The sequence below is a fragment of the Balearica regulorum genome, chromosome 2 (assembly GCF_011004875.1).
Source record: "Balearica regulorum gibbericeps isolate bBalReg1 chromosome 2, bBalReg1.pri, whole genome shotgun sequence".
Taxonomy (NCBI): Eukaryota; Metazoa; Chordata; class Aves; order Gruiformes; family Gruidae; genus Balearica; species Balearica regulorum.
The window spans coordinates 162,538,571-162,659,591 of NC_046185.1; the positions used below are offsets into that span (position 1 = coordinate 162,538,571).

At 44.0% G+C, this 121,021-nt stretch overlaps 3 protein-coding genes across 3 annotated transcripts in view; 1 reads left to right on the top strand and 2 right to left on the bottom strand.

Annotated features, from left to right (window-relative positions):
- LOC104632755 (solute carrier family 22 member 13-like) overlaps positions 1–1,099 on the top strand; it is a 7,276-nt gene extending 6,177 nt beyond the window's left edge. The window contains exons 9-10 of the mRNA XM_075746739.1: positions 110–319; positions 451–1,099. Of these exons, the coding sequence (XP_075602854.1) occupies positions 110–319; positions 451–541 (301 nt within the window). The 3' untranslated portion in view covers positions 542–1,099. The remainder of the gene's footprint in view (positions 1–109; positions 320–450) is intronic.
- A 2,256-nt stretch (positions 1,100–3,355) lies between these two features.
- Positions 3,356–10,006, bottom strand: LOC104638052 (solute carrier family 22 member 13-like). The gene is made up of 10 exons (XM_075746742.1): positions 9,635–10,006; positions 8,963–9,066; positions 8,462–8,616; positions 7,721–7,889; positions 7,230–7,350; positions 6,521–6,615; positions 5,989–6,203; positions 5,420–5,528; positions 5,054–5,264; positions 3,356–4,493 (listed from the first exon to the last, which is right to left on the bottom strand). Exons 1-10 carry the CDS (start codon positions 10,004–10,006, stop codon positions 4,398–4,400), a joined length of 1,647 nt encoding a protein of 548 aa, XP_075602857.1. The 3' UTR covers positions 3,356–4,397.
- Positions 10,007–15,152: 5,146 nt separating this feature from the next.
- OXSR1 (oxidative stress responsive kinase 1) lies at positions 15,153–111,245 on the bottom strand. The gene is made up of 18 exons (XM_075746743.1): positions 110,951–111,245; positions 91,532–91,644; positions 80,850–80,958; positions 67,804–67,945; positions 51,035–51,090; positions 41,190–41,299; positions 37,593–37,694; positions 34,728–34,861; positions 32,705–32,753; positions 30,352–30,417; positions 29,966–30,088; positions 25,482–25,517; positions 23,692–23,847; positions 21,127–21,200; positions 20,125–20,177; positions 19,652–19,720; positions 18,698–18,762; positions 15,153–17,807 (listed from the first exon to the last, which is right to left on the bottom strand). Exons 1-18 carry the CDS (start codon positions 111,018–111,020, stop codon positions 17,733–17,735), a joined length of 1,602 nt encoding a protein of 533 aa, XP_075602858.1. The 5' UTR covers positions 111,021–111,245; the 3' UTR covers positions 15,153–17,732.
- Positions 111,246–121,021: the final 9,776 nt, after the last annotated feature.

The following is a 121,021-nucleotide window of genomic DNA, read 5'->3' on the forward strand; positions in this document are numbered from 1 at the left end:
ACAGTGGTGGGGCAAAAGCCCACTTGTCCCCATGGCTACGCTTGGTCCCACGGTGGCCCAGGGCATGCTGAGTCCTGCCCATGCCTCCAACTGCCCCTCGCTTCCCCAGGCAGACCGGCGTGGGGCTGTGCTCGATGTCAGCACGGGTGGCAGGGATCATTGCCCCACTGATCCGCCTCCTGGGCCAGTACCACCGGGCCATCCCCATGGCCATCTTTGGGAGTGCCCCCGTGGTGGGGGGGCTGCTCTGCTTCCTGCTGCCTGAGACCCGCGGCACCGACCTGGTGGACAGCACAGGGGCAGCCACCCCACAGATAAGGTGGGTACCTGAAGCTCTGAACTTAATGCAAAAAAAAATCCAAAGGCGTAAATTTAAGGCAAAGAGAAATATGTCAGAAACCAGGATGGAAAGAGTATCATCTCTTCCTCTTTCCTTCTTGTCTTCAGCAGCAGGAAACCGGAAATTTTGCCCAAGAGAGACACCACAGAGGATGGAGTAGACTTGGAGAAGGACATCTACAAAGATTCGGACAGCAACTGATGAATTGTCAGGCATATACTACATGTCTAGTCTGATCCAATCTGTCTTGAAGCAGACCAATGAGGAATTGCTGTCTGGAAACTGGTCTTTCAGATGATCAACACAGTAGTCGTGGTCAGAGGGAGAGGAGATCTGTGTCATTCTGCGTTTGGAGAAGATGCACTTCAAACTGTTCCTGAAACCCAGTCCGTCATGCCTGGCTGCGCGAGTCCTCCCGACGTGTTTCCCAGTCCTTTGCAAACTGGTACCCGTGGAACCATCCCTGTCGTGTTTTACAGCAATAAAGAATCGCCAGTAGAGCGGTAGTACTGGGCAAGCGAGCGCCGGGCTGTGTCCCTCCTGCACTAATCGCTTGGGTCGTCAGCCTTCTCGTCGGTCCAAGCCTCGACGTTTGATGAGGATGTCACTGAAACCCTGTCACACACGTATTTAGCTTTTATTTCTATGTGGTGTTGAATTTGAGTTTCTACATGAATAATATAAATTATACTCTGAGTTTGATAAGAGACACTTGTAATGCAATATGTGAATAATAAATGGTGTTGATTTTTTTGTTTCCTACTGTTTCACAGTTGGCCTTTGTAACTGCTATTGGCTCTGGAGTGTTTTCTACACAGAAATTGTAAGTCTGTAATTTACCACGCAGATGGAAACGTGTTTTGTTTCCATCAGCCACAAACAATGCAGAAACAGAGTGTTAAACCGGAACGACTGGGTTCAGTTAGGACTTTTTTTTTTTTATTTCAAAGTCTTCAGATGAACAATCTGTATTTATATATTGTTCTCTATGAGCAGCTGTGGAAGTTTCCTGAATTGTGTGGTGTACACTGCAATTCAATGTCAGTTGGGCATGTGGACAGCTTTGCCCAGTCATGATCAGCCTTTAACAGTGACATTAGTTGGATGCTGTCAGCTCAGCCACCACATTTTAGTGTCATCTAGCATCATCCTCTCCTGCGCTGCTTGTTTACAAGCAGAGAATGTATTCGGTGCTTAATGAAGTTATCTTTTCAAACCACAGCACTACTCTTGGTCAAAGAAGGCTGGTCACTCAGGTTTGTAGCATCCTTTTGTTTCCAATTGCTTTGTGCTGTAGTAAATGGTGTTTTGAAGGCTGGGGTGTCCAAAGTCTGGGCCAAACATGCCTGGAGGTGATATTCATTTTGTGCTTTGGCTTTGGTGTACAAAATCCCCCCAGTGTCACGTGGGACATGTCCATGGCTGGAGATGGGCCAGGGCATTTGTAGGATCTGGGCTTTGGCACTGACTCATTGCAGAGTCATGAGAGCAGCATTGATGCTGCTTCTCCTCATCTCCTCAGCCATTCCCTATGGGGTTCCTTTCTGCAAGCTTTGCTCTGGTCATGGACCTTGGGCCTTCCCAGCATGGGGTTGGGAGGAAGGAGAGGACAATGTCTTCTAGTCAAAGGGCAAGGTCCAAGATCCTGACACCTCTGCCTCACAGCCAGGAGTCAGAGTTGCAGCGTAGTTTGTTGGTGTCACCTACACTGAGGATGCACTGATTGTCTCAGTGGTCCCTGTGTAGCTCCTCTGGCAGCAGAAGCTGCTTCACCCCATAGCTCCTTGTCTCACCTTGGGGAACAGGGCCAGGCCAGGCTCTGCTGCCCCTCCAAGCCTTAGATACCTCTGGCTCTACCTGACCAGCTTCCTCGACAGTGGGGAGATTCTGATACATGAAACTGGGTCTCCTCCAAAGGGGAAATGGAGGTCAAGAGGTTCTGACCCAAACACAGACAGGTGTAAGTGAGGGTGAAAGTGCAGGAGCAGGCCCTCGCTCCCATCTCTGATACAGGAGGGCCTGAAGAAGGCTTGGATTTTAATAGATATGCCTTAGCAAATCCTTCACAGTGTCCCATTTGTTCACCACTGCCACCTTCAGCACCTTGCCAGAGCTAGCCCTCCAGTCATGACTTGGTAAGCCACTCTATTAAGGTCTTGCATCTGCTTTTTCCAGCTAAACCTTGCTACCCCATTTTGTCTTCACCTTCCCTTCAGCCTGTTGGCTCCCTCCCCTTGGTTATGGGGTCATCCTCTGTCCCTTCAGGTCACCTGAGGCAGTTTTCATCCTTTGCCCATAGCCTCATCATGATGAGAACCCAAAACATTCTATAGTATATATGCAAAAGTGCGTTTGCATTCTCACATGCTATTCCACCACACCTAGCTCAACTCTGTAACGTGAGCTCTATTTATTACAGTGCAAGACCATGTGTGAAACAGGTAGCAGTGACATTAAGGCACAGCAAAACCATTGGACATCTTCCCATTTCTGCTGAGCTGTGCAAAACGTCATGAGTCAAGCTATTCAGGTGCTCTTCAGCCAAAAGTGCACCATCCAGTGGTCTTCAAACTAACCAGGTGCATTGGTCTAGAGAAGAGCAGGTGAAATGAATCTTCAGCCAACTCAAGGCATGAATGAGATGGAAGCAGAAGTACATCATATGTGCTTAGATGCCTTTATTTATGAAGTGAGTTGAAACAGAGAATCTCAGAGCAGAATTCCCAAAAGGAGCCCTGTTCACTAATAACTGCATTTTGCTCCAAAGTCTTCCCTCAGCCTTTACCCTCAATGCCTTATTTTCCATAAAAGCCCAAAGGAGGAAGTCCCCAGCTTTTACCAAGGAAAGAGTGCCCTTGGGCAAAGGACTGAGCTCCTCTGTACTCAGGATCATTGAACAGGAGCACCACAGCAAACCCTTTGAAAAGCAGTGCCAGAGAGAAGATGGCACCACAGGCAGGCCCTCTTCCACTTTAACCCATGGAAAACACGCAGGCATGACAACAGGGAGAAGAAATAACATCTGCTTTAAAAGCTTCTTGACAGTACCAGAAAATAGCCTTTGAGTTGTATACAAAGCTGGAGCACGACCACTGTATAATTTCTGGGCTTCATCTGTACCAAGCCAGTGGTAAAACAAAGTCATCTTGAGGGACAGAAGATAAGACAAGGGGAAGCACAGGAAAAGCTTTTTTTCTTCATAATACAAGACAAAAGTGGCCCTAAACCATTTAAAGACAGAAATGGACAGAAGGAATAGACTAGAACAGAGTAGAATAGACCTTATAGTTCCCAGAAAGATTTGCACTTTCTTCTAAGATACCAACTGCCACAACGTCTTTCAGTTTCCTGGAACAGACAAATTAATGTAGTCCTACAACACAGCCTGACAGCACAATTTTCTGTGCACAAAGCATCATGGCATGTTTTAATTCAAAGCCACCAGCACTAAGGCAAAAATTCTGCTGCCTGTTAGACATCCTTGCTCATTGCTTGCTGTTTCTTCCATCACATCTTTTTTTTCTCAGCTGAGTGTCTCAAATTTAAAAAAAAAAAAAAAAAAAAGGAGTGTTTTGGAGAGGGTGAGAAGATCATGCTAGACAGTCAAGAGAAATCACTCTTTCTTGCAAGTGTGAGATTGTTTTCAGTGCTGCATCTGCCCTGGCTTACTTTTTAGTGAGCACAGTACTCCATTGCAAGTCTATTCAATGCTCTAACAAGTGTCTCACTTGGACAAAGTTTACAATCTCACAGTCCTGGAGACAGGACAGGAAAAAGGAAAAGGAAATGTTTCCTGGTTTCTGATTTCTTTCTTTTTTCCCTTAAATGAAAAGCATCAGATTTTTTCCAGCGAGAGCACTGTTGAACACCAGAGACAGCATGCAGTGGCTGAAGACAAGCTATAGAGGGAGATACAGGAAGGCAAAAAAGAAAAGGAAAAATAAGAATTGGCAGTGACTTCTTGAGAGGTGGTGGTGTCCTGCAAATGGAGACCCTGCCTGGCCTCAGTGCCAGCACAGCACGAGGTTGCCTTTAGCTACAGCTGCTTGAGGCCCTGCTAGAAGTGAGTGGTCTTTGTGTACTCATTGTCTTGACCACCATCTTTTCCTTTCACGTGTCCATTTTCAGAGCTGCTGTTGGCATTTTCACAGACCTAATGAAAGGGAAAAGAGTTTAAAAGAAAAGAAAGACCCGTTATAAGCAGATGGCAGCCTTCTCTGAGACATCCAGCCTTCAGCAACCTGACTCCCCGTTCACCACTTGCTCTCAGGGCCCCTGTGGACACCCTTCTCCCAGCAGGATGACAAAAGTATCAGGGTGCAATTCCACCTGGTCCCACAGGGAACAGGGGTTGGGAGCTAGGAAAGGCCAAAAGCCAGAGGACATGGCTACAAGGCATTGGCCCTTCCCTGGGGAGGGCCTGGGGAGCCAAGCAAAGTGTCAGCCACTCCTGAAGTCCTTCCATTCCAAGGACAGGAATGAAGGGATGACCACCATGGGCAGGGTTATGAGGTCTCCTCCCCTCCCTCAGCAGACCTGCCGCCTGCCCTCCTGCAACTGTAAGCCCTCAAAGACACCCCCAGCCCCAGCCCATGCAATGCTGACAGCCTCCCACAGTGCTGGCACACCATGTCCCTGCCCAAGAGAGTCGGTGGTCCCCATGGCCAGGATGCCACATGGGCACACGCCAGGATGCAACTGCCCGGCACCCACCTCATCTGGGGGGCGGCCACTCCCCATGTCGTCCACCAGGTCGGTGCCGCGGGTCTCAGGCAGCAGGAAGCAGAGCAGCCCCCCCACCACGGGGGCACTCCCAAAGATGGCCATGGGGATGGCCCGGTGGTACTGGCCCAGGAGGCGGATCAGTGGGGCAATGATCCCTGCCACCCGTGCTGACATCGAGCACAGCCCCACGCCGGTCTGCCTGGGGAAGCGAGGGGCAGTTGGAGGCATGGGCAGGGCTCAGCATGCCCTGGGCCACCGTGGGACCAAGCGTAGCCATGGGGACAAGCGGGCTTTTGCCCCACCACTGTCACCAGCTGTGGCAGAGGGAAGCTCTGATGCATGGGGAGACCTCACCTGACAACTGTGGGGAAGAGCTCTGCAGAGTAGACATAGGAGGTGGAGAAGGAGGCAGAGGCAGTAAACTTGCCGATGATGGCCAGGACAGTGGTCACCACAGGCTGATCTGAGGGGAGGAGGAGAGACCACCATTGTGGGATGAGGGAGGGCCCAGCAGTGCTCAGGGATGGAGGCTGGGGATGCATAGCGACAACTGTGTCGCCAGTAGGGAGCCATCAGCATGGAACGAGGAGCAGCGCTGGCCTGGGGGCTACCTTCAGCATCCTTTGCATCCACCATTTCACCTCCCCACACATTAATTTTCCTAGATGACTCTGCTAATAGATGGCCTCCCTGGCTCAGCTCTACCCTCTCCTATCACAATCAGCAGGCAAAGGTTTGGTGATCAGAGTGGGCTTTGGGGAGCTAAGTCCCTTGTGGCCACAGCACCAGGGTCAGCTCAATCCTTGAGAGATGTGAGCCAGCCTGGTTGGGACGACATGACCTGCACCAGCAAGGGAAGGGTTGAGACTCCATGCCTCCCTGTCCCAAAGGTTGTCCTCTCAGGATGGGAAGAGGTGGTTCACCTTCAGGGATGCCAGTGATGATCAGACACACCAGGCCACTCAGCAGCAGGAGAACAGCCTGGGTTTTCTTCCTCCCAAACCACTGCAGCATGAAGATACAACCAACACGGGCTGGGATTTCCACCGCTCCAAAGGCAAGCTGTGTCAGGTAGATGTCCAGACCAAAATTTGTCACGTTCAGACTCAGCCCATAGTAGACAAGGCTGTTCACAAACCTGAAAGCCGGGTAGGGTGGCACTGAGCATATCTATCGGCCATGAGCAAATACAATATTGATCTCCAGTGACAACATTATGATCAAGCCACAGCATTTCCAAGGGGACATAAAAACAGACAAATACCACAAGACTGCCAAAGTTGGAACAGCTCTACTCTTTCCCACAAACCACATAGCATCTTGAAAAGCCAGACACAGAAATATCCATCAATAGAACCCAAAAATCACAAGATTAATTTAGAGTTATGACTAATGATCAATCCCTTTTTTTATTCACTTAGATTTTCAGACAGAGAGGACCAGGAGATGTCTTACCAGGTGCACGACATGATTAAAGTCACCTTCCAGAGGTGCTTCTTCCGAAAGAGATCCAGAATACTTGCAGACTTGGGCTGTGTCTCAGGCTTCAACTTCAAAATGCAGAAAGCCAAAGAGTCAAACCAGGCAAGGGAAACCCACGGCCTGCTCCTTTTCCAGCTGCAGTCAGAGGGAAGCCTCAGCGGGACAGGCTTGTGACCCCCAAATGGCTCTGGGAGGGCAGGCAGCCCAGTGGGGCTGGGCCCCTGTGTCTGTGCTCTGGGTGCCCAACGCACTGCTCTGGTGACTAAGAGGTTCCTCGGGATGAACGTTTCCCCAGTGAAGGGCCTTTGGGCTGGGCAGCCCCCACTTTGGGCATTTAAACATGGAAATCCGCAAAGTAAACGGAGACCTTGCTCTCATCCTCAACACTCCTGCAGTCCTCACAGAAGGAAAGCCAGGGGAGCATTTGAGTGCTTTCCATATGCCAAGCTGGGCTCCAGAAAGCTCCAGGCTGAGCCTCAGCAGAAGCTGTGCCTCTCCCCTGACCTTGTCTCTGTGTAACGCAGCTGAGCTGGAGTCACCCGCAGTCCAGCCCCAAATCATGCCCAGGGAGCATGGAAAGATGTTTACCATCAGATGACCTGCTCTCAGTGGCTGCTACGAAGCCAAGCGCAGAGGAAAGTCTCTGAAGAGAACTAGCAGTTCCCCACGCCCTTACAGGTACCTGCTCAAGGAGTCCTGGTGGGATGGTGCGCTTGTTGATGGACGCTGCCTTCTGAAGGACCTTCTTAGCTTCCTCTGTTCTGCCTTTTGTCACCAGCCACCGCGCTGATTCTGGTAGCACCCTGTCAAGGAGGTGAAATCAGGAGCTGCTGCTGTGACCTGCTGAGTTTCCCCACAGCCCATCTCCCTGCAACCGCTCCCTGCAAGCAAGGGGCATCACATGTGAGGGATGGCTCTACCTACCTCCTCAGCTCAGGTTTTCTAGGCCTACATTTCGGCCCAAAAGGCCACATTTGAGGACCTGGAGCACAGCAGCTGCTGCTCTCAGGGGTCCAGTGCCCCAGGGAGATGTGCTGAGCTCTGCAGAAGCCCCTCCAGCAGCTGTACTATAATGGGAAATCCAGCCTGCTCCTGAGCTGCTGCCTCCTCACTGCCACCCATCACACTTGCTTCTGTTGAATCTTCAAGGAGCTCTGCCCAAGTCCCACTTACCGGGTGAATAAAAAAAAGGCAAAAATAGGAGTAGATCCTGCAATCTCCAGCAGCCTCCAGTTGCGAATACCATAACTCAAGCCAGCCAAAATCATCTGTCCGATGGCGAAACAGCAATGAGAAATAAGCACTGCCTTTGGCCGGGAGGAGACACCAACCCATTCTGTAGCTGAGGAGAAAAATGAAGGTTCAGAGTCATCCACAGAAATTATTTCCCCTGACGCAAACAGGGTGTTTCCCCCAGAGAAGAGCTCTCCTGGAGGTTGGAGGTTGGCAGTCAGAGCTCTGGCATCAGTCACACATGCAAGTCACCAGGGTTTCATGGGATGCATCACCTCTCCTTATTGTCAGGGTGTCCTGGTCCTCTGCAAGAGGACGTGAAGCTCAGGTATGTCACTTCTTTGCTCTCAGTGTCTACAGAGCCCCTCACTGGGACAGAGCTGAGGCCCAAATCAGTCATGTCCCAGAGCCATGAGGCTCTCTACCTGCATTGACCTCCTGAGCAAGGAGGCTGTCCCCTTGCTCTCCTCTGAGCACTGGCATGGGAGAGATGCTCCCTATTGCTCTCAGGGTTGAGGAGATGCCAAAGTGCCAAAGGACAGTGCAGAGCAAGACCTGTCCTCACCATTTTTCAACTGTTTTTCAAGTTGTACGTGATGATTTTTATCTCTCTAGAGACCTTGCCTATTGCATCTTGAGATGCCACATCTGTGTCCCTAAGGGCATGGGCATCCTACTCACCCAAGGCCAGTATCGTCATAGTGATCCCTGACACCGAAGCCCCCACAACACATCTGAAGGCCATGTACACATAGAAATGGGGTACAAAGGCAATTCCTACACCAAACAAGCCCTGGAGGAAGATGGAGATAAGAATGACTGGTCGGCGGCCGATCCTGGGGAGAAAGAGGGAAGGCACAGTCATTATCTGGAGAGACTCCATGGAAGAAGATCCAGCAGGTTACACAGTGATTGTATTGCCCTCTCCTGAGGGTGATAAGGCTCAGACTAGAGTCTGTGTTGACATGTGAAGCACTCTGCACACACACTGTGCCCTTCTCCCTTCCACCTCTCATGTGGCCATGTCCTCACGGGACCTGGGGACTTTGGTCAGGGTCCCTGTTAGTGAGGAGTGGTGACAAAACGCACAGGGTGCAGTGTCCAGCCAGGCTGGGAGCAATGTGCCGCTCTGCACACTGCCAGCTTTGCACAGACCCTGAAAGGGCGGTTGTGTCTCCTCACCTGTCACTTAGTGGCCCAAAGATCATCGATCCTAGAAACAACCCCACCATGTAGATGGACTGGGAGATGTCATTCAGGTCCTTCCTGTCACACACCAGGTCAAACTGGAGGAAGAAAACGCAGATACTTCTGCTCTCAACAGGCTCCAGCTGCTTTCTGAGGGTGGGCAGCCCTTCTGGTCCATGGTGGACCCAGGAGTCGGATGCCCAAGCTCAGGCCATCTCCACACTGAGACCCCGAGGCAGAAACCCTACAGCCGCTCACCCTGACAGTTCCCCACCATGTGAGGGAGCAGAAACCAAGTGCAGAGCCCTGCTTCCTTCCCCTACCCGGGTGTCCAAAGCACAAAGCTGTGCACAGGAACAAGCTGGAAGGTTACTCCCTGTCTGGGGCAGCTGTGGCAGGGAGACCCAAAAGGTCTCCCCGGGAGTGATTAATCTCTCCACAGGCTCTGCATCTTTATTGCACCCTGCTTGCATGCAGCCCCCTCCAGGACCACACCTGGGGGCTGGGTGGTGGAGCCAAGGTCCCCAAAATACACCTGATGTAAATCTCAGCCCAGCCTGTTTGCACAGTGGCCGTCACCAGCCTCAACCGAATTGCAGAACAGGGCGGCCGTCTGGGTGTCCCTTCCCTTCCACATCCCCAGCACGTCAAAAGGCGATTACAGACCTCGGTCAGCAGGGACGGCGGTTGTGCTGAGGGGTACACCCAGCCACTGCTGCACTTCTCCGTGGCGTTCAGGCCGTACGCCACGATGGAGCCGAGGTCCCAGTCCACCGGCGAGTACATGGAGCACTGCTCGTATGCCCCGTCCACGTCCCGGGGCAGGGTGAGGTTCAGCTGCTCTTCCTCGGTCAGGTTGGGGCCGACAGCACGGATCCAGCTGGTGTCACAGTGATGTGGCACATTGGGAACCATAAAAAGTTGGCAAAACTGATGGAAAGCCACACTGAGGCAGGGAAACAAGGTGAGCAGCACCAGCCATTTCTGAAACGTCCCAAAATCACCAACCGCTTTCAAAATTTCTCCGACGCCTGACATTGGCAACAATATCTGAAACAGGACAGTGCTGGGACAAACTTTCCAGAGGGCTGGAATTAATGTTTAAACCTAAAATAAGCTCTGCAGTTGTAGGCAGCCACCACAAATACGTAAAGTCAGGGAAGACTTAAAGCCTGGTGTTTTACCTGTCCTAAGTACACTGTGTAATATATTAATCATTTCTGCGCCACTCATGGTGCTGGCTGGAGCAGAAGGACCCCTGTTTCAGACAACCTGGATCACCCCTTCTGCCAGGGCCAGGTGGCATTGATGGGGGAAAAGACTCTTCTCCAAAGCAATTGCAGGAGCTGCATTTGCTGAACTGCTGAGATGGTCCCCAGCAGTTCCACTCGGGCAAGCAAGGTTCAGAGGGGCCGACAGAACCCAGAGTGATGCAGAGCTGGGAAAAGTCCAGGGGAATAAATGGAGTGGTGCTAATGGATGGGCGGAGCTGGAGACGAGGAAGGGTGGCCAGTTGGCCGTGGTCCGGTCCCAGGCAACAGGAGATTCCATTTCCTTCATCTTTTGCAGCTTCCCTGTGCAAACACAAGCAAGCCACGCATGGGATGTCCACCCTTCCCACCAGTTCTGGGCCACCCCACAGGCTGGCGGGGGCTATATGCAGGGAAGACTTGGGGAAGGCATATAAGGATGGGAGAAATCTGACACAGGGCAATGCTGCTTGAGGCAGGTTTGGCAAATCTCAGCTCAAATGCCTTCCCATCTTAAAATGTTCATTGAGAACATGAAACCAACTCTGTTCAGCCCATCCCTGATGTAGGAACAGCATTTGCCTTTGGCATGTCCATGAGGCAAAGCCTCAAGAAGTGCCCAAAAGCAACTTGGATGCTCCTTCTCCTGCTCACAGATCTATGGGAAGAGCATTGTATAAGCATGATGGAAACCAGACTATGGCCGCCCCATTTGGGTTGATCAGGGCACCCGCATGGGTCAAACTTGGAGGTGCAGCAGCTCCCCAGGTAGCCAGAGGAGAGATGCTGCCCTTGGGATAAGCCCAGGTCAGCAGCCACAAGCAGGGAGCACCAAAGACACTGAAACCGGCAGAGGTGCTGGACAACACAAATTGGGTCTGTTCAAGTCAACTAGGAAACTCAGAGGGAAGATGAAATTGAGGTGCCCCTGTTCACCTTGGGCTTTGTTTCATCGGCAGGAGACAGGACAGGTCAAACCTTGCTAAAAGCAGAATCACGCATGTCCATGAGCTTAGGAGCCTTTCCTAGGCCTGATCCTGCCATGTCCCCGGCTGTCTCCTGGCTCCATGCTAGAAGCAGCCCAGGGCACAGAGCAACCTCATCCACTCCTCTCTGTCATGGCTTAAATGGGGAAGCCCGGGAGCGTCAGTCAGACACCAGTCACGGGTCTCACGGATCTGGAGATGCAGGAGCCAGAGGACTGGCACAAAACACTGCCAGAATGAGAGAGAAAACTGGGTCTGTTCCGCTCTGAGCAGCATTGGAGAGCCGGAGCTGGGCACCACACTTAAAGGAGACTGGAAGATGCCGAGGCCCTGGACCGAGGACCAAAGAAAGGAGTGGGAACCCCATTGCTGGAAGTTTCCAGGAAGCAGCAATGGTTGATTGGAGCAAAGTTGTATCTCTGGGCTGAGATGGCCTCCTCATGGCCTGACCAGGACATGTGTTCATGACACACCTTTCCATGGCGTCCAGTAATGGTCAGGAGCAATCGATCTGCTACAGTTCAGGAAGATCTTGGGCACCAAAGCCAAAGCACAGAGTAAGCATTGCCTCCAGGCATGCCCTGCTTGAGCTCAGCACACTCCAGCCTTCAAAACACCATTTACCACGCAACAAAGCAAGCAGAAACAAGAGGATGCTACCAACCTGAGTGACCAGCGTCACCTCATGGTCTGAGGGGTACACCCAGCCACTGCTGCACTTCTCCGTGGCGTTCAGACCATACACCATGATGGAGCCGAGGTCCTAGTCCACCAGTGAGAACATGGAGCACTGTTCATATGCCCCGTCCACGTCCCGGGGCAGGGTGAGGTTCAGCTGCTCTTCCTCGGTCAGGTTGGGGCTGACGGCACGGATCCAGCTAGTGTCACAGTGATGTGGCACATTGGGAACCATAAAAAGTTGGCAAAACTGATGGAAAGCCACACTGAGGCAGGGAAACAAGGTGAGCAGCACCAGCCATTTCTGAAACGTCCCAAAATCACCAACTGCTTTTAGAATTTCCCTGATGCCTGACGTTGGTAGCAGTAGCTGCAGAGACAGGCTTCCCCAGGGCTGGAACCAGTACTCCAGCCCAAGACAAGCCCTGCAGCTGTAGGCAGCCATGATAGCTGTGCAAATTTGAAGAAAAAGCAACACTCCGGGTCCGGGTTGGGATTTGTATTCACACTGCGTTCCATTAAGTGAAACAGAAATTTCAGGAGGTGCACACCCTCCAGGGGAGGTTACTTTGCATTTGGAAACTCATCAGCTGGGAGGAGAGATTGCCAGAAGGTGATCGGGATGCGGTATGAAGAGCAGGGAAGCCCAGAGGCATGGGCAGTACGAGACACCTCATGGTGACCACCCACAGAGGGAAACATCCAAGGATGAAGGTAACTGGGGTGGACTAGTCAACCACGGGAGACACTGGACTAAGGCAGCATGGAAAGCCTTTAGGAACGTCCAAGAAGGGATTTTCTACAGAGGCAGGGATGGGAGGCGAAGCTGGGATATAATTCTCTGGGGCTTTTTAAGCAGGGTTTGGCCAATACTGGGATGACTGCAAAGTTGGTTTAGATGCAGGGGATGAGATTCAGCGACCCAGAATGTCCCTTACAATCCCATGTCTTAAACTTGGAAGTTACATTCACCCAAGATAAAGTTTTCTGTGTCTGCAAGAGGAACACCTCAAGAGAAAGAGAGAGCCAGAAAAAGGCAAACTAAGCCCAAGATCCCAAAGGAGAATGAACAGAAGAGGCAGCTTAGAAAGTGCCACCATCCAGGACCATCGCTTTTTTTCTTGTTTTGGTGAGGTTGGTTGTTTTTAAGCAAGAACATGCATATTTTTTAAGCAAACATGGATGGATGCATCCCAAACAAAAGGCCTGGGGAACATGGCTGAATCAGACCATCCCTGTCCTCTCCCACAAGACACACGCCTTGCCCTGGACAGTCCCTGAAGCTTTAGAGAAATTTCTCTGTTCCCAACCTCTAAGCAGGAAGACCCCTTCTGCTTCTCCTAATTGAGACACCATGACCTCCCTCTAACAAAACCCCACTAAGCTCTGGGTAAATCACATCAATGAAGCTGTCAGGGCACCTTGGGAACGGAATTCATATATTAGGGAAAAGTTTCCAAAGGACCTCCAGTGAGAAGTACTAGGGGATTGTTAATTCTCAGGTAATATTTCCCTTCATTGCTGAAGATTTCCTTCCTTCATGGAAGATAAGCAAGAAATATTGAAGGATGCGAAGGGAAACTCTAGGGTTTCTCCAGTGCAGTGCTTCAGAGAGTTGGCTTTCCAAGAGGGAGTCAGGCAGTCTGCTTGCAACCAGACACTTCTTCTGCATGATATTAGATGACACTAAAAGGTTGCGGCCAAGGTTGCTGTTAAAGGATGACCACAAGAGCACAACTATAGGCTGGGCAAGGAATGGATTGAGAGCAGCCCTGAGGAGAAGGACTTGGGGGTATTGATTGATGGGAAGCTCAACATGAGCCAGCAGTGTGCGCTTGCAGCCCAGAAAGCCAACCATGTCCTGGGCCGCATCAAGAGCGGCGTGACCAGCAGGTCAAGGGAGGTGATCCTGCCCCTCTACTCCGCTCTTGTGAGACCCCACCTGCAGTACTGCGTCCAGCTCTGGGGGCCTCAGTACAGGAGAGACATCGAGCTGTTGGAGAGAGTCCTGAGGAGGCCACAAAGCTGATCAGAGGGCTGGAGCACCTCTGCTATGAGGACAGGCTGAGAGAGTTGGGATTGTTCAGCCTGGAGAAAAGGCGGCTCTGGGGAGATCTAATTGCGGCTTACCAGTACCTGAAGGGGCCTACAGGAAAGATGGTGAGGGACTGTTTATCAGGGAGTGTAGTGACAGGACAAGGGGGAATGGGTTTAAGCTGAAGGAGGGTCGATTCAGATTAGATGTTAGAAAGAAGTTCTTTACTGTAAGGGTGGTGAGGCACTGGAACAGGTTACCCAGAGAAGCTGTGGCTGCCCCCTCCCTGGCAGTGTTCAAGGCCAGGCTGGATGGGGCTTTGGGCAACCAGGGCTAGTGGAGGGTGTCCCTGCCCATGGCAGGGGGGTTGGAACTAGATGATCTTTGAGGTCCCTTCCAACCACCCAAAAAAAACCCCAAACATGGGGAAAACTGTCCAGATGACATCACATTGCAGCATTCACTGTGACAAATCTACTGCCATAACCATGGCAGTGGCTCAGCACCAGATCACAAAACTGTTTTCCATCTTGTGGAAAGAGGTTTACTGACAGTCTGCCAACAGTCTTGTCACCTGCACGCTTGGAGAAGACCTTTCACTTCAGGCACCTTCTTGCTCTCACAGCCCAAAGCATGACCACTGGTGCACAGGGATGCTGGTGCTTAAGAGAGGAATAGCCCAGCTCAGCCAAGAGCTGTCAGGATGAGAGATGGGGACATGCCTGGGCTCCACCTCTCACCATCGGTGCGTTTTCTTCAAGTCCTGGCTCCACTGCAAATGCAAGGGAGAGACCTCAGATCAGATCTGCCCTGAAGCTTCAAATTCAGAAAGAACAGATATTGTGAAGGTAGAAAGGAGGGAGTGCAGTTCATGCTCCCAACGCTTCTCAGGGTTTAAATCATCCCACTTTAATATCAGCCTCTGTCACGCTGAGGTGTTCCTGGATAGGGGAAGCTCATCCCCAGCTGCACAGGGCATGCAGAGCTTGGAGTGAACTTTTCAACTGGAGATAAATGCTCAGAGTACAATCCCAAGTGCCATTCTGGCTCCATTTCTGCACGCAGCTCCTGCAGAGCATCCCCACCGCTTCCTCACCACGTCCTCCCAGGGGTCATCGAACCTCCTACCACCCCAAACCGAAATGCCCCAGAGCTGCAGGCACCACTCAGACAAACCACTTCCCCAAGATACAGCGTATCCAACCCAAAGACACGTAAAGCACACACCAAACACATTGCAATGGACAATTTGTTCTTTATTGATTAAAAATTAGAGACATGCAGTAAAATACAAAGTCCAAAAAAGGAAAAAAGCCTGAATATTTTACATCTTTCATTATAATCTACAATACACCAAAGTTGTGAAGAGGATCCATTTTCATTAACAGAGCATTGTCCTTAAAAGTAGGAACTAACTTAAAATTACCACCTGCTTCCAGGTTCAGATCAGAAATTTGCACAAAAACCAAATTTAGTGACACTGGGAAACAATTATGAACAGCATTGGCACTTACTGGAACAACATCAGAAAAGACAGTTGTCTAGCACTGTAATAGCCCAAGTAAATATTTTGGATCCCTACCCAAAACATCTGGAAATCTATAGAGCAAAACCCATCAGTTTCTTCCTTATTTTCTCCATTAAAGAACTAAGGAGCCTTGGGTCAGTGTGAGCTCAAGTTCTCTAAGTCTTGGCTTTGGGAAAGTGGGGAATAACAATAAATAGATGCTGCATTGTTCCATTTGAGCAGTTTGAGTCCTACCTTTCTCAGCACCAGTACACAAATGAAGGAGGGGGTCCCCATGGCATGCAGGCAGAAGGGAAAATAATACTGTAGGCAAGACTACCTTGTGTCCATATCCTAAGGGCTTCCAACACCTTCACATCAACCGCATGGTGACATGAAAAAATCGAGATGCCAGCCTGCTCTTCCCAAGCCAAGAAGCTCAGCAGGGGCAGCCGTAGGAGTGTTCTGTGTCAAACAGGAGAAAGTGCCAGAGGTGCCACGCACACACTCGGCCAAATCCAGGCACCACCAACTCCCTGGTATGGGGCACCCGCTCCCTGGGCTGTTGAGAGCTTTGGCTCAGCACCCTGGGATGCTCTCACTCCCAAACACTCTTCCTCCTCTCCCTCCCCTTCACACTGACCAGCCACGGGGCTGCAAATAGCCCATGGGGACACGCTCAATATCCACCTAGAGGCTAAAAGCAACAAGGACGGTATAATAAGAACATGCACAATTCAGGAAGCTTCCACAGCTGCTCATAGAGAACAATATATAAATACAGATTGTTCATCTGAAGACTTTGAAATAAAAAAAAAAAGTCCTAATTGAACCCAGTTGTTCCGGTTTAACACTCTGTTTCTGCATTGTTTGTGGCTGATGGAAACAAAACATGTTTCCATCTGCGTGGTAAATTACAGACTTACAATTTCTGTGTAGAAAACACTCCAGAGCCAATAGCAGTTACAAAGGCCAACTGTGAAACAGTAGGAAACAAAAAAATCAACACCATTTATTATTCACATATTGCATTACAAGTGTCTCTTATCAAACTCAGAGTATAATTTATATTATTCATGTAGAAACTCAAATTCAACACCACATAGAAATAAAAGCTAAATACGTGTGTGACAGGGTTTCAGTGACATCCTCATCAAACGTCAAGGCTTGGACCGACGAGAAGGCTGACGACCCAAGCGATTAGTGCAGGAGGGACACAGCCCGGCGCTCGCTTGCCCAGTACTACCGCTCTACTGGCGATTCTTTATTGCTGTAAAACACGACAGGGATGGTTCCACGGGTACCAGTTTGCAAAGGACTGGGAAACACGTCGGGAGGACTCGCGCAGCCAGGCATGACGGACTGGGTTTCAGGAACAGTTTGAAGTGCGTCTTCTCCAAACGCAGAATGACACAGATCTCCTCTCCCTCTGACCACGACTACTGTGTTGATCATCTGAAAGACCAGTTTCCAGACAGCAATGCCTCATTGGTCTGCTTCAAGAATAGACTACATCTAGGATGCAGAATGAAAGACGTTTTGTGGAAGGACTGCTTAATGTAAATTAAAAGGTTCAGCCCTCATGCCACACCTGGCACTCATGTGGAGAGAACCAAGATAGTAAAAAAAAAAAAAAAATAAAAAATTAAGGCAGTTTACAAAGGGAAGCTGACTTCTAACACCTCAAAGTCAAGGAACTTCTCAAAAAACACAAACGCAAGGGAAGAAGGCTCTCCCTCCCGTGGGTTAAGACTTGGCTTGCTTTCTCAGGTGCAAGCATTCAAACCAGCAGTTTTAAAAAACACAGCCGAAGAGAAGCAGATGTCTCAGCACTCCAGGTGACCCAAACAACATGTACATTGGTGTTTCAGATGGAAGGAGAAGCAGGTAAAGAACAAAAAAGATCCATTCAGTATTAAAACTTGTGCAAAAATAGCAAGTGAAAAAAATGAAACCACATGTATGCAAACATTTAGGCAAAATCATCAGAGCAGTGGAACCCCCTGCTTCGTACTCAGTAGTATTTTTCTTTAAAGTAAGGCAATAAGAAAATGAACATGCAGGCAATGATGTGTTGGAGCTGCATGTTTGAGATGACAGATACAAAAACATGAGAGTTGTTTACAAAAGGTGTAAACGCCATCGGTAATTTCAGAAAGGTTTGTGATCCTATTAAGGAAAATGTTAAAGCTTCTAGGAAGGGGGCTGTAGTTCAATTCTTTGGCAGTAGTGGTTTTTAGGCTAACAGAAGCATTACGAATATGCACATGTGGGTTCTCAGTTGGGAAACATCTCCTGGGACCATTGTTTAGCTGATGCTGAGCTGTGCAAATCCTATAAGTTTGCCATCATCAGGAATATCTGAGCCTTCGACACCAGATGCCTGAAACACAAGGAACAGAGATCCAAATAGCAACATACATGCTCTACCCTCCCATACATACCACGGTACGTATCACAAGGTGTATCAGATACGTAGGTCTGGGGAGGGAGCAGTCCCAGGACAGCCTTGCACTGTGTTCAGCAGCTGGCACTACCCAAAGTTTTAAAATTGAGCACTTTTTTTTTTCCTTTTTTTGAAGCTAGGAAGGGCTGGGATGGAAGTTTTGCCAACGTCTGCTTGGACTAGGGCTACATGCTCTACCTGGGGCAAAACAAGTGAAAACTCCTTACAGGAAGAGTCAAAAATAATGGCACTTACTGCTTCACTACCAATAAACTGGTTACACCTTCACTCTTCCACTATAATTACCTCTGAATTTCACCATCTCTAAAGGATTCATCTGCTGTTCTTCTCTCCTACTCTTAGTTTTGGCTCTCTTCTTTTGCCCCCTGCTCTTTTTCTTTTTTTTCCCCTCCCCCCTTCATATCCTCCTCCGAGACAATGTATCTGGACCCTCCTGTTCTCCTCCAAGAAAGGAGTCTGTGGCTTTTCTTACCCCACTTACCTACCCTGAAGAATTTCTGCCCTTTCTGGGCAAATGCACATTCAGAAAAATACCCTTTTTGTAACATTTTGATATTCTTTTTAGCCAGGATAAAGAAATGTCTGTGTTAACACATAACCTCACGCAGTTTAACCCAGCTGCTGCTTAGAGGACACAAGCAGGGAGCTTTGCATTGTCTACTGTGCGGCACAGGAAGCTTTGGGAAAGGAGGGAGGATTTAAAGTGCATATATTAGATGCCTACAGTAGGCATCACAGGCATCTATATGCAACGCCTTCTCTTTGCAAGTGACAACTTGTTCAATTAGGGAACAGGAATTAAATACCAGTTTGAAAGTGACGGATCTGTTTGCTTGGGGCTCTTCCACAATTTTCTGCAAATTAGCTGCAACTGAAATCACACACACACACAAAGAAAATGGGCAAATATTAGGACAGGCTAGAGAAAAACAACCCAAACTCATTAGGCCTCTTTCTGTTACTGAAACGTAGAACTTTAAAATGATAAAAAAGTTTAGGTCTCAATTAGACTCAATCTACTTAAATCTAACGCTTTAAACTGTGAAAATGCTGTCATTTATTACTATATGCTGCTTTTTCAGAGGTAGTTATTTTTTCCTGGATGCCGTGGGATTAGTAATAACAAACTGCCCAACAGCACCTGGAAATCCAGTTAATGTTGCACTAGCAGCCTTTCCAGATGTTGCAGCCTGTGTATAAGGAACAGTTTTGCTTGCTGATGTCAAAATACACAGGCAGTGCTGACAGTTTAAGAGTCTCACCTGTGGCACAGGACACATTTATTTAGCAAACTGTTGCCAGAGGTAGCTGTTCATACCCATGCCACACGTGCTGCTGCCCTAGTGCATGTGCACTTAATTCCTTCCCTAGCCCTACTTGAAAAAAAATAAAGCCTGGCTGATTCCAGTCCCAGACCTCTCTTTTGCAGGACCTGTGAGCAGTACAGGCTTGTGCAGCAATTTGGCAATGCATATATGTCAGATGATAATGATTTAGCTAATGCATAAATTAGCCTTCATTTTGCATTATAAAGAGCATTTGCTTCATAATCTTTCCAACTAGATCGTATTCTTGTGTACTGGGGGTTGCTTAACTGGGGGTGGCACAGAACTGCCACTAGACTTAACAGCAGTTTTCTAGAGTCATTGGGGTAGAGAATCAAGGCCACAGCAAACCCTTCTAGCACTCACTAAGCAGGTCATTTTAAACATGCAAAAAATGACTGAAATAGTTAAAACAGAAAAATAATATGTAATTACCTATTACCAGATCTCTGCCATCAACGAGACCTGCTGAAATGAGTTCTTGAGACACACCGTCAGCAGTATCTGTGGGGGAGAAACCCAAGAGCCAGTCATCACATAAATTGTCCAACTGACAAAGGCATCACATAAAAACCTAAAGTAGCTTGTACAAACCAAACAGCAAAAGCGCTCTCAAAAGACAGGTATTGGGGTGTACACTGGGTGCAGTTAGACAGCTCTGAGCTATGCTAACTCTGAGTTAGAATTCATTGAAGGGCTGAACTTTGGTCATGTTCACGAACAGTTTAACAAGAAGGGTCTTCTCAACAGCAGTGCTCCCAGCCCAACCATAAGGTAAGACCTTTAGGAAGGCACTGTGGAAGGACACACGCTCATGCAGGGTTTCCATACACACAACTCCACACCACCAAACACAAAACTTCTTCACCAAAACCACCTTCACACACTGCAATTTCCCACCAGCTCACCTCTCCCTGGGGTAAATTCAAATCGAATATCATTGAGCTCTTTTTTTGAATTCCTGCAGAAAGAAGAGAGTTTTATATAGAAGAGACCATTTCATTGCACTGATGGGTGCTCAAAACCATCATTGAATAATCAGTCTGTGAAGAGATGCGAGTTCACTGCACCCTTCCCCTGATAGGGCAGAGACTAATGACTGGGGCGTGCATCTGGAAGGAGGGCTCTTGGCACACTCTGCCTCTCAATCTGACAGAACTTGAGTAGGCTGAAGTCCAGGATAAGTGAGCGCCACCTCTGCTACAAAGCCACCTTGTTCCACTGTCTCAGCAACTCCTGTCTGTCAGCAGATATATCCTTGGAGCACATCCTTCAGAAGAAGGATGCACTCACTGACTGCAGATGCACACACATGATGCAGCTGTCTGGGAATGACCGGGAGACGATGCTCGGAAGTCTCAGGCCAATGCCTATCAACAAGCGAGATGCCTACAGAGGTGAGAGGCAGGTTCCTTAAATGAGAAGTGTCAGCATGTGTAATGATAGTAGAATGTGCCTAGAATCCTTTTTTCTGCCTGTTTCTAGGGACACAGACCAGAATCCATGCCTTGAATTGGGTAAAAGCTCTTCCCTCTCAGAACTGGCTGAAGTCTGAAGTTGTGCCCAAATACTAAGATGGTCCAGCACAAGGCCAGAACCCTGGAACCCTGATCCCCTTGAGGGAACCGAGCTAATTCCTCCTTTCCACCCTGTTAGACTTTAGGAATAGTTATACAAATATCACCACCTCTTTCAGACTACAGCTCTTGCCAAACTGAAGTAGTGGATGAGACAAGCTGAAACTGCTTTTCTGGATCCCAAAAGAGTGGATGAAATCCAAGATGACAAACAACATATAACCACCACACTTCTAATTAAAAGGCAGATGGCAAGATGCCCTACAGAAGTCTTCCAGTGTCCCTCTCTACAAAGGCTCACTTTGACAGAACAGGTCAGTTTTGTGCCCTTACCTTAACCTTAGTACAAGGCTGATGGGGACTTTTGTATCTTCCTGTACCGGAGCTGCAGCAGGGGCAGGTGGGGCCTGCAATAGGATTACATCATTTTAAAGCAGATTAACATTTCCTTTCTCTGGTTTTAAAACTACAGATAACCTTGAGCAACTATAACTACAAATTAAAGTTTAACTCATCATTGGAATCATGACACTACAGTGAAAAAGATGAGTCTACTGAAACGGGAGAACTTCATTCTTAAATAGTAGCCCAGGAGGTGTTCTCTGCAATTGTCTTGAAAAGACTAAAAGCTACACAACTTCAAGAAATGCCAAAATGGCAGGAGACTTCAGAAGTGCTAAGTGTAAAGACTGCTGCTTTGCATCAAAACTTAAGGGTTTTTGGTATTCATGACAGCTTCAAGACTCCTGTGTTTCACAACCCCTGCCCCAAACATCTGATTTAAAAAACCAATACAATTGCGAGGAGTACTTCGGAAATAATTTAACTGGCAGATTAGCACATACTCTCAGTTACTTTTTTTGTGAAATCAAAGGCTTTAAGAGCATCTAGCTGCAATTTTATAGCTGCCTATTCTCACTTCTAAATTACTTCTGAGTAATTATTGGAACATGTAACCAAAGCATTTTATATTGGTCAGCAGATTTCCCGTAGGAAAGATCAGAAAGGTCTATCTTTACAGCCTTTGTGATACTTCCAGTGAAGGGCTAATTGCTAATCAAGGTCCAACAAAAACACCCAAACAAAACAGAGAAGCACTGGTCACTCTTCCACTGTGCAAGTCATCTGTACTGCACATGCTGAGGCAGGGATTTTAAATCTGCAGTAACAAGACAGACACAATCCTAGGCTAATAATTTAAGCCTAGAAGTCTTGACCATACTTTTTCATCTAGATCACTTGCTTTTTCATGAGAGAAAAAAAAAATAACCCTTTAAGACTAGTATTTTACGCCATCTCTTGGTGCTCTTGTGCCAGCAACGCAGCTCAGGGCTTCTGATCACATTGTTGTTTCTGTTGAAGCTCAAAGCTTTACCAGGTCAGTGAAAACAAACAAGGGTTCATAGAGAAGCCCAGAGGTCTGCAAAACATTATCCAAGGAGCTACAAGAACCAGAGGAGAGCTATAAAGAAGAACACACTGATACAAAGAGCTGTAAAAAAAGCACACCCTGACATAAAGCTATGAAGTTCACCTTAGGACAAGCTACCAATAAGCTAACTATTGGGCACTAGTGGCAAGATAATCTGCTAGTGCAAATCAAAACACTTTCACTGAGACTGACACTGCTACTTCATTTTACCAAACAGAGAGTCCTGGCTTTCACTGCTGCTGGTGTTTCAACTGCTGCATAAAATTCAGGGATTAAACACTGGCCCTTTTTCAACAGATTTGAACATGTTTGATTTAAGTATTAAAGCTACTTTTCATGTAGCCAAGAATGTCAGACCCCAAATCCACTATTTTTTTTAAACGACTAATGCACTGTAACTGTTTTGTAAACAGGAATATGAGCTGACTGCAGTAAAGTGATATACGTATCTTTTTACATTCTTTAAAATAAAAATAATGAAACATTTCTAGGAAGGAGTAAGTCTCAGAGCTATTTTTCTGACCAACGTTGCCAAGTCTCTTCCCCTTGGGTCTGCCAAAGGGTGATGGTAGCTTGGCTCCCTCCAACACTGACAGCCTCTCCCCACCAGCAAATACAAACATTAGTGTCTTTTATAAAAGCAGTGCCATCATTCAGGAGTCTGGCAAACTGCAGTGCTTTACCCCAGCAAACCACAAGCCACATTCCAAGTATCTCAGAAATGATTCGGGTTGGCCATTTTTCTCTTTTTAACACAAGTCAGAGCTCTTTCCTGACTTCGCTTTGCCTGCCTCTCTGACCTATATCCTATGCTTTGGGGTGATGTAGCTAAGAACTAAGACAAACTTGTCAAGCTTTTGCTTCCCTGTACTTCCCCGTACTTCCCCCTCAAAGGTCCATTCTCCCCTCTCTGCTTGAAATGGAAGTGTTTGAAAGCCCTACAAGGTTCAGAGCCTCCCAAAGATAGAGTTTCTTCACCATTTCTAACTGCTAAAAGGACAATTTTAACCTAGGCCTCCTGTCTCTCTTCTGAAGTCTGGAGAACTTGCACATTCTTCCTCTCACTTTTCTCTCCATCTTATCCCATAGATTCCAGCGATGCCAAGACACACAATCAGAGCCCATTTGTGCTGCACCTTAAACAACAGGAACAAGCAGCCACCACTTAAATGAGACTCTCTTTTTTTTTTTTTCCTCACCTTTAACCTTGCCTCAAGCCAGAATCCACACCCTAAACAGCATAAAAAGTTACTGCTCACCCACAGAGTAAGAATGAAAAACTGCTAAACCCACATTGACTGTCTTCCTTTTGCAAGCCACCAGGGCAGCTGCCACTTCCACATAAGCAACAGCACTAAAGCAATTCCAGACAAGCAACTTTTGGGGCTTCAGATCATTTTAGCATGTCTGGAATACAACAGCTAGGTGCAGAGCTGGAAGTTGGTACGAAGGGTTTCTGATCTTACCTGGGCTGCTGCTGGGGCTGCTGGAGGAGCCTGACTAGGTGGAGGTACAGCAGTTTGAGGTTGTGCAGGTACTTGTCCTGCAGCCTGAGGTAGTTGAGTAGATGCCTGTGCTGGAGCATTGAGTGAAGGACCTGGAGGCTCAGCTGATGGGAATAGCTGCAAGCAAAAAGGCATTTTAATGAGAACAGGAACTCAAGACTTCTGACTCAAGCACCAGCTTTCCAAAAAGTGCTTGTTTGCCACATAAATCACTTAGAGAAGTTCCATGCCAAGGGCACTCCCAGGCTTCCAGGACACTAATACTGATCCCAAGTTGGTGTTCAAAGGATTTATGATTCCTCATGTCCAGGGACCCCTTCTGCCCTGACATTTGCAAACTTTACTCACCAGTAAAGGATAAGAAACCAAGATAGCAGCATGACTGTGGATCTTGGACAAAAAAAAAAATACACTCTGCAGCTAGCACGGCTAAATGCACACAGATCATATCCTAGCTTGGACGAAAGCTCCCTATCCTTTGGTTTCCCCCCTTCTTGGAATCTGAGTCCAACTTATATTTCCAAGTAGCCATGCAGTCACAGCAGAGCAACTCTGCTTTGACTTGTAGTTCCTTTCAGAGAACACAGCCTAGGAAAGCGTTAAGATACTCAAAATGTCAGTCAGAGCAATCTGGATATTCAACTGAAAAGTGAATTCAGAGCTTAAGTTCTTTAAAACACACAAGACTGATCAGGACTGGATTTACTAAAATTAGCCCCTTGCAAAAAACCTCATATGCAATTAATTTGAGGGTGGGGGAAAAGAGCTAAATGAAAGTTTAACAGTTTTTACCTCTTGTGTTATTCAGAACAGAGAAACTGATTTTGGCACGGTAGCCAAAGCACTGTAAGCTTGACAGTGCTTCTCCAGTGTGCCTTCCAATTACTCCACTAAGTTGTAGGAAATAGAAACCCTCTTGAATGTTGAAAACCTGGGCAGCAGACCTCCAAATCAGAGTGTACATTAAGGGATGTAACAGGATGGGGAAATTCATCTCAAAGAGATTCTGGTTTTCAGCTTTTTCTTTGAATTTAGAATTTATGTCAAATTATAGTGGCAGAACTGTAGTCTTTCTTAAGATCTCCCTTTATAATCAATCCTTGGAAACAGATAAAGGAAGAACAGGACAGCCTAATGCAAGACTAATTTCTAGGAGACAGCTCTGTTTATCTTTGCACGCAGGTAGGGAAAAGACAGACATAGCCCAGTCTCTAGAAGATAAGCAGTCTCTATCACTGAAAGATCAGATATACTAATACTCCTAATGTAAGGAACACAGGACAGACCTGAAGGCAGATTATAAATTGCAGTTCAAGATTTGTTTGCTATCAAATACTACTAGAGATTTATTTCACAGCTCCGAGCATTGGTTCCAAAATAGTGAATCAGACTATGCAAAACAGACATTTTAAAGTCATGTTTTGTTGTGGGTTTTTTTTGAAGAGGAAATTGGAACACCATTGTTTTGCTTAGATTATTCTTGTGACCAATTCATTATCTTACAACATACAGACTTTTGACATAGCAAGTAAAGTCGGAAAGATACGCACCAAACTTATCTCAGGAAGACCTCTTGGCATTACATAGCAAATGTTTCCTTTTATATGGAGGTTTTCAAGCAGAGCTCAGCTGGATACTAGCTTCTACTGCACACAATATTGTTTTCAGAGACTAATAAAAACATGTTTCATGAAACAGCAGCAATAACTAGGAGTCATCAGTTCAGGAAACCATTTGCAATAACAACTTACCTCAGAATTCTGTACAGGTTCTTTCACTCTGGGAGACTGAAAAACAGAAAAAGCTGTCATTGCCTAGACAAAAGTGAAACATTGACTAGAAAGACTTGTCAAAACCAAAATGAACACATAAAATCTATGTAATTGCTTTCAAGTTACATATGTGTATCAAGATGCATAATAAAAGGGACACCACACAATTTGTTGGCAACCTAATCATATCATACCACCCAGAAACATACAGCCATGTTTCAGAATTTGCAGTTGATATTTACACAGTGGCATACAATAGCCTAAGCTGCTATCATTGTTAACTGTTAGCAAAAAAAAAAAAGTACTCCTGAAGATCACTCAGATTGGATCAAATCACTTGTGTACCAAGATGGCAAAATCCATTTTGAGCTACTCAAGTCTTGCAGAATAAGATAAGCCACACAACTCTGCCTTGTGGAATTCTGCTAGGAAACAAATCCCCTTTGTATACTTAGAATCATAGAACCATTTGGTTGGAAAAGACCTTTAAAATCATTGAGTCCAACCGTTAACCCAGCACTGCCAAGTCCATCACTAAACTATGTCCCCAAGCACCACATCTACACATGTTTTAAATACCTCCAGGGACGGTGACTGCACCACTTCCCTGGGCAGCCTGTTCTAATGCTTGACAACCCTTTCGGTGAAGAATTTTTTCCCAATACCCAATCTAAACCTCCCCTGGTGCAAGTTGAGGCTGTTTCCCCTTATCCTATCACTTGTTACTTGGGAGAAGAGGGAACTTAGGGAACTAGTTTGCCAACCAACTTGCTTAAACCATAAAAAAGCTTGGGGGAAAAAAGGAAAATAAAAATCAGCCTTACATGTGCTGCTTTAGAGAGGTGAATCTCTCGCCTGCACTCCTTGCCCTTGGACTCTGCATTATGCTATGCTCTCCATGAAAAAGCAGAAAACTGACAGTTGTACACGAGTTCAGCAGTAAAACAAAGAGATCAGTGGAATGGAGGGGAAAGTGCAATCAAAGCAATGCAACCAATCTTTGCTTATCAGTAAAACAAAGATAACGTGCATCAGCTATTTCACAGGAGCAGAAAGGAATTGCCAAGCACTCCTGGAAAACCCTGCAATTAAGACAGCCTGCAGGTTTGACTTCTAACAGGTCCAATTACCATGTGGAGATAGACAGGTGGGATGGTGTAGTCCATGCTGAGACTGATAAAGTAGATGTTCCTTCTCTACATAATTGTCTAAAAGACAGGTTGTGATTAGGACAGTACGAGTTTGACAGAAGAATGTAAGTCTCATCATGCCATATCTGGAGCCAGTTTATGCACTAACTTAACAAATGCAGGTCACAGTAATTTGTAACATATAACCCAGAGGCTTCTCATGAGACAAGGTTAAAAAGTCTTATTCTCAGACCAGCAAGTTGAAAAAAGCCCTCTGGACAGCAGAAGAAGGAACAGTTCCTTCACAATGACTATGTGCAGAGAGCATCAGGGAAAAAGTCATGCAGCTGGAAAGGTAAAGCCTGAAATCCATCTCAACATGCTGAGCCTTCATTTGACAGTTACCAGGCAAGATGAAAAACATGGCATTGCTCCCAGAGATAAACAGCCATGCTCCACATCTGCGGGCCACGGCTGCAGCGCTGTTCTTTCAGACACAAAGCTCATATCCAAAAGTAGCCGAATGCCTCAAGGAGTAACTCAAAAGGAGCTCGTCTGGAAGATCACAGTGTGCTAGACTCTGTACAGACAAGTATGGAAACACTCGCCCTGCCCCACAGCTAACAAAACCCAAATAAATGGCAAACAGAGGTAAACTAAGGAAAAAAACAGACAGAAAGGAAATAGGACAAACATTAGGAGATGTTTACCTAATTAAGACACAAATAGGATGACTTTGGGGATGTGCTGAAACGTATTAGTTCTAACTTACTTTTGCTTGTGTAACCAGAGATGATGCAAGTAACCAATAAAATGTGACCACGCGTGCCACTGCACAGATTTATGGAGTAACAGAAGGTGAATGATTTAAGAGCCTACACAACACAATTGCTCTAATTTGAATTCAAGGATTTAAATGCAGAGAGGAAAGAAGTTCAGTAAGTCTTACTATCCAAAAGGTAACATTGGGCCAGCAAATCAGCTTATTTAATGAATTGGGCAGATATTTCTAGTTGTTTGTAATAAATTTGTCTGCTTTCAGGTGTAGGCCTAGCAAGAGACTTGTAAAAATGCGTGTTTGTACATATTAAATTCACCCTATATATTCTGTAATGCGGAGATGAGCAAAAAAATGCAAACACTTTACATTTATGTATTAGCTTTTATGCAGGATAATACTGAAGTATTTTAGTAAATGGAGTCAATCTGCAAGCCATTCTTTTACTTTAAGGCTGACAACAGTAAAATGCAGGTATAGCCAGAATCCCAGAATGGTTTGGGTTGGAAAGGACCCTTAAAGATCCATCTAATCCAACCCCACTGCCATGGGCAGGAATAAAAGGTGACACCTAGCTAATGTAAGTTATTCTATCTTACAACTTAGTTAAAATTGCAGAGGGATTACAAGCAGGTGAAATTTACAGCCTGTGTTTTGAAATATGGCCAAAACCCAGGATTAACGCTAGTCCTCAACAACACCGCTGTGTTCATGGCAATCACTGGCAGTTTAAATACAAGTCTCAAGGTTGCTTGAAAAGGGATCAAACGCAAGAGGTGCACAGGAATTCCTATCCTTTCATCTTTGGGCTTAAGAGAACAACTCAAAAGTGCAGAGAAGCCACCCAGGGCAGGAGTCAAGCACCTAAGCAGACTTGTAGGGAGTTCAAAGATGCCACAGTGCCCTTCCTGACTTCCAGAAAGGTACAGGTCTCCCCAAGTTCTGTGTTATATCTACAGAGGGTGCCTCCAAAATGGCAATATATATATAGACACACACACACACACACACATTTAGGCAACTGAATTGACATCTACTGCTCCAACACCCATCCCAAAGGTTTCTTGAATGGGACACCTTGAAATAAAGGCCAAGCACAGCCCAAATTAGAGAGATGAGAACAGACAGCAGTATAAGGAAATACGCCAAAGCTCCAAGAAAAAACAAACTGGCTTGAAAAGGAGCTTGTAAACCTGTGTGTCAATCTATTCTTTTCTGCATAAGAGTAATGAAAAAAGTAAGTACTGTTCAAAACGCAATAAACAGTGCTAAGTCATAGTATCACGAGCTTAGAGACACAACAGAACAAGTTCTAAGTAATCTCTGAAATATAGTTAGGGTCTTCACCAATATTGCCTCCTAAAATTTGATTATATTTTAACCTAGAAAAGGAATTTAGAAGGTTTCAGCTTATGAAGAATCAAGAAGTTCAGTAGTATTCACCTTGTACCAAGAGATCCTCCTTGACCGTGTAATACGAAGCTAGATATAGTAAGCTCTTTAAAAAGACACAATAGTTGTTACCAATAAGTATGGAATTACTATATCACTAGCAGCCTTTAAAACCCCAAGCATTTCAAAGAATGCCAAAAGATGCAAAATTTTGCATTAAATATTTAAGTATCTATATGGCACACCACTAGAAGAAAAAGCAATGAAAGAGAAATAAGAGAAGTTAAAGTTGTAAAGGGATAAATGCTTCAAACCAATACTGCTTTTTTTTTTTTTTTGCCTTTCATATTGAAAAGCTTCCTCTAAAAATCTTTCATTGTCTCACTAATTCAATTGCAGAATGATTAAACTGCATAGTCTACTTCAAGCTACCTGCTGTAGTGAAAAGGGAACCAACAAGCCATTACAGTTAAAACCCACATTGCTAACTACAGGGGGAATACAATGTGGAAATTTCCTGTAGTCTTTTAGTTGATCACTACACATTACTCTGTTTCTGGGGATTAGTCTGGGCTTGGGGTTTTTTGTGTATGTGTTGGGTGTGTATGTGCTTTTTTAAGGATTTTCAAGTGCTAGACCAATCACTCCTTGTGACTTTGGGGATGCCGTAACATTTTTCTACTGATTTCAGCGTAACTGAGGCGACGGAATCAGGCCCTGTGTGTTTCAGATACCAGCCGTAACCATGGATGGACCCTATTGATTTCAGTTCCATCCTGGAGAGGGCAGTAGGACAAAACCTCTCCTGACACTTCCAGAAGAAAGCATCTCAAACAGTCAGCACCCATAAAAACAAAGAGAATATCCTAACTCAAGTGAATTAGTATGCTGAGCTGGGAGCAGACCATCTGAATTCATGTTCCAAATTATGCTCAGCATCCCTCAATGAGACCAGCTGTGTCCCAGAATGATGACAGAAAAGAGATCAATACAATTTCTTCAGCCTTCAGTCTGCTTTCTCTGGTTCGGCTACAAACTCGAGGGGAAGTATTATGACTTACTGTGTATCATACTTGAAACAAGGCCACATGCTTCCCAGGGATATTTAGATCTATCACAGTTAGAAAACAAAACAGTAGAGCTATCAGAGTTTGAGGACTCACCCTGAGCTGTGAAATTGCTGCTCTGCCTTCCTCACTTTCTTCATCCAGTTCATCATCACTCCATTCCCAGCCACCATCTTCAGTCTTATGAAGACGTCCGCTGGAACCTGGGACTCTCCGGACCTACTCAGCACAAAGACAGAAAACTGGTATGTCAAGTAGACAGTTTCTGCAATTGATTTATTTTTTTTTTTTTTTTAGGAGAAATAGCACAAGAGCATCTTCAAGTTGCACCATCTGCCAGGGCACTTGAGCATTTTAATTGAAATATCTAGCTCTGTATCTAGAAGATGCTGTACTACAATAATTCTCATTAAAAATGTGAACACAAGCATAAAAAAACCCAGTATGACTGTAACAGCAAGAGCCCAGGTGGTTTTCAGTACCTTTTTGGATCTTTCAGTGATTGTTGGTGCTCTCTGCAACATCTTCTCTTGTAAAAATTCTTTATTCTGCAGAAGACAAAACACCAAACATTTGCATTGCTGAAAACGCCCTTTTATTCCTTCAGTGGCTCCAATAAACTGTTAAGCTATTTCTACCAGAAAGCATTTTACATGTTTCACCCCCATTCCCCTAAGAATATTAACCACTTTCTTCCTTTGGACTACAGCATATGACATTTCATCCTACATACCTTTTAAGCTAGCAGTGGCACTTTCCCTATGCAAAGTGATGGGGAATTAACAATCAAGAAGTTGTATACTATTCTGTCTGATTTACTGGGGAACATGCTTATACTTATTATATCCCAGCACCCTGCTGAGACATTTGGCATTCTTCCATTCACAGATACTACACCACCTGGATCCAGCCACTTTGCTTTATCTTGCTCCCAAATTTATGCCTGTCCAACTGTCAAAGGCAACCCTCAGATGTCAGGCAGGGCGGGATGCAGGAATCTCTATATGCTGGAGTAAGGAGACTCAGGAATTAGGGCAAAAGGAGTTAAGAGTGGCTGAAAAAACATACAGCACGTGACGTTTAGAGAGGAATGTGATTACAACAGACTAAAAATCGGAAAACTGCTGTGATGCTTTACTGTATTAAACTTCCTCTTCGGCAAGCTACTCCGGACTGGCTAACGTGGGCTCCTGAGCGTACGATTTTCCAACCGCTTGACTACAGAGCCAAACTACTGGCCACAGAGGAAGAAGGTAGGCAAGCGCCCTGGCAGTAGCACCAGGAGCTGGCTGGGTATTTCAAACCACACTAGTGAGGTTGGATAGCTCTGCTGTCTCTGCCCATGAAGAGCCATCACTCCCCCACGATGGTTTCTTGCACACAGGATGGAGAGTCTCAAGGCAGACGCCGTCGCTTCATGATAACTGGCTCTCAGCATTATCACAACATACTTTTACGTAACACAGATTGTATTTAAATATATGGTTCAATATAGACATAGAGAAGTTGGACTCTTCTGTCCTCAAGTTACAGCTGTCAGTTTGGCAGTGGCTGATGTACGAAAGTAATTTAACACCGAATGTTAACTGGCACACATTCTCACTTTAGGTGCCGGTTGAAGTATTGCCTCATTTACAATAAAGTTAATTTTCTATCACCACATATGCTAATATGTTACTCTGCAGCAGCTTAATGAAAGCATGAAGGAGATTTTACACACAATGAAGTAAAACATGAACCAGAACTCCCGTAACCAAACGGAGAAAGGTCAGCAATGTGTAAACCATCTTGTCACTTTGGACACCAAGCGTGTATCCAGTGTACAGATGCAGATATTCAGTTGCCTAAAATCCTATTATGGACAATGAAAATCTAGTTAATACTGTCAAGAGCCCAGACATCAATTAAACTTGCCCTAAAGCAAACTCCTACATTTCATAAATTGGATCACACTCTAGACTTCCTTGGTTGCACTTGTTAGATTTCTGTCAACTTTAATAAGACACCCGGCTTCCTCTACAGATACTTAGATGTGGCCACTTCCATTTAAGCATCTTAATCTGGTAGGTGAAGACTACTTTGATTAATTAGTGATGCTGCTGTGCTATCCAAAGTACCAGATATCTTTTTGACAGTTTAATCTGTGTTATGCTATAAAACCCATGTATTTTGATCACAAACATGCCACAGAAAAAATAAGCAAGCACAAAACATGTCCTCATTCCCATGGAAATATAAATTCTCCCCTGTATTATTTCCATCTGTCTCCCCCTACAAGATGTTGCACGCTGCATGTGCACTAAGCTCCAGGCAGTAATTACATAAATGCTCATCGGCAGTTCACTTCAAGGATAGAAATGGGAGTTTCCTACTATTCTATATCACAGGATCTTCGCTTTCCGTAAGGCAACAGAGGGTGAAATAATTTTAGGTAGCCCTCCACACAGTAGGCCTCATTCATTGCTTTGCATACAGACTGATTGTAGAGTTTACTTAAATATGTTACATTTACTGCCACAGAGACCTTTATGGTTGGACACGCAGCCAGAACGGCACCATTATGAGAGAAGAAAAAAACCTCCAAAGCCACTGAAAGACATTTAAATGCTCAAGAATTTCTAGATAATTTCTCTTAATAGCATCATACACAAGGAGGTACAGAGGAGGGGGTTCATTCTGGCCGTTCACAATGACCCATTCAACTCCCTCAGCTACGCTGGCCCTAAGTGAAACAGCCCACACTCACGCCAATAAAGCTGTCACCATACCTATCGTACTTCTGAAAAGTCCTCTCCACAGCCTCTGCACAGATCAGTTTAGGAAGGGTTTTCTTACCTTCGCTTTCGTGAAAAATTTGTGTCTTAAGAGTTCTGCTGCTGTCGGTCTGTCAATAAAAACAGATGTAGAAAAACCAATTATAAATGCTCCCTTTCAACACGACGGTCTTCCAGGTTGCTGCAGCCTGTTGTAACATGGCATGCCAGAACGGCATCGGTTTCTCCTGCACAATTTCCCTAGAAATCAGTCAATGCATTCCAAGTAATTTTTACACCATCAGTCTTTTAAACACTCAGTGTATTCTGATCAAAGCCTATTCTGTTCAAAAGCAATGAATAACTCAGAGGAGCGGGGCAGGGGGAAGTTGCTCACATTTTCATGCTGAACTCAAGTTTCTTAGAGCCAAGTTTGATAGGATCCCAAAAATAATTTGCTCAAAATTGAAATAAAGGATCATCACCTACAGCAGGAGTGCAGTATTTGCCATGTGCAAGTAACAGAGCTATTTCTGAGATACGTGATTATATATGTAATTAGCTCTATGAAACACAGGCAGGATGATCAACCTTTGTTTAGTAGAAAAGGAACAAGTACAAACTATTTTCTCCTTTAAGTTAGGCTTTAGGATAAATACTGGAAAGTAAAAGACATCCCTTGTTCAGTTTAGAAGGAGCTTTCTAACAAAAATCATACACCTTATAGCAAGGGAGCCCCAAAAATAATTCAAAAGCAATTGCACTAAATTCTCCTCTTTGAGGACCCACACAATATGCATAAGCATGTCTGATTCTGCAAGTTGCTCATTATGGGCTGGCCTCCTGCTCCCATAGTCAGGATGATGACAGTGGCTGTTAGTGGTGCTCAAGAAGAGAGAAGGGGCATGCCACGATTCAAAGTGATTATATTTAATTCTGATCAGCACACGTTCTAACCTGCAGGGATAGGATATGCTTTAGAAAGGAGAAAAAACATCATGCTGGGAAAAAACCCTGCTATCAGCATTTGTCAAGCACTTCACTGGATTCATTAAGCATTTCAAGTGTAAAGCTTGTTAGAAGAGAGAAATCCCATCTCACGATGCGTGAGAAGCCTTTGTTCCTGGTACAAGGGGGAACTGAAAAATGTCTTCATTATTATTATTTTATGAAGGGACTTCTCCCTTTCCAGAATCAGTTTGCTTACTGAGGAAAAAAGAAAAACTAAGAGGTATAAAAACTGATCTGTGGGAATGCTGTTTCTTTACCTTTGCATTTTAAGGAACACTTTTTAACGCAGGATGAATATCCCTTTCAACAGCTTCACTGAGACTGGCAAACACTATGACTGTTCTCTACAGAAACAAATCTGAGTTCTCCTATGTGACAGGCTGTGGGTTTTAAACAGCATCGTAGACAGCCAGACCCTCGCACAGCTTTGAACAATGCCCTAACATAACAACTAATGCTATCCCAAGAACCACAACACATGCACCACCCCCTCAGTACTATCTCTAACATCACTGATTAGTCAAGCTACTGTTACAAGGAGACTGAAAGTGCCATCAGGTCACTTAAGCAATCCGCATTGATGAAAATATGTTGGTAAAATTTGCCAGTATTTTTCCTAATTTTTCCCCCCCTCCCAAAGCAAATATTACTTATAATTAAACAAGTCAAAACTACACAGAAACCCTTCTTGGCACTGGCAAATTTTTAAAAGTTTATTTTTGAAGCTTCACAAGTAAACAGATATTGCCCAATATGTAATTTCTGATTTATAAACACAGAGAAGTTTTGACAGTGAACAAAACATGAACTGCAGTCACCTGCTGGAGGTGGCAAGGGGGAGAATGGCACTACACATGCAGTGGACTGGGATGCACTCTCATTAACCCAAATGGAAGGTGTGTGCCCTGGCCAGGCACAATGCCAGACATTTGTCCGTAAAAATAAAGACAGCCAAGAGAATTTGCTGCCACACAGCAAGATTGCTGTGTTCAGTGCGACTGAAAGGCTGGAGGGGCAGAGAGCTTTAAAAAACATGGAATACAATTAGTTTTGTGGGTTTGTTTTAGTTTTTTTTAAGTTCATTCTGGTGTTACCTTTTTTCTGGGTCTTTTTGTAGGCATGATGAAATCATCTTCCTAAATGATTTCCCATACTTCTTCAGCATCTCCTTATCTTGCACACCAGTTTCCAAAGATGGAGGATCATTTTGTAGCGTCAGCATTAAAACCTGAAAGAATTATGTCTACTGACAATGACATTTTTCTTGGCCTTTGTTAGAGACAAATCTTGAGAACACTGTATTTTAGACAAGCATTTTCATCAAACATCTGAGTCAACAAGGACTGTTTCATTACAACGGCTCTCTGAGGGTAGCCTGAGCTCAAGACTGAAGTTTCTTACAATTTAGACTGTCTCCTCCCACTCACCAGACAGCAAAAACTCACCTACCTTTTCCTCAAGGCAATTGCAGGGTCATCACTCCTCTTCCCTCTGCTTCCCACAATCATTAACTTCGTAGAAAAAGTTTTTTTCAAAACCTTTATATCTCTGCCAATTCTGACTGTCAGCTGAGAGGTTCAAGACTCGTACAACAGGATCTAGAAAGGGTTACCTCCACCTCCTTTGCTTGGGAAGCCAGACTAATTTGTAGCCAACAGTTTATGCTACAGTTTTCCATCACATCTCCTGGCCCACATTGCAGTGTACGGGCCAAGCACAGGTCAGGATGTGCTTTCAGGCCCATTTGGTGTGATTAAAGGTGTAAGCATAGCAGAACTTCTACCAGCCTTCCTTGTTTGAGATAAGCAGTTGTGCAAGGCATTTAATTTAAAGGCTCTGTTTAGATCTCCCTGAAGGTATTTCTTAGCTAGAAATTAATGTAAAAGCAGAAGGGAAACAAAAATATACAAGGGTTCACTTCCATGTACCAATGCAACAGCAGGTGAAGACATTTCTCACACAAGCAGCCATCAAGCTAAACTGATTATTTCTTTCACATCACTCAGATATTCTGAAGGAAAGGAAGCAAATTACTTATTTCCATTTTCACTTGTCACCTACATACAGATGAATATCTATTTTTAGAAAAGGAAGCAGCACACAGCACATTTAAATAGCTTTTAACAGCTATATTGCTTAGGGCAGCAAGAGCCCATCAATCTAGCTGAAATTGTACAGTCCGTGACAGAATTCCCTGCTTTTTCCCCCCATCTCCTTGGAGGATCACTTAATGCATGGGTCATTTTGCTGCATAACAAAATTAGTCTGCAGTGAAATACAATTGCATTCAATAAATAAAACGCAGAAGTTCTCTTGCAAGCTGCACAACTGGAACCCATACCTAATAAAATCAGAGACTCACAATTCATAGAATTATACAATCTTAAGGTTGGAAAAGACCTCTAAGATCATCAAGTCCAACCATCGACCCAACAATGTTGGCCTTATTCTATGTACTATATGACAACACACAAAACTAAATAGGCAATCTTCGTATTAAAAGCCATAACCCATGCATTCAAACCACAATAAGCAGAAGTACGGCTTGCAGAAGCTACTGCAAAATGCTACCAATGATCACAGCACAGAAGGAAATATCAATGAAAACAGCAACAGCTAAAACAGCAACATGTTTCCCTGAACTCACTGCTCTGCCACAATCACTGATATGGTACGAACTTTAATGGCATTTCTAAATTGCTCACCTACTCAACAGTCCCTGCACAGAAGTGACACAAATCTTTTAATTAATACTGTTCTATGAGAGTTAAATCAGTGCAAAGTCCTGGCATTTAAAGCGATACACAGATGTCCCTGTTCGAACAAGTTAGGAGCTACTGGATTCCCAAATGGTATTGTAATTGAGAGGTGGAGATGCACCCAGGTCCTACAGAGGTGGCACCCACCTTGCACATTCAGCAGTTAAAAGACTCAGAAAAGGCAAGCTTGCTCCATGACATGCCTAGAATTGAGGGACTTGGCACCCATAGGCATCATATCCCAGGTAAGAAGTCTAACCATAAAGGTTAGAAAGGGCTCTCCACCCCCTCCTGTTCGGTTCGAGGGAGTACACATGCCAGGAGGAGAAGAAAAAAGTGACCTTCAAGAGGGTGGGAAGTACAGAAGGGACTGAAAGTTTTGTGACTGAGACAGGGCCCCATCAGATCTCAACGGGGCCAAGGAAGATGGTATCAAAGCTCAGTAGGAGGACAGGATGCATCAGACCTCAACTGAACCTCTGTTAACATGTAGACTCCCTGAAAGAAAAGCATGTTGGAAGCAGCTCCTGGTTCCAGAGTCAGAAAACACGGAAAGTTAGCCGGACTACGTGACAATCCAAAGTAAAAATACTTTTTAAAAATTTTGAAAACTGTCAGTGTTTAAACAAGAACACTTCTTCCACCTCAACTTCAATACAATATTCATATTGCCAATACCATACTATTTCATACTGATGTGGTACTTTCCAGAAATGCCCCACCCTGGTTCAGTGATTGACAGGACTGTGTTGGCATTAAACAAAATAAGATGTTCTTTTGGATCACTGGTAACAAGATTTCTGAGAGGTATCGAGAAGGATTATCAGTGCAGGAGAAGGAACGGCTTGCCATCTCCATGTCACTGGATGTCAGATAATGTTTTCTGAATCATTATTTATATCCCTAAAAACATCTGCTGCCTTCAGAGGCTCCAGGACTGAAACACACAGCACCTCCCTCAAGATTGGTGACCCTGGCGAGACTCAGGATCTAAATAAGAACTGCACACTGTTTCAGACAATGCTGATGAAGTAGAATATTTTTAAAAGGTGACTTCAGATAAATCCAAGAACATTGTGATCCACAAGTGCAAGTTGAAAGGACAAACTCTTCAACAAAGCCTGCTGGCCAAATTCTTGGAAACACCCACAAGAACACACTGATCCTTTATCTTGTACAAGTATCTGGAGACCTGCTCACCTTCATCGGAGGGTATTTATGGTAAGGAGCTGCCCCTGTAGCCAGTTCGATAGCGGTGATCCCAAAGCTCCAGATGTCTGCCTTGAAATCGTATCCTCTGACCTGAAAAACATTAGAGTATATTAGCACATGCCTCTTGCTATCCAACACAACAATTCCTTTCTTTAGCTTATTACATACAGATCCTTTTGGCCTTTCCTTCCATTCCCCTTGAATTTGGAAAGACCAGTACTACAGTGTTAAAAAGATGGCAAGAACACTTTCTCCCTCTCCTCCCCCTGGCTCCTTATACCTTCGAGGAGGTGTTTTAGAAGGCACAGTCTGATGAAAATCATGATTGTGGACTGTGCAACTAGGACTGCTTCGTCATAAACCTCGCCATGTGTAGAACATAAAGGGGCACTGGGTTAACCCAGTCTCCAACTTCTACACAAAGACACAGAAAGTCATTAAACAGCATAATGAAACTCTCACAGTTAATAGATGGACTGTTATCCCCTTGGGACATATGCCTCACAACACTTTTAGTCAATCGCTTAACCAATCTGACTGCAAACATGCTCAATCCTAAAACTTCAGTACACCCCAGTTCAGTAAGAAGCCCCTCATGCCTGTCTGCACACTAGTATTTCCCTCCACTAATTAACAGTAGCTTCTGCACTTGACATTAAACACAGACTTGTACAGGAAAATTTATAGCATTTACTTCCCCTCATGCACAGGAAAAAATATTTCATATGCCAAAGCGGTTACTTCCTCATTATCGTTAGGTAATATTTTGGCACTTGCTTTCTCCGCTGCAGGGGAGAGACGTTATGTACTAACTTCAAAAGCAGCTACAAAAAAATCAAAGCGTTTTGGCTGCTTAGTACGGTTCTTCTCGCTAGACTATGGAAAAATGAATATTGAATGAAAGCTAATAGGGATATTGTGTTCAGCTAACCTAACAAGCTTTAGAAAGACACTCATTGTGATGAAGCCAAAAACATTCCCCAAACTACCTTTAAGATGATCTTGAATTTTGGCAAACAAACAAGAAATACTCTTGCACTATTTTTCATGTAATACTCCAGCTGAACTGAAATTTATTACAGCAACAGGAGTTTATGTCTTGCACTAATTCCATCAACTCTGTAGGCATCATTTTCATGAGCCTTAAAGGTCTGAAAGGCCTCTTGAAGTGCCGCAGTTTATGGGTGCCATGACTATGAACAGATTTTTAAGTCATTTAACTAAACAAGCACAGATATCTAGTATAATTGAAAAGAATAGAGTGCAGGAAGAAATACGCTGCAAGGGTTTGGGGTTTTTTTTCCCCTATCACACTGTTTTTAGGTTTTGAGAATAACTTTGGGATATTTTTTAGCTTTAACTTTCAGTTAGTGTTGTAGTACATCCGTACAACGTACAGCTTCCCATTCCCCGCTGGGGTTTTAACTTTTTAGCAAAGTATTTTCTAATTATATCATATAATCCTGTTTGCAAATAAAAGCTACAAAGTTTAAAACTGTCTAAAGCAGTTCATCTTGACACCCATCCAATGCATATTAGTTATCTCCTTGCAGTTAGTTTACATCAACAACATTTATTTTTCTCATCGACATTTTTTTTTTGCCATAAATCTGTCAAGTGAATATACATTAAAGGACAATGCCATGCTATCATGTATTAACATGCTAAAGGAACTTAATGATGTTGAAGTAAACCAGATGGAATTGGGTCGATAATATCTACATACAGAAGGCTAACCTACAGCAACCCCTTTTTCCTTTTTCCCCAGTTGGATATAGCAGCTCAGAGTGACACCTGCTGGAAGACAGCAAGATGGTATCAATGGACATAGAAAGATTTCACGTCAGCATCCAAAATACCTCCTTTACTATCTCATACTTGCAATGAGTTAGGTGTGGACTGCCTTCATGGAAGCGCTGGGACTCCCTAGAAAATCTGCCTCCTTCAGAAACATGTCCATTACATCAAGAGCTCCCCGCCTTTGTCACTAAAACCTTAATTTCCCCTTTTTAGCATCCTCCTCAAGATCTCTTTTTCCCTTTGTTGTCCTGTGGATTGCAGCCACTCTAACTACAATGAGCACGAAGCAGCACTGTTAGATCCTGGCCAGCCTGCTGCACCCTGTGCACCAGGACAGGTCACAAAGGACAGAAAAGCAAGGGATAACTCTGATCTGGTTTTGGAAACACCGAATATTCCATTTTTATTTCTTTTTAAATCAGCGTAACAAAAAAAAATAATCCAGGAGTACATGACAGTTCAGAAGCAAGTTTGCAAAGACCGCTCCTGACTTGGGGAGTGTGCCTCCTACTCTAGGGTGTTAGACTTGTTCTCAGGGATGTTGCAGGAGCGCTGTAACGCACCAGCGCCTCAATGCCACCATGGGGAGCCACTAAAAAGGCCAAACACTGAAAAACCCTTTTGTCAATAGTGTATTTAAGCTATTCCAAAAGTGTCTCAATTCCTCAAGTTTTAGATATAAGAAAACATGCATTAAAGTTCTACCACTGTTTTAGCTGCATTTCATGTTAGATATTTATACATGGGAGTCTTATTCAAGTTCCTCCTAAACATCAGAATACTTCATTGTGAACAGCAAGAAAAAAAGTAAGGAAGTGAGATTACTTTAATAAAGCAATGTTTTCCCAAAATATTTTTGTTTCAAAGATTTTTGGAAGGAAAAAAGAAAAACATTTAGATAGTCAGTTGTATTTCTGCTTGGTACACCTGTCACAAATCAAACCCTGAGTCCAGCCCTCTGTGAAACTGTTTTTAAAGGGATGAGGGATAATATTCAGAATGCTTATGGCACTGAACATCAATGCAATAGACAGCTACTGCAAATGCCCTGTCAGGACTGTGGCATAATTTTGTTTGTGGATCTTGCTCCGAAATGGGCAACAGTATTCTATATTAAAGTTTCCAGGTGGCCTTCATAAGAAGTCATGCAGACAAAGCTTCTACAGTTTAGTCTAGAAGTAGCGGACAAAAAGTGACCTATCTCCACCCAACGGGAAGAAGTATGACATCTTTCAGCTAGCCAAAAGAGCAGAAGAGGAAGGGGGAGAGGCAAGCATTCCTCAGCATTTACAGTCTGGATACTCAAAAGCCAAGAGAAACTAAAAAGCTGAATAAAGTCACCTGCATGTTATTTTCCCCTAATAACTCCCCACTCTGACATGCTGCAATTAGCTACCCAAAACTCTCGTATTGGCAAATGCGGAAGAGTATGTTACCAAGCTGTATATGTGCATATTTATCACGTGTGAAACTATTTATATTCTACCTCACATTTATGCAAGAGGGAGGGGCAGGTTAATCTTCTTTATACAACAGCTGAGCTGTCTCATCCTCACCTGAGGTAGGAGCCTGAAGAGAAGCAACAGGGCAAAAACCTTCTGAACACTTAATATTCCCCAGTACAAGCCTGGCTGCAATAGGCAAATCAAAGACAATCTTGTGGTTTTAAGAAAGCTTTACAGGATGCCAAATTATCATCTTAGTTTGAAGTAAATACAGCCATTGATGACCACAGGGAATTCTAGGTGCAAATCAGCTAAGAGGACACTAGGAAAAACAATTCACCTGTTCCATAACCTCTGGTGCCATCCAGCAAGGTGTGCCCACAAAAGTTTTCCTGACTTTATTTCTGGTAATGTCACCACCCGTGGCCAGAAACGCACTAACACCAAAGTCTGAAAAGAAAAGAGAAACAACAGATTTTATTAATAACACATCCTGAGCAAACTGAAGGGTTGTCCCCTCTTTCCCCTCATATTCCCAGCCATCTATTAAGTACTGGACCATACAGTCACGCATGAGGAGATTCCTAATAAATGAAGAACGAGCAACAGTTAGCTAAGAGTGCTGGTACAGGAACGGTCTGCAGTCCACCATTCAATTACTGGGGACAGCAGAGCTTTCAGCGCTGGCTGGCAGAGAGGAAAATTCCGCTTTCCATTACAGCCCACTGGTCACATTACAGCACGCCTGCGCTCCCCTGCTACTGTGCAAACCTCTGACAGCCAGTGCTTTATTTACATTTGTATATCTACGTAACAAGTAATAACTGAACTTCAATTCGCATCCTGTGAATAGTTGCGGCAATGAAGTCAGGTACATAAAAAGTTAGTAGACTTTATAATATTTAACTGTCCTACACTGCAGACTGGAGGTATCAGCCTCTTACTCTGGATATTTTATTACCAGAATATGCTTTGCTTGGTAATCTTCCACGGCCGAGATGCTCAGCGCTTTGGCAGGAACTTGGACCGGTTCCAAATGATACAGCATCGTTGCTGAATCAAGCAGCACGTGCTGCTAACCAGCCCAACCATCCCAGAGGCAGCCTTACAGACAGGTATTCACACCCTGCGCAGCCTTACCCCTACTCAAAACATCTTTCACAAGCTGAAGGATGCTCAGGGATGCCCCATGCACTCACTGGTCATAGTATTACTGAAAGTAAATCATTCTTTTACATGAAAACTAAACTTTCAAAGACAACGCTGATGTTTTGTGCAATTAAGAATGACATGGAAAACAGGACCTGTGAACAGCAGCAGTAGTGTGTGGGGATAGCAATAGGATACAGCATGTTTGTTCAGAGAAGACCATTACAAAATATGACAACCAAGTCATTCAAGAGAGGATGGCAGACTTTCTTTGGAGAAAAAAAATAAAATAAATCAGGTAACAGGGAAACTGTAAACACAAGACTGTATAAATATTTCTTCTCAATTTGCTCCAAACTACACTGCTTATGCATTGCAGAATTGTAGACCTGTAATGGGTCATTCTCCATAACTCAATCTTATCCACACACCCCTCACTTTTGTTAAACGCAGTACAAGCAATCAAAACCTTGAATGCCATTTTTGAGATTGATGGCAGGCTTGGAGTCTCTATTTCACATAAAAAACCAGGAACTTACTGACCACAACTGGTTTGAAAATTCTTGAAACTCAGCTGACATAGTGAACTGTAAACGCAAAAGTCTTACTCAGAGGAGCCACGGAGTTACTCCATGGCGTAAAGATGTTATCCTAACTGAGGAATCAACTGCAACAAACAATCCCTCTCTACAATTTGCAAGCAATAGCATCCACGTGAGGACAGTCCCAAGCTTCCCTCGGCATCACGCCAGCAGTGCAGCAAGCCCCTTCTTACCAGTCTTTCAATATTTGAGAAACACCACTGAAATTCTCGCTCAGAAGAATAAGATGCTGAAAGCTTCCAGCTCACTTAGGTTAGAGGCTTCCAAGGACAGGAACTTAGCGCTCACTAAAATACTAGATGTGGATAACTGAAAGCTTACATTAAAGAAAGTTGGTTTAGCCCTGTGATTCCTATGCAAGCACCAGCAAATGCCCATCATTAGGGTTCAGCTTCTTCCAGACGTGCTGTCCTGTTCTCTTCCCTGTTCCTGGAAGCATCTTGTCTTCCTGTTAACCTTGAAGTTTTAGCATGTCTAGCTGGATCACTATCCCCGTCAGCACTGCAATCTGAATTTTTTCTGGAAACCCACTTTTTGCCACAGGGATTTTGCTTTGAGATCTTCCACATGTGTATCCACCATTCTTGCTTTTCTCGGAAAACTGAAGGAGAGCTTCCTAAAAGGTTCAGAGTAAATTACTTGCACTTTACCGCTCATTACGGGAAGTCTCGCAAGATCTATTGTTCTAAACACAAGAGCAATTAGAAGTTCTTTTAAATAAGATAATACTAATAGAAGCTTGTCCAAGTGCCATCAGCATATTATTGTGATGTGCTGTATTTGAACTTGTGTATATTATCTTACCTCAAGTTTCCATGCAGTCATTTTGAGGGTAAAGGAAATGCCATTCAAAGCAAAAGCATTCCAGCAGTAAAAACACAAGCCCTTTACAAAGCACAAGCAGCATTTACCACATTTCACATCAAACATGGTTTACAAATTCCAGTTGGAAATCGTGCCCCTACATCTGCCATCTGAGGTCAGCAGAAAGCTTAAACGGAATTAAATTGTATTCCGTTACATGGTTGAATTATTCAATGTTTTCCCAATCAATTTCCCTCATTTCCAGTGGGCTAAAAGAGGCACAACCAGCCTGTGCTACTCTGCTGTACGGAATGACTTTGAAACAGTTTTCTCAAATGTCATCTTACTAACTTTATCCAAGTCCCAGCTATTAAGATAAGAATGTGCCTGCTCTCAGGAAATATCTGCAAAGCAATAAAATAAGATCCTAACTACAAGTTAGGGTTCAATTCTTACTTCTGAGCAGCTGGTAAGATCTGAGTCTTATTATCTCTGCCACTGTTACCTTACCCTCGGAAAGGCTAAAACAGAATTAGGTCATTGCAAATGAATTTAACTCTAGAAAACGGGAAAAGTCATGAAATTCAAGAGGTACAATAGTGCAGAAGTGTTTACATTTGTACTCTTCTTTGGCAGTTTGCACTTTATATTGGCTCACTACAGCGATGACAGGAAAGGACTGCATCACCAGAAACAGGGAGGAATTGGAAGTGTTTGGACCTGGCTTGCAATATCAGTAACCACCACTGCTGGGAATCCAACTGCTGTCAGATATTCTAAAGGAGCCCAAAAATTGCAGACTTCCAGCAGTCTGCTAGCAAATAATAGTCTCCAGGATGTCTGGATGCAAGTTGTGCATTTTTTTAATCATTTTTCTGAAGCCACATAGAAAAGATTCATCCTGGACCTGTTTCAGTGATATAAACCAAAGACTTCTTAAAAAAAAAAAAATCTCAAGACTCTCATATCACAGCAAAACCAATCCAGAATGGAAATGACAATTCTGATGATACAGGCTCTGCAGAAAATGTGGCCAATTTTGTCTTTTTCAGTTGAAACATCACGTGTTGCAAACCACATACTCTACCAAACACTCTGCAGTGGCAATGAAGTTGCAGACTAGTGCTTGAAAAACCATGGTATTAGGCAACAATTCCTGCTATTAAGGTATCCAAGTTCTCAAACTTGAAAACTATTCTGTCCACTCAGGAAATGCAAAAGCTGAAAGGATAATCTCTTACTATTCTGCGTTGCAGAAACGAAGACCCAGCCTAAACAACTCACTAACTCAAGAATGCTGTGGCAGGACCACATCACAACAGGTACCACCACTGCTCTGTACGTCAGGAAGAGATTTCCAACAGTATATATCTTAGATTGTTTCATCCAATACTAGAGGTCACACATTACAAATCATCTGTCCTTGGCCATCTCATATTGTAGCATTACCTTAATCCCAAAAAGCCTAAGTACCTGCTACTGGAGGTAGCTACCACAAGGGAAAGAAGATTGTGCACTGATGAGGAGCCAGGACCAAAGCCTACTGAAATCAGAACAGCTCCCACAAAGTTTGGTGGGTTTGGATCAGGCCCTAAAGCAGCAGTTCCCAATTCCAATGGGGGCAGAACAACTGAATAAACCAATCTTGACTTCAAACCACTCAGGTTTCTTTAAACTTCTGTAGCTGAGATATTATCCCTCCTCAAATAAAAATAGAAGCATTTCAGAAGACAGCACTAAGTGGTTTTTTCACTAGTCACCTTCCTTCTTGTTCAGTTACTCAGCATCAGAAAATATCTGCAGTTGTACTTAGTGTTTTTCTGCAAACCTCACAGCTTTTAGAGCACTGAGGATGAAATAAAGCCTGGCAAGAAAAAGAGGAAGGCAGTGGTAAATAGCAGTTTTGTGCTGAGAACGCAGCGGGGTGGTAGGATACCAGAGAAAAGGAAGATTAGAGAAGAACAAGAATCAAAAGCTTCTTTCCTTTAAAGGCTATATGGTTATACAGTGGTATTGGATCTATAAATACACACTTGCTCTCCCAATTTCTCATTTGTGAAGGTAAACCTCTAGAGTCACATCTATTTCTAATCAATTCACACACAGAACAGCAGCTTTATTTTTATATGCATCACAAGCTTAGCCTTTTTGCAGTAGTATGAAGGAACATAAAAGATGTACGAAATCTTTTGTGAAGTAAACGTAAAGATCACATCTGAAACAAAGCCCCAGCAGCACGTTAATAAAGATATGCTAATACGGCACAAAGTAAATTAAGGATGACAGGGCCCAGGCTGGGTGAAGCCACCGCCCTCGGAGAAGTTCACAAGTGTTTCAACAACCAAATAGTGCAACATCTCTTCAGGAAACACAGATATTGCAAGCAACACAAAGGATAAGTTACTTCACACCATGCTGCTGCAGGGGAGGCACCAAAACTCTCCACCAACCACAGAAAAATACTTTTCCCCCTTTTTCAAAAGAGAGAAGATGCTCAGGGGTGTCCATGATACACCACCAGCTGCTCGAGGCAGCCCTGCAACCAGCACCCCTCTCCCCAAGTTAGATTCTTGCCTTGCCCCTTGTTAAAGCAATTTAATCTCCCAAAGTTAGAGTTTCCTAAGGGAAAGTGGGGGAATGACATTGCCTGCATCATAACTCTATGTTTATGTAGAGCGCTATTTTAGTACAATGAATTAAGAGCAGTCAGGAACACAGCGAACCGGTGACAAGCTGGCATGGATTTGTGGAAAGTTACACAAATTCAGTTACACAAGTTTTGCCTGGCCTTAACTATCCCCATTTTATAAATAGATAAAGCGAGAGGGGTTAGGCAATTCGCCCAGTATCAATTAGCAAGTCCTGAACAACTTCGTGAAATCTCAATCTACTTCAACCGCTTGGTGACACGGCCTGCCCGGACACGGCAGGCGCACTGCGCGCCTCTTGGAGTACGCGTTAATAATCCTGACTGGTTTTAAAACCCGAAGATATTGTGTTACTGTCCCTGCAACAGAGAAATCCCACACGTGGAGGGACGGGCACCTTTCAGCCTTCAGCAGACCCTTGCTTCTTCACATTCAATCATGGAAGGGTGGGTGACAGCATTATTTAATACCCCAGAGGATAAAAATCAGGGGAGGAAAAATTAAAAAAAAAAATTTACCCTGCACCCAGTCTTGGTAGGACACTACTATCGTGCCGTGGTTGGAGCATGGTTTGTACCGAGCAAGTCTCGTCCACCCTGGGAGAGTTTCCCTCAACAGCTCCTCAGCCTTTCCCATCCCTTCCCAGTCTATCAAGACTCTCACTTCATTTCACAATAACAGTTAAATAAACTGAAGAATATTCAGCCTTGCTTACTGTGAGAAGTCATCTTCTGGTTTATGCAGTAATATTAGTACCGACGCAGTTTATGTTGACAAAATGTGTTTTAGACTGCATGCAGCTTTTAGACTCCAGGGAGCTAATAAATGCCAGGGCAAAGAGGTTTTATGCTCTGATTAAAAAAAGAAAATACAATAATTGCCATGGAGAGGCTGGAACACAAAAGAACACTGCTATCTCAATTTCCATTGCAACCACCGTCAGCACAGCCCAGAACAATGCTATCTGGGAGACAGTCCTGCTCTCTCCAGAAGACAGATTAATTCAATGCGCAGGAAAACACTTCAAACTGAGAAAATGATACCCTCTGAATTGTAACAGGCTCCAAAAACTTGGTACCAAGCCACAAGCCCAAGCCAGTGCCATTGGGGATTTTAAAAAAAAAAAAAAAAGTTAAGATTGATGCAAACAGCATCAGTTTAGGTCTTACTGGTCAGCCAGATCTGTTAAAGGCGATTTTATACGCCTTGGTTCAGCGGATGCACATTTTGAAAGCAAAAGGAGCTACATAGTTAAAAATAGACAGAGCCATAAGTAAAAATACCAAGTTCTAGGTCTTGGGGAAGAGTTTGAAGCTGGGAGTTTGGGCAGGCCATTAGAGGAATTTTTAGAATTCCTACTTGGAGCAAATGCCCCTGAGCTCACAGATTTCTCCTCTGTCGCGTTACCTGCGCCCACCTCAGCTCACGGTGCTCTACCAGCAGCCTTCACGTCCGACACACAGCCACCAATTCCGAGTTACAAACAGAACCTGAGAAATGTCGGACACACCTCCCTCAAGTTGCATTTTCCGTTCAGCCTTAACAGAACTGCACAGCCCAGATTAACAAAAGTCTTTTAGTTTTCACTGGTTATAACAGTATAAACCTGCAGCAGAATTTTGGAATTCTGTAACAGTGAAAGTTTCCCAAGTGATTAAATTCACTGACATGTTGTGAAGGTACAGCCCAGCACTGGGGTTTCCTCCACCACAGTGTCAAGTATTTTTTTTTAATAAACTTGAAAGAAGCTTTGTTTTTCTCCCCAAAGGATTTCCAGTTTGAGATTTACATTCCTTACATTTATACTTAGGATTTACATTTCTCCTAAGAAAAGAAACACACATTGTGTCAAGCAGTAGGAAACACAGAGGAACATGAGTTTGTGACGGCCGAATACTGAAAAAGACCTTCTTAACTGTTTACCAGCAGTTTTGCCAGAGGGATGGCAAAAGGGAAAGGAGTTATTATAAAAGAATAGAAGTCATTCTTTCCTGCTATGCCATTTGCATTTTTTATGCACACCAAACCAGCTCCTTCAAGGGAGGTGCCCCATTCATTCTAACCCTCAGGCTTCATTCCATTCATCCCCCCCCCACCCCAGCCCGTCGTGGTTAACTTTCCAGCGAAACTTAAACACACTTGTTTCATGGGAACGCAGTGATGTCATCCAGCTGATAACTGAGGCACTCAACGATCAACAGAATTATTCATAATATGCATTAATATTATTGTCAAAGGCAAGTGCTTTGATCTTGCTGAAACAAAACTCACTACATTGGGATTGGTTTGCTTCCAGCATTTTTCCTCCTCAAAAAATTCAAGAGGAATTTTGCTATTTCATCCTGGGTCAGGAGGAAAGGAAGCTTAAGTGTCAGACATTCTCACAGAAACAAAATCTCACATTATGACCAGGTCAGGCTCTTCTCTAGTATTCAGTCATTCATTTATTTTTGTTTCTTTCAAGGCACCAGCTGCCTTTGCAGAAAGGAAAGTGCTTCCTGCCACTGCGGTGAACTAGCTGACCTTGGTTGAGTTTAGTCGCTCTGCTGTGGCTCATGAAAGGCTGCAGCGTTTGTGAAGAGGGAACTTTGCACATCTCGCAATGCTGCTTTCGCAGGATATGCAGAGAGATGGATTTCATCATTTTACATTGCACATATAAGCCACTACTAGACAGCTCAGGCCAGGGAAACATCTACAAGTCACAGACAAAATAAACCCTCTGAAATTCATAGAATCACAGAATGGTTTGGGCTGGAAGGGACCTCAAAGATCATCTAGTTCCAACCCCCCTGCCATGGGCAGGGACACCCTCCACTAGCCCAGGTTGCCCAAAGCCCCATCCAACCTGGCCTTGAACACTTCCAGGGATGGGGCATCCACAACCTCTCTGGGCAACATACAAGCTAAGCAAAGGATTTTCATGAAATTATTTAGTCAACCTTAGAAATATTTGTGAACTAAAAATTATTCAGCAGACAAAAATACATGAACAGGTACCTATTACCAGTGAGCCTTAAAAAAAAAAAAAAAAAACCAAACAAAAAGCCAAGCCTTGGCACCCTTGTGGGAGAGAAACACAAGCAGCTTTTTGCTAGGCTGGCAGAGACCCATGGAATAACAGTGCATTGCTCTAATGCAATAGCTATTTGCTGCCTCTCCCAGAACATAATCTAAAGCTCCGTACAATTACAAATCCAAAATGTTACATCTTGGCTCCATTACGGAGAAAATAATGTAGAATTTCACCGTATAAAGTTTGCTCCTTTGAGCATTTTAGAAGCCACACCCTACCTTCCATCAGCTGCCACATGGGATGAATTATTTACACCTCATTAGAAATATAACAGCAGGCATTAAAAGCACTGGGACACTTAAAAGGGAAAACAAAGCAACTTCAGGTTTTAAACACAAGTCCTGTATTTTAGCTGTAAAAGGCCTTATTGCCTTCTGCAGAGGGAGAACCACCTATTAAAAACCATGCATTGCAATGTGTTCTGCCTCCTGGTGGAAAATCTACTGCTTTCATCCCAAGATGCAAATTCAGGCATAAATATACTAGAGGAGCCTGGATCTCTCAGCACTACACAATCCAACACTCACTTCTGCCTGACACGAGTGTCATTGCATCACAGCGGCACAGCCCTGTCCTTAACCCCCCCAGCACACTGGCTTGACCCACTGCTGTGCCTCCACCAGCAGCACAGTGCACTAAAAAAAAAAGAGACCTTATCATAAACAGATACGGCTCTTTCCAATTAAATATGAACTGAAAAAGTTAAAACATGTACAACAATGCTTGCTAAAATGGCAGGACCTGATGCGAGCTCTGCCCTCCAGCTAGAGGTAGGCAAGGACTGGAAAGGCACCACAAGACTCACGGGAGAGCAGAGTCCTGGGGGACAGGACAGTGGAGAGGAATCTGCATGTTGATTACAGAATCTTCTGTACTCGGGGTAGGTAAACAGCACACTGGGAAGGAGTAGAAAAACAAGTCTCACAGGTTCTAAATGTCCTATCCAAAAATCTTGTCTTACTTAATACTACTACTACTACTAACAATTCTTGATTTCTGGAAGAAGAGCTCCTACAGACTTCATATATATGAAATATGAGACCAGAACAGTCCTACTGGCAAAAAAAAACCACACCAAAAAACCACCCAAAAAACCCCAGACCACCCATTTCTACAAACACACGATCGATCTACACCAAAGACTTTTTCCAACATACCTGCATTGATGCAGCTCGTGACAGCAGTGACTACAACAAACATTTCCTCCAAGCACATCTGTATTAGCTAAAGTAACTGTCTTAACAGTCTTCCCCACCCTGTCCCTCAGCTTGCACAACTGCTTCCAAGACTTTTAGTTCACCCCAGTTTGGGGTGGGTTAGGGGAGCCAGTCAGACCCTCTGCTATTTGGTTCCACCGAAGCGGACTAGGGAGCATCCACATGAGCAGTTTGACTGGCAGATCTTTGGGTAAGACAAAGTTGCAAGTGACTTTTGCCATCAGACATACCAATTTCCTTCTGATTAATCTATCCACTGTTCACCACAGTCCTTTTGAAAATCACCTTACACATCGATGAATCGGTGAGGTCTGTGCAGTCCACTTCCACGTCTATGAACATGCTGTTTTAAAAATCCAACCAGTTTATGCCAAGAATTTTATCTGTTGATTCTGAGGACTTAGAGTCAAAGGATTTATTCAAGCTGATTGCCATTATTCCGAAGAATGGTATTTTAAGATAAGAAGATGTAACAAACTCTAGGTTGTTTTGGTTTGTTTTGGGGTTTTTTTGGTTGGTTTGTGGTTTGTTTATCACTGGGTTTTTTGGTGTGTTGTCTTTGTTTTGTTTAAGAACTGTGGGGCTTCTTGAAGCTAACAGTTTTATACAGGTTTCTTGACCATCATTAAACCATCTCTTTGGATACACAGTTACACCTAAAGTTTATTGAAAGCTACCAGGGCAGTTACCTGCAATTTGCACTGAGCCATCTTCTCCAAGAAGAATATTTCCTGCTTTCACATCCCTGCAGAAAGATAAAGCAACAATAAGTAGAAGTCATTAAATCTTTCCTTCAACCAACAAAAATACATGAAAAATGTTATTATTACTTATACTTTGTTTCTTACATTAGCACCTCCTGCTTCCAATCACGCAGAAACAGTAGAGACTTAACACCAATTGACAGGACAAGGGGGAATGGGTTTAAGCTGAAGGAGGGTCGATTTAGATTAGATGTTAGAAAGAAATTCTTTCCTGTGAGGGTGGTGAGGCACTGGAAGAGGTTGCCCAGAGAAGCTGTGGATGGAGGTTGCCCAGAGAAGCCCCATCCCTGGAAGTGTTCAAGGCCAGGCTGGATGGGGCTTTGGGCAACCTGGGCTAGTGGAGGGTGTCCCTGCCCATGGCAGGGGGGTTGGGACTAGATGGGCTTTGAGGTCCCTTCCGACCCAAACCGTTCTGTGATTCTATGAACTGTAACTTTGGTAGACAGACACTAAGTGGTATTTGTATGATTTATAGCTAGTAGCTTTTTAAGCACTATGCACAGGAAAAAAAAAATTGAAAAACTTTATCAGAAGGAACCCTCAAAAATACAAGGAAAGCTGTTTGTCCCAGGTTCTTAAGTTAGCTAAAAATGTGAAAACGAAACCTAGCACTGGTCTGATGCTCATGTACCCTTTAAGCGGGAGAAGTTTTCAAGAAACAGTGAGTTGATCTAGTCTCACTACCGCCAAATGCATCCTACTCTTCCCCAGCCCCAAGTCTCGTTGCTCTCCAGCCCTGGAGAAGTTCACACACTTCCTCAGGAAGTCCGTTCAGCCCCATATGCTGCTGAAAATCCAGACAGAAGAAAAGAGTCGTTTGCTCGTGACTTAATGAATTGAACCACGTTACCAAGGATCAGGCGAGCAGAGCTGGTACAACAGAGGCAGTGAGAATGTGAAAGTGGGGCCACACAACTGTCCTGGGAAGTCTCAATGTTAGTGAAAAAGTCTGCCTTTTTTTTTTTTTGCTCTGACCAAAGTCAACAAACACACAAGAACATCCAGTACGTGTTATGAAAGTTACTGCATTATCTCCTTTCTACCCCCAAAAAAGCTCTGGTGTGTTACGTTAACAGCAGCATTTCTCCATCCTCAAGGGGAATGCTACTTTCACTCCAAATATGCTTTGAAGTTTTACAACTTCTTTTCCAACCTGCTGCTCCCCACGCAAAGCCAAGAGAAGCACCTTTATAGTTGACATCTGTGTTCATCAGCATGGCTGATAAACTTGCACTGGCTAGGAAACCATGCAGACCCTGAGCACAGGCAGGTGCTGTCTCAGGAAAGGCTTCAAGCAAAGCAACTGCCTGGGGAATGGATGGCAGCGAATAGATAGCAATTCACAACACACCTCACCTTAATGGCAACCACCTGCATGAAAGAGAAAAGAAAAAAAGAGGGGGGGGAACCAAAAAACACCAGAACAAGCAGATTCTCCCTCTACTGCCTTCTGCGAATATTCCAAATCCTTTCACACACACACAAAAAAAGCCAAAAGCTATTTTTTTCTGTCCTCCCTTGTGCATCATGAGAACAGAACTGGCATGATGGCCTGGCCAAAGAGCCCTGGTCGGGCCCTGGAAATCTCCTCCTTCCTGGCTTAGCTCTTCTGAAGAAGAGCCTGGGCTGCTGCCAGTTCCAGGCCAGGATAATTTTAAACACATCCTCTCCAGCATTAGCATTTGTTAGATTCTTCCCAATACCCAGTCTAGGCCATTGGCATGGCAAGGCTTTCCCCCAGCATACAGCCGAACAAAAGTGAACACAGACTGTCCATAAGATACTCCCACTAAAGATTACTTTTACAGCAAACTGTGGCTGACAGCAGCCTTTAGCCTTCAAACAAGTATTTGAAGTCCTGCCAAATGTACACATCTCTTGCTAGCAGTGACCATCTTGGAGCCTAACCCCTGTCTGAAGCAGAAGTGTAAGAGCAAGTACAGGAAAATCCTAATTTGCTTTAATGATCCAGAACACTTGGATAGATCTATCTGGAAACACTGAAGTTGTATGGTGAGATAGCCTTGAAGCTGACTTAGTAGCAGAATGGGATTCAAAGCAGTAAGAAGCTGTGACAGTGATGCTGGAGTAAGTAGACAAAATGTTAAACATTCGTTGCCAGCCAGGTCCAGTCTTGCTCATTTTCCATTGGCCAAATACGTGAACATGTGTTATGAGGCGAGTCAGCTTTGCTTCCAAGAATCATTATTCTGTTTTCTTCCTGCAATTAGCAGCTGCAGCCATTGCAGACAAGAAAGCCTCAGCACTGCAGTGGATGGAGACTCATAAGTAGACGGAGGGACCTGAAGGGATTAAATACAACATTAAGTGCCTAGCTACACTACTCCCCTTTAGCATCCATTGGCCAAATCCAATATAATCGGAGTTGTAGAGAGTTAATCGCCATGAGAGATACAACCCTGACTAACCCCTGCAATCCCACGCAGAAAGAGTTCACAGTCCATAACAGCGTGGGAGTGGAAAAACATCTGCCAATATTTAGGTAGAAGATGCCTTTGGGATCCAACCCCAGGAGCACATGGAGCCATGAGATCACAGTGCCCAGGTCCGCTGCTTCCTAGGTAAGGAGCTGGCTCACATGGTGCAAAATGTGCCTGGCACAGGCATGGCCATCGCCAGGAATCCCCTCCTCGCACCAGCACTAATTCAGAGGGAACAGAGGGTGTTCAGGAAACTCTCCAGTCCTACAGGAAACATTTATCCAGTCAGCTCTCCTGCAACAGTCAGGATGCATGAAGCCCTTTCAAAGCTGCCTGCCAGTTCCAGGTCACGGGGAAAGGAATAGTGTGCCCGGAGGTTGCCTGCTGAAGTTATCGTTCCTCTTACTGAAGATGGACGCAAGTAACAGTCATTTCCTCTTCCATCTGTACTCCAGGGATGCTGGAGTGTTTCCCCAGCAAGCTGGGCTGTGTGGTATTGTACAGCCTTTCCAAACTTCCCCTGTTGGCACGACAGCACGTGCAGCTTACCAAGCTGAAGCAGACCACACTCAGCAATGAAGGAAGTGCCAGGGAAGATGTTAAGCAGAACTAAGGATGAAGTCTCAACCATCGTGCACTTCAGAGTCCAAAACACCTCAGGCAGGTTTCACTGACGCAGCAACAGCGGCCAGAAAGCAGCACGCATTCAATACCACCAGACCACCCTACCATAACAGAGCAAGCTGGACAGGCTTGGAGTGCAAAAAGTAGCAAAACAAGCACTCAGATTGAATCCCATAGGAAAAAAGAGCCAAGGGACTCCAGTCCCTTAACCCCCTCCGATGCAGAGACTTGTTTTGACTTCAGCTTGGATTAATTAAAATTTACATATTTGCTCGTTGGAAACAAAAGTCAGTAAATATGGTGCTTCAAGCTGCTTCAAGAAATTAAAACAAGTCGTTGCTACAATAAGAAATCCAGGAGGCCAACAACAGCCACTGCCAAATACCCAAGTCAAGCTGCAAAATTAAATCACCACTTGATGTGGCATTTCCTCCTGGTGACCAACCCTCTGAAAAGGCCATTACTCACCCCAGCCTGATATACTCCACCCCGGAGCAGCAAAATGGATGGGCAGCAAGCTGTTTAGGGACACTGACTCCTTTTCACAGTTACTGTACCATAAAAGCAAGTTCCAGCTTTCCCATTCTTCACCCCAGCGTATTGGCATCACATCACCCACTGCGACAGCACCGGGTGAAGATGGAGCAGCAATAACACTGGGTGAACACAGATCCCTTTCTTTAGCATGTGTCACCAGCACTATCTTCAAATTAGGTCCTCCTTTTAAACCATCTTTAAGATTAGTTAATTGCATTTCAAGCAATGGGGCAGGGGAGAGAGGAACGGTGCTTTCCTGTTTATTCTCGTCAAGAGAGGCTTATACACTTGCAAGTCGAACGGTGAGAAGTTTGTTACTCCAGGATATAGTTATTGCCAAGTATGACAATTTGAAGGTACTTCCTATTAATGTGGTAACGACCATATCCTGGGCTGATACACTTGGAATAAATGGTCTGCCTCTGGCATAATTACTATACTGAAAACAGGAAGCAGCTTTAGGTTGTAGAGTAAACAGTAATTATATTGCATTTTAAATGAAGTTACATAAGGCTGGAGTAAATTTCTTGCCAGTAGCTTAAAAAAATTATACCATAGATCTGGACATTCCTGCTCCACAGTTATCATCTTCCTCTCTTCCAAAGCCTCCATGAGCCCTTCCGCAAAGTAACGATTATGTTTTTATTTACCTTGTACTTCACAATCAGAGTGGGAAGAGGGGTTTGGACTTGCTCCAGTGCAAAGCTGGATTCTCCACAGCAGCCTTGAAAGGTTTCACAGCAGGGCAGAAATCCCTCCTCATCTGCATTCCAAACTGGTTTAGCTTCCCAGTTCAACGAAACCTTAATGTACCAGTTACATCACATTAATGCCTCCAGGTTAGGGCTGGGCCATAGGCATTAGATGCTATATAACCAAAACTGATCCAACAAACTTATAATCAAGCATCCAACTACAGTAGACTTGGGAGCACAGCAAGGCAATGAGATCATGCTCCCCGGTTTCAAGTGCAGTGTTCCCACACATCCCCCAATTCATTTTTCAATGGATTGAGGGGGAACTACAGGCTTGTTCCCACTGTAAAAAGCCTACACAAGTCCTAAACAATCAGATCTGCCCTTACCCACAGCCCTCAATCCTTGGCACCACCACATAGTGGTTATAGTTGCAGTGACAACACTAAGGGAAAAAAAGCAAGATGTGCTGGTCTGTAATGGAGAGCAGCGTTATCAATAACCACCTGCAACTCTGCAATCCTGGCATATGCAATAAAACTTCATATTGTAAACTTAACTGGTGTTTGCAAGAAAAGCAATGAAGCAGGTTAAGTTATTGCTTTTTAAACAAGCCTCTTAATATTGTTTGGAAATCAAAAAGGACTCACTTGGCTTGCATTCAAAAGTCTACATTGGGAGCAATAGCTAGGACAATTTAAGGCCACTGCAACCATGATACAAGTGACCAGAGCAAAGAGTGACATCCCAGGACTTCTGTAGCCTAGCACCAAGAAGGAAACTGTCACATGAAAGGGGAAATGGAGATAAGCCCTGTTTATTATGCCTTTGCTTCCAACCTGCTTGTATGTGCCTTTAGGATGCAATGCTGGCTGTCAGCACAGCCATGAGTCATCTGCCCATTAGATGCAATTTACTTCAACTGTAACAATAAATTTTCATGGACTGAACTCTATAGCGCATAATTTGGCATGAGGAAGGAGTGGCTAGGTCTGCCAAGTTTCATTTAAAAAAAAAAAAAGGTGTAAGATACAAGAATTAGTATTTTCTGTTACTGGTAATGAATAACTCAAAATATTTTTACTGAATGCAACCAATTGCTGGAGTTGACATTGTGCAAAATACTTCCAGGACAGCATCTCTACTTACAGTTAAATATGAAGCAATTTGTGACATAATACACCAAATGAGCACTATTCTCCCTCTATTACCGAGCATTACTCTCCCTTCAACGATATGCTGTTACCTATGTCACCTCTTCCCTTTGACTTATAAGCCAAGACATAAAAAGCTGGCTATATGCAAGAGCTTTACAGTTCAAGAGCGTTGCATAATGGTAACCAGGCTTGGAGCGTGCAAGGAGTAGTATTTTTATGTCCTCAAATGCCAATACATTCAGTACAACATAGGAGAAGGCATTCAAGACAACTCTATTAGGAATGCCGTAAATCAGCATTTCCTGCTCAAAAAAGCCCCATGTAGTGGTATTTTCATGCCACATGGTTGAGCCTTAAGTCCCAGACTCTTGGGCGAGGTGCAAATACTGCCTGTAACAGTGCTGTACTTAACTCTGCGGAGCTGGACTCAGGAACATCTCCCAAAGCCTGAAGGTCTTCCAACAGCAGAGAGCTGGCAAAGCAGCTTCCATACTCCTCTCTCCACCTCCCTGCTGAGGCAGGCATAAGCAGGGGAAGAGAGGGCCAAGTCCACAGCTTGCTTCATCCCTGCTCATCCACAGCCCTCTCAGCAGGCCCTTGCATCCACTGGCAGCCAAGACCAGGAGCAGCAGCCAGGCTACTATAAATTACAGCAGGGGACCAGCCCAGCGATGCGCTTTATTGCTTGGGATCAGGGAAACACAGCGACTCCTTCTATCCTCTTCTCTAAGCCACTTTGCCGGCTGCTGGGCCGTGGTAAAAGATCAGGGAGCTAAATGCCAGCAGCACAAGGCAACTCATGATTTACTCTGAGTCTAACAAACAGTAGAGGCATTTTTAAAGCCTCAATTTCATAGGGCCTAGGTCAGTAGGAATATTTAAGGGCTTTTTAACTCTCATTGTAACGTCTGGAGAAAGTTAGATGAATAATCCAGCATTATCAGGAATTTAAAAAAAAAAAGTTCTTTTTAGTATTTTTAGCAGCATGAAGCAAGGCTTTGAAAGGCAGGAGTTACTGACAGACTGTGGCTTTGCAAACACAGGAGTGTGTAGAAAAAGCCTACTGGAAAAGACTGTCAGCCTCCAACAAAATGAGCTATATGAGTACATCGGGTACTTGTTTTCTCCATGCTCTACCCTTGACATGCAGGCAGGTCACACTCAGCATAGTGAAGAGACCTCTTGGGAGAGATAACTGCGACCAGTCTCCTGGCGTAGGCAAACAGAAACCCCAGTAAGGGCTACATGAGAAATGAATTGTCCATTGTACTTTATTTTAGCTAAAACATAAAACACCTTTCAGAGAATGTACTTACTAGGTACAATTCCTCCTGATTTTTTGCCTTCCAATGCTGCAGAAGTGGACTGCTGCTTTAAATAGAGAGTTTGGGGTCCAAGAAACCATGACTCAAATTCGATTCATTTTAGGTTAAGTCGCTATGTCAGCTCAGACAAGGGAGGACTCACCAAAGAAAGCTGCAGGAGATCTTCCCGAAATTCACTCTGTCATCTTAGTTATCAGAATAGTTCCAGGGGCTGGTAAGATGCTGAGGCAGGAAAGAAAGAGTTGCAGACCTCAGGCTAACTCGGTGCAAGTACCTGACACTGAAGCAAGACAGCAAGTGGTGTGTCACATCACTTACCACGTTCCTCTCTGTCACGCCATCACTGTTACTGCAGCGCCTGCAACTTTCCTTTATCTCAGCAAATTGTGTCTAGCTTATGCTTTTTGTTCCTGTGCCAACTTCATCTTTGATGGTTCTGCGCCCTCATTAATTCCTCTTCTTCCCACGTGTTTACAAGCCTTTCCCTGGTTAAAGGGAAGTGTGGTTCAATGACAGATACCATCTGCTTTGGACTTTACCTCCCATTCATTACCATGCCTCCAGCCCAGCATCAGTGCTCAAGTAAACTCAACTGCACATTGGGGGCGGGGGGGGGGAGTTGCTCCAGCTAAAACCAAAACCTTAAAAAAAAAAAAAATTTTTTTCAGACAGATTAGCTCCTTCAGCCTGATAATAAAGTGCTACAAACACTAGATCTAGCCTTATCTCCCAACACTGAGACAATCTAATCATACCAGCCCTCACAGTCCTACTTCCTCCTACAAAAGAAGCTGTTCCTTCACATGTTCACCCCAATGCACATCACTGTTGTAATATCAGCTTATGGCAAGGAGCACTTGCCAGGGAGCTAGGGCTCCTGACAAGCTTCAGCCCTTTGGCAGTCAATGCAAGAGAAGCTACATCTCTAACCTCATACACACTTTTTAAAGTTTCCCCCATTCAGTCAGAACTTCAATTTTTCTCTTATATCACCCATAAGGAAAGGACCCTGCCCAGGAGGCTTTAAAATCACGTTTTTATACCACTGAACAGCAGCTAAAAATGTAGCAGGATTTCTTCCACAAATTCATCTATTCAGCCCTTCCATTTCCTGATCCTACTTCCCAAGGACTGCAGTGGGGACAAGGCACAAAGCTCCTTTAACAGCTGCTGCATGAAAAGCAACACACAGAGCAAGCTGTGGAGTCACAAGGTCTGCCTCCCACCCCTGGAGGCCCAGATATTTTTGGGAGGCCCTGCCTTAGTCCTTGGTAGCAGAGGAAAATAGTCAAGTTATAACATAGCCTTATATCAATGTTTTGTGTCAAATTATTTAACGTGCAAGGAAGTGAGCATACTTCATGTGGCAATACTAGTGATGTACACCACCATGCTGCAGTATCACCTGCATGCTAAAACATGTTCCTAGCGTGCTCAGAAATAGGAATTTCCCCAAAACTACCACATGCAGATCACCCCACTTTGAGTACAAGATGGATCAGGTAGCAGAAGAAACAGAAAAGCTAGCGATTAAGACATCTCCCCTGCCTTGACGGAGAGATGAAAGTTCATTCTAGTAAACACATAATCAGCTTGGATCAAATACGGCCCAAAAATTTTGAAATAGGGCAGCTCAAAAAGGTCTTAATTTCCAAAAGGCAACAAGCACCCCTGTTCTGGAGAAGCAGTATGTATATTTATACACACAAAGGTCCCTACGCAGCCAAGAGCCGTCCAAATCTACAAAGCTACCCACAGCTCTGGCTCAGCAATGCTTGCAGCATGACAGAGAAGGAGAAATTCAAGACCTCACTAGAGACTTGCCAGCTCAACTTTCCTCACCAAAATCTAGATGACAGTTTTAAGCATGGCCAGCATAGGAAGAGGAAAGATCATCTCCTTATTTCATCCAGCTATTCCTATAAAATGGAGAAAGCAGTTATAAAATTGGGTACCTGTACAATGGAAACAGTCCTCTTGGCACTCCCAGTCTAACTTGGTGATGCTTTCCAGGCTGCCATGAAACGATAGATTTCTCTGGGGCAGTTCTCTATTTGTTGTCCTAAATGTGTGTAGGTTTTCTCTCTCTTTCATTTCTGAAAGTATTAAGCTTTACTTTTTAATGTTAGAGTTTTATAAGAATTCTGCAAGACAGGATATAATTCGATTTAGGAAACATGCAGAAATAATTTCCGAAGCAGCCTTGCAAAATTTTCAAGTGTGCTTAATACGTTACCACATATTTAGCAAGTGACCTTTTTCCTCATGCTTTAGCATAAGACATGAATGAAAAGACTGCAGTGGTCTGAATAAATTCTTAAGACATCTCCCCGTAGGTAGCTTTTAGGATCTATGAAGGCCAGAAAGTCTGCTGCATTACAACAGGGGACAATATTCAAAACCATCTTTTTGAAGTGGGTTATTCACTTGATGCATCACAGTAGAAAGGACTAACAGGATGAACACCAGTGATTTAAACAGTCTATTGCTAGAAAGATGCTGCAAGAGCATGTAACTGGTGGTCTAGTCCCAGTAATCTACACTAGATAAAAGCAGTGACATGAGAGGGATGTCTCGAAAGGAGTGACTGTACGCACACGTGAATGGCACTTGGTTTCTTTCAAGTTGAAAGCTAAGAGAATCTGTTACATTTTCACCTGATACAATTAATGCTGCAGACAGGGAATGACGATTATTCCCTCTTGAAACACATCAAATCCTAATACTCCTGACAACTCAAGAATTGCTAGAAACCGTATCAGTTGAGCAAGCAACTCAGTCATGGATCACTGACCAGAACCTGTCATTGCTGTTGAAGCTTTTGGAGATCACTCTGACCTCTACCTCTTGCTCTTCACAATATTTTTTCCTGCTTCTCATCTTCATGAAATAAAAGAGGGAGAAAAAACACACAAAAAAAATCACCTCCCTTTTAATGTGGCATATAGTATTTATACCAAAAAGTTGGGTTTCCCCTTGGACTAAATCGAAGTTACTTTGAGTAACTGCAGGACATCCAGTCACAAAGTCCAGAAGCAGCACCTGGGTCCAAGGAGAGTGACATTGGGACAGACACCTGAATGTAACAGTCATACAGCAAGCTCTTGGCTTCAGGCATCCCTCTGCGAGCCGCGACAAGGACCCCTGGAACGCACGGAGCCCCTGAGGGTTGGGGCACTGGCATTAGTGTGGAGCCACTGCGGAGCCCCCCCCCCCCCCCAACACTCCTATGCTTCAGCAGCAGCGATAATTACCATCGAAGTTTTAATCACCAGGTTTTTAGGCTTCAGAGCAGACACTGTCTTTATCCACTTTGAGGAAAACTGTCTCCACAGGAGCTATTGTTTCTGGCTGTCTGCAGATTTGGGATTTACATCTGGTTCATATTTTCTTTTTGCAACCACAGAGAAACTTTTTTTTTAAAAAAAAAAAACAATGAATTCCTGGATGATGCAGTGGAAGAAACAGCCACCAGGAGAACATGCTGGTTCGCCAAACCACCACAATACGCCCCAGCCTGACTGCTGTGTACAGAGTGGAGATTTAGTGGTCCTTGTCCCCTTGACACTGCTCAGTAAGGTGGTTATTTGGGGCAATAAATCACCCAGTATAATCTAGAGCAGCATCTTTTCTTCCTTTCCACTGAGATACCCAAGAGTTAATATCTCCATTGTTCTGGCTACTGAACTGTTTACAAATTAAAGCTTTAAAATTTATATTAACAACTACCTCTATAGGTTATTTCTGCCCATCCCTTACTATAAGGAAGAAGAGACCAAAGTACACTTCTCTGAATACAAAATTCCACTGCCCACAGCTGAGCAATAGCTAGCTTTCAAATTACTAGTGTCCTGACTTAAAATCCAAATGGCAATTAGAGGTAAAAGGCTCCACATCCTGTTATCCATTCCTGAATCCTCCCCCACCCAACTTCAGCTCCAAAACGCACTCCCCAAAATGAGGTTATAGAACCATGGAGAGGAGGGCTGTGAAGTTCTACAGTATTGCTACAGAAACAAAAAAGTACAGTACTGCAGTCATCAAAATAATCAGAAGCATACTGGAATCCAGTTTAACTGCAATACCTGCCAGCATGGCTATCAATGCATTAATCAGCTACATGAAAATTAAGCTTGAATTCTGTAGGACAACTGAGTTCTGCAAAAAAATATCGCTCAGCTCCTTCATCTTAAATCCGAAACTCTACTGGAGGAGCACTCCTGCAAACCCCCCCCCCACAAGTGTTGGTGATGTGTACGTGCTCATATACAGACATCCTTTTTTTCAGAAATTATTTTCTCTTAATGTAGGGAGAAGAGGCAGACAATTAAACTTTGATCCTGTGTCAAAACCATCCTAAGGTCCAAAAAAATAAGCTAAGATATTTGGCATAGAAACACAGCAAGAATATTGTTTCTAGGGTCTCTTCAAAGCAACATTCACACAGGCTGTCAGAGCACCCTGCTGCCCCACACTCAGAAAACTGATTTTGAAAAAACATCAAAAAAAACCCCAAACAAAAAAAAAAAAACCAAAAAACCCACAAACAAAAAAACCCCAAAAAACATTTTGTATGGGGGCACAAGCTGATCTAACTCAGCATATCAAATGTGCTGTTGTACCTTTTAGCCCCTGAGTAGAGCAGCAAACAAATTAATAGCTGGATCACTGCCATGCCACTATTTCAAGTGCATGCAACCTTAAACCACTTCCCAAGCTTTTTTTGTTTTTACCAAAAAGCATGCGAGTATCACATTTATTATGCTACAACAGGACAATCTGGTTATATTTGAGCAGCATATCATTTCACCTGGGCTAACTGAAATATTCAGTTACACAACAGCTAATCATGAACAGAAGATAAGCTCAGAGATAAAAATAGGGAGAAAGACAGAGAGACCTTGTAACAGTTAATCAGCATGATTCATTTGTCAGACTGCCATAAAGAGCACCACCTGAAAAAGCCTTGAACTTCCCTCCAACAAGTCTTTTTAAGCAATAAAACCTCTCAGATTGGTTTTGCTTTAGTTTTATTTCCAAGCCACTGATCAAACTCCTGCTAATCCCCAAATACACAGAGGAATCAGAGTCCAAATGGGGAAGAGGTGCAACATACCCCATGTGTCACCCAGACAAGATTAGCCTGGGAGTGACCCCTCGCAGCACATCAGTCTTGCTCAACTTCCATTAAAAAAAAAGTGTCAAAGCAGATTCCTGCAGGACACCTTCATCCAAAAGTTTCTGAGTCTGGCCCGCTGGCTGATGTCCAGGTATTTGACTTGTTTAACATGAGTCCAATCACTAGGATTTCAAATTGTCATTGGGATCACCGTGCTACACAGAAAACCACAATGGGGATGGCGGCAGCCGGCACGGGAGAGACAGCTAGGGACAGGCACATGGCAATGAAGGCAGAGAGCTGCCAACAAGATACAGGAGGCAGTGGTGATTTTGGAGGACAGGAATCATTCGTAATCATTACCTTGGTATAGACTGTTTCGTGAAAATAAAACTGATTCTGCCTTCTTTGTCTTTTCCATAAAGCCTCAGACGCTGTTCCCAACAGCCCTTGTAAAACGAATGCAAAGAAATATCACTTTGGACAATGTGGGAGACTTCAGCGTTTGCTGCTGAACAATGGCATCTATTCAAGTCTCAGTCTTGCTCTGTCTGGTAATTAGGAAAATAAACAAAAAAAATTATAATTTAAGCCTTCACTAGATATTTGGCTTTCTAATCTCCTCTAGAGAATACTGTCAAGCCACTCTCCCGTCCAAAGCAGGGGATTTACACTTCCATGGGAAGCCAGCTCCCCAAACCTTAATTGGAAGCAGCATTAAGTTCAAGGCAGGCTTACACAGAGTAAGATTCAGCAGCAGCAGAATTTCATTAAGCCAGTCTTCCACACGTTAACTTAATTTACCCATTTAAGATGATGCGGAATTTAAAAGTATCAAGCTCCACTGTCAGACATACATTCTCTGATCTCACTGGTAACTTACAGCAGTAACAAGCTGTCCCTGCTTCAGATCAACAGCGCCCACAAAATTACATTTGGATCCAGATACGCATCCTTAGGGCTTTGCCACCAGTCTGGTTGCCCAACTTCAGATGTGCTAATTACATTAATTTCACCCATGCTGTGTCTCTAACTTTATCAAGTCATTTTCTCCTTGGTGTAATACAAATGGAGTTGGGATATTTAGTGTAAACAGCTGAACACTTTGCTCTGCTGGATGACTACTTGATTTGGGTTAGTTGTTCCAGGTCTAACCAAAGCCCTTCAATTTTGACGCTTCACAGCTGACCTTGTTTGGCCTTGGTTTCACCCCAACCACAGCTGCCCCACACTGCAGAGACTATATTCAGTGGTTCAGCCATCACCTGATGCTGTTTTCTTTAGAGCCAGATACTTTAAGCTGACCCAGGGGACCAAAGTTTAGGTATTTTAAACACTTCCTCTCAGAGCATCTCTGGCACAACTGCAAGATTTCCACCTGCCTTTCCCATTAGGCATGGCCAATATTATGACTCCTGGCATTAAGCAAAATGGGAAAACCATACAGATATTCCTATGTATGAGGAAAGGTCCCATCTGCATGACAACTTTAAACTGTGTTTTTCATCAGCAGTGTACACACATCTGGATAAAATGTAAGACCGTACAATTAACTCCATTAAGGAAATGCTTCATCTCTCAAAGGCATGTAAGTTTGCTTTTTGCCAACAGTTAAAACCCATCCTCTGAATTACAGGTAGGAAACTACACAAACTTTCCTTCTGTATCATGACTATTACCACTTCTCCAAATTTCCTAAACTGCCGTGCCCCAACACAATGAGGTAATCAAAAGCTTTTTTTCTGATAAAACATTGCATAATTGTTGGAGCAGCCCCAAAACACAGGTATGCAACACATGCTAAGTAGCTGATGCACAACCACAACCTTAAGCTGCAGCAATGACACAGCTTTTGTGTCCTAAATAAGGGCAAAATGCTTCAAATGAGCAGGACAAGAATGCTGCAGCAGATTTGGTTCAGTCTGCTTCCGAATGATTCAATATGAATCACATCTTCAGACCAAGCAGTTTGAACTTTCTGTGAACATCACATTTTTGCTGAGTGCAGTAAAAAAAAACCCAACATATGAATATATCCTCTATAACCTTAACCACAATTACTAGTTTTGCTGTTTCACTACAGCAAGTCAAATGGAGAACCACTTCTCTTTCAATACAGAAATATCATTATGTGACATCTTCAGAAAAACTGAAATTTAAAAGGCTACTGCTGCTTTAACATCTATATTTTGATTTCATTAGATTAGAAGACCACAATCACAGATTGGTAGGGGTTGGAAGGGACCTCTGGAGACCATCTAGTCCAACCCCCCTGCTAAAGCAGGATCACCTACAGCAGGTTGCACAGGATTGCGGCCAGGTGGGGTTTGAATCTCCCCAGAGAAGGAGACTCCACAGCCTCTCTGGGCAGCCTGTCCCAGTGCTCGGTCACCCTCACAGTGAAGAAGTTTCTCATAATGAGATGGAACTTCTCCTGTGTTCCAGTTTGCGCCTAGTGCCCCTTGTCCTGTCACTGGGCACCACTGAAAGGAGTCTGGCCCCTTCCTCTAGGCACCCACCCTTTAGATATCTATAAGCATTAATAAGATCCCCTCTCAGTCTTCTCTTCTCCAGGCTAAACAGCCCCAGCTCTCTCAGCCTTTCCTCATACGAGAGATGCTCCAGTCCCCTCATCATCCTCGTAGCCCTCCACTGGACTCTCTCCAGTAGTTCCCTGTCTTGAACCTGGGAGCCCAGAGCTGGACACAACATTCCAGATGTGGCCTCACCAGGGCAGAGCAGAGGGGGAGGAGAACCTCCCTCGACTCGCTGGCCACCCTCTTCTTAATGCACCCTAGGACACCATTGGCCTTCTTGGCCACGAGGGCACACTGCTGGTCATGGAGAGCTTGCTGTCCACCAGGACTCCCAGGTCCTTCTCCACAGTGCTGCTTCCCAGCAGGTCAACTCCTAACCTGTACTGGTACCTGGGGTTATTCCTCCCTAGGTGCAGGATCCTACACTTGCCCTTGTAGAATTTCATTTGGTTCCTCTCTGCCCAATTCTCTAGTCTGTCCAGGTCCCACTGAATAGCAGTGCAGCCTTCCAGTGTGTCGGCCACTCCCGCCAGCTTACTATCATCGCCGAATTTGCTGAGGGTACACTCTGTTCCCTTGTCCAGATCACTGATGATTATGTTGAATAAGACTAGACCCAGTACTGACCCCTGGGGCACACCACTAGATACAGGCCTCCAACTAGACTCTGCCCTGCTTATCACAACCCTCTGGGCTCTGCCATTCAGCCAGTTCTCAACTCACCTTGCTCACTGTCCACTCATCTAACCCACACTTCCTAAGCTTGCCTATGAGGATGTTATGGGATAAAGTGTCAAAAGCCTTGCTGAAGTCAAAGTAGACAAGGTACCCACTGCTCTCCCCTCATCCACCCAGCCAGTCATGCCATCATAAAAGGCTATCAGATCCGTCAGGCATGATTGCCCCTTGGTGAACCCACACTGACCACTCCTGATAACCTACTGATGAACTAAATCAGTCAAGCAAATCAACTGCAAGTCACAGATGAGCATGGTTTTGTAAATTACTTATGGCAAGGGTGAAAAATTACCATGTACTCAGTAAGTTGGCCTGTAACTTTAACTTCCCAAAGCTACCTGAAGTCTTAACTCTAAAAACAGTTAAGCAACCAGCTGTGAAATCAAAACTGTCTTCAATGAAGACAACCATTCTTGTTAAATCAGAATTTTAATAGAGACTGGAAACCGAAATTTGAGACTTCTTTCAGGGAAAAGAATTCCCCCAGAATTGTTTCCAACCATTTCTTTCTTTTTAACCCAAAACAACCTACAAAAGCCAGTCAGCTTGACCAAAACTATGAAGTAAATACTTCTTGGATTTTCTAATTAAAATAACATTTTGGCAAAAGGAGTTACCTCTTCTTACGCACCTATCATAAGAGCACAGAAACTTACTGCAGCACAGCAGCAGCAATGCTTATAATGGCATTGTACCAGAATACAACCAAGCTCACAAAACTCCCAAGAAAGAAGAGGCTGTTGTTCCCAGCAGCAGTCTGCGGCTGGGATGATGTATATTACCCACAAGCAGTATATTGTATTTTCAGCACATATTTAGGATTGCAAATCTCATTCTTTTTAATGGCAGAACATACTGACTTAGCATCCTCTCTTCCTGAGCTACACCACACCTTGACACCAGGGGAGAGGAAAACATGATTTAAAAATACCTCCCAAACAACACAGCAGCACAGAAACCCACACGTTTCAGTGATACATCAAGTCACAGGCCATTAGTTAACTGGGTTTTGCCTACAGAAGAAGTTTTTCCACTAATTTTGTTTCCATCTTTTTTTTTTTAATGAAATTACCCAAATTCAAATTTCATGATGTTGATCTTACAGCTGGCCTTAAAAAAAAAAAAAACACACACCCAGGGCTTGAAGGGCTCCTTATTAAATTGCTCAACATTTCTTATGCAGTGCTCTTGGTGATTTGTAGCTCTGCAAGAAACAAAACCAGCTGAATTTTTCCAGCTCCTATAACTGCAGTTTGCAGCTAGATGCTGACATTTGAAAAGAGGTTCTCTGTATCAGAGCTTTCAATACTCTAAAGTTTACCCAAACGTGGCCTAGCCACAGTATTTCCTAAAGTGGCAGCTACTAAATAGACATTTGAATTCTGAGTTCTGATTAAGCTCCACCTTTATTTTCCTCTTTCCATGCCCTCACAGCCCGTTGTAGGATGAGACTGCATGTACTCAGCTGCTCTGTTTCAGCAACACACATTTTGGAACAAAGATGAGAAAAATGAAAAATACCTGTGGATCTGTCCATTTTTATGCAGGTAGTCCAGTCCCTCCAGCACCTCCTTAAGGATCGTGGCTATGCAGGCTTCATCCAGGACACCAGTCTTGTGTTCTCCTTTGGCCACAATATGCTTTATAATATCCAAAACTGAGCCTAGAGAAAGAGTTAAATACATTAGCTGTTTAAACTAGAAAAATTGATTCACAGCTCAGTGTATTTTATAATCAGTTAGTATACAAGTCCAAGGAATTTATTGGGAGGGGAAGCAACGATGGTCAGGATCACTCAGTAGCTGAAGCCTTTGCTGCAGGAAAACAGACGATGCACGCCTCACACATGTGAGTCTTACAGGGGTGCAGATACTCAAGAGGGGCTGTAAAAATTCCTGAGATCACAAGTAACTGAGAAGTTATTTGAACAAGCCAAAACACAAACTGTACATATACAGGACTCTTGGAAGGTTTTTAAGTAGATACCAACACTACAGCTGTTTTAGTACAGAGTACTGGAGAAGGAGGAGGGGGAAATGGAAAAAGCAGAGGGCTGCCAGCACTCACAAGCTGAAGCCAACAAGCTTGATAAAATTAGACTCTTTTCAGCTCTTATAACTTAAATGCAGAAGAATAGCAAGAAAAATCTAATACATTAAGAGATGACACAGCCCTAGAAGAAAAAAGTAGAAATTATTAAATAGAGAACAAATGAGGATGAATTCTGACAGTAAGTCACTTCTTCGCTGCGTACAAAACTGGAATAGCTTAGATCCTTCCCTCGAAACATCACGCTTAGTCTCTCTCCCAACCATGGTGTGAATTACGTCATCTTGCATGACAAACCACGCTTTATAGAGCAAACCACCTCACTGAATTGCACCCAGGAATAAACGGAATCAATGACTAGTAACACGCCTCTTGTTTTCAGGATATATTGGGTACTGTATTCTTTGTATTTGCATCTAGACAGAAGACAGTCTCCTCAGAACTATATTTTTATTGCTGTAGTATGGGATGTCTAAGCCTGTTTTCCAGGCCTGTGCTATTTAGCACCTTGAAACTTAGGTTTCTATGGTTTAATGACCGGACAGTTAGCTAGTAGGATTTTTACAGCTATGGACACAAAGCAATATCAGCAGTACTGGGAAGTTCTTACAGAATGAGAAAAGCAAGCATGGCTGCAAAGCACAAATTCCAGTCTTGTTTGTCTTTGAACAGTAAGCTTCTAGGGAAAGAACATCTCAGTACTAACTTAGCTGGTTTAAAAGAGCTGAAAGTTCATTCTTCCTAATTTGCAACAACAACAACAACAAAAGAGAATCAAAACATTTTTATATCTGAAGAACAGTAACAGCTGAGAAACTTACTCTTATGAATTTGGTCAATGGAGAAATTACAAGTTCCACCCTGTAAATTCTTGAAGCAAGCAGAAAACTACAAAGGAGGTTTTTGATATTTTCTTTTCATCCTTAAGGTTCAAGTTAATAAAATAAATTTTAAAGAGGGAGAAGTGTTTTGTCAACTATCCTATTGGAATTTCTTGACTGAAACAATCATGCAGATGATAGTTTTTTGCTTAGTAAAGTATTTTACTTTTGGATTCTCACATGAAAGCAAAAAGGCTGCAAGGTTCGAATCCTAACACCATGCAGATAGGCTTGTTTTGCACAATGCGAACTGCACAGGAAACAATTACATGGGTGCACGGTGTCCCCTAGTTTGTGGCATGTGCTGAGTTCATCCAACAGCTTGCTGCAGCCAGGGGAGCCACTATTCCCCACTCTGCCCAGACGCGTGCTTTCCATCTTCTCCGGGCCACCTGCGTCGGTGCTCACAGTGTGCACCAAGCCACCCACTAAATCCAGCAAAAAAATAAACTGAGGGGGGGAAAAAAACCAAAACAAGCTATGTTTGGTTGGTAGTGAGCATAACCTCTTAACAGATGAGTTTCAGAGCCAGTGAAGAAGAGGAGGGGAAGGAGGGAAGAGCACATTTGTGAATGGGGGAAGAAACCCCTTTTGTGAGCAGTGATTAGACCAGCTCCCTGCCTGCCCTGAACAGCACCTCCAGCTTCCTCTTCCCAAAAAAACATTGCTTGGGTTCAAGGTATTTGCAGAGAACACAATCTTTACACAGCAGACACTACCAAAATAGAAAAAAAAAATAAAGAAAATGAAAAAATACAGAAATGAAGTTGCATAACATCCCCCAACATTTTACACAAGAATACTCTTAGCGGTGTTCAGCCTTCCTTTACCCTGAGCATGGAAACACAGTTATCTGAGTGACTTTTGACATGGGTCTTAGTTAGCCAAAGGTTTCACCCAGCCCTAACTCAGGTTGTTTTGACGTCTATCAGACTTCCTGCATGAGAGCAAGATTATCTCTACTGAAGGAAACTGTAAAACCCCAGATGTAAGAGTACGCTCCCCTTCACTGAAATCTTGCCTTTAGTTTCTAGTGTGTAAGAAAAGGATCATCTGTTGTGTGTTATGAGGACTCACCTGGGATTCAGCCTGTCAAGTATTCATATTTTAAAAGTACGTGCTTACAAGCCTCGATGCTTCTTAATTTGGACAAGAATTTTTGTGATACCTAAGAAAAAACCCACCAAAACCCCCATCCACTTACACTGTTCAGGTTTTTCCTCTCAAATGTGCCTTTATCTGGAGAACAAACTGTCACTTGTTTCAAAAGTCCAGTGAAAAATGTGTGGTTCTTCACGTACTCATTTTGTCCTCTTTCCACCCACAGCTCTGTTAGCAGACTTTGTACAAAAATATGTCCCTTCTGCAAAGGGCTCAGGGAACACGAGGAGGCAGATCATATGGTGCTCAAATTGATTCGGTCAAAAAAATCCTGTATTTAGCCAAGTTAGAGGTTGTATTTAACCCAGAAAAGGGGGGTGGGGCTTAGACAGACAAGAGGGCCCGCACAGAACCAGCCTTCATTGTGAAAGGGCTGATTCACACCCATACTGTATCTGCTCCCAGTCCAGCCTGCCACTTTTTAAACACATTTTTCAAAAACCACTTTCACATCAAGATGTTCAAAGAAGTAGAGTCTTCAAGAGAAAAGAGAACAGCTAAAAGGCTATCAGCAAAATACTTAGTTCAGGAAACAGCAGGAAAGCAACCCAAAAGCCACCTTCCTGTTGAAGAAAGTGTTATTCGGATCATCCCCACTCTGCGCAAGGAAAAAAGTTTTGCTACTGGCACCACAACAGAGTAAAGCTGTGATTTTTACATCTCACAGATCAGTAAATTTGGGAGGTATGTACTAACTCCTGACTCAATTGCAACTTCGTAAAGCACAGCACCACGTGATACAAAGAACAAAGCCAAGCTGCATTGCTGTGTACTGATTTGTGCCGCATTCAAAAATCTTCTGGCATTCTGGTTCAGGATGCCTGACATGGAGCAACTGAATACCCAGATCCCCAAACAGAAACCCGTAGCTAAGCACGAAGCTGCTTTGAAAGCAGAAGTCATGGGAATTTCACTACTGAGGGAAAGGCTTCCTGCTAGAAGGTAGATATTGCATTGAATTTATCAGGTTGATGCCGAAATGCTGTCGTTCCCAAGGATCTCGCTTAAGCGTGTGGCACAGTTAGTGGGTAAGAGCTCCACTGCCTTGGGATGTAGACACATTTTCTCACTTACACGAACTGCTTTACACTCGAACAATAGATCGGTAGGCCAGAGCCTCATCCTTAGCCTAAGGGGAAAAGCGACCATATTGCACAAAGTGGCCTGCTCCCGATCCAGCAACATGTTAACTGCCAGAAATTAACTGGAAACTAATTCAGCTGAACTGGAACCAAGAACCAATCTACACAAGAGCATGCACTTTACAAACCCATCATCCTGTTTCAAAACACCAGTGTGATTCCTGATACTGCCAGTTTCTGAGCCAGCTTCCAAACTAGTTTATGAGGAACTGGGGAAGAGCACATCTGAACATAGATGGATCTCTGCTTAAATGTAGAGCACAAAGCTATACTGAAACTATGTACACAAAGAGATTGAACAATTTGCCAGACAAACATCTCCCATAATCTCCCAGAAGATGAGGTTCACGTTGGAAATAAGGTTCCCGCTCTGTATTAGAGAACAGTTACAACATATTCAAGAAAAAAATCCACTACAGTGTCTTTTAAAATTTTTTTTAAAGAAATCTTTGACTCCTCCCTAGAATATAGCTTTTATTTTAGATAATGCTGTGAAATACTCTGGTGGGTATTATACATGGCACAATGTTTGATTACAATAGTTCCCTCCTGATTTTTCTAATCAGAAATGCATGAGTAGAAGGTACAGATTCACAGAACAGGAGGGACAGGCTTAAGTGAGACAGAAATTAAGTTTGGCTGAGACAGACTAGAAAGCTCTTCCAAGCCCAGAAGGGGAAGCATATCAGGAAAAGACAAAACAAGACAGAGAGAAGAGCCAGAACTAGAGCCTAAATGTAAATATAAACAATGCTGCCATTAATAAGGATGTTTAAAGAAGTCTGGTGATGAGCAACTGATCTCAAAGCCCAACAGAAGACAAAAGAGAGGCCATTTAGAGATTGATGTGGAAAAAACGTGGCTATAAACAAATTCCTGCCCATCAAATATACACTGAGCAGCACACCAACAGGAAGCCCGCAAGATATTGTGTAATCAGATAAAGCATTTAGCATTATTTATAAGTCATCGTTAATTAAAGCGTCTCAGTATACTCTGACGTCAACTGCAAACTGTATTACGTCTACTTAGTAAAGCACAATCTCTCAGTGCAAATTGTACAGCAATTAAAAGTTAAGTGGTTTTCCGCTCAAACTCACAAGCTTCCCAGTCTACTCTGAAACCTGCTCATGCGATAGCTCCTACTGACAGCGGAAGTCACCGGGAACTAGCTGTACACAGACTTACCCTCACCCCATAAAACCCAACCTGGAACTACTGTGCATCAAAGACAAAAAAAACCTTTTTCTGGAGTCCTTATTGCTCACACCAGTTCTGCAGACAGACTCATGTCTGTCCAGCTGCACAAACAGATATCCCATTGCTGCCTCCACCCCACCCCAGGACTGAAGAACGGGAGGCCCCACAGTTCACCTTTCCTATTTTGTCATGTCTGATTAGGTCTGACTGCATCCATGGAAGCCAGTTCCAACTTGCCAGAAGCAAGTAGTTGATTTCCACCCATGACAGCAGTATTTCAGCAATGAAGACACAAGAAACCCATAAGCAGACCAATATTCTGAATTTGGAAGAGAGGGATATTCAGTTTTTGTATACCGGCATCAGGCAGACCACTTCCAATGGACTGTCTTGAAAGTAAGTAAACACAGTCCTGTCTTGCGCCCCATACATGTACCCAATAAAATTGTCTCCTTCAACATCCTGTACTACTCCAGTGTTTTCTTCGGCAGCAAAATGAGATTAAACAGTTCGACAGTTCACCACCTCCTAGTTGTGCCAACGCATCTACTTACGAAGCCATACTGTAAATGAGATCACTGCAGTAATCGGTAATCCAGTTTTCCAGGCAGGGTGGAGACCAAGCAGTCAGGAACTTCTGAAACCAGCTTAGCTACTGGAGAAAACTTTTGTGTAATTGCACCCTTGGGGCAAGAAGTCCTAATTGTTCAACTGATTCACTTTTAACAGCAAGCCACCGCAAACATCCATGCTTCCTGTTCCAAATCCTGAGCGCGTTTCTTTGACCTCACCTACATCAGCAAGCACACGTAATGGCATTTAGGAAGCCTGCTTCTGATGTTCCTCCTCAGGAGAGGAAGAAAGTATCCTCCTCACAGTTTGTCAGCCATGCTACTTAATGCTTCAGAGCTTGGGGCTGAAGCGAAGAAAGGTACAAAAACTTGAGCAGAAAGGAAAGCTTGCTTGGAACAAGATTACAGATAAATGCAGGAGCATTACAACTGGAATTTTACATACCCCCAGAGGCAAAAAAAATGTACAGCAGAACTAGTTGCTGTGGGAACCACATCTTGCATATTACAGTATACCTCAAGTGACAGGACAAAGATACAGGATAAGTTAAATGCAAAGAAAAGTCCTTTAAGTTTGTCTGACAAATAGAACAAGAACATTTAATTCTCTTAATTTCCAACCAAAAAAAAAAACCAAACCCAAACACACACCCAAACAGGTAACAGTACCTGTATTGATTTGCCATTTAGAGACCTGGCATAAATAGGCTGGAAAACAGTGCTGGGGATCACTACACCATTCTGTGAGAAGCAAGATCTGCCCCAAACCTGATGGACACTGATGCTGAACATGCTGCATGTCTGAGAACTAGGAGTTGCCAAGATTCACTGCTGCTTCTTTTAAGACATCTCAGCAGAAGCCAGCGGTTTTGGTGAGCCTGATTGTCACTAGAGCCAAGAATTAAATCTGTATCTTGACAGCCTCTGACAAACAGAGGAAGAAAACGCGAAAGAACAGCAGCTGCTTGGATTCAGTATTTCTGGGGCTGAGGAATACAGATATGGCAAAAGAGCATCGAAGGAAAGAACAAGTTATACAAAACAAAGGAAAAGATATCAAAGTAGATTGCTCGATTTCTGGTTTTGAAGTTTCTTCTTAACCCTGGTTAAACCACCTCAGCACAGAAGCAGAGTTAAGGAAACTTCCACTTCTTGCCTCCTTCCCTCTAGAGAACTTCCATGGATGTGTAAGAAATACAACAAGACTAAGGCAAGAACCAAGATAATACAATAAAGGAGGTAAAACAGCCTATTGCAGGTTGAGACTGAAACATTTATAGGGCAAAATCTGAAGACAAGAAAAGCATGAAAAAAAATAGTTTATTACAGCTAGGAGTAGCAATGGATCTACACACTCTGTGTTGTGCAATCATATTGGATGGGGCTTTGGGCAATGTGGTCTAGTGGAGGGTGTCCCTGCCCGCAGCAGGGGGTTTGGAACTAGATGATCTTTGAGGTCCCTTCCAACTCAAACCATTCTGTGATTCTATTCTATGATATACAGTCCCTACCATCTCCCCCTCCTGACTTATTCCCATCCTTAATTCTTTGAAATTAAGTTGCGTCTCCTCAAATAAAATTAAAAATCCTCCTGATGGACTTGAAATAGCATACTTCTCTGCTAACAAAATAATTCAACATAAAAATGAGGCTAAGAACCTGTGGCTTACACTTTGATCACAACTCACTGCTGGAATTAGGAATGGCCAGGTCAGAAATCAACACAGCAGAAGCAGAACAAGATGTCCTATCTCCCTGGTAGAGACCTAAGACTTGCTGTATATATTTGCCTTTTGGTCTGGCTTGTTGAGCTGCTGACCAAGCACTTCATCAGATAATCAAGATCAAAGGCTGAAGAAGATGATTAGATAATCTTAAAAACTTTTGGAAAATAAAAGGCTTAATTATTTCAATATAGCAATGTCCTTAGCAGATTTAATTAGGAGCCTTCAAGAAGGCAAAAGATCCAATAGCCCTATCTGGAAACATTTCAATATTTAAAGGATTTACACGGTTTAAAAATGTTTTGGAGGTCTCATCTGCTGTAGGCTAGGACAGTAAAAATTGTTGTGTGATGTAGCAAGCCACTGCAGACGGCTGTTTCATACGAGCAACTGTTTTGTAGAGTTAGCCACGGCCTCGGGTCACCTGTGAAACAAAAGCTCTTGTTAAAACCAGCAAGAATTTGGAGGAGCAAATCAGTCACAATCAGAAAAAGCACAAGAACAAAAGGACAGCTGCTCCTCTTCCTACTGAACAGCCACGGGAATTAGAGAGCAGGGCTGGGCTTCAGATGGCTTTAAAAAGGCACGAGTAAAATTCACAACATGAGAATGCCAGTGAGGCAAAGAGCAGGTCAGCAGCTGTCTAGAAATAGCCACTGGATTTTAGTTTGGAGTAACGTTGGACTGGGGTGCCAAGTTGACATTGCTAAGCTTAGATCCCTACAAACCCCTTTCGTCAGAAAGGGTCTGAAATTTCTACTGAACAGAAACAGCAGATACTTCACAAATCTACCTCAAGCACACATCACCAGATCTGAAAGAGGGTGTCAGAGTAACCGGACACACCAGCACCTCTTGTCACTACCAGCTGGATATCATCACAGCCACATTTCTGCCATCAGCAACAACTACACTCTACATCTGCTTCAGTGTCAAATCTGCCAGTTCAAACTGCTTTCAGCAGCACCTTCAATCAGCCTGTCTGACTTGGCTCTGATGCAGGTAAGCAGTTTTACGTGTTACTCCGTACCAGTACATTACCTCCTCTCTGGTGATGACTTTCAAAGAGGGAAAACTGTATCTTCCACCAACACAGTACTTGCAAAGAGGAGACAAATAGTTCAGTTTCAGCGACAACACCAGTCAGACAATTAAGCTACTTTTGAGTGCACTGGCTGGCTGCTCAGAGGAGCAAGGCACTTACCAGACAGTAACACTTCATGGACAAGAGGAGTTAGAGACGTGCACATGCCTGAAGAGCTATGATCTCATTGGCATCACGGAGACATGGTGGGCTGGCTCCTATGACTGGACTGTTGGGATGGAAGGATAGAAGCTCTTCAGGACAGACAAGCAGGGGAGACAAGGAGGGGGTGTCCCCCTCTGCCAGTGCCCACCTGGACTGCATGGAGCTCCACCTGGGGATGGGTGAGGAGCCAGAGAGCTGATGGGTCAGGATTAAAGTGAGGGCAGGGACAGGGAACATTATAGTGGGGGTCTGCTACAGGCCACCTGACCAGGAAGACTGAGCAGATAAGGACCTCTATAGACAGATAAGAGCAGCCTAATTAGGCAAATCGTGCCTAACAAATTTGGTGACCTTCTATGATGGGGTTACAGTGTTGCTGGATTAGGGAAGAGCAACTGATGTCATCTACCTGGACTTGAGCAAAGCATTTGACACTGTCCCGCATGACATCCCTGTCTCTAAACTGGAGAGACATGGATTCGACGGATAGACCACTCAGTGGATAAGGAATTGGCTGGACAGTCACACTCAAAGAGTTGCAATGAACGACTCAACGTCCACGTGAAGACCAGTGATTAGTGGCGTTCCTCAGGGATCGGTACTGGGACCAGCACTGTTCAACATCTTTGATGGCGACATGGACAGTGGGATCGAGTGCACCCTCAGCAAGTTTGCCGACAACACCAAGCTGTGTGGTGCGGTCGACACGCTGGAGGGAAGGGATGCCATCCAGAGGGACCCGGACAGGCTCGAGAGGTGGGCCTGTGCGAACCGCATGAAGTTCAACAAAGCCAAGTGCGAGGTCCTGCACGTGTGTCAGGGCAATCCCAAGCACAAATACAGGCTGGGTGGAGAATGGATTGAGAGCAGCCCTGAGGAGAAGGACTTGGGGGTGTTGGTGGATGAGAAGCTCAACATGAGCCAACAGTGTGCACTTGCAGCCCAGAAAGCCAACTGTGTCCTGGGCTGCATCAAAAGCAGCATGACCAGCAGGTCAAGGGAGGGGATTCTGCCCCTTTGCTCTCATGAGACCCCACCTGGAGTACTGCATCTAGCTCTGGGGTCCTCAGTACAAAGACAGACATGGAGCTGTTGGAGTAAGTCCAGAGGAGGCCATGAAGATGATGAGAGGGCTGGAGCTCCTCTCCTGTGAAGACAGGCTGAGAGAGTTGGGCTTGTTCAGCCTGGAGAAGACAAGGCTCCAGGGAGACCTTATAGCACCTTCCAGTACCTAAAGGGGCCTACAGGAAAGCTAGAGAGGGACTGTTTACAAGGGCATGTGGTGATAGGACAAGGGGGACTGGGTTTAAGCTGAAGGAGGGGAGATTTAGATTAGATATTAGGAAGAAATTGTTCCCTGTGAGGGTGGTGAGGCACTGGAACAGGTTGCCCAGAGAAGCTGTGGCTGCCCCCTCCCTGGCAGTGTTCAAGGCCAGGTTGGATGGGGCTTTGGGCAACGTGGGCTAGTGGAGGGTGTCCCTGCCCATGGTGGGGGGGGTGTGTGTGTGTGGGGTGGAACTAGATGATATTTGAGGTCCTTTCCAACCCAAACCAGTCTATGATTACAGTATTTTCCCTTAGAGACATTTCTAAAATACTTGCATATGTGACTAGGTTAAGGTTTCAACAAAATGACTGCAACCAGAAAATAAATTAAACTTCAATTACCAAAAAAAATAAATAAAGGCTTGCAATACAGAGTGGTCTGTCTTGTGGGCTGTTTATCAAAGTAATAAGGTTAGTCTAAGTAGGCTGAAATTAAAACTAGTTTCAATCTGAAAACACATGCCAGCATACACTGACACTGATGGAAGAGAAGCAATAAGATTCTGAACTTTTACCCAGAAGAAACTCTCAAGCACAAAAGCCACCATCAAGATACAGAACAGACATCAAAACAGATTTGATATGTGCTTACTGAGATGTACAAGTCTCAGTCCATGCTCTCTGAATAATTAGATGGAATGAAAGAGTTAGGCTGCACCCTAGGTTTGTTTTTCTTTTTTTCCCCCCCCCTTTCTGGTTTATAAAAACAGCTTAAATGTTTTTCCTGTTGAGAAACTCAGATCATTATTTTTCCCCACTGGATGACAGATGACCACAAAACTAGCCACTTTATTACTGATAAGAAGTAAGCTGAAAGGAATGAGAATCAGTTTTTAAAGTGTCTCTTATTACATAAATCACTCAGCCCAAAACCAACTGGCAATAGTCTCATTAAAAGTGAATGAAAAAGCTCTTCAGTCAGAAGGCTTCAATACACAAGTTTCTTCTCCCATCCTCTCAAGACTGTCCTGTAGAATTTGCCTACGAGATCTAAAATCAGATTGCTGAAGTATCACCATGAAAAAAAGCATAAAGTAAAAACAGCTGAAAAACCCCTCAGGTACCTTCCTGCATAAAAAGTACTGACAGGTCATTCTCAAAGTTTTTCCTTCTATTTTAGCAATTCTCTCAGCTCCCAAATGCTTCGTTTGAAGTGAGAAAATTTAACACTGGATTACAGAAGTGTTGAGGGGGGATTACATACATCCATCTTTTCTTGTATGACCCTAGTCTTCAACATATGCAACAGAGTAAGAAGCAGTGAGATTGCTTTACTGAAAGTACACTATTAATGCCAGAGCTGCACATGGGTCAATTATCAGTCTGTATAATGTAGAAGTCCATTCAAAGTGAACATTAAATAACAAACAGGTCATCATTCACACCAAGAAGCTGGTTCTGAAGCAATGATTATTTTTCCAGAAATTTTCTAGTCCCATCTTTACATTTGTGGTACCTTAGGAGTCTGATTTTTTTCCCAGCTTTATACAAAAAACAGACACAAAAATGAAGACAAACAGAAGCAATATGTAGCTGTTCAAGGATAAGCCTAATCCTGACTTGGTTCTGACAGAAAATACTAGTTAAGGCAGCTCCTTTTCTTCAAAGGGATTATGTACTCTCCTGAAAAAGGCCAAGAACATCGCTGCTGTCTCTCCTGCACCCCTGAAATGCCATTTCCTCATGTTGTGGAAACTTTCCTATAGATACACTTTTTATACTTACAGCCAAACTACTTGCAGTAGGTTGGCAGGGGATTCTTTTCTACACCCAAACAGCCAGACCTTTAATGACCTGTTACATGTCCGTCCAAGAAAAGGGGGGGTATTGCTTAATGACACATGAGCACATGAGATATTAAAAACCCTTTAAGACAGACTTAAATTGGCATGAAATTTGATTGCCCCCAAGAGAACTGCTAAAATTCTCCAAAGATCTTCAAAGACACATGTTTTATGGTCATTGTCAAGCTCTTGTGGAAAAAGCCAACAGGTTTAGCCAGATTTTTCCACATCATCTTCCGGCATTTTACAGTCTCCATTATTAAGCCAAGAACAGAGAAGCCAAGAAGTTTTTTTAAAAAGCAAGAAAGCAGTTGGGGTTTTTTTTTCAGCTTTCAATTCCTTTTCGCTAGGGTGCCAGGAAAATCAAGTCTTCCTAAAGACAGGCCTAAGATTTAGCAACAGTCCTCTGTGTTATCATCCAGAATTTGATTCCTTTTCTTGTCTTGACTGTAACTTAAACAGGGATCCTGGAAAATATTATGACATCAAATTAAGCATTACTGATAAGAAGTTTTCAAACTGTCTCTCAAAAAAACCAAACCACACAAAAAAACAAACAAACCTGCTTCTCCAGTGTCTGAGAGGATAAATCCAGAACGGGGAAAGTTTCCCTGGCTGTAATTTGTAATTGCCTGAAGTATTCTCAGTTATTTTGTCTACTAGAACAAGTGGGCAAAGTAATACAAGCTCTGAGGACTGACACTATAGAAATCAAGCTGCACCTACACTGATGTTCTCCCTTTCTAAGGCCACACCACTGACATTATAGGAGTAGCTCTGCCCAAAATAGAGGTGATTTACAGTTCCTCACAAAGGCAGCCAACATGTAAATAAGTTGAAGTATTCATAGATTGGCTGGTTGCCAGCAAGCCATCAGCACAAAGCAGGCCTCCAAGCTGCAATTGAGAAAAAAGAAGCCAGCCTTGCAAGAGGAGTTGCAATTCTCACAATAAAGCTAGTGGAAATGGTTGGGCTCGGCAGAGTTAGTTGCACACTTCTCTAGTTCAAAAACTTATCTTAGGCTTACAGAGCAAGATAAAGAAACTTTTGTTAACATGACCTGAGAAGCATCTGTTCAGATCCATCATTTGAGAAGACAGTGAGATTTATTTCCTGGAAGTTTTGGACAGTTTCAACTACTGCATCAGCACTTAAGTCTCTCTTGTCAATGTCTGAAGTCATACGCTCCAGTTTTCAAATACTCCAATGAGTCATTCAGCAAACACATACAAAATAACTCCATGGAATACTGTCAAATACGCAAAATTGAAGGGGGGAGGAAGTTAGCACATTTAGGTATTACTACTGATGTACATAACATGAGAAGCTATTCCTGAGCTGAATGGGTTGAAGTTAAATATTGTTATTCAAATATCTCAATTCACAAGGGGGAAGCTTAGGAGGAAAGCAAGGGAAAGGGTTTTGCAAGGAGACAACTTTTTACATTGCCCTTTAGGGTAAAGAAATTGGACCACTCACCTCCACTAAGTAACTTCATCACCAGCCAAAGCTCATCTTTCACCACGAACGACGTGTAGTAAGATACAATGTTGGGGTGATGGCACTGACTCATGGCTTGAATTTCTTTCTGTAGGGAAAAATAAAGCATTAGCAGTTGGATCCAGTGATTATTATTCCTTGGGCACAGAAGTTATCTTCCTCAAGACACAATCTTCAAAGAGAGTGTGAAGAAAAAGGATACCTAGAAGCTAAACACAGAAAGTCCAGGAATACTCTTAACACTCAGCCTGCATCATACATGGGCCCATAGGTATTTTAGAGTGCTCTTCCTGTTTGTCTAGACGAAAGAAAAGAGTTGACCAAAACCCCCTTGGCAAGGACAACAAAGTGGTCATAACTGAAGCACCTGCATGCAGCTATAATATAATATTCCCCAAAATTCACACCAGTTTGTTACCCAAGAAGTTCACACTGACTCCTCCTTGCAGTGAGACATTACACAACAGATGCTTAATCAGTTGAAGACTATAATTTGGATGAGAAAGGGAAATATTTGCCTTGGGGGAAAAAAAGGCCTCTTATTCCTAATGTTTCTTCCCAGCAGGAAAGCAGATGGCTTAGCTCAATCAGGTTGAAGGCACAAAGGACAGCTAAATCTTTTGTCATACTGGAAGAAAAGGGAACCTAGTTTGAGATTAGAAAGTGGTTAGCTACTACAGATGGAGTATGAAATATGCTCAGATACTAAATTGTTTGAGTTTTGACCATGCTTATTCTTAGATTTGATTATTGGTTAAGGGTTGAGGTTTTCCACGTTACATGAGGAACACTACAACAGAAAACATTGACTGATTTTTCATTATGCAAGCACAAATCACCAGTTTGGACAGAAAGCCTTGCAGTTTCTTGATTGTCCATAGACAAAAGCCATCCATTAAGCCCAGTCTGGCACCCTGCACTACATCCAGCCAGGCCTCTACTTCAGCCAAGCCCCCCAGCCTGTCGAGTCGTACCCTCCAGCATCACCTATGCCAGACACTCATCCTCTCATACACTGAGCTTCTGCTCTCAGCTAAAATATTCCTTCACTGAACACGTGGATGCCCTGTATTTTCCGAAGGTTTAATCACCGCTTACTGTCAGCCCCCTCGCCATGACACCGACCCAGCTGAGCACCATAGTCCCAAACACACAAGGAAAAAGGAGAGCAAGGGCTCTTCACACTTGGATCCTTTCCTTCCTCTAAGCACAGGACCTCCCTGGTAACAAAGCACAAGAGAAAGCTCTGAGAAGGACTCACCCATGTCTATGACACTCCAAGGATGCAGCATATTCTTCTCTTGCTCATTTACAAAGCTCTGCTTGTGACTGAGCACAGCGTAAAAGCATGCTGCTTCCCCCCTTGGCAAGGGTTTAGCTGGCAATCACAGCTACAAAGAAACAGGCTAATGTTGATTTATCCACTTTAATACTGCTTTACAGGGAGTAGGTGCATTTGAGGAATCAAGCACAATTGGTTCCTCTTTCTGCTTCCCCAGAAGAGGCACCAACTTTCCAGGAAACTCCAATAAGCAGATTAAAGAAGAATCTGTCTAAACAGGAAAGGATATTTGAAGAGTGGGGAGTAGGCTATTCATCTCAGTATAGCCTACCCGTTGACTAAAAACCACTCCATGAAAATAAATACAGCCTGAAACAATATCCTCTGCTTACTCTGACAGCTCCAGCTCCCTTCCTTGCAAACACTCGCTTGTGTCAAGCTATTTTTCAAAAAGGAAATAAATCAGCACCTTTGGAGTTTTCTAATGCCTTCTAGTTAGGTTTCTTTGCCATGCCGAAAAATCTCTCGACAGACAAAGCTGGCAACAAAAATGTTCTTTTTACTTCCCTGCTTCAAATTTCTACCAGGGGACGGATGAGAACTGGGGCCCTGGATAACACAGGTCAGATTCAGTGACTGGTTGTGCCCCGTCATATTCTTTGCACAAAACCCAGCTGGTTGGGAAGCTCTGGGCTGCTGTCTGTGAAAAGTGCAACATTTCATTCACACAACCTTTCCAAAACTCAACTCATTGAGCTCAGTTTTAAACTCATTTACTTACCCTGGGATCTTTTTTAGACTTGCTCAGAGCACTGGACTGAGCTCCTAATTAAGGGATCCATAAACCTGACGCTGTCTTGGCCCTTGAGCCTGAAATTAGCATTCAACCTAAGGCTTCAAATTCATTTTACAAATTTATTTTTTTTTGAAACATGCAAGCAAATCCAGGTACCTAAATTCTCTTTGACAAAAACTCACACGTCCAGAAGCGGCACCAGAGGAAATGCAGGTGGAAAGCGGCAAGCAGGATGCTGACTAGTTAATCATCACATCAGTCAGACCTGCCCCAAACCCACCAGTCTCAGAAATGATCTAGAGGAGCTGTTTTTATCTTTTCTTAGCTAGACCACTCAAAATATTTTGAGCCAGCTCCCTGGGAGATCAAGAGAGTAGTACAAGAAATACACACAAATGCTGCATGTTTTATATATATTAGTGTATCCCACTGGAATTCAGGAGACAGTGAAACAAAGTCTGGACCAAGTTTACTTAACAGCCTAGACCTGGATCAGATATTTGCCAGTTGAGCAGCTCTGTACTACAGCACTTTGCAGGCATTCCATGATGCTTAGTTACTATTTTATTATTTTCCAAGAACTTCCTCTCATGCACAACCATATTCTGTTCCACAGGCTGGGAAACATAGTTTAAAAAAAATATGGCGAAAGTCTGTCATAAGCTTTGGTGCACAGAGAGGAAAAGGGATAATAATTGCAAGTCTGATCTATGCAATTAAACACCTCCATCAGCTAGTGGATGTGTAACAGAGAGCATACAATTGTTTTAACTGATCATGGCAAATCACAGTGGGCTTTACAGTTAAAACGCTTCTTTGCATAATTGAAACCAAGCCAATTCTGTTGTATGTACAACAGTCGGTGCTACGGCAGAACAAGTGCAAGGGCTGAAGAGCTGTAGTTAAGGCAGGAATCCCAGTCAAGGGTCACCAGGGAGCTCTGCTCAAGAGCATACTTACAGAAAGAGGGAGCAGGAGGAGATAAAACGCACCAACAGCCCTTCTGTGTGTAGTAAGCGCAGCTTTAATACGATTTCCAGAGTTTTTCGGAGAGTTTGCTGCTCTTCAAACACAACACAGTCATAGCAGGCAAGGATTTCTTGTCCCTATCTCCTCCCTAACAAGACTGTTATCCCCAAATTACACCAAGAAGAAATAAAGGATTACAACTGTGCTCCCCTCACATTCACTAACATCAACACCCTACTGAAAGACTCCTAATAAAAATCTCAGCAATTTCTACCCCTCTGTAATAATGTCAGTGCTAAACATCAAAATTTATATACAAGTTTTAAGCTGGAAATGTTGCTTCATTTCTACTCTGTCAACAGTCGTGGGTGACAGACCGCTCAAACCATCCACAGATCCAGTGGATGGCAGACAGCTCTACCATCCGACTGCTTATGCGCAGACACCCCTCACGCTAGATGGCTTCAGTTACGAGACACAGCCTTACTGCCAGCCCCCATTTCAAGATCCATAAATTACACTGCCTTCTGCTCAGCTATGGAGAATGAATTACCGATAAAAACATGTCTAGACACAGGCGATGGTTTGGAGATGGTTACATGCTCACCCTGGGCTAGATATTAAAAATATCTGCACTGTCAAATATGAAAAGCAAAGTGACTGGGATTAGCTATAAAGGCCTCCATATCTTCCATTAAGGGTTCTGACAAATGTTTTTGGTACTTCTGCGGGCAATAAAAGAAGCATTTCAAGGCTTCTGAAACACTAATAAAACTGCTGTGAAGTATAATTTAGAATCATAAGAAACCTCTTAGTCTCCTGTAAGTCAGGCATACTTCTGGAGATCTGCTATTTTAGAAATGTGTTTATTTGCCCACTGACATACAACTGAAGTTGGAGTTAATAGGAGCAGAGATACAAAGCAGGTAAGGCAGTATTTAAGCTACTAGCTGACATTTCTTACCGGTATTTTCTGTTCACATCATCACCTTCTACTGTCTGTGTTTATCTGCCCCTGAGGCATGTTTCAAAGACACTTGCTCTCAAATACAAGCATGAAAATCATGCTTTATTTAGTTTTACTTCCTACATGTTGACATGAACTCAAGAGATACAACACAGCAGCAGTCTGCTTTTATGTGGCTACCTGCAACTTCAGAGGAATCCAGAAAGCTGTCAGCTTGGCTACCCCTATTCAAAGGCAACCACGACCATAAGAGAATTGGGGAGGGAAAGCACGCCCAGGTTGAAATATCAAAGCAGGTCAGATGTGATCTCCCCCTTGAATGCACCAATGCTCCAACTATGGCTGGCAAAGAACTTCTCTCTCAGCTGAAATCTCGAGTCACAAGGCATTAAAGCTCCTCTTCATCCTTTTAAAGCAGGATTTAGAGCTCTGGTCCGACAGGCAGCCATAACTGTTCAAATTCTGCTCCAAGTGAAAGCTTAACGGTTTAACTAAAAGACTGTAAAATTGAGAATATTAATTCATTCCCCTTTTTAAACATCAGTATTAAAAAAACCCACCATATTCTTTCTCCTACCACAATCAACTTGAGACACATTTTTTGGAAGGAGATTGAGAAGGAGCACAGAGCTCAAAATCAAAGGTTATAGATCCAACTTCCATGTCCAGATTGTCCAGTTCAGTTCCTTACCTCAAGATAGCTACAGGATGGCTAAAGGAGATAGACTGGCACAATTAAAAGGGGGTTAAAATAGCCCATTCAGAGCAACAGCAGAAAAGAAATAATTCTGAAAGGGGTAAAGTTTTCATACATAAATTAATCTTAGGTGATGGGAATAAACCATTCCCGTGGCAAGTGATTCAGTGGTTGCCCATTGCAACGGCTGTTTCTCAGTATGATTCAGTGGTTGTTCTCTCTTTCAATGTCTGCAGTATTAGTGACAACATACTGAAGGAGGCAGATGGTTAAACTGTTAGGGTGTAGCAATTCATACGCTCCCATTTGTTATTGGTTTCAGCCACACAGCAAATAGGCAAGTGACTGACTCATCTCACAGGTACAAGGGAAGCCAGCTTTACCCACTTTGCCAACTAACGCACCACTGACCCTTACAGTTGTTCAGATCAATACCCAGTGTTTACAGTTTGACAATGCCTTAAATTTGTGATTAATACACACAGTTGTTTGCAAACTCTAAAATAATTTACACGCACCTTCTCATGTTCATCCAGTCCAAGTGAAGGACCACTTTCAACCAGTGCAGTAATTAAGATTTCTGTTGTTGGTGCTTTGAGGGGAAAAAAAAAAATACAACCAGGCTGTACACGGCTTAGGTTTAAGTCTCCTGTAAAGCTGCAATCCCATCATGCAAGAAAACACGTAACACAGCATATCAAATAACCGTGCAGAAGCCATGTATTATACATTGGCCACTCTGGCATTGACACATGGGGACTTTTTCCCCTGCAGCAAGTGTAAAGGTCCTCAGGACTGGAAATGGAATTATAATGGCAATTCCTATAAGATGACAGACACAGATGAAACGTCTGTACTACTTCTACAGCAGTCTGCTGCTTTGTTCCCCAACAACCTTATCGTCTGGTTAATCCACTTGTAGGAACTACTCTGTCAGATCAAAGCCAGTTCAATATCCTGTCCAAGTCTTCAAAAGAAGGTGTGAAACCCTATAACAAGCAGTTACACAATTGTCTGCCCAGAGGGAAGACTTCTGACTAAGCCTGGGCAGTTAACAGTTGGCTTATGCTTTAAACCAGGGGAGTTCCTAATCCTGTTTTTAAATCCTATTTAATTTAACCTTCTCAACTATAGGTTGATTTATTTAATCTCATGCAATGTTTGATCTCCGTATTATTGGCAGCAAGCTCCACAGGTTAATTCCATGAAATTCAAAAGGACATTCCTTTTAACTGCAGTTAAAGTTGTTCCCTCAGCTTCTGTAACTGGCCTCTGACCATAGCAGTGGAAGAGTAGTACCTTCACTTCACTCCTCTTATGTGTAGACTTGTAGTCTCTGGACTGGAAAGAGTTTGCAGTCTCTTCCTAGGAGCAGCAATAACAGATTCAGGAAGAAGTGTGGGCAATATATCTCCTGTTAAGTCACCCTTAGGGACTAAACAGGCAGCAGTTCCTCCCAGCTGAGAAAGCCCAATGTGAAATACCCCATAGCTTATGTTCCCCTCTCTGCCTTTCAACATTCCTACTAACTGCTAATCTGACAACCTACATCATCTGCTACTCAAAGCATGGAAGAAAAAACCCATCTGGATGAAAGAAAGCTAACTCAGCTTTAATCGCATGAAAATGGAGTTTGCTGGACAGAGGGGAGATTTAAGACCTTTTAAATCAATAATTCTTTAAAAAAAAAAAAAGGAAACACTTATGTAAGAACAAAGTTTGAGGCATGGTTATTTTGAGGCAGACATCATACCACTGTGTTTCAAGGACTGGCAACAGCAGCAATGCAACCAGCATCCCACAAAGCCAAGGAGAGGTAAGAGCAAAACATCACAGTGAACCGTGTCCAGCTGTGAAATACACCACATGAGCAGACTGTTTTCAAACATACAGAAATGCTGCATAAGTTTAATTATTGTGGGTTGCACGACAAGGAAGAATTGGAACTTAAATAACAAATAAATAAATAAGTCCAAGACCAGTTGTAGACTGGTTGTGTTGTATTTGACCACCTCTGCTTACAGTCCACTTCCAGTCACACCAGTGAGCAAAAATCCTAAGTTATATTGTACTTCCTTTCCAGCTGAAGCCCACAGGCCTCCTAGGAAAGATCAGGGAGCACTGAAAAGCATACAGGGAAAAAGATAAAAATCAAGCACTGAAATTAAATTCCTGGCTAAAATCACCTAATTCAGTACCTGGGCTAGAAAGAGCCACGTCTCTGCACTGCATTGTTCCTGCCTGTCTACGTTCTTTATGACAATTACCACTTCTGCTGAAGAGCTGAATGCCCTCAACTTGGTTTGCTCACAATGCAACAAAAATCTGTCCTTCCTACATTTCCATACTCTGTAGCAGCAATAAATTAATCCATTGCATTAACCTAGAATGTCAGGTAGCATTTGAAAAGTATGCAGGTTGTTCCTGACCACCCACACAGCTCAAGTCTATGTCAAGATACAAGGATCAAGATCAATACCTTTAACAAGCCAAGTCATACTACTTAATCACCCTAAGCATGACATCTCCACAAGCTAGGAGATGCTCACAGATTCCCCAGCCTCTGGGCACCTACTGCTATAGAAGCTTAAAGGAAGCTCAAAGTCACTCATCCATTCAGCTAGTAATAAAGCACTTACTGTGAATTTCCTAACCCCACTCCAAAGTAACCTTCCTCTTCTCCTCCATCCCAAGAAATAGAAGCACCAGCCCCTAAGCAGCATGGACATTGAAAGAGTTGTAGAAGAAACGAGTCATTCTCATTGATGGCAGAACTGGTTGCCACTCTCCCTACCCTCTCTCAAGCAAATGTGACACTGTTTTACTCTCTTTGCTAGGCAGATTCTGGGAATAAACAAGCTTCCTTCAATAGAGAAGTCTATGGGCCTTCTATAAAAAAAAAAAAAAAAGAGAATTTAAGTATAATTTTCCCCTTTACTATCCCATTGCCTGATGACTGGGCAGTGCTGTAACACAAGAGCATTGTCCTGACCCCAGACAATACAAAGTTTACCGTAAGCTGACTATTGTGCTCAGTTACCTTCAGCACAATAGAAAGATAATGGATCAAATGAAAGCCCAAGTTCATGTTTTGAACTGCATTGGGGAAGAGGAGAAAGCGAGAAGGGGGCATTACATACCCCAGTATGAACTCATCATACTTCTCTTTGCACTTGCTTCTTAAAATCACCGTAATCTGCAAGGACTTACATTTATGTTTTTTGGAAGAAAAAAAACCCAACACAATCCTGCAATAACAAGTAGTTGCTCAAAAAAGGTAATTAAACTGATAGGGGAAACTGCCAAGAAGGGAGACTACAAGACTGAAAAGCTCGAGAATATTTATGTTGGGGAAGAAGCAAACATAGAGACAAGATAAAAAGTAGGTAATGCAAGAGCACAGAGCAGGGAAATCAGGAACTTCCATCCTTTTGGCTCTTACACTGGGAGATGACATGGATTAAACTGACAAATTCAGAACAAACCCAGGGAAAACACTTTTTCAAGCGACACGTCTACCTTGGTGACGACCACTGCCCCAGGAAGCTGCTACAGCTCAGAACCATCCTCTTCCTCCATCCACCTGTTCATGACTTGAAGTTCAAGAATATCTATAGTTGCATTTTTAAAGAGCTTTCAAAAACAAATTAAGATATCAGCTTAAATCTGGATAAGTAAAGTCTGGACCTGTAGCAGTTAACAAGAACTCGTCTGGGGAGAGATTATCCCAAAATTGCCCAGAGGTTGACTCCAGCACTTTCCTCTGATATATCAGACACTAATCACGTACCCCATGCTCCTTAAGTCACGTACAAGTTTTCTAGAGGGGCTACAGACTTTGGGAGTACAACTAAAGACATGGTACAGAAGGTTATTTCAAAGATCAGGTTAATAATCTGCCTTCTGGGGTACGCAGAAAAGGAGCAGAACCACTCACAGGCTACCACATCTGAGTACGAAAAGGAAGACCTTAAACCAGTTGAGGAATTGACTGATTTTGGCTGGAGAACAGTTATCTTCAGGTTCCCTCTACATTTTTGCACAGTCTCCTGGCCTAATGTCTCACTATTAAAGCAGTTATTTTTGTAGGCCATGTCCAAATTTGTCAGTTGGAGCCACTTAACGCCTGCGTTGCTGTCTATAAAATGCTACAAGTCATGAAAAATCTGTTTAGTGACAGCAGGTATGGAAAGACCTCAATTTCCTGTCTTCATCCCAGACATTAATGAACAGTATTTGCCACATGAATGTTTGCCTTCACAACAGACCTACACACAAGTCTACAAAAGGACCTGCACAAGATCTGGTGACAAATTTGGAAACTTAGGAGAGCTGACAACAGCAATTCATTGCAGTCCTACCCGTAACAAGAAAAATCATTGTGAGGAATGGGTCAGCCAGAGACTGAAAATATGCAATTAGAAGTACTTATCTAAAATTACATGCCAAGTCTCCACAGCACATCTTTCTGAACCTAACCCTTTTAGATGAAATTGGCAATTACTCAAACACTAACAATCTCAATTACTACATCATGACCATACAGTGAGGAATACAACTGAGGCAGAGCAGTATGGACAAACCACATAAGAGACTTGAAAAGAGTACCAAGGAATGGTATCAGGACAAAAAGACCGACTGTGACAAGGGAAGAGATCTCTAACTCCTGCACTAGCATGAGCCATAAGAGAATTTGAATGCAGGTCAAGAGTACTACACACAACCCTTCACAGGCACCCTAAAATGTGACACCTTAGACAAAGCCTTTCCTCTTTAGGAGAGCAGATTTGTAGGTACCCATAAGGATAAAAATAGCATTAGTCACTAGATGGAAGCTGGAACCATGGTTCAAGTGACTTGCTGAAGATCACACAAGTGTTGAGCTATCCAGGACTCCTGAACTCTGTCTGTTCTACTTTCTAATTGCAATCACCAAAACAAGTGCCTGAGATAACACTACAGAAGCTGTCTAGATGCGAGTGGAAAGACAGACAGGTAGGATAAAAAAAAAATCCTAGAGAGTTGCTTTAAAAGGAAAGGTGGTGCAAGGCCTCATCTCCCTACCTTTCCTCAACCCCTGCCAGCCATTATTTACTATGAAAAGTTCTACCCAAGACACCTTTCTCACCTTTAGAGGAGATGCCTCAACGTTCACAGGAATGTCTATTTCTGCCTGGCTTAAATCCAGGGACCTTCCACATGTGAGGTGAAGGTGACAGCTGCTGCACTACAGAAGCACCAGTTCACACACACAGAGGAAAGGAGAAGAAAAACCCATCAACATAAAAGCCAGATGAGAAAAAGAAATTTTAGTTACCACGACTACCTGACAGAAGCCATTTTCCATTGAGAAAATCTTGAAAAGAGAAGCACACAGCAGAAGAAAATTACAAAGCTGCAGCTCCAAAGGCCTCTACCTCCTGTCCTGAACTCAGAATTAGTGGGGCTTTCCATCTGGCAGCCTGCAATATGTCAGAGCAATCCCTTAGCTGGCATCAGTATCAGAAAGAGATTAGGAACAAGAGCTAATTTGTTCCATTTTTTTCTCTTTACAGGTGAAGGGGAAAAAAAATGTAAAGAACTGCAGGAAAGGAAGAGAAAGCAAGACCATTCCCTTTAAAGTTTAAATATTCTGGGCACACGTAGCTCTGGATGCCCCTCAAACTGTAGAGCTCTTGTGGGTACAGCTGAGCTTCACATTTGCACATTAACTCTGTTCAAAACAAAGGGATTACAGGAAGTGCTTAGCTCTAAACAAGTAGCCTGAAGTTCTCCAACAGCTGATCTTTTTAATATTTTAAGTATCATGTCCCACAACCAGGACAACTGAGCTGCCTCTAGTGAAATCAGTCAGGTCCCCTCACATCACCTCAAGAAAGGTTGTTTAAGGCACTTAGTTAGCATAATCTGTTTGCTAAGTACAACTCCCCAGACAATTTTGATTGCATACCAGAAGTTCATCCATGCTCGTCTGACACTTCTCAAGATTGATCCGTTTAATGGCCACCTTCTCCTTCTTTGGAGCACAGAAGGCTGCCTGCACCACTGCAGTCGCTCCACTCCCTGTGGGTGAAAGAGGTAGACAGTTAGCAACATCTTACAGGACTTCAGCAGAAAGGAAGGGAAGTCAGAAAACAAAATTACGAGTGCCAGTTAGTAAAGACAGCAGAGCCAGGGGAAAACCCAGTGAAGGCAACCCCACAGACACTCCCTGCTCCAGGTCTGTGTAACTCAGTGGGTCAGCTCAGCTGCAACATCGAAGTGCTGGGCTAACCAAATGGAAACAAGTGGATCTTTATGATCCCTTGAAGGGATCATTACAGCTCTGCAGACAAAAAAAAACCCTCCAGACTCCAGCTTGCTTATAACAGAGGAGTGATTCTTCTTGTATGCTTTTAGAAGAAAGGCCACTGAGGTCACACAGACTTTTAACCTGACGTGCTCACCCCAAGTGTCAAAACAAGCTACACACTCTCTGCTACCAACACTAATGAGATTTTTCAAATATTTTTAATGTACTAATTGCTGTTCTCGTCTCCTCATTTTATGCAAAGACACGAGGTAGGCTTCATTCAAGCCTGTTCAGCTCCAGTTCTCACACAGTAACACACCGCCTTGGTGTCTGGGTTGAAAACCACAGCCAGAGAACATTTAAGTTCCAATAGGGAAAAAAATAACACATTTTAATGTACAGTTGTTCAAAGTGCTAGATGTAGGGATAAAAGTTCTGGATTTAAGCTGCTCAGCAATATCACATCCTTTGATATCAAAAGGAGTTTGCAGCTGTGAGATTTAAAATATAGTTGATGTTAAGCTCATATTTGTTGGCCTCCAGAAACAGTTGTAACATTCACATCTCATCAATAGGACACCTTGTTGCTTTACTTTCTACCTTCATCTTGCCTCCCCACATTTACACACTTCACCAGAAAAGAATAAATTCAAATTAAAAAGTGGGTGGGATAGGCAGAAAATAGCTCAAGAGCTTCTTATTGCCAATACCTAAAAAAATAAACTCACAGCTATTTTGTTCGTTATCCCAGGCATAACTCTTGAAGCCATTTGTGCTGATGAGGGAGACGAGAACAGCTATTCTGCATTTTGGAATAACACACCTATTTTACCAGATTCTCCTATTCTTAATGCTATAAAAACTACTTCAAGATTGTGCAATACAGGTCAAGCACATTTTTGCAAACTATTTTTTTTCTAGTACGTTCAGATAAACTGAGGCAACCATCTTCAAACAAAGGCTACTGAAGCTCCTTACAACTACCATCAATAGTCTCCTTGCAGCAAGTTGCACCAAGTCACAGTCAAACTCGAATCAAGTGCCAGGTGGGGGAAAGAGCTTGAAATCCAGCCCTGAAAGATCCAGGAATCACAGAATGGTTTGGGTGGGAAGGGACCTTAAAGATCATCTAGTTCCAACCCCCCTGCTGTGGGCAGGGACACCCTCCACTAGAAAAACTGCTCCATCTAAAGTCACACTGAAATAAGTTACAAAGCCCTGAACTGTGGGACTCTGCTCCTCTAATTTTCAACCAGTAACTGCTACAGTGGAGCTACACTAGAGTTTCACTTCACTTTATATGGCATTGGAAGTGTGCCCTGGACAATAGCATCAGCTTGCCAGTTGATTCCCTGCACTTCAGAGTTTACATTTTAACAGCAGAAAGCAGCAATGTGCAGAACACAAAACAGCAAGGTTGCTAAAGCTGACCTATTTCATGAAGCAAATGGGTTTTTAAGAAGTTCAAGACTGAGGCCATTTATTACTTGCACGCATATTATTCTTCAGAGACTATTCACAGCACAGGGCAAAACAAAACTACCAGGAGAAACTTAGGTGGAAGAAAAGGATAGCACTAGGGGCAAGAATATTTACAAGGGGCTTTGAAAACAAAGTTTGAGTGCCATAAGCAGGGTCTTGAGCAAAGGACGGATATGATGGAAGAGTCTAGGCAGACACGTTAACAAAGAGCACTCAGAAAAAGCTTTTTGTTTGGCTAGAGTGCCAGGAGCAGGGCTGAAATGCACAACATTAAGCATGGGACAAACATCTCAAAAGCAAACCTCCACATACAGGCCCTGTGGTGGCTTTTCCAGGCAGGTAGCAGGAGCAGACTCCAACACGAAAGCAGCAGCCCCAGCACAGACATATTCCCACTCACTAGGAATCCTGGGTTGCACTGATCTGCTCCTCTCTACCCAGTACCTGCTTCTCTGGGGGGAAAAAGGGAAAACACATGCAGTGCCTCAAGATAAAGACAGCAGAGCATACAGAAGTGGTGACAAAAGGCAGGAGAAGTGAGTTTGCATTTCCTAGCGCCGCTGGTCTCCCTACAGCAACAGCCTTTGGAAATCAGAAGAAAAAAACAAACATTTGTGCCTGTATCATTGCTTTGGAAAGAGTCAGATCCCAGAAGAAACGTGGCTGCTGACACATTCAAAGCACCAGTATTACGATTTCTTTCTTTGGATGTCTTGGTGCATAGTTATAGACAGAGGCTGAAAACACAAGCCAGATGCTGTAAGAGCACAGGAGTATGCACCTGAGAGGACCATCTTGTCACACAACCCTTTTCACTCCGCAGTTAGTTTTGTGGTGCTTATTTTGATCTCTAAAACTACCTGCACGGTCCTCATCAACACAAGAGTATCTGTGCTCAAAGGCTCTTTCTGGGTATCTCAGACACTCCACAGCTTCAGCATACACCTGCTTCTCCCCACAACATGATGCTCTGGGATTTCTGTGCCAGTTAAACCCAGTTGGTGTACACATGACTGGCAAAGATGCTTCTTACAATCCAAACATGATACCACTACTGTAGATGAAATCTTTCACAAGATGACAGTGAAGTCCAGGGTTTTATAGAATTGACTACACAAGGAATGGTTTTGTGCTTTCCTTTTTTTTTTTTTTTGGATGTTACTACCAGAAACAATAGATGCAGACTAATTAAAAGCAGGACCATGCATGCTACAGCTCCTTCCCAGTCCTCGAGGTTGCCTGATCAATGCTCGCTAGGACAGACTTCAGGGCAAAAACAGCTTCTCACTACGTGTTTGGACAATGCTCCAGCCTACAGAGACCCGATCTGTTATGGGTGTGTGGCATTATTTGAACAGTAATGAAATCCCAAACTAAATCCTGGGCACATGGCAGGGAATCATCCAAACTCGAGACTCCTCCCATTTAATTCCCTGCTGCTCCTACTTCTCTGGCAGCTCTCTTCATTTCGATCACCACCTGCTCTCCCCACTCCCCCCCTCTTCCACTAATTCGTCATTTCTTTCAGCTCCTCTGTAGCACTTAATTATAGAGAAACAATGAAATCTCAAAAGCGTATCAAGAAAGGATTAAGCCAAGCTGCAAGCACGATGTGCCACAAGCAAGCTGCTCTTTGGTAGCAGCAACAGTGGTGTGCCGTGCTTCTGAGACCAAACAAAGACAGGTTTCCATGCTTCTTTGAAGAGTACAGAAAACATAGCAACGTGGCCACTTCAGGCTTTGCAGCCACACAATTTGTTTATGAAATTCCAGGGTGGCAAAAGAAGGAAAGGAAAGAAGTTGCAGCAAGGATGCTAAACACATTGCTAAGTGAAAACAAGCATAGAGATGATGACATCAACAGAGAGAAAAAGAAAAATCCTGGCAAAGAAGTTTTTAAACTTTAAGACCAAGTAATAAATATACGGGGGGGGGGGGGGGGGGGGAAGTGATTTCCCTGGCTGCTATGAACCACCTTCAATGAGAAAAAAAAAGTCTACAAGAGCAGTTTCCGCTAGGGTAGCACAACTTAGACAAACCAACTCTCCCGGCAGACACAGATCTGCTGTGATCAGAGCCAACCACAGTGCTATGCACTGCTCAGCTGCGATGCTGTGGGTAGCACGGGGTTAATGCTCCTGTGCTCAGTTCATGCTCGCTCCCCACCTCAAGACACTCTGATCAAGGTCAGTGCTGAGGCTCTTCCCTCCACCTCCCTCAAGATCAGCTTTCGGAGAAAATTCGCTCTCTAGTTAATCTCTTCCAGCATAACGGCTTAGCAAAACAATGAAAACTGGGCACGGCCGAATGCTTGCTGCTTTATTCCTGAAAAGCAGGAGATCATTTTGTTGGGAAGGGGGGAGGAGGAAACAGACCCCGAGTGGGTATTAGGATCTGTTTAACACCCCTTGCTTTCGCCTCTGTAGGCTCTTAGATACAATTCCAACCCTTAGGATAGCAGCTGCAGAATTCCTGCATAAAAGGGTCATGACCTGCTTTAGGAAACACTGCCTAAGGAGGAAAACATACCCTTTCTAACCCTTGCTTCTTTCATGTTTCTATGATTAAATAGTTCTTTCTGAAATAAAATCAACCTCTGAAAGGATAAAAACAACCCAACCCAAAAACTCCCCAAGCACTCAGTTACTGAAGCTTGACTTCCCAGGGTATCTCCTCAGGATCCATGCTCCCTATACCTTCAGCATCCAGAGCTCCAGCCTGAACTTCTCCTTAAGTAGAGACAAACTCCCCACAGAAGTTCAATGCCAGCCTTCAAGGGTGGCTGGACTCTCTTCTGCAGTCACGTACTGTCACGTAACTTATATGAAGCTTGCTTTTTTTAAATTAAAAAAAAAACCCACACCACACCAACCGTCCGAGTTCTCCGTTAAAGTAGATGGAAACCAATGATTTCAAGGCTATTTGGAGGAATGGGAAGACAGGGGACTAACCTGAGGACACAGCACGTTCACATACACTTTGTTTCCAAAGCTAACTGAATCTTTGCAGCCACAGAATGACATTGCAGCTCTCCCAATAAGCCTGGGATAAATTGCACGGATGCCTCCTCCCAAGCGAATGCAACTGAAGCTAGAGGTCCTTTTGGCAGAGATTTCTGCTTAAGCAATGGGAACACTCACGTCAAATGGTCACAAGACAGACATCAAATCCAGGCTCTAGAACAGTATTCCCCCACCATGTGCAATGGCAATTTAAAGCAGCTACATAGAAAGAGTGCTCACAAAACAGCGTTGTCCAAACTTTAAGTCCATCCCACCACTGGAAACTGTGTTTCAGGTACCCTGGTAGATGTGAAAACTTCCCTTCAAGGTAACTCCAATGCTCACATAGCTGTTTCAATCAACAGAGGACATCTTCCATAACAGTCTTGGAGCATCAGTCTTTATCTTAATGTGGTAGCAAATCCCCTCTACAGAGGAAATACGCTTTTCTGGGGCCAAATGAATGTTACAAGCAATTTAGGTTGGAAGGAACCTCTGGAGGCCTCTAGTCCACTCTCCTGCTGAAAGCAGGGCCAAATCCCAAGTTAGATCAGTTTCCTCAGCATCAAATTGAGTCTAATTTTGAATATCTTTAACAACAGACACTTTTACAACCTTTTTGGCTGTTCCTGTGTTTGACCACCCAAATGGTAAAGCTTTTTTCACCTCACTATCTAATCAGATTTCCCAGCATTGCTCACAACTATGGCCTTTCATCGTGCACCTCCGTAGAGCGCAGCTTCATCTGGGCTAGATAGCTTCCCACTAGATAGCTGAGGACAGCAACATCCTCCCTTAGCTCACTCTTCTAAGGCTGAAGAAATCCAGATCTCCCAGCCTGCCCCCATAAGTCATGTTCCCACGTCTCCTTCAGCATTAGACCACGCTCAGTTGAACACCTCTGCACAACCCTGTCCTCTCCTTTCACCATTCCCCAGCGCACACACAAGCTCTCTATTTTTAAGCAAGATCTGGAATCCATCCTCCACTATCTGGAGTGCAGCGCCAGAAAGCCGCTCGTGACGCAGGCTCTGTTTATAATTGTGCCTCCGGGTTTTCCTCTTATGAACAATGCACACAAAACACTTCCCTGCAAGGCTGCTCTGGACCAAGCAATGGCTTTCAGGCTCCAGGTATCAGTTTCAGGTAAAAAAAAAAAAAAAAAAAAGAAAAATTCAGAACCATGTCCTGTGGGCTCTGGCACAATCTCTCAAAGGGTTTATCTTACATCCTGCTGGTTACACCAACCAAATAAATCACCCTGTTGTCATCAGCTGCAGAAGCAGCGAGAGAAGTAGACAGTTTGCTTCACATCTTTTTATGGGATTACACATCTATAACAACGAGCAGAAGATCCAGTCATGGAATCACACATACCCCCCCAAGATCTCTTGGTTGAGGATGTGATGTTAATGGTCCTCACTCCAGATCACACAGACAGGACACCCAAAGCCCTGGAGACCTTTAATGCTTTAGAACAGACTCTGTATTCATGCCTGCCACTGCAGGCACAGGGACAGCAACCTCCATCTCCCAATGCTTCAACTCTCTGACAGCCTCATGCCAAAGAGCTGTGGGAGCTCTGCTCTGTGGTTACTCATTCCAAGGACAATAGAGTAATAAAACATGAAGCTACAAGACTGGGAATAGAATTTCTTAAGCATTCTTACAGAGCGCAAGGCAGATACAGATCTAATTAAACCAGAAATAAAACACCAGATTGCAAACTCAGACTGATCTTGCATTGTTTGGTCCATTTGCGATAAAGGCAAAGTTATACCTCTATTTTCTCCACCTCATTTGAGGTTTCTAATGAGAAGAGAGTCCTCTCGTAAAGAGAAACTCTCTTCAGAAAACAAGCTAGCAAAAAAGCCTACTCTTAAATTTGTAGCCAGCTCAATACAAGGTGGGAATACTCCTTTCCCCAAGCAGAACTCAGTAAGAAGAGTCCACTGGATGTCAAAAGTCTTCTGGGCACAAGCCCCGCAATTCAGGAAAAGTGAAGTAACACAATGTTAATGTTGCTTGAATAGGGTCATAGTTTTTCAAGCCACTTCCCCACTATGTATCAAATTCCTACTACAAAATGGAAGATGCAATCCACAGTGACAGTTACAAATAGCATTAATAAAACCAAAGGGAATTCAGCATGGGACTCAGACATATTCCTAGTACTGCCACAGAGAAGATGAAAAAATATGCTCACCCTCGGTGAGGTGAAAGCTTTCACAGGAAAGCGTCATCTACTCAGCCCAGTACTGCAGGAAGAGTGTTGCAAATGTTAATGATGCTAGAAGGGAGGTTACAGCCCTGAAGCAGCAGGAAGATCACTTGGGTGCTTCTAGCACTGCTCAGAGAGAACCCAAACGGCAGGCCAACTCTGAATGCTGCTGCTGGAAACACTGTGAGTAGCAGTGAAACCAGCAAGGGAAAATTCAGTCGGTTTTGTTCTGCGCCTGGTTGAAAAACCTATGGGGAACAAAAGGAGCAGCACAGCAATCCATGGCCAAGACGACAAAAAAAGCTACAAAACCACAAGAGTGAGCAGAGCTCCCTTTCCATACTAACACAGGGAGTGCAGACATGCACCTACCCCCAGGAAGCTCCCAAGCTGCACGCCCACTCCCAGACCTTTCCACCACTTGTTCCTGATACAGATTTACTATGAATAGTATTTCCCATAGAGACAGGAACCAGGGTTTTACACTCATTTTTCCACAAGCTGAAGGACAACACATCCACAGTGCAAGATGGTAATATCCTATTTAAAACCTTGGTAGTGGCAGCAAGAGGCCAGGTTTAACTTGGTGCACCCTCTCTCAACTCAAGTTGTGCGGTATTTTATCTACAGCAGAGGCAGAAAGATATTGAATACAGAAGAAGGAAAGAAATACTTGCTAATACACTGCAGGGAAAAAATAAATCATCGATTATAACAAAGAAGCATAAGTAAAGCCAAAAAAGCAGAAGCAGACTTAACGGTTGTGAGGAAGCCAAATTTAAAGTCTGTATTGGGGAGGCGGAGGAAAACCAGCAATCCCCACTGACTGAATATCACAGCGTAAGTACACACTATATATGAAGACACTTGCATTACACAGGTGCAGCAGTCCTACAGGTAGGTGCAATACTGAACTCCCACATTTACAAGAGGGTAGCTACCCTTATATTTCTGAGAAAAAAAGCTTTAAAAAGAATAGCTCAACTCCATTTTAAATAAATTATTCTAAAACTTTGCATTTCCATGTGGTCAATGTCAAAATGTCACCCCGCCCTTCAATACAGCCTAACTCACATCAGCGAACGCAGCACATTCCATATGGGCTCACCTTGAGCACAGCCAAGTGCTGCTAACATGTAGCTGGGTTGAAGCCAAGGTGACTGCACAGACATTAAGACACAGTGCATGTGCTGGACAATACATTGAGAAAGGGCAATAATTGGGAGCTAATATGTCCAGGCACAGAATTAAGACTTAAATAAAAATTACTTTTATTTTGCACCAGCACGTCTGATGACTACTGTCTAAACCTTTTAATGAAAGGATTGGAAGGAGGAAGGGGACAAAGCACAGTTATTACTTGTGAACTCCTACATTTGTTTCATTTAAATTGTAGGTGTATCTCTTTGCAATGACCTCTGGCCATTTATTCCAGTATAGTCAGAGCTCAAGTAGTTTGCAATTCTGTGCAAGTTGCGAGGTCATTTATTTCAAACGGTACTCACGTGAGGGATTTATGTTGTTAAGACTCAATTACATGCTTTTCTCAAAGTCTGAGAATCTTTGCTCAATCATTTCATGTTAGTACCTGCAGTGTCCAACAGACAATTAATATTACAGCATTATTCCAGTCTGTTCAAAAAATTCCAGAAAATAAGGAGAAGCAGATTTGTGAAACTCAGCTATCAAATCAGAAACACAGCCAAAATATTTGAACTGCACGTAAACTTGCAGACAGTGAATTATTCACCATCTTGATGAGAGCTCTCGCTGTTGACAATACCACTGAAACCCACACATTGCGTTCAGAGCTCAGAGGTTTCTGCCCATGTAAGACAATGTCTTTCAAGACTCCTAATGCTCTGTGTACAGAGAAAAGCAGTGATAACAGTAAAGATCATACAGTGCTGCCACCGCTTGTTTAGACATGCTTCCCCTCCAGTGGTCCATCATCAATACAGGAACATTTGACTCTGCAGACCTATTGCCCAGGACTTTAATTCAGTTCTCAAACTCGAAAGGAGAAATACAAACCCACATCCAGTCACTTGCAAGAAGTCCAAAATCATTTTCAGAGCTATCAGCAACTGATGGGCTGGGTACATCTCCCCATGGTCCCATCAAACTCCACGTTATAAATAAATGACTCGCTGATTTCTAAGCTGTAGAGAGATCTAGCTACTGTAAACTGCACGACTCAATGCCAAAGTTTCTGCAGAAAGGAAGGGGAGTCTTATGGAAATTTTCACCCCACCCCATGTGGCATTGTTCTCTCAAAACTCTTTCGATATCTCTTAGGCCCTGCACACAGAAAAACGTCATCTGTTTTCCCACCTTCAGCAAACATTCAGGTTGGGAATCCTTACAGACTAAGCACAGAAGTGACAGCTTTGGAGAGAAAATGGTCAGTCTGTCAATATAACAGAGGCCAGGACTGGAACAGAGGGCAATGAATAGGGTTGGCCATGCAAAGCATGTCAGCAAGATATCTGACAAAATTGTCACCAGGTCACTTCGCTGTTTGATTTCACAAATGAACTGCTTCACCTACAGTCACCAGTTTACAGTACACACAGCTGAGCCAGGCTTTCAGCTGCCTCCCTACCTCCAAGCGGTGCTGAACACAGCAGAGCTACAGCCACCCAGCCATTGGACTGTACGCTAGAACAAGAGATGCAGGAAAAAGAAAATTTAAAAAAAAAAAAAAAAGAGAAAAAGCCATTGGTCACAGATGGTATGATGGTATCAGTGGACAGAAGAATTAACAGGGGCAAGTATCAGCCCATCTGATAGCGTCCTCAACCTTTTCACTGCAAACACCGAAGCACGGAAGACCTGAAACCCACCTTGAAAAGCACGGAAACACTACGGACACACCGACAGTCTGACCAGAACCTCACCAGAAAATACAAACACTCTCCAGCTGCACAAGGCACCCGGGTGATTTGGGGAATGCCTTTGAGACTGTTTTCCCCATGACAGTAACAACAGTAAGCTCCAAGGGCCAGTTACACAAGTCCTGCGTGACCTGCCACACTTACTTAAGATGCTATTAGCATGCCTAAATTAGATTTTCAGTTTGAAACCAATTATATTTATTTGATTTCATGCCAGGATCTCTGGTTAATTTAAAGAGCACTGCAGCTATGCAGTGTTAACTCCACACGATGGAAAGCAGGCTCAAACATCTCATTTCCAAACACAGCAATATTACCGGAGAAGGTTTATCCTTCCCTTTTAATCACTGTCAGTTGTCTTTATGGTATATGCAGCAATGTAAATATCATGCTGGCTGTCATCAGGTATTACCAAGGGTCGAAATACAGCCCTGGTACAGTAGCCAAGCCAGCGTTCTCCTTTCTTCCCTCCCAACATTTATCTTTGAACTCTGTCTCAACTGTAATTGTCAACTGTAGAGGATATTTTATTTGGCCAGGATTCCACTAAACAGAACAATCTGTCTGCATACAGTGCAGATGTTTGATAGTACAGTGGTTATTTTAGGTAAATAAGCTTTTAAGTATCTGATATGTCCTCTCTTGAAGGCTAATGTCTTTTCTTTTCAGGGAATAGTTTGATCTAATAAATCTTTCCTGTGTCTATTAGTGTATTCAGCATACAAGATTAGTCCACTGGTTAAAAATTACATTCTTTAACCAGGAGTAATGAGAACCATCCTCAGCCTTAGGATCTGGACAAATAACTATGCTCAGGCTGCTAGTTCATCAGCTGTTCAAATAAAGATTTGCACTGGTGAGTTGTTCAACAGAAAAAGAGTTCATGCTCAAGTCGCTTTTTCCAGTGAAGTACAGTTCGCTGGAAGTCAATAGCCAAGTATTTCTTAGCTGTTAATACCAAGTTATTTATTAGACAGCACTTGGCATCCCCGATGATTACAATTTTTACTTTAGCGAAGGGATGGAACTTACAGCCACAGCTTTCAACTTGCTTGGTGCACTACCTCGCAAGGTGAGAGACAAAGAGGTTCACAAAGAAGTAGCCTAGGAGGTGAAGTTCTGAGAAGCGAGGACATATAACACTTCCAGTTTCCAAAGGACTCAATTTCCACTGGCAGATCTTAAAGAATCAGAAGTCAGAGACATTTGTAGACAACACATTTAAGGTTTGGAGACAGCACAAATGCCAAGCTGCAACTCTCCCATACCTTCACTGGGACACGTCCTTGTGGATATGGCCCAAACATAAAGCAAGCAGCATAAGAAAAACACTGAGCTATAGACTCACGCTATAAAAGGGAAGGCATTGTTACTTCCCACTGTCGTAGGGAATCCATTAAGCAGCTGTTTCATACAGCGATGACAGGGTCACACGGAGGTTTGAGTGTTTAATAGAACGTGTGCCTGTAATTCCCCCATGCGCCATTTCAAACACAAGCACTCATTAATTTGATATAGGGATTATACAGTTTGGCATCAGCGATAGCAGGGAACTGGACTCCGTGACCCTGGGAGTCCTTTCTAGCTCTGTGCTTCAGCAAAATAAGTGACAGTAGCTTTCCATTTGCGTTCTGAAAATTGACATAATGAAATTCATCCCTGGGGATTTTGCAGGAAAGGTGTTTAGTCCGTGAGAAGAAGCATCATCTTTATGAGTTTTTAAGCCATCGAGATAACCTAGTATCGCGTTGTCTGCCTGAAGCAGGAGATGGCCTAAAATGCCTGACTGCTGTTTCAGCTGCCCCGCTTACTTCAACAGTAAGTATCAGCTCTGAGCATAGCCAGCTAATTTCCTTAAGAAAAATATTCGTTAAGTGCTCTCATCCCACAGCTTTTAACTTGCTCTCTACATTTTCAAATGCTATCATTTCTCACTCTTTGCACTGTTTTCAGAACTTCCTTTTCAGAGAGCTGGAACAAACCCTGGAACCCAAGAAAATGGACTTACAATCCCCTGAAGACTAAAAATGAGCAAGAGCCTAAATTAGACTGAATCAAAAATGAAAATGCACAACCTGTCCAACAGTAACCATGGAGCTTTCATCCAATATTTAAGAAAACTTCAGTTTTACCAAACATTATGTTGAATTGCCACAAGATGCAATAATTTCATATCCTGACCACAAGCATGTCAATACAATTCCACGTTCACAACTAGTTTTTTTAGAACGCTTTCCTACTTGACAACACTCTCCCCTCTAAAAAACTGCAAAATTTGTCAATTAACTCCCCTCCAAGACGAAAGGCAACTTAACTTCTTCCAGACAACAAGCTAGCAGAGGATACCACAGGACAAGCTACATGCTCAGTTAGATCTCACCAGAAGACTCAGTGGGGTACTCAAGGTCAAAATTTTACTCTGCAGTTTTAACTTAATTAACAATGCTGCAGATGGATGAAAAGGAATCAGAGCATCCTCCCACACAGCTTTATTAATAGCAAGGTGCTAGCAGTAAAGAGAGTAAAGTTTGTGCTTAAATTACCATTCATGACTATAAAGCGGTAAAATTTTGGCAAAACCCTGAGAGAATTTACTACACTCAGAGTCAACCACTGAAGTATTTCAACTCACACTATTCTTCTTTAACAGCTGCTCATACCTTTTCTCTCCAGGATGAATTTACATAGGCTCATTTCCTGCCTGATGGAAATACCCATTTGGGAGAATGGTATAGTCAGTTTAGCATGAAACAGCTAAATGAAACAAAACAAGGTATTTCTCTCTCCCCTGCCCCCAACTCAGTAGCTCTCAAGACAAAACGGGTGGGGCAGAAAATTGCAATTTGGCAAGAAACTAAAACCTTATTCAGAAGAGCTTTTCTGTATTCCCTCAAAAAATGTATTTTAATTCGACTGAGTTGTAAGAGTTTGAAAGTGTTGTTTCACAAGCACGCAGTACAAGCTGTATAAAAATAATGGATGAGAGATGGAGGGAAGAAATCCTTGCAAGGTGTGTTAAACTCTAGTTTGGTGGAGGTTGATACATAACCAAATATTTTTTTTCCAGAGTGGAATTTCTCTCAATTACAGAAAATCTGTATTAAGCAAAAATTCTGCATGCGGTGATGCACATCAGAAAGCAACAATCTTCAAGAACCTTGGGGAGTGGTGAAAGAAAGGACTTGGAAAAAAAAAATGTTGCTGGATATTGCAGCAATTGAGGAGGGTTGAAAAGAAATACTGGATTTTTCCTTTTTGCACTTGGATCACCACAAATCCCTACCTGCTTGTACTATGTGACGGGACCACATAGTCGGTGTTTTTAACCGGACTATGCAGGCTGTGGTGATTAACACGAGTTAGCACTGCGTTAGCAGCGTTTCAAGGCAAATGACACACGCGGACAACCTAAGGGATCAACCTTACAGTTGACAGAATCCCACACTAAGGTCAGTCTCTTCATTTGTATTCACGCACAAAAGGAACATAAGAAATACTGAAACAGTATGGTGGAACTAGTCAGGTACCAGTAACCCTGTTGTCATTTAGCTAGATTTACACTATTTGCTGCAATGATCTTGTCTTACTCAGACAAGTTTGATTTTGTTCTTAGCATGGCTCTCTTCATTAGCATATGCATTATTTTCCACATCAGTGGTGCCACATCTCTCATACACCAAGAGCGATGACCTTCTGCTAAAGAGCCTGGACTACCTATCACTCAGGGACCTAACCCTGCCTCCGAGACTTTCCTGCATGACTGCCAGAAAGACAGTTTGATGGTTTGTTTTTTGGGTTTTTTTTTTTTTGTTTTTTTTTTGAAATGTCAAGACTGAACTCCCTCAGGTGAAGTCACAGGAAACTGCCGCAACTTTGAGAGCCCAGTTCTTTGCATGTGCATTTCAGTTATTTGATTCTAAAGGGAGTGCAGGGTAATAGCCTAAATCCATCCGGAAAGTCCCAGGATCCTGATATTTCAAAGATTTTGCAATGTCAAATTCCACTGCTCTGACAGCTATTCTTCTACACCCACAAAGCTCTCAAGTCTGTCTCTCCCTATTAAGAAAGTTTAATAACACTGAGTTTACAAGCACTCCATTAGCATGTCCACAGCTAAATTTATGACTACAGAGATTTATGATTGATATCATGCATATTAGGGGAAATCTTCCAAGAAAATTTGACCAAAATGCAGTTTTTCCGCAATTCACTAACACAATTAGCAATAAGAACCAATGTTATTGCCCATCATTTTAAACAGCTCCAACTTTTATTAAAATATGACATCTCTAGACACTGACTTGGTGGGCAAGCAGAAATAAAATGGATGCTGCCAAGTTTAAACAGGCAAACGTTCTGGGGAAGAGTTGATCCTCTCCCAGATTTCATCAGCTGCAGAAGGAAGCAGCCTCCCAGGCGTGCAATTGTCAGCCAGTGTATACACCCCTCAGGTGTGCTCAGGAGCACAGCACATCCACATTTCCCAGCACTAGCTGAGATACTTGCATTAAATTGAAACTATTTAAATGGTATTCTTGAGAAATGAAAGTGTTAAACATTAATCTGGGAAGCTAGCAGCACTGGAAGCAACTACCATGTAGAAACCAACCATGGGAAAGCGTGAACTACTTCCACATGAAAAACCCCAAATGTTTTGTTTTTTTCTTAATATCCCACAGCAGCTGAAAGCAGCAGGAACCATCTCTGCCCTCCTCTCAAATCAGTACGCAAGGCAGCCACACCGCTTCAATAACAACAACGTATTCTTCCCAGCCAGCCTCTTTCACCACTGCTTGGCTTTGTAAGTCCTCAGTCTGCTTCCTTGTGCATTTTATCCTCCTTCCTATCAGAGAGTAAACAACAGAAACACTAAACAAAGACACATGCACAAACACCTTTTGCTTTCACTTCCCAAGAGGTGACGGTCAATTCAATTTAGCCCTAATCTAGTAGAAAGATGGTATCAAAGGTCTTAAAGCAGTGAGGTGTGCCAGGTATTCAAAGAAGAGGTAGCCTGGACGCAGGAGTAACCTGGCTATTCCGTCTCACTCAGGAATACACAGGAGAATTTATTTCTCTATGTCCAAGCAGCTGAGAAACCGCAGTACAGAGCATTACCCACTTCAGTGCCGAAGCAGACCAAGTACTGGGAATGACCTCTTTTTTTTTTTTTTTTAACAGATCTACATTTGACCAAAGATAATTTTATATATGCTTTAACATAATGTAAGACAACAAAAAGGTTTTTTCTACCAACTTGAAGTGGAAAAACTTTACAAATAGGCACACAAAGCAAGTCTTCAAATGAATTAACCAGCCTAAATACTGGGAACACGCTGCAGGAATGAATTGTGTTTAGCTAGGTTGGGTGAGGAGGAGTGGGAATCTGCGAGGAAATGCTAAAACAAAACATATGGCATGAAGACTGAAGTCTAAACGCTCAATTTAGTTCTCAAGCAGTTATATTTTATAGAGTGTAACATTTTTCTTCAATGGGTTTTAAATACTTAGGCATATGAAACTGGCTGCAGCTAGCACATAAGAGTCACAGGTAAAAATCAACAGCATGCTTCAAAAAAAAGAAACCTAAAAAGTTATTGTTGGACAAGAGCCTCCCATTCCAGCCTGGTTTACACGTCTAAAGACTTCAGTCATACCTGGTGACTACTTACAGGCTGCTTTTCTTCAATGACCATGCTTTTTTCACTGCATGAGATTACTACCAAGCACAAGATGGGTGACCACAGACATTTTGATAAAGTTTGGGGAAGCAAAAATCTTAATTCTAAGAAGTTCCTCTATACCTGCAAAAGAAAGTTTCTCCCACACAGGCATACATACATTCACATGTAGTGTTTGGGAAGAACTAGGCTAGAAGTCTAAATATTCAACTCAATATCAATGTGTTCGCAGGCAAAGTCCAAGTTAAAAGCTACACGAACCGCAGTCATTAAAAAACCTAATCATTCAGTAAATGGTGAATTCAATTTTCAATTTAAGCTTGATTTCTGAGGGGAGAAGAAACTCCCACCACATCTGTTCATGCAGCCTGCATTGTCCTCATCACTACGAAGGAATCTGTCAGGGGAGAAAGGGCACAGGAACAGAGCAAGGGAGCACTCCCATCGCTAATTTATCTTCTGTTTCTGGCACAGACTGTTCACAGCAAAGAGGATGCTCCTAAATCAAACAGCCACAGCCAGCACAGCTCTCATCTTTCCAAAAAAGTAGCAAAATGAGAATGACCCAGTTCCAATCAACTTCACTACCGCTACCAGCGTTTCCAACAGGAACTGAGATCCAAAGGAACCTGCATGTGTGAGTATCTGACCAGCAGAAGCACCATGAGGTCGAATTTTTTTTTAAGCTTCAAAAAAGACGACTGCCATGATTTGTATGCAATCCACACTTGGAAGACCACCTTCACAACCACCAGCACAGAGTACATTTTTCTTTTTAGATGAAAATTTAGATGTCTCCAGAGGGGGTATTCACCTGCAAAGACTATTGCTACTCTGGGGGTACGTTTCATAAAAATGCTTTATAAATTGCTTCTTCTACCCCATCTCCATTTTATCCTGTTTTGAAATGAAAGTCAGGTTCTGATCCTGAGTAAGGTTCCTTGATTCAGTGAAACAGAAATTATTTAAGCCTAAGGAGGCTACTCAGCAGTTACTAACACTAACCAAGCATAATAAATGCAGGCATTAATCCATACCTTTATGATGGCATGAGTCATCCCCAGTGCTGAGTAATCCTTTTTTTAATATTAGCCGGAATCAGGAGGGCAGTTTTACTGGAGAAGTTCTTTTTGAAGGTAGACAACTTGCTCTTTCGATTCCTGCACCAAATCAGTATGGAGCCATCCACGTCAAATGAAAGCCACATATGGCTATTTCCAGGCAAAACCAGCACAAATTAAGGAATTGGACTACACATGGATTTCCTTTATTCTGATGTGGAAAAATAGCTGAGCTGGTAATCTACTGAATGTCGAACTCTAAATATAAAGAGCAACGTTTTTCATCAGGAAACAAGCTAAATCTTTCAAAAGCACCGGTGCAAGGTTCATCTCTTTCCACACCAGGACATCTCTTTGTTCCCTGCTGAAAGACTTTTACAGCTCTACAGAAGCAAAGAGGTCAAAAAAAGAAAAAAAAAAAGAAGAGAAAAAGAAAAAGAAAAACTCTCAAGGTTTACAGGAGACATGAAGCAGGAGGGCAAGGCAGTCCAGCTCAGTTAACACAGTGACATTTTGTCCTACAAATCATATACATGTTAGGAAACTTGTGTCACATCTCCATCCAGGATGCTGGCAGACACACCAATGTTTGAAATGAGTAAGGGGGGTGGGGGATGGGAAAGTTAAAAAGAGAAACCATATGTTTGCAATATACACATCTCAGTGTACACTCCATCACACGCCAGAATGCCAACACAATCTTTCAATGAATGGGCAATTTCCAGAAACTTGGTTTACAGAGGGACAGGGAAAAGGTACAGAAGAAATTAAATACTTCTTTCCTGATTTCTCCCCAGGTTCTGTCAATTAACGTGAGACAATGATACATCTCTGTGCTCCTCCTAATACTTTGAGGCTGTACGATGTGCGTCTTCAGCAGCAAGTTCTCCTAAGAGCAGAAGTGCATTTACATTCCCTTTTGTTCCCATCCCAGTCTGCTCCCCAGCTACAAAGAGGCAGATTGTCTGGTTGGATACTCAAGCCCAAATCCTTGCTTTGTGCTACCACAGCACCCCTTTGCTGGCTCCCAGAAGAAAAAAAAAAGGTGCATTTCCACACACGGATCCAGTTTCTTTTCCCAGAGAAATGGGTGGCATGTTCTCCCCCTTCCTCCCCACGCCCTATCTCCTGCTACTCAAAGCGGCTGAACATCATCCTCCCCAGGGCACATTTTCCAAAGGAGGTTTTGAGGGTTGAGCTGTAAGATTATGCCTTCCCCGTCTTTACTACATCGAGTTTGTCTCCTTCCTAACGCACTGCTGCTCCCACTGAGCAAAGGGAGAGGACAAAGCTTGATCCCACAGAGCAACAGGGATTTCCACAAGGATTTCCCCCCCTCCACAGCTTTAGTTCCTTCCTACTTTTAAACAATGCCAAGAATTTAATCTCTTAAAACAGCATTTTCACAAACTCTCCCGCCCTCCTTAACAGAAAATAAGTCTCCCCATGAGGCAGAAATGGAAGGCCTGGGCATGATAGTGCTACGCCATTTATAAACTTCAAATAAAAGCACTCCATAAAGATTACTCTAAAAATTAACCTCCTTCGTAAAAGCCTTTGGCCAGGAGCCTGCCCAGCCACCTCCTGCTTTACGGGAGACACTGACCTTAGAGTCACCTGTGGCACCACCTCAGATGTGTCACATACTCGCCCTAGAGCAATATATCCCTCAAACACACACCCCAGCAAAATGGTTGAGACAGCCAATAAATCAGTACTGCCTTTGTTAACTGTGCAGTTTAAAGTCAAGAAAGAGTAAAGGAGGAAAAAAAAAAAATAATTTAATGGAAAGAGCAAGGCTGGGGCCTCAAGCTGCGAGGACAATGAATGAAAATTCACAGCAGCAGCAAAAACCCAGGATAAAAGGCTCATTCGGCAACACTACAAAACCCTGTGTCCCCTGCATGGATCAAAGCAAGACGGGGCTCCAAAGCTGCTAGAAGTCGCCCCCCCCCCAAACAAATGGGGGTGCTCTGGAAGGAGAGAGCCCACATAAGCTGTGGAGTTTGCTGCTACAGGCCCAGCACATGCAAATTCGCACGGTACCGGGCAGACAGAAGAACCCCCACAGCGTGGGCCCCGTCCTGCTCCATCCCCCCAGCCCGGCATGAGGATACACACGGCCCGGTGCAGAAGAGGGAGATGAGCCCCCTGCCAGGGGGGGGTGCTCCCCCCCATGACCACCTCAAGCCTCTGCTGGGAGTGGGGCAGACCCACGCCCCCCTCTATGGGTGCCTAACACGCGCGAGGAGGGGGAGCAGCCCCGCACCCGTGGAGAGGCTGCAGAAGTGGAGCGGCAGGCCCAAGGCACCCAGCCCCTCGCTGAACACGCACATCCCAGGGCAGGGGGGCCCGGACCCACAGACACCCCCCGTGGAGGGAGGGGGTGGAGGCAGACCCCCACACCACACACCCCTCTCGCGAGTAAAGGGCTCTCCCGGACACCCACACGCCTCGGGGTGGGGAAGGCAGACCCCCGCTCACACCCTCCCCACACACATCGCTGGGGGGGGGGGGGGGGGTGTGTGGCACACACTCCCACTCCTTGACAGGGGCTGCATGACAGGACCCTCCCTCAGCTGAGGGGTGACAGACACCCCCCACCTCCCTCCGCGGACACACACACCCCCCTCAGCGAGGAGGCGCCCCACACACCCCCCCCCATCCCCTCCGCAGCGCGCACGGCCGCCGGGCGGGAGCCGACCGTCCCCGTCCCGCCCCGCCGCCGCTCACCGATGACCTCCTGCAGCTCGTAGTCATCCTTGTTGATAGACCAGGGCAGCGCGCTGGGGTCCTCGGCCATGGCCGCGCCGCGCCCGCCGCCCGCCCACCCTCCGCGCCGCGAGGGGGAGCGTCACGCAGAAACGAGGAAGCGGAGAGACGCGACGCTACCCCGCACGGCCCGGCCTCCCCAAGCCCCAGCCGAACCCCCGCCGGCAGCGGCACCCGCAGCCCCACCACCCGCCGCTACCGCCGGCCAAACTTTGCCTGCTCCCTCCACCTGCCCATGCCCAGAGCGCCCTGACGTCACCCGTGCACGTCGCCGCACGCACGCCCCGCCCGCCACAACGGGGGGCGCCGCCCGCCGCCATTTTGAGCGTGGCGTCCCTCCACCGCCGCCACACCAACCTACCGCAGTTTAGTCGGCTGCCGCCACCGGCCTCGGGGAACGGGCCGGTACGGCGGGTTGCCGAAAGCAGACAGCGGAGGGGGACTCCGTAAGGAAGAGAAAGGGAAGGGCGGGGATGCCACACACAAGATGGCGGCTGCCCACATCTTCCCCTCCCTCAGGCAATAGGCGGGAGCGGCTGCTGGCTTAAGACCCACTGCGGGCTGCGATTGGTTGCAAACTGCCGAATCCGCAGATGCTATTGGATAAGAGGTTGTCAGTCGCGTCTTGTCCTCCTCCAGGGTCCCTTCGCTTGCGGGGCCTCAGGTCGGGGCTGGGAGCGAAGGCCGGGAGCAGAGGGGAAGGGGCCGCCGGGCCCGGGCCCGGGCCCGGGCCTGCGCCTGCCGTGAGGGGGATTTAGAACCTGGAAGGTGGTAGCAGGCCCTGAGCGCAGCCTGCCAGCTGCCCTCCTCCCAAATGTGATGGCAGCTGGCCGGTGCCGCAGCCCTGTGGTGTTCCCCTGGTGTGCCATTGGAACCCACCGGGCAGAAGGATGGAAAATGATGGCGCGGCCTTGCCTGTGTTTGGTCCAGGAGGGATTTTTTTAACGCTGAGCCAAAGTGGGCCAAGCCACTGTCTCCCATCTCCATTTCCCCACTAGCCGCAGCCCTGCAGTGAGCAGGTGTGGAGCCTGGCCCAGGCGCTTTGAGGAGCCACATTCCACATTTAAAAATAGTTCCCGGGTTTATGATGGGTATGGAGGGATCAGAAGGTCTAGTTTTCTCTTTGCCGTCTCTGAGGATGAGCAATTCTCCAGTTTCTCAGCTGCTGGATGCTTCTGCTTGCTCCACACTGCAATTTCAACGTTTGTGGGTATGTCCAACACCCTCACCCTATGGTTCATGGCCCACACGTCCATAGCTGGAGATGTGTTGATCTGGATGTGTTCAGAAGTACATCTGGTGGGCAGTGGGGAAAAAAAATCAGATTAAAAGATTGAGGTATATGAGGCTAGCTGGTACCATGAACCCACGAAGGCTGCTGTCTATATATTTAGGTTTAAAGTGTTTGCAGATTAGGAGTTGTTTTTTTTTTCCCCCCCCCGGCATAAAATAGATAGAACAGTGTGTCTCTATCACCAGGCTCAACAGTAAACATCAGGAGAATTGATTGGGAATTTCTGTGTTGGGTTTCATTCTTCTTTGCCCGTCACTGTTCTTCTTGTAGCTTGATGTCAGGCACTACTGTGAGTCAAAGAACATCAGTTATACATATTTTTAGCTTATTAGGACAAATTCCTGAGATGCCTCTGATGAACCAGTCTTTGTGGAGGGCTGCTGTACTCTGCCAAACGCATGGTCTGACTCCACTGTTTTCGCTTGTGCTACCTAACACAGGACACTAACTCCTTCCTTCTACTCATTTTTGTCCTACAGAAGCAAGAGGCCCCCAGTCCCATCTCGCTTGCTGCTGTGCAGGCACTCGACAACGATGGTCTCTGTCATAAGGCAGAGCTTCCAACTGAAAAGCTGTTTTTCCTTGTCTGGGTTAAACATTCCTTTGCTGAGCAATTTTTAATATTTGCTAAACATGCTTTAATTACTGCTCAGAACTGTCTCTGTGATCTTTTAACCATGTTATAAAAGGAGTTCATGTAGCAATTAAAAACAAGTTTTACCCCAGAGCATGCACTTGGGTAGCCAGTGTCATATTTCTGATAGCTAACAGCATGTTAAAAATGGATCTGAGCCAGGCATCAACAACACAAAGAGACTTAGATATGCTTAATTTTACCACAGCGTTTTTAAAGTCAGAACCATATTTCGAATTCTGTTATTTTGGGTTGAAAATCCTCCCCCCTGAAGGCAATGCTAAAACTCTAGTGATTTAGATCAATGGGGCAGGGTTTAGGTCCACAATGAGCCTTGTTCTTTAAGAATTAGCACAGACTTTGATCGAAAGGAAAATGTAAAATGTGCACTGACAAGTCCACCAGTGGCCACATAAGCCTACACAGATGAATGCTGTATTTTAGTTTTCCAGCTCTGCAGTGAAAAATGCATTTCCACATTTTTAAACCAAAATCTCTCATTCACATAGAATCTGGGTCCCAGAAATTTTGTATTATTTTTTAAATGAACTGAGCATTTTGGGTCCCTCAAAAGTCAGGCATTGCTGTTGCATTCATTCATTCAGCAGATTGTTTCAACCTGAGTCCGATGACATATGAAAAAATGGAGCTGGCTCTACAAAGATCTTAATCCTTAGTCCGCTTCAAATCTCCAAGCAGCACCTTCTCCTGGTTCATCATTAATATTCTGCTTATCCTACTTTTCCTGATTTGCTTTATTTTTTCTGTCTCGTGTAGATTGTAAGCTCTTCAGGCCAGAGGCAGTGCCTCTGTTTATGAAAGAGCCTGTGAAGTGGTGCTGATGAATCAAGTGGTTTGTTGTAATAATGAGAGATTTTAGTAGAAATCTGAAGTGGAAAAGCAGTTTTCCGGTGTATCCACCTCCGCTCTGACCAGGCTTTAGGGGAAACTGAGAAGTGGAAAAACTCCAGACATCTTTCAGGTCAGAAGGCTGAAGTCTGAGAAAAAGTCTCAGAGCTGGGTTTCCCATATTTTTCGACTTCCAGTAAAACACCACCATGATTAGAGCAGGCAGTGCCCTCCTCCTACCGATTCTGCTGCAGAGTAAAGGCTTTCCTCTGACACCTGCATTCCACTGATGTCCCTGGGGCTCGCGTTCCCTGGTGACCGGCTGGGAGCCTTTGCACAGTGGGCACACAACCCATGTGTTCACACAAAATGCTCTCATTCTCGTAAGGAACATCGTTTCCTGCCTTTGTGGGCCAATTCCTTATTGTTTCAATGAAACTTACTGGCACTATCCAGCTGTTTGCCTTTTTTTTTTTTTCCATTCATGTAATATTGGCTATCATAAAACTGATGTTTAATGCATAGATTGGTGTTTCTAACACTCAGCATACAGATGTTACTACCTGTAGTACCTGTAAAGGATCCTTGACGGTGTATTTTATTATCATCGCAAGTGTGAACATAACATAAACTAACTTCATTTACAATTTGGTTGTAGAAAACTAGTCTAAACTCCTGTTTGCTCATCGAGGCACTGCAGATTTCATCTTACCACCAACGTATACATTCAGATACATAATTTTCTTCTTGTTACTGTTAAAGCCAAAGTTGCTTTTTCAGAACAGCCATGCAGAGGCATTTGGTGTCACAGCTGGGTAGTGTTTGGCGCCACAACATTTATTGCCACGTTTCTAGTTAAAGGCTTTTTAAGGCATCGTAAGCCTTCGACAGCAAGCTCTGCATGACCAGCAGTGTGCCCTCGTGGCCAAGAAGGCCAATGGTGTCCTAGGGTGCATTAAGAAGAGGGTGGCCAGCGAGTCGAGGGAGGTTCTCCTCCCCCTCTGCTCTGCCCTGGCGAGGCCACATCTGGAATGTTGTGTCCAGCTCTGGGCTCCCCAGTTCAAGACAGGGAACTACTGGAGAGAGTCCAGTGGAGGGCTACGAGGATGATGAGGGGACTGGAGCATCTCTCGTATGAGGAAAGGCTGAGAGAGCTGGGGCTGTTTAGCCTGGAGAAGAGAAGACTGAGAGGGGATCTTATTAATGCTTATAGATATCTAAAGGGTGGGTGCCTAGAGGAAGGGGCCAGACTCCTTTCAGTGGTGCCCAGTGACAGGACAAGGGGCACTAGGCGCAAACTGGAACACAGGAGAAGTTCCATCTCATTATGAGAAACTTCTTCACTGTGAGGGTGACCGAGCACTGGGACAGGCTGTCCAGAGAGGTTGTGGAGTCTCCTTCTCTGAGGAGATTCAAACCCCACCTGGCCGCAATCCTGTGCAACCTGCTGTAGGTGATCCTGCTTTAGCAGGGGGGTTGGACTAGATGATCTCCAGAGGTCCCTTCCAACCCCTACCAATCTGAATCTGTGAATAACCCGCCATTTGTAAGTGACTGCATTAGTTACCACGATTCTTGCAAACAATAGCAGTTAATGTGCTTATTGAACTGCTTGGTACGGGCATGGTTTGCTGAAGCGAGGGGGAGTCCAACAATGCCTGTCTTATTGCATTCGGAATAGGGCAAGCACGTGTCGGCAAGCAGAATGCCTGACCTTGTTTCACTACAAAATTTGCCCACTATTTTTTTCTTCATGGAAACGCTTCCAGGTTTATTGAACGGACCTTACTCTATCAAACAACAGCTGATTATTTAACAAAGTACAAGGCAGTTTCCTCTCCAGCCAACAAAGGCAGCAGGCACTGCACTTTTTCTCTGGGGATTTTTCCTGGCACCTTTGCTTTGGGTTTTGAGAAATAAGGCAAGGACCATGCAGTGGAGGAAGGAACGGTGATTTTAAACCCTCCAACTGGAGCAAGTTTTTAATAGTTGTTTTCAAAACACGAGCCAAATGCCAGTCTAAACCACACCAGCAGGTTTCCTTAAGTGATCCCGTGTCCTACCATGTATCTCCGCCCCGTCATTGAGTGCTGGTGTGCTAAGTCATTTTAAATTCACCTTTGAGGTCACTTTGAAGTCAAGTAGCTGAAGGCCCTGTTTTAACAGGTGAATTCTGGTTCTCACAGTGTGTTTACTGAAACCAGCTTTCGCTCTGCAAACACACTTCTTATCCCATTGCCACTGCCTCGCAGCAGAAACACTGCACTGTTCTCTTACTTCCTCCACTGAAAATACTCCCCAGATTTTAAGCTCCAGAAAACAATCAAAGAGCTTATGACCAAGACAAGTTTTTTCTTCTTACTCTTTTCTTCTAAGTTTATGATTTTTTTAGTATATAAATTGAAAGCCAGTTAACCCTCTCTGTAACAAATTACAGCTTTGCTGCCTCCTTCAAATCTAATACAAAATCGATGCTAGGTGTAAGAAATAATTACAAAAAGATCTTGATTACCACATGTCTGAACCACAGTTTAATAATCAGCTCTTGCTCTCTTCTGGTTTACAATAACGCTTTCTTCATCCTGCTTTGTCTTCACAGAAGCTTGTGAAAGACACTTCACGTGCCCATACCTCTTTTCGCCCTGGGAATGTCACAGCTTCTAAGGACAGAATAGTTTTCCCACTGCCCTTTTCTGTGGAGAGTAAATCTCCATCATAAAACATTTTCTAAGCAGCTGGGCAGGACAAGGGTGTTGAGAATGCGTTTCTGAGCTTTTCCCCTCGTTGCTGAAAGCGCAAAATAAGCCTGATGCAAGCATGCAGACCCTGACAGACAAGTGGATACACCTGGTGTGACTCCTCTTTTGCAGTTGATGAAGGGTGGCCAAGGACTGTTGATTCTGTTACGTAAAGCTTTGTATGTGTATTTAAGACCATTTCGGACATTTTATTCAACAAAACTTGTAGAAAAATACTCAGTTTGGACATACCTCCTGGCAGAAATCAGCTTAGCAATGCCAGAGAAGATCTCCTTGCCACTTGCTGTTGCAGCAGAGAAGTTCTGAGCGTCCCTGGGCGCTTAAATCTCCTCCTGAGAGCTGGCCGTGGCAGGGACTGAATACAGAAAGCAGCTTTTTAGAGGAGACGCTGCTGCTCTCAGGCGATACGGCATGGGTACTGTGTCAGCTGGGAGTGCTTGAACCCAATTTACAGCTGGCAAACTTTGAAGAAATAAAATATCTTTGGTGACATTACAACGAAGCAAGATGAATTCTCTAAAAAGGCAGTGAGAAGAGAAACCCTAGGAATAGACAGATAGGTTTGAAATCAGATTTCATTCACTTCTTGCCATCTGGGAATAAGATTTGTGAGGGAATATTGTTCTTACCCTTATAAACAGCCAGTATCTTCTCGAACCCAGCTGAGCTGAGGCCAGGCAAGGTTTGTGGTTCACATTAGCAGATTCTAATGACATGAGTTTACAATAACGGTCAAACAGTTCAGTGTAACAGTGACTCATAGCTTATTACTATGGCAATAGGAATGTAAAGAGATCTCATTTGAAAAAAAAATATCTATTTGGATAGTTCACATCCTTTCCTCCCTACTCATGAATTCCTGTGTCATTGACTGCTGGCTGCTAAAAATAGGATCCTTTATGTGTATCTAAAGGAAAGGAAAACCTAGAAGCAGAGAGACAGTAGGAGGGCACCAAGGTCCTTATGTATAGAGTCTTCAGGAAATTTTGTAATGAAAGCCCTCTGAGAGGGAATGTTTTCAAAAGATGGGAACAATCTAAGTCTAAGAAGGTATTTTAAGGAAGAAGGAGAAGAATTAGTGAATCACATCAACTCCCAGCTTTGGTATTTTGTACCCTGGGGATGGGAAGACTCATCTCTCTATCAGATATAGGACCAAGCTGCAGTTTCATCTTGGAGAAGCTGTCCTGCTTCAGCAGCAGGAGAGGAAGCTTCAGGAAACAGCCTGGGAGCAGCCTCATGGGCTGACAAGGGGCCAAAGAGGAGCCACAAGAGGAGACTCACCAGGAGTCACTTGAAGTCATACAAATCTCGTAAGCGGTAGGAAAGGGGGACTGGGAAGTTAAATGGATTCTCACCACCACCTCTTTGAAGGAAAAAAAAAAGCACATGGCACCTCAGAAACAAACTGCTTAAGTGTGAAATCATGTCATAGGGAAAGCTGTCACAGAGAATCAGAAATTGATTTAATAAAGAAAAATTGACAGCTGCATAATCTGTGCAGATTGCTAGCTGAGAGATCCTCAGCTCCTAAGGGCACCGTCTAGCAAAAGGTGCAGAAAGCAAAATTTCATAGTTGGTAATTCTACGTGTACTGAATGCTTCCTCTTCAATACCCAACAATTAAAATCGATGACAGGATGCTAGGTAACAAAAGAAAATGACTGATCAATATGCATGTCTTGGAGCTGAAGAAAAACCCGTCTGCCGAGAGCAGCATGCTGATGAGGCGAGATTTCTGAGAGCTCAGATAGAAAATCTTGAAAGCTTCCCTTCCCGACGCTCGATAAAACAATGCAGCTAAGCAGATGCCAGACGCAGTGCTAGGAGAGGTTAAGTCACCAAGGAGGCCAAAGAATAACTGTTAGGAGAAACAGGGAATATTCGGTTTTAGACTAAATAGCTTTACAGTAAAAACCGTGATGCTTCTCTTGTTTGCCTTTCTTTCTAAAGATCTCTAAAGCCCTTTACTGCTATTGAAAAATTCTGTTCTTTGCACACCCATGTGAGGTTTTAGAGATGCTGAGACACTGACATTTTAAGGCCAATGTCCATTTTAGTCCTCGGCTCAAAGTACGCTAAATCTCATTTCCACATATATTTCAGTTGGGAACGTCTGCCAAGTGCTGCCAAAAATCAAACACTAAATCTTCCACAATTCAGTAGTTTCAGATCAGTCACCTAGATCTCTGAACACTTCTGAAGACGTTACTGTAAAGCAGTCGTCTACCGTGGCTCCAGCAGGACAGGGAACGGCACGTGGACCTTTGGGTTCACTTGCCCAGTTTTCCCCTCCTGAATGGTATTTTTTGTTTCTGAGGCAACAGATCGTAAACCGGGACACAAGCAGTTAAGCACCTTAGGACTTGTGGCTCTTACATTTAGTTCTGCTGACACAAACAGAAGACAAACATAGCTGAAGATTAGAGCCAGAAAAATCCTGAAAAAACTTTGTGAAAGTTCACTGCATCGTAACCCTCACGTTTGCCTGAACGTATTTCCGTGAGTCCATCCTTTTCCTAACTTAGCATCCTAAACAGTGGATAAAGACCCGTTTTATCACCTCTGAGTTTGATTTCATTAACAAACCAGACAAGATTCATAGCATTGAGCCCTCACGTTCCCACTGGGCTTGGAGCGATGCTTCTCCTCCTCCTGGCCCTGCGCCATCTCGCCTGCTGCCTCGTCTGCAGAGCCCTCCTGCTCCCTCGGCGCAGGTGAAACGGCTGTCCGCTTTACGAGCCAGCAGGACCCGCTGATCCTTTCCCCCGCAGGCTGGCATCCAGCCTGGCACGCTGCTTTACTCTTTCCCCGCCTGAACGTATGGTAGGGCTGAGAGCTGTACAAAATCTGTCCTGTCCAGGGAGACTCTGGATGCTCGGCTGTTGAAACCCTGGCACGTTCCTCCCAGCGCCTCCGTGCTTCCAGCCGTCTGCCACCTGCCTCCTCACCGGGGGCGGGCTCTGGGTTTGCTGGGAAGGGGAAGCTTGAAAGCGCAGCACGGAGCCACCGTGCTGTCCTCAAGCTCAGCCCCAGATACTGCGCTCGGCTGTCCCCGCTCAGCAGGGCAGTGGGAAGGCGGGTGCAAAACAGGAGGAGGAAAATAGTTCCAAGCAACCTTTTGTAAAGAGGTGTAGTTAAGTGTTTCACCCAACGCAGACCATGTTTGTTCCCTCCTTCCAGTCCAGCCCTGCCAAAACCCAACCTAGCCGAGCCTAGGAATTGGGGAAATTGGAATTGAAGCTCCTCTACCAGGTACCAGCCAGGTGAAACTCCAGGCGCTCATGCTCTTAAGTAAAGAGATGCATCCCACGCAGCGCGGGACAGTTCACAGCTGCTGGTGCACCACCCCATGCCTTTGTGGAAACCACCTTATCCAGCTGCGATAGGAGAAACCGCTGTCTGGAGGGCACGGACAGCCCCAACCTCCGCCACAGCATGAACAGCTTTATCAGCGAAATGGGAGGAGGGAAAAGCACGTTGCTAAGCCAGGCTCAGCTACAGAGCAGAAAATGCATTGTTTGAAAATTAGACTTTAGAACAGCTTAACTCTTAAATACACTTGCAATTAATTAAACCTTTGCAGAGCAGCACAGCTCCAGAGGAGATACAACAATATCCATTCTCCTGACTGCGGATTTTGCTACAAAATAAACAAGTTTTCCAGGCTGGGCTTGATGGTGCTTATCAAGAAGATGGGTTGGGTTCAAAGTCATCTCAAAACCCTGGTGGGGATCAGCTGAACCAAAAATGGTTATAACAGAGCACCTAGAGAAAATTACCTTTAGAGAAGTATTTGTACACAGCGCGTGTCTGGTTGTCTGGTAAAACCCCAACAGGTCTGACAGAGGTGCTTTTTAATAAGCTCTATTTGCATGCTTTCCAGTAATGTGAACCTTCTGGGGTTTGTTTCTTTTTATTGCCTTATTAAAATATGTTTCCAGGATGCTCAAACAACATTTTCCCAGCCATTTTTATGCATAATTACATTTTCTTCCGTGTGCTAATTTTCTTCCTGTAAACATGCCCTCTGGACCAAGCAGCGCCTCGATCACAATAAAGCCACTCTTTTCATGTCAGTGTGATGAAGAGCAGAATTTGATCCGTCAAGGGGCAATACTTCATCTCTCACCCTCCACCTCTGAAGCTCAGAACATTCTGCAGCGGCTACTGAATTTCAGCAGGTAAACACTGTCCTCCAGAAAACGAGGAGATGGTGCCGATGTTCCTGCATCCAAATGAAATGGAGGACTGGGAGTATTTCTTCTGGCACAAGAGGAACAATGGGTAAAGAAGAGCTACTGCAGCTGGACCCCCTGACCCCACCTGGATCTGAGCTACAGCCAAGAACAGGCAAAAACCAGTAAAACTGCTTAAAAACACGCAACAGGCAAGTGGTGCAAAGCCACACTGAAAGCGAAGGGATGCCAGCTCTGCTGGGACTGAGACTCTCTTGGCAGGCTGCTCTTGCCAGCGATTTCTAGATAGAATAATAT

Excerpts from the sequence above, each read along its gene's own strand:
- LOC104638052 (XM_075746742.1), bottom strand. The coding sequence starts at position 10,006 with ATGTCAGGCGTCGGAGAAATTTTGAAAGCGGTTGGTGATTTTGGGACG. Across the intron at positions 6,204-6,520 it reads TTAATCATGTCGTGCACCTG|GTTTGTGAACAGCCTTGTCT; the intron begins GTAAGACATCTC and ends CCCGGCTTTCAG. Across the intron at positions 4,494-5,053 it reads GTGGCCGCCCCCCAGATGAG|GTCTGTGAAAATGCCAACAG; the intron begins GTGGGTGCCGGG and ends CCCTTTCATTAG.
- OXSR1 (XM_075746743.1), bottom strand. The coding sequence starts at position 111,020 with ATGGCCGAGGACCCCAGCGCGCTGCCCTGGTCTATCAACAAGGATGAC. Across the intron at positions 30,418-32,704 it reads AATTTTTCACGAAAGCGAAG|AATAAAGAATTTTTACAAGA; the intron begins GTAAGAAAACCC and ends TGTCTTCTGCAG. Across the intron at positions 19,721-20,124 it reads TGAATTTACCCCAGGGAGAG|ATACTGCTGACGGTGTGTCT; the intron begins GTGAGCTGGTGG and ends TCTCCCCCACAG.